General features: G+C 45.9%; 1 protein-coding gene across 1 annotated transcript; it reads left to right on the forward strand.

Moving 5' to 3' along the window:
* The first annotated feature begins 50,386 nt into the window (after positions 1–50,386).
* Positions 50,387–103,524, forward strand: LOC128872458 (homeobox protein abdominal-A homolog). The gene is made up of 3 exons (XM_054115152.1): positions 50,387–51,981; positions 58,135–58,167; positions 92,136–103,524. The coding sequence occupies exons 1-3, from the start codon at positions 51,231–51,233 to the stop codon at positions 92,537–92,539; spliced, it is 1,188 nt and encodes a 395-aa protein (XP_053971127.1). The 5' UTR covers positions 50,387–51,230; the 3' UTR covers positions 92,540–103,524.
* Positions 103,525–144,179: the final 40,655 nt, after the last annotated feature.

Here is a 144,179-nt window from a genome sequence, read left to right on the forward strand (position 1 = left end):
GCTAAACTCCGTCGATGGTCCCGCGGGGCTCGAATGGGCTGGAGAGGCAGTGGCCTGTCCCCGCGGGACCCGATGTAGTCATAAGCGACGTAGGTACGCTAAAATCGGTGGCAATAACTTGCCACGCATCGCTCGGTAAACCGTCGTAAAACTCGAGAAGGGAAAGAAAAGTTGGAGTACGGGCCGCGCCCCGGGAAAAAAGGGAGCGAAACGGCCCCAACGTTGGCTAAAGGCCTGCGTCCGAATAATGGCCGATGCCCTGTACGCAGATACGAGCCGAACGACTTTTGGTAATTATGATAATGACCGCTGCGCAGAGCAACGATCTCTCGAGAGCTGCGGTTAGCCCCGCAAAGCATACACGTTCCTTTATTATACTTGACTACATAGCGATGGGACCGACCGCCTCTAGGGCGTTATGTTACTCCCGAACGAGAAAGCGGTTTCTTTTCGAGAAGATTTATTCCTAACTGGGAATGAAGAAAGTCGAGAAGCAAACTTGACCGTGGGTCCACTTTGGGAGGAAGGTGTGAGACCAAACTCGAGGTAACTTGCTCAATGTTAATACCGGATTAGCGAGTAGTTCGTTCTTGAACGACTATGTTATGTTGGGATGAAAGTGCGTGTTGCCACATCAATATCTTTTGAATAATATCAATTTCTTCGTTACTTAATCGATTGAATCCATCTCGCTTTTAATATCCGAAAGAGTGGCTATAAATAATGTTTGATCGACACGTTGATTTGTTTATAAAGGAGCTCCAATATCGTGTTAAGTGGAAATCAGTTGGTGAACGGAACAAAGAACGCATTTATTATGAAAGTGGCACAGTCGGGACCATGAACACGAGTGTCCATAATCTCCATAATCTCGATAAAATATAAGAACACGATGGACTTGACGCAGTATGTATCACCTCTACATAAAGATTATTTCAGAAATCTCGACCGTGGTGGCAGTTATTACAACGAAAAAGTAAAAACATGCACATATATCTGAATTATTGTGACAATAAAAACGTGGGAGAAATGTTGAAATTAAATTGGAGTATTTATTAGACGATGTCACTCCAAGTATTTTATACAAGATATGTTACGACCATCGAGATTCATAATCCACTTCGGTGTTTAAGCTTCAATGTTTCGTTGTTCAACTTATAATAAAGAAATCGAACGTGATTTTTGAATTGCTTCCGAAAAATCTTTTTAAAATCGCGCTTAGCGGGAATGAGCGAAAGCCCTGACGGTTTTACGACCAATTGTCCCGTCGCCATAACTTTTTGTATTTTCCGTATCGATAAATTTATCGGGAATGTTCGGGGCGTATGCGAGCGCTTTCAGAAAATCTCTATGCAGCGAGTAAAACGAGGAAAACTGGTTTTACTATGAGTCATCGGCTGAATTACGGCGCATCCGGGTGACGGTGAATTTTTATGGTATTACGTTCCCCGCGCGAACTCTTTGTATAAATTAGTTTATAACGAGCCATTCCCGCGATAAACGTTCCAAAGTGCACCGCGAATAGACACGCTGCTGTAAAACAATAAGGGAAACACGTGTCCTTAACCGGTATCGTTTTTATTCAGAGATTTGTTTACACCCCCTTTGTCGTTCTGCGCGCGCACAGGCGCCAAATTTATAGTTCTCCGCCATATTTCTCTTTTTCACGTCGCGGGAACACCGTTTAGATTCAGGTCCGTTCCTGTTTCTTGAATGTGCAAGGTGTTAATGAAAATAAAATTTATTCCAGATCGATTTCACGCACCATTGCAATAAAAAAAGGAACTTGGTCACAAACTGACGAGTTAATAAAATACTTGTCTCGGAGCTGTGCTTTTACCGAGCCATATTTTCCTAAAGAATTAACAATCGTAATTTTTAATTATCGAATGTTGCAACCGAAGTTTCACCTTAGAAAAATGTCCCCGACCTTCGCCAACACCCTGCATGGACCGAAACCTTTGTCGCTCCGATTCGGTTTCCGTCGGAATCGATACTCTCCCGCGCAATACGTTCGCATTCGTTCCCAGAGAACTCGAAAACCCTCTCGATTCCCTCCAACGGTCTCGTCGATTAAAGTTTCCACTACTATTCAATTAGACGAAGCGGACACATAAATTTGAAACCGATGGCGAATTCGAGCTACGTGGATCGGTCCCATCGCTACTCACGACTCTACTCACGGCTGTCAGACGACCCTTTTCTCTAGCACCGAGTAGTCAGGGGCCTTATTACGCAATTACCGTCGTAATTTCGGTCGCGATTTGCGCTGCTATACATCTGTCCACTTTTATGCGTGCCGATTGGCCCCGCGAGTAAGTACCCACAGACCATTACCGATCGCCGGGCGTTCTCCACTTAACCCGTTGTTATGGGGCACTGTGCAGCACGCAGCCATTGTTTCGAACCGTCCTCAAACCTTCCAGAAAGCTTTCTCTGCGCTGACGATCCGAACACATGTTGAATTTTCATTCCTATAGATTTGTTTCATTACCGTATTTAATGCGTAATTTCCAAGTGCTACAAATCATACTAGAAGTCATATCGATTGCTTCTACCGTGTCTGAGAATTCAGAAATTGGTACTAAAACATACAAAGTAGTTTAGTCGACCAACAACTGGCGATGTGAGCCTATGTAAGCATCGACAGAAACTACAAACACCTCGATAAATGCTGCATAGTTGGGGAAACCCAAATATTTGCAAAAATCTACCATGTTAAGCTTTCACAACATTCCAGCACTCTGGGCAAGAATCTTGCAATCCACCCCACGGTAAGAAGGCTGAAGCTAAAATGGTCTACAGATATGCTACCAACACCTGAAGAACATCACGCCGCGGCACAGTCATCAAATTTACTTTTAACGAGAGAATAAGTTCAAGAAAAACAGTCGGGATATCCAGGTTTAGAAAACAATCGATAATAACCAGCCGAGGATTCTCGTGACGCAATACGACACTCCTTACAAGGGTATTATTGCAATCTGACACGAACCTCGAGAATCTCCTTTCAAACTTCAACAAGACAAAGCAGAGAAAATATCGAGGTTTGGCTCCATTATCGTCACGACCAACCGGAGAAAGAAGAAGCTCTATAGAAGCTTGCAGCCGGTACAAAATGGAGGATAATAGAATGACATAGCGAGGAGCAGCAAGAATGGAGTAATCCCAATTTCCAATAAATTCTTCGCCCAATCCAGGAGTTTGGAAAAGGAAGCAACCAGATCAACCACGTGTAGGAACGTCACAGACCAAAACATTGCACCTAACAATCTTTTAGCCTGATCGTTAGTTATCATCGATGGAAAACGCTCGAGTCTGAGGAAATTCTAAGCGGTGGAACCTCGAATAGAAGGAAACCAGACCAACTGGTGTAGCAACGCGAGAAACGTCGCGGCGGATAATCGCTGCGGTCGAGCAGGCCTACCCGAGAAAAAAAAGAGGATGTGGAAGGATACAGGGTTAACCTGGGCAGCCAGCAGCGACAGAGCGGCAGCCGGGTTTCTGTCTGCTCGAAGGGGGCGAGCCTGTCCGAGGCAGGCCAGGCAGTCAGGCAGACAGGTTTGCACAGATGCGCGGCGGCCATCATGAATGCCTGTAAAATATGTATTCTCGTGCGGCCCGGTTGGCAAGAGTGGATCCGGGAGGGTGGGGGGCGGGATGGGGGGGCTTCCCAGCAGCAGATGAGAAAGAGCTGGCTGGAAAAGGAGAGAGGGGTTCTGGACGAGCCGGAGGGGAGAAAAACCGTAGGAAAAGAGAACCAGGGTGGGAAGAGCGCATCCACCGACAGATCAGCGGTCGGGGATGGGGCGCAGGAGGGGAGCAACACCCGTCAGAAGGATAAGGACGAAGTCGGAGGGCGTCGGATCGGAGCGAGAGAGGAGTCGGAGCGGGCAGTGTGCATTGCAGTTTCATTTCACGGGGAATAGAGGCAAAAAAAAGGCGACAGGAGATACTCCCGGGTAAGCTACGCTGAATAGAAATGACCGGGCGCATTATAACGTCCCCCTGTGCAGCGATACACGAGGATTCGCCATGAGTATGGGTGGCTCGTTGCTGGGAACGTGGTCTCCTCGACAACGTCCTGTATCCGGACCCCGGTGGAAAAGCTACTTTTCCGCGTGTGGTTGCGCCTGTCTTTGAGGTAACATCGATTTCAGGACCTGTGGATCGCGTTCGTTAAGGAATCAACCCTTGCCGACCGGCGTCCACAATTGAGGACACAAAATTTAAAAATTACCGATATTATCGTTTGGACCGAATGTCCTTATTTGTGAAGAAAAACCAGTATTCCTCGGAAACTACACTATTAACTACACATCATAATAATTTGAGTCCGAGTCAAACCTAAGAATTAAATGACATTAGTACGAGAAAGAAAAATAATTCAGGCCTGAAAGTGTTGATTTTTCGAAACGCAGTTTCTAGGGATGAGACCAGAAATGATGAACCCGCGGATGAATTCTTGAAGCAAACACGCTATCATTTTATCGCAAGGATCGATCAATCCTATATTATTATTATCAATTCTGGCATCCTCTGCTTCTGAGGTCATGCGTAGACGATCACGAGACTTCGTCGCGTTGGCTTCCGGAGTAGACAGTCTCGCCAGAGGCAGACGATCGTTTCATTGGTTATAATGACTCGAAGAGCGTATTTCGTATAGGCGTAACAGCGAACTGACAGTCATCGCGACTATATAGCAGTATTGTCGCATTCAATGAACCGTAGGAGACTCCGTCGAGTTCAGACGAGACGAAGAGGGACGCCTGGCGAGTTGAACCGAGTCGGAGCTACAATTCTAACCTTGACAAGTCTCACGGAGGGGGATTATTGAGGTCATAAGAGTGGATCTTCGTCTGGTACAAATTGTTCCACTTCCAGGGGACGGGCGGCGAGACTTGATACGCTCGAGCGTTGTCATCCCGAATGAAGAAGCTCTCTTCCGCGCTCGAAACTGCGCTCGTTGCACGTTTCTACGATGAATTTGCATCAAAGTTGTACTCGAGACGGAGCATTCCGTCCGGACGATGTTTCCGGGTACAAGGTGCAAATTTTCGAATTTTAGAAACTACTTGTTAACCCTGCGTTGCACGAAACGTATACCTCACGAAGAAGACATTAATGCATGGGCATACATATTTTCAGCCGACGATACAAAGAACAACTCTTCGTCGAACGTCGAATTCTGGGTCTAGGAAGATAATCCAACGATCGGGCCGCCTGAGCGTGGAGCTCCGATTCCGCCGAAGAAAATATAGTTTCAATTATGGTCGTAAAATTTTATTATCGGCCATTACCATTTACGGCGTATTAAATCGTGTCCGCTTATGGTGTTGCGGGTCAGTAACAGAATGGAAAGGAATAACCGTGGTACAGCTAGCGATACATTTTTATTTCCGGAGGGAAGGTAGAGGGGGCGCGTAATCGCGCGTTTCCTGATTTACCTCGATCGTAATGGCCGACCGGTCGCCATTTATTCTATGATCGTTCGCTGGACTCCCGCGACCCTTTATTTACGTGCTCCGCGCGGTACGTTTCCTTGGAATTTACATTTACGATTCCTTTGGCGTCCATTGTGCTCAATTGTCTCCTTTATATACGGGGTGATCCGTGCAAAAGGGTCGAGGAAGGTAGCTTCTTTATAGGTGAGCCTGTCACAGGAAATTTCAGGCGTTTTCCAACGGCGGTTGCTCGTGCTTCATCATTTTGGAAAATGTATGATCGATGAGAGTTTTAAGGGACAAAACAATAAATACTATAAAGAAATATTAAAGGAAACAATATACGAAGCTGAGAAATGCCAACCCCGAGTACAGCCATTACAAAGAACGTACCCTAATTGAACGACAACCAGTAACGGAAATCACAGTTTCAGCCCTCTTTCTTTGGCGTGCAAATAATAACGAAAGAAAACAGAAAGGCGCGCCGTCCTCTCGGCGACTCGAAAGAGACAGAATTCCTTCTGCCACCACACCTTTGCGAATGGAGACCACCCACGGCACTCCGCAGTCTTATTCTCTTAATTAATGAGTTTTTACGGCGTCTCCGCTTAAAGTCTCTCGACGGTCTCCATTAGCCTGCACGGGGATATACATGAATTCGCTCTAACCACGAAAAATTATCGCGGGTCTTCGTTGTCGGACGAGAAGAATGCTTTATCAAGAGTAAAATAATGACAAAATGAATCAAAATATTACGGCATCGTTGAAACAGCTGCCAATAACGCCAGAGATCTCCGGATGGATATGGGTTAAGTTAAAAGAAACTCAGCGTCCCGATCGACCGTCCATTCCCATTTTGGCTGTACACCACTAATCGCAAGATGGACGCCGCGTTCGGGGAGCGGGAAATCTCTCGAACCGATCGCGGCAGTGTCTGTCCACCCACGAACGGAGGTCGAACGAGGCAGGGAACGAAAGAAGAAGGAAGATCTCGGAGATATTTAGCGCTGCAACGATAACGGTTATTTCGGTGCATCGATAACGTGGCATACGATATGTAGCAATGCCCAGGGCCGTGTCAGGCGAGCGTACAAGCAGTTCCCTTTAATTAGCCGTCGTACGAGCGCCGCGGATCGGAGCGGACGATATATTTATGCTCTGCCATAGACATCGAGTAACGAAATGGAAAAAAAGGGAAACAGTCGAGGGGAAGAGGAAGGCGTACTGCTTGGCGGCAGCCAGCGGAGAGGCCGAGCAATCGGCGAGTCGAGCAACACGACCGAGCCAAGCAATCGGCTGGCCGAGCCGAACGGAGCGGAGTCGGGCCTAGCGGAGCCGAGAGAGGCAGAAACTCCCCGTGTAACACGTTCCACGACTTTACAGCTTTTACAGGGTAATGCTGGCGTCACCGCAATAATATTTACGGCCAGCCGCGAGATTATAATATCTTATTTCGCATGACGCCTCGGACGTATCCGGTTCTCCCTAGTCGCGCATGCGTGGGTCACGGCTCGATGTGCGCGAGCGCGAAATTTACTCTACATTTTATATTTTACTTGTTCGTTTATTTAACGTCTCCATCGCTGGCCAATGAAACCGAGAAAAAATATACAAATTATATATAGACACCGGTTGTGCCGCAGCGGCAGCCGTTTTACAACCTAATCCTAAACTTATAACGACGATGGTTAGTCTCGAGAATTTCTCCAAATGCATAACGATTTCGTTTTCATCCATTTTTTTTTTTTTTTTAAATTTGTATCGAGGATGCTGTACGATGGTTGTTTCGTTTCATTAATTAAGTATTCTATTTTAAGCACAGCAGAAAGTCTTCGGCTATCCTAATGCGATCCATCGTCTATCGGGGATCGGGCGGAGGATACCGGAGGATCTCAGGCGGCGATTCAGCGGCGTCGTTTGCGAGCTGAACGCAAATGCACGCATACCAGACCCGCACGGAAAGACGCGTTTGTTATTTACGACAAGCGTGAATCACTGCTGCGTTTAGATAAGCTCTAATGCACCACTCTCTCTCCGTATTGTTTTGCCTATTTTTCGGAGCGCTTTACTCGTGGCTTGTCGCGTCCGACAGTTCCGGTTTTCTGCACCAGGTGTGCGAGTAGGTATGTTGCTGCGAATTTCAAGATCGAGTGGAAGGTAAACGTCCTAATAACGAACTCTGTTTCTTCGATCTTAATTTGGATACATGTGAAAACTTACGGAAAAATATCTAGGTAAGGTGAACCCAGAGGCAGCATGTACGTAAGAGTTATAGTCAGACGTTAACCGTTCGTTACGCGATGCCAGGACGATCAAGTCGCGTACAAAAATTGCTTAAAGAATATTTCACACCGCTCGTCGTAAAGTAACGCCACGGAACGTATTCGGATCGACTATTCCTTCGAGCCCTCGGGAGTCGTAACGTTCCGGTCGCTCCTCGAAACGGAATCGCGTTAGAACGGGGACGGATTTACGGCGCGAACGAGGGAATTATCTGAAATAACGCATGGCGTTCACATTGCATTGCCATCAGTTCCACGAACAGTCTGTCAAACAATCCAGCTCTATCAGGAAGTGTCCTCACCGGACAAGTGTCAATGGGGTTTCGTTATTTTTATGCGAACGGTCGAGGACATCCTTTAATTCCCGAGCCTATTTCGCCGTTTATCCTCGGTATTATTTCCCTCATCGTCGATCCTAAGCGCCGCGGCTGAAAGACCATGCGCGCTCCTTTTCGTACGCTCTTCACCGCTCGTGGTCGTCCTTGTCTCTTTGTCCGACGTCGACTCGCTCTTCCCTCCGGCCATCTCCAATAAAACTTCCCCGTGGTAGGGGATGTCTACTATACCCTGGACTGCACTCGGTTTCATAGGATGGCCACGGCGAATGGTCCATCCCCCGACACCTATACCCTCGTCTTTATTTCCATCGGCTCTCCATGACTTCCACCACCTTCGCCGTCGACCCTCTGCGACGACGGCGTACACCTAGACGGCAATGCATGTCCCAGAATCCGATCGGGATTATGACGGGGAGCATATCCCATGCTGGAGATTCGGAGAGTCAACTAATTAGAATCGATGACTTCGAGGGACGATTATAGCTTCTCCAACTCGTGCCATTGAGAATCGCCCTCCAGGTCGTGCCGGTGGAAAGATGTCTTGGTGGTGGGGAAGAATGGAGAGCTAGTATGAGCGCAGATTAAATATGGCGAGTGGACGTTGGGATATATGGAGACTGAGGCACTTGTGACAGGCCGCCTGAGTAATACATTTATTTTTGGCGATAGACAAGAATACCCCTGCTCCAATTCTTCTCCATACAGTCGAGACTATACATCTCGCGGTGTTCGAAAATATTTTGATTAGTTTAACGTAGGAACATCGATATTACTAGCGATATTTGTTCTTAGAGCAAACGCGATTCTTCTCTTACTTACGAGTTGTCAGGCGAATCATTCCTCGAAGATTGTAATTTTATTAATTTCAACGATAGTTTAGTCATCGATCCCCCGTAAATTCTATTTAACGAACGCCACGAGTCGTGAGATTTACGCTCGATTAACGGCGGAACAATTAAAAAAACGTGAAGTTACAGCTTCCTGAATTACGTTCAGTCACGGAGGTATTTTATAAGCGTGTGTGATTTGTTCGGAAATTAACTCGTTATCTGTTAATTGCCGGTTTATACGTCGACGCGATTTCGCAACGAGGCATCAGGTCGGGCAGCTGATCGATCCGTAACCAGGGCATGGAAAAGGAAGTTCGTTTCGAGGCAGTTTACGTTTTCCTTGTTATTTAATAGTTGAAACGAACAGAGATTCGTATGACGTTTGCTGACTATCGAGACTACTCGATCTGTAGAGGAAGATTAACATAGGAAACAGTTTCACAATTATCGATGATCAAAGATCATGTTCGTATTATTAATATATTACCCTTTAATATCGGTGTTCAAGTACGATGTTTATACGAACCTAAGTTCTTTCTTCTATTTCACTTTGTATACGACTCCCGACCATAAAAATACATAAAATTTCTGATCATCCTTGCGGCTGATACCGCGTAGGTGGAACATGCTGTTGCGCAGTCGTCCATGATAAGTTCCTGACGGTCCGCATCGTTTATCATAAGAAATAAACTCCGCGACGACAGGAAATACCTGGATAATTGCTGTTCAAACTCGGGAATGTTGTTAATAATCACCTTCGTTATCTACAAAGTAATAGTTGAAGGAAGAATGTGAAACTGTGAACGCTTAATTGCAAGATTATTTAAACGAAGATGGGGTCCCACGGATTTTCCTATGTGGACCAACAAAGTACGGTGCTCGTATGAAAAAAAATTCAGCAATGCAATTGACTACTACTGCATATTATTTCTGTGGTGATAAACCTCTAGATGTAATCGACAATATTCTTTTCGAAAAGAACCCACGTTAATCTTCGAGATATATACTCGATAGAGCTCTGGTGTATGAATTATGCAACAAGCCCACGCTCTCGACCCTGTGTTCATTAAAAATCCGAACTTCCCAATCTACGCTTAAACTTCGCACGAAATCTTCTCGGTGAAAATCCGCAGGCGGTATCGGAGGCGTGCGGGAGTACATAACCGAATCGCCAATTAAACCTCTCGCTCGGATTCGTGAGATTCCGGCGGTCCCAATTAATGGAGATCTTTTCGAGGATTCGGATCGTCAGCTGGCGATCCCGTGCACGAGGAACCACGAGCTGCCACGGATGGAACAGCGATATAATCGAGGGGAGGAAGCCAACTACCCGCGAATGAAAGCGGGGGTTGGTGTCGTAATGATAAAGTTGGTAAAATATTAGTAAGCCCGATCGCCGCTGGAACCGGTGTCAGACGGTCGATGTTAATATCGATTTTTATCCGTTACTTAATTACCGAACCAGCCTGGACACCGTGGAATCCGGAAAGGAACAGGTTACCCTCGACGTACAGCAAAAAAAAAAGTCAGTGAGTTCACCTTTCCCTGGATGTTCGTTCGCGACCACTAAATAGGCTTGAACCCTCCATCCTACTAATAATCTGAGACGTCTTGACTCGTGGCTGGACTTCTTAATCTGTCGTTTAACGTCTATGCCCTTTAATCGGCCATCGTATAGTACCGCCATTACCGCGATATTGGCGCCCTTTCCAGGACCGCGGATTATGAGGATAAAACTGTCCTGAGTCCCCAAGCTCGAGGGGTAGTCGAGGGGTACGTGGTGTATACTCGATTCTCGTTTCACGCGGTATATACACACGTTCGGAGGGTCACCGTGTGGAGAAAAGACATATTGCTTATGTCAGAGTAGCGGATTTGTGTCATAAGTTCTGAAAGGCATGTTTAAGAAAAATAAAAATCGTGCGTTCCAAAACGGCTCGACTCCACTTTTGATATCGCAGTCTCTGAATTAGGGCCATCGAATTAGGACCACACACAGGGATTTCGTAGAAGGTTTGATTGAATCAAATGTAACCAAAGGATACTCTCTTCGTCGCATGAAAATATAAAATCTCGATTCATTAAGCACGCAGTAAAGTCTGATAATTAATGGTATGGTACAAGTCCCTTGTTGAATTGAATTTGATGAAATTGCGTATTCATTAACGTGGCTATACGACATGACTCATCGCATCACTCGATGCAATTTCTACAACAAACCGAATGAATTCTCGTCTGGCGTAGGTCTGGTTTGATATTAAAATTCGCATGGAATAAATTCTTAAAAAAAACTATCCACTCGTCCGCACGGCTACTGCAAAACTTACAAAAGTTTTCGAAATTATGCATCCATTAGTATACCTTTACTGAAATGTGCCAGTAAGTGGATTTACCAGTCAGCTCATATATTTACTAATAATAGTAAAGTGCAGTGTACATTCTCACTAAAATCTCAAATAAATGTACACGTTTACTGCAGTTTACGCTTTTGCCGTAACATATACAAGAGAGGCAAGAAATAGGAAATGGACCCGTGTCGTTTCGTGCCAACTAACTGTCTTTATACATGTATCCCTTTGAAAACGTACAGCCAACATAGAGACACGTGTTTATTTGTTTTCAAACACGGTTAACTGGCGTGCAAGCTCTGCTTAAGCTACGTTCCCACACGTACCGCGCAGTAAGAGCACAGATTATCGACTCGTCTTCAACGCTTACAAAAATGATACTAGACCGATGTCAACTATCTAAATGTTGTTGGTAGAATCGTAAAAATAAATATGGCTTCCGATTTATCCTAAAGATTACAAAGTTCGATAGTCACTTTTGCTCAACTTTTTGGGACTTCCGTCGACCCTTGAATTCCTGGACAAAGCTGGTCTAACGATCACGGTTTCCATGATTCGATAGGGATCGAGAACGAAGCATAGGCGCGTTCGCGCGCTTATCGATCGACAGAAGCGTATCCGATGCTCCCCGTCACGGATTCGAAGAGCCGTGTTCTTGGTCGTCGCGCGGGTATAAGGTATCCTGTTTGCGAACACGGCGTTTACTAAATTCACAGAGTCTCGAGACTCTGGCTAGAAGCGTGACACCTCGATGGGGGAGTGGAACGCGAGAAGCAAGCCCGATCAAAAATAAAAGCAACGCGCGGCAGTCACTCGCGGATCCAGGACACGCAAATAAAGACAATTCGATCGCTCCAAACGCAGAGTTACTTCAGGTTTCGCTCTAAAACATTCCTATCGAGATGATTATTTTGGATATTGAACAAGTCCTAACCATTAACAATATCACTTGTTCTCAATTGTCTACAAATTCTCTTAAGATGAAATATAGTTTTCGTGTAGTCTCGGTCGTCAATTTCTGATTTTAATTAAAGTAGAAAGGAGAGAACGAGTGGAACTGGGACGTCGGATTCCCTTTCTGGTCGTACCAAGGAACGATTACATCCAGCCCAACCTCCTTTGGCCCCCAAACTCCTGGCCCCTGCACAGTGGCGTATCATCCCACAGGTAAACAAACATCTGCCAGGGATCCCATTCAAAGCGAGCCTACAATGTTGATGTTTCGAAACCTCGTTGCTATTATTCGTATACAAAATGATCGATACGAATGAATTTCGAATGCATCCGAATTTCTTAAGATGATGCTCCAAAAATTGCATTTTGTATCGGGCTCCGCTGAGGTATAACGCGCCACTGTTGCCGCCTTTTTGTTCTTTCCCTTCTCTCGTCCCTGAATTTCTCTTGCGCTACCTTTTTCTTGGTTTCTTTGTATCTCTGTCTGGTTTTCTGCGTCGCTCCTTTTCACGCTACGTGTTCGTCGTTCTCTCTTACCCTCTCTTAAGTTACCTACGCGGACAGAAATATTCGCGGAGAGCCCCGCCTTGTTCCGCCATCATGCCTCCGGCCAGTACGCGATTATTAGGTACCTGTAACGTGTATTTTCTGGAGTGTCATCGATTTTATTGTTTCTTTCTTTTTTTTGAAAGTTACACCACTGCGTTTCAGACTTTCGGCCGAATTTTGGAGCGATACAGTAACGACCTAAGAAAGAGCAATTAGTTCTTCGATATTTTTATTCAATCTTCGATATGATAATTAGTTGTCACGCAACGCGAATTTGTCAACGATAAAAACCTCTTGTCCAGGTGGGAATGTGCCTTAAAGGAAGCTTGCGCATCAGATTATCCGCGTTCGACAGCAAGTAAACGTATGTTCGTCGGATATTTGTTTGCGAAGGGGTAGCAATTGTAAAATTCTTAGTCGGCGGAAAACGACCAAAGTCCATTTCCTATTTCTTGTATTATTTGTACACATGTTACACTAAGAGCGCAAACCGCAGTAAATGTGTACATCCGCTTGGAATTTCAGAAACGTAGTACTAGCTATTGCCAAAGGAAATGTAAATACATACATTTTACTAAAAGCACATTCAAGCCTGTGTAGTTTCATAATACTTGCAAATTCACGACGGTTGGCTGCTCTTTCAAGGAAAACTATTTTCCTTTTAATCCATTCAAAGTGTACGTTTCCGTAAATTTATCGCTCCTTTAATACAGCGTAACGAAGTACTTATTTGTAAATTAGTAGTTTCTTCGACAGTAAGAAAGTCAGGTGCTCCAAAAGGCGAAATAATTGTTTCTGCCTCTGACGTTCGCTCTATCTTCGAAGTGACGTCAAGTGAAAGGATGCGTCATGTTAGCCATTCGCGTGGAGAACGTTGACGTTTGTATATCGCTAGTTATCCTCGGCATCGAACCAACAAACGTATCCATTGGAACCATAAAGGGCAAATCCACGAGGAGAACGGGTGCAATAAAGAAATTGGAGCATCCCTCTCGTCCAGAGCCGGGGTGGCGCATAGTATACGCAATGGGGTCGTCGAACGCTGCCGTTGATTCACGTCCGTGGACGGCCACAACTTCTCATTTTCCTCGACTTTTCTCGGTCGATATTGATCAGCACCGATAGAAACCCCGTTACGCACGTGTGCCATGCATTTACGCGAGACCGGATCCACGGTTCGCCTGTCTCCGTCTGGCCCAGGATACTGCTCTCTTTCTCTCGTTTTCGTTCTCCATTCCTCCGCGTCCTTTTTGCTCTTTCATTTTGGCCGCCCACAATCTCCCATGGGCGAGGATTATACCCCCCTACCGCCGCCCAGCCAACCGAATCGCCCATTCTCCTCGGTGGAATCCTTCCGAGCAACTCTCTCTCCGCTGTGCTCCGCGACAATTTGCATATTTGGGTAGGTTAAATCTAAAAACGGCGCAGAATGCACGAGCAGCGAGATTGGATAGAGGCTAAATTAGTTCATGGCAATCTGATGGCAAAGAGATCCGGCAGTTCTGCGCCCGGGCGTTCCCAGATTCTCCCCAACCGATAGGGTGTACTCTTCGTTTGGGGCGCACATCAAGCACCGAATTTCACCGGACGCTTTTTTTGGGATTTCCTCGCGAAGCATCGCAGACTCCAGTCTGGAGACTATCGAGACGCGGGAAAAACGCTCGTCCTTATCAAGGAAACTTATCATCTCGACGTGGAATAATCGCGTCACGTTTTTGAAATACTTACGGAAAAGACTCGTGTTTTCGGGACGAATAAAACAATCGTCGATGTATACGAATGAATATTTAATAAAATGGTGACCATGATCCAATGGTAACCGAAGATCGTATTTCTTGACGGTACTGTTTTCGGTGAAAGTGCTCGAAAGACACTTTAAGGAGCGATCTTACCGAGGCTGAGTCGCCTTTGATATTTCACAAACGTACACGAATTTACAATTTCTACTCGCAAGGTACACGATCTCACAATGTCGACTCGCAACGAGACGATACCGAAACCCATTCACGTATGGTTTCTCTCACGGGATCCTCCAGCTTTCCATCAGTCCCACGCGAACCTCCATGCAAATCGGGCTACGAACGGTCCGTGGAAGATGATACAAAGTGGCGGTAAAAATTCCTATCGCACCCGAGAGATAATGCAGGGATGCATCCCTGGCGAATCGACCTCCCTCTGGAAGATTGAATTCTTAAAACAATTCGTGATACATCTAAATTCAAAGGATAGCCAAACAAGGATGGATTAAAAAAGTATAACATATTTCAACGCTACTCAATCGACCGTATTTCGATCACTTTTAATTCGCCATACATCTAAATTCAAAGGATAGTCAAATTATAACATATCTAACGATACTCAATCGATCCTATTTCGACCAAATTTGCTTTTAATTCGCGATACACGATATTAGAACAGAGAGTAAGGGGATGAATTTCAATGACACGTTGCTGAAACACTCGATTGCCATGGAGTGTACGACGCGACATCGATCTTCGAGAAGACACGGGTCGATCAAACGTACTACCAATGGCCACGAAGGACCGATGCACGATACGAATTCCTAAACGAAGCTCTTGGGTCGCCTCTCGCCCAGTGATCCTATGGTCGCCGATTAATTAGCAAACCAAATCCTTCCGCAGGTCGAGAACCATCGCTCGTCCTCGCCAAAAATCCAACGCTTATGTACGCAGACGCATACTTTACAGACCAATATACAGAATTTGCGACACGAAGGCTAGCAAGGTACAGAACACAAAAAATTCGCCATTTGCAGTGTCAATAAATCAAGGCAAGCGTCGTCAACGACCCCTATTGACGATGTCGTTGGTCTCCCGTACGATGAACGAGTTCATTCAATTAGGCGGTCCCAAACGGCGCTCGTCGTCGGGTGCACTTGGATTGCGGCCAGAAAATTTTAATCGACGAACTATTGTCGGACCCTGCCGTGCAGTTATAAATTTTCAGAACAATTACGGCGCGTCAGGTTCGCGGTCCTAAATCACAGATCGCGTACGCGCAGTCGTATGTCAAATTAACGATCCCCAGCCCTCTCGCGATCCTTGACCCCTCCCTCCCTCCCTCCTTTTGGCTCTAGCAAGAATTTCCGCCCGCGAGGTGTCCGTCTATAAACGTCATAGACGAATTTACGAGCGGACTTCCTGACTTTTGACGATCGTGTGTTTCTCTGCTTTCGACGTCCCGCGTCGTGTATTCCATTTGCTTATCATTAACGCGATTATATTTTTACGATGACTTTAACTGACCGGAATTCGACGGGGCGCGCGCAACTCAGGGATACGCATTAATCCTCCGCGGCATGATTTACTGTCGGCTACCTACTTTCCGTTTACGAAATCCTCCCAACGAATGTGCTCTCTCGGATCGGTGAGATCTTTCTGCTGACGTACGCCAAGGGCGGGGAATTTCTCGTCTAGATACAAATTTCCAGGAGGATTGTCTCCTAGAAAAGCATCTCGAAAATCTAAGCGCGTAAAATTACGAATGAATAACAAGGTTTGATCCATATTTTGGTACGACTACGGCGGCTATAAACTCGTAACAGCCATGAAGTAAACTTTCCTGTCGTGGGTCGTGCTTTTATGCGAAATTAAAGTCGCTTCGATCACCGTGTCGAGAAACTCTGTCGCTGGTAGAAAATTCATTTCGAAAAAAGACGACGGACTCCGTCGAGGCACGGGTAAGAAGTTAAGAACATTCCGTCGCAGCTGCGAACAAAAGTTTCCCGGTACTGGCGCTGATGTTTCGCCGGCTGTGCAACCGCGCGACACGTGCTTTTCTTTTTTTTCCACGGTGCTCCCTTTGTGGAAGGGTGGAAGGGCCATACAAAGAATGTTCGAAGCGCCAGCATGCTCCCAAAAATAAGCTGTATGGTCGTTGACTACGGCGGCGACCATCCAAATTAACTCTCAGGCTGGGGACAATTTAATAACAATGATACTAGCGCGCCCCTTTATTAGACTTTGGTCAGAAATATGAACGACATATACTTTGAGAAACGTGATTCAAACAGTACTTAACTATTTTACAATGTGATACTTCATTATCGAAATACAAGCAGATCGGGTTCTTATACCAACGCGTAAGCAAGTACATTCGTGAGTGCGCATGTCTGTAGGTCAGCTGACCGAGACATAAATGGCGCGCGATGAAAGTCACACCAAGAAACTTTAATTGCTTTTATCTTGACAAAGAAGCTTCAGATTGCAAAACGATAAAGGGCTTTTCGATTTCTTTTCGTAGCAAGGATTGGTCCTTCAGCTCAATTCTGGAGGAGTAACAAATCTTTCTCAAGTACGTTTAATTAGAATTGGAGCGGCGCCATGAAAAGGTAACTTATTCGGAGCCCGCTGTCCGAGAGCATCGTTCACGTCCCATCGCGTTTAATCCTTTAATTCGCGAAATCCATGAAATCTCCATCGATGACCGAGCAGGAACGCATTCACGGTCGATCCCGTTTGGTGCTCGCGATCTCGTCGGTGGTAACGGCCCGGCGGGATGAAAAGCAGATAGAGAAAACAGTAAACGCGGGTGGAGAAAGAGTGCCGGGAGGCTCTCGAGAAACTTTCAAAGTAAATGAGTTCAACTCGGGTGTGTATATATATATATATGTGTATATACATATACCTATGTACCTATGTATGTATCCCGGCGTCAGGATTCTCCATTTTCCATTCTCGGCTAGGCGATAGCAAAAGTTGAAAATCGTCGGCCATTGCGAGCACCCTGTGCGCTTTTAACCAAGCCTCGACCTTCTCCCTTTCTCTTGCCGGCCCCTTCCTGCCGCTCGGCTCCCATCAGCCTGCCCACCTAGCACGGCTCTTCGTTTCTCGCCATTTCCACTTCACGTATATACGCGTGGGTATATGGTACGCGTTCCCGTAGCGTATATTCACATTTGCACGCCCGCTTGCACGTGGATCCTATGTAAACGAAATGTACAACGAGTAAAAAGGCGAGGCAAACTCTCCGTTCGAGAGGCACCGACACATGCTCCCTTACCTACCGAGCAACGTAACCCGCTTCATTTTGTGTCCACTTTATATGCAGACCATCCCGCGTCTTCCTCTATCCCTTTCTCGCTCTTTCGCGGGCTTCTTCTCTCGCGTTGCTCCTCGATACGTAAATTCTCTCCCGCTAGGATACTTAAGCGGCCGCGCGAGGTGAGGCCGCGGCTTTTCCCTTTCTTTAATCGAACACGGTCCCTGCCGCGATAAGCCCATGCGCGGGACCCGATAACGCCGCGAGCACGTTCTACGGTCTCGCTGATTTTCATTTCAGATCGGTTGCAGCGCGTTTCCTTTTTTCACCGCGATATCCGCGAGTATCAGAGATCTCGAGAAAGCTCCTACGATAAAGATAAAGGAACGACGTTGCGACAGGTACCGCGCCGCGAGTAAAAAGATCCTGGAAGTTATGCGGGACGCGACGCTAGCGCCGCCCGCGCAATGCCAACGAGTTAAGCGAGATCTGCGGACAGGCTTGACACCGATGTACTACGCATCGTTAACGTTTTTTGAGACGTTACCGTTTAATATCGTGGAAATAGGAATTCAGAGAAGCTATGATCGCGTTAACGCTCGCTGAAATTCTGTAATATAAAGATACGAAGGATATTCTCACCGAACGACCAAAGTAGAGAGTCTGGTATTTATAATTGCGATTGCAGCTGTATAAACAGAAGAACAAGAGTTACAAACTCATAATGTAGAATATTAATGCATTTAGATAGTAGAAAAGGAAAAGTTTCTCCGCGCTGCCTACCCGATTACACCAATCTTCTTCCGCAGTTAAAGGGTAGATAGACGACTCCTCATTGAAAATGCAAATTCGCTTCGCGCAGCAGGTTTCGAGTTGCTATTTACGAATCGCGATTCGAGTCGCGACGCGTCGCGTCGTCCGAGTGGCGCGTAATTGAAAATAGCCGTGGAGCAGGGCCATTTTACGGAGTACGAAATCCCTATAAAATATGATTAAAACTTCGAACGTAGGAAGCAGTACGGCTTATTTCTTATTCAAATGGTTCCCTTCTTCGTTATCGCGCTCTACTCTCCGTGCGTCGTCTAACTCGAATTTGACTGGCAGTTTCGAGAAGGAAAGGGACGTCGTTCTCGTTCCTACCAGTTTCTATTCCACCTTCGGCGCCCACTTTCTTACACAGTTTCTCCTCTACCCGTAGGAACCCTTCTTCCGTTTAATTTCGAGGTCCAGCCCTTCGCGGGTGCCTCGCCTTTCTTTCCTCTCTTCTTGAATACACCCTCCACTGCTAACCCCGAGATTCTAGACAGCTAGACGTTTAAAATATTCAACGCTACCCAATAATTTCACAAGGACCAACAGTATAAGAGATGAATTTACTTGTATGCAAGGCTTAAGTATCATAGCTTTAAAGAACGATGAGATTTTGTCGGCTTTAATCTTTTCATAGGTGCATCGATATGACACCAACCCAACATTCAAGCCATCGCTGTAGCCTTCGTTGTGAAGCCTAACGTCTTCAGCTACAATCTCGGCTCTCTTCAGAATATAAACTGGCTCATCCAGATCAACCCAGAACAGGTTTCCTCGGATCCTCATCGCAGACCTGCGGCATTATCCATGTACAACTAAGTCTCCCGTTCGGAAGAACTTTTCAGTTCGTTTTCCAATCGATCACCGGATGCTTCGAAAGCGTCAGGACGATTTGGAACATAAGTTCCTCCGAACGTCACGATCAATTCGTTCGTTGAGGAATCAGGAATCAATCGAACTGGAGGCGATTTGCCTCAACCTCGATCTTGGTCATGGAGAGCGGCGCTGCTCTTTCGAACGTCGTTTCCTGGCACCTCTCGCCATTACCGCAATTACTCGCAGCGAGGGAGCATTAGCGGAAAGAGGACTGAGGAAAAAGGTGGAAAGAGAGAAAGAGAAACGAGCGTGGAAGCAGCAGAGTTGTTCGGCGGCCAGCACGCCGCATACCAGCAGCCCCGAGTACCATCGCGTCGGCTACGCTCGAGTTTCTTAATGTAATTTTCCTTTTTTGCCTCTATTCGCTTTACGATCGAAACTTTTGCCCCCCTCCAAACCTTTTCTGCAACCCGTGTTCCTGTCTTCCCTTTCCCGACCATGCCAGTCCCGATCTTCTCGCCCCCGTGTCCTCTTCGTCTCCCGCCTTTTCGCGGTCCACCTTCGCTTCCTTTTCGTGAGCTCCAACAGCCGAATTCCAACACGACTTTGCGAACTTTCGTGATTCCGCTACGGTGCCCTGTCGACGCTCTCTGCCCACCTCCCTTTCCTAGGGAGTGTAATTATACGCCTCGACGCGGAGGTCCGATTAAAACGATATTTATAGAATCATCCGTAGGGGTTCCGTACCTTCTCTAACCTTCGATAAATATAGACTGCGGAAATCTGAAAACAGTAGGTCCGATAGATCGTGAGAACAGCAGAATCGGGAGATCGAGGGGCCAACGGATGTCGGATCGACGAAGGAAACGTTCGTATATTTATGAAATCGGTCCAAGGGGATTTTACGAGCCAGAAACTGTTATAAATACTACATTAATACGCGGATCATTAAATGACGTCACTTAACGACCACGGAGGTTATTTTTGGATTTCGGACGGATTCGATCTGCCGATTCTTGTGGCTTCAGTGCTGAATCCTGCACCAATGGTCGATCGAGTATGAAGTAGAAAATCACAGGTACTCCAAATTCTTTATCTGCCATTCGTTATGGAACATTTTTCGTACAGATAAGAACTGTCTTCATCCCTATAGTTTAGTTCGTTCAGACACCGCAAAGGATTAACGATGATGAGAACGAAACGCGGACTTGTAGAAGCCGATTTGAAACGAGCTTTCCTATTACGAGCATCATAAAAATTCTGTTTACGATTATTTTCTCCCGATCGAGCGCGTTATCTAAAAAGTTCTCCGAGTTCCGTGGGGCTCGCGGACAGGACTAGTGGTCTGAGGAAACGGGGTCCGTATTCGCTATCGAGTAACATACGAGTACATTACACGGACGATCAATTTTAAGTCAATAAATTCGCTCACGATAACTGCGGGATAATAATAATAACGGGGACCATAAATGGGGAACTATTCGACGGACAGTCTCGAGTAGGCACAGGATTCTTTCGCCATCGGAAACCAGTACTCCAGCTCGTGTTTATATTGGCGAGGATTCATGCAGGATCGTAGGATCGCAGTATCCTTTGATAAAGATTGGAAACCGGCGTGCGTATATTCCCGTTAATACTCGCCAAGGATCTTTCCCGTCGAATTTTATCCCCTTCGCCCCCTCATGCACACCTCCGCCTTCGATTCCCTTGCCTCATCCTTATGCGGCGAACGATGGCCGCGCACCGTGGCTATCTGCACGTTACTTCTGTCTTGTCTTTTCTTTCTTGGTTATTCTCTCGTTATGGATTATACCATCCAATTTTAAATGTTCAACGGTGAATTTCGGATTTCATCGCTGTCCTTCCGATTACACTGATTTAGAGCAGCCTTACTGCACGAGCTAAAATACTATAATTACTTTTCCAATTCTCTATGTCCATTAAAGAAGTTTGTCTAAATTAAATAATAGGTTCGATGTTTTCAAACAAATATTTCATTATAAATATGTAGAGGAGTGAGCTCCACGCATGTGTATATTTATGATGAAAAATTTATTTGGAAACATCAAACCTACCATTTAATTAAGACAAATTCCTTCAATAAACGCAGAGGGTACGAACATTTATGGGACTGACTGTATTTACATACAAGTTATTCTATTCATTTCTCCAGCCCCAAAGAGGTGTGATTTCCGAATCTGATTCTTCACCCCTAAGAAAGAATACCTGTCTTATATTTTAAACAGCCCAAGTTTCATCGAAATCGTCGCGTAACAGTTGGGTAACGTTGCTGGTAAGACGTCTAGAGAAGTTAGGCTGGTTTCTGTCGGGAGGCCGTTGCTAAAACCGGGCATAATCCTTCTTATTGCGGGAATCCTATATTCCGACCACGATCCAAGGGGCGCTACCGCTCCTTGGCACTCGGGCTAGACGCCCCTTTGTCGCGTGTGCTAATTGTTGGAGCGTTATTTACGACGCCAGGCGTCGTGACGCTCGGCCGACTCACACGTTTCTGGAATGGGAATGCGGTTCGCCGATAGACCGACTCCGAACCACGGTTTTACGACGTTTCCGTTCGAAACCAGCGCGTACAACCCCGCCTGCGTCACTTTTGACTCGCAGAATCAAGCGTGCACGCCCCGACGCCACCGTCGTTGGGGATATAACGATAAATCATCCGCTGAATTGCTATTCACGTTTACAATACCGCTCAATTTGCCGTGCTGGCTGTGGCGCAGAGACACGTGGAAATGCAATCGCTCGGCGCAACAACCGCTTTGCGATTAATGGACGACGAGAGAGTCGACTTCGCGTTTTATTTTCATGGCGCATCCGGTTCGCGTAGATCTTGTTAGGGCGCTGAGTAAAATAAAATGTGACGTTTCCTTGTTAAAAAATGAATAAAAGATGTCGAGTAAAATTCGAAGCATTTCTCTTAGAGATAATTCATTTTGAAAATCCTTGGAACATCCGCAGCTGCGTTAGTTGTGCTATGAATCGATAGAAAATGGCACGATATGAAGTTATGAAATTTTACAGATCTCATTTCGAAATTCCAATTAGTTCCTAAGGAATTAAGTGAAAAGTAAAAGACCATGCTGAAGAAATCATCGATCCTCGGTCACCTAGAACAGTCTCCGCGTACTTACATCAAGAATTCTCATCGCTCGTTTCGCCAACATTACATTCTGTGCACTCTCTAAGTTTCTTCTGCGTCGACCAATTAACTCTTTCTCTCTCCTTTCTTCCGTTTAATGGCCGGTGAAATTAATTTCCTCGGCTACCGAGCCAATTAGGCATCGTAAAAGTACGAAAATGCTGGAGCTCGGGCCGAACGGATTCCCCGGAAGCGTTTGAATCGCGAAAACTTGGTTTGAGGGTCGGTTGATTGCCGGATCAGACGATTTAGTACAGCTGTAGTGTCCGCGCCTCCCATACCCAACAATAAGGAGTCAAATAAGAACACGAAACGTAGGGTACGGGATTGGTCGCGTAGGTAAAGCGGTCGACTGTGGATCCGAGGATCGTGGGTTCGAATCCCCGTGCCTTATTTTTCGGTTAGACTCCTACACAGCTAAGCGCAGAATTTGACGAAAGAAGGATCATCGGCTTAGTGGTTTTTAAATATACGATACGAACTTTTACTCGATGTTTAATTGACGTTCGAACGCGAAACATTTTCCGTGGGAAACGTTCTGCTGAATTCCTATGGCGCTGGTGTTGCGAATGTACCGTCGTGACGTCATAACGGTGACTTTTCCGTGGCGCAATCTAGCGCGCGCCAACTTGAGAGCCACGATAAAATTTTTATGCGAGCTATTTTTCCCAGCACGCGGATATAGTCATCGGGTTTTATTAATCGAGGATCAACAGCGTGCAATCGATCGTTTTATCGTCTCGAATGCTGGAACGCGCGACACCTGCGATGGGAACGGTTGATTTATATTCTTTATCATACGCCAATTCAGAGAATCCCATTTGCATCTGTCGTCTTGGGATAGAGGCGATTCGATCAGGATACTCGTGTGAGAATGGGAATACGCATCTATTGTTTCCTCCATTGGAACTCCTAAGACTGGAAGAACTTGGAACGAAAAAATGATGAATGATTTATAATGTTTCTCGTTTGCTATAATTGGAGGACGATCAGCTGAGAGTAACGATGCATATCAGTTTCTATGAACGATGCTTAATTGTTAACGCATTAACAATTGAAACGAGGTGACTAATGGTCATTTGAATCGACAAATAGAATATTCAGGTCGAGTTTCGATCACAATGGAAACATTTTATTGAGGCCTCGACGCGCCTCGACAAATGAACTAAATGGTCACACCTTGGAAGGCCATCATTGACGTCGTAACGACTCTAATTAGCCCTTGCAATGGACTCTAGGCAGGTAGGTGAGGCCATTTTGCTTTCTGGAGCACCGTCCTACCTGCCAACAAACAACCAACGCTCCAACCAACATGGATCATTGAATCGAGGTACTCCAATTATGGATAGTCCTGTGACCAAAAATAATGCCCTAAAAAGAACGACAATTCTTTTTAATTAAGACGCTTACAATAACTGTTTATAGTTAGCTTCCGGTTCCTTGGACAAGTTCACGTGGCGTGCAAGCCTCGTTAAAGATGAACGCTCGGAATTAATTATTCGCGCCTGTTTTCGATCGCCTAATTTACAGAGACCGTAATCGCGTTGCTTATTAATTAATCGGACGGTGAACGAGCGATCGTGACGTTCTGAATTCGTATTTATGCGAACGGAGGTTCCCTTCTTTCAAGTCAGATTTACGGTCCCGCTCATTGAATAAACCGCGCCCAATCGCTGCCCACTTACATCAACGATGGCGGTGCTCGATGCTTTCGAGTCTATTTTCATCTCTTTGCGATCTCTAAACGACGATATTCTTCATGGTAATTGTTCCAATTTTTCGAAGATGATTGCCCACAGGATGCAGATTCAATTTAGGACAATGACGTTCGTCTGGCTCGAGCATGTGTTTATTTATCTTCGTTGAACTTTCGACTTCGCGTTTTGGTCTTTTTACACATTTTATTTGACGAAGACTGAAACGCGAGGTTAGGACGTTTAATAAAAATATTTAAAAACGCGTTTGTACCAGAGTTTGACATTGCTCTAATCAATTTTAATTGTCTGACACGCGAGTGAAGAATGCGTGAGAATAAAGAAAGAAGCGAATAAACGAATTATATAACTTTTTTTGTAAAGGACGATATGGAGTCGAGGTTTTAAATGCGAAAATCGAAATGCGTAAAATTGGACTAATAATTGCAACGAAATCTATATCCGGAACATAACACATCCTTATTATTTAAGGGTCGTTACTCGAGTAACGTGTAATTAATTCGACTCTCCGTAAGTTCCAATAAATTCTTGTAATTTAAATTCATAATTGCTCGAGGTGAGATTAAAGATAGAAAAACACCTTAATGTCTTGTCAGTACCAATCTCTTAGATTATATGTTTATCTTGCTAGTAGCACTGGACTGCTCACTCGGAAGTATTAATAGCAGTTGCGGGCGCGCTGAAGATCTCTTTCTACGATCCCGTTGACATCCGTCAGAAATAGGGCGAGAATAAACAGACGCGTGCATATCGTGTTGAAATAACGCGGTGGCGTCGATTACCTGGCACCGTATAATTATACCCTCTTCAAGTGTTACAACCTAATTCAATGTAAGCTCCAGTGCGAGTTTCAAAGCTTTGCGTGCACGACATTGGCTGCATCGAAGATGTTTCAAAGTGAAATTGAGAAATTTGTCAGACGCAGTGCTCAACCAAGTAGAAGGTGTAAAATTGTGGACTATTGCCATGAAATGGTCTTCGTTTATTTGAAAATCAATTATTCGAAGAAAATAGTCCTTTGAACTCGGATGTTCCCTATGAGGGGGCATCATGAGTCTAACAAATTTTGTTAGTGACATCGCTACAAACGTAAATCCTGCGTCGATAATTGGTGCTGTAATCCCAGTGCATTTCGGAAACTGTGTCGACCAGAGGAACAGCACTCCTTGGAGAACGGTGACACTTCCGCGTGTCTCGCGCTAAATCAACCAAGGATGGCTGCAAAACCGGAATAAAAGTCGGAGTGCCTCCCTCGTTCACGATTACTCCGTCGAAACCGCGGCATCAAAGGGGCTGCCGGTATTCAAAGTACCCGGCCACGATTTACAACGGTTTACACATCGAGTTATAACCGTTTAAGGGGCCGGCACCGCGGCACGATCGGCCATTAAATTACAGGCTATTCGAAAGATGGATACTTAAGGCACCGCCGTCGACGTTGCTCGCTACGTTTTACAACCGTGGAAAGTGTGATGACGATCGCCGATTCGTTCGCGCGTTCGGACGGTCCTCGATACCGAAATGTCACGGAAACTTCTCAGGACGAACGCGGTGGGGCGGAATCGGGCCTCGAAAATCGTGTCGTTGACGACTTCATTTCTCCAGCCTGCGACGATTTTACGACTGTCGTTGCACCTACCTTTCGAGGAAGTCAATCTGTATCTCAACGGAGAAAGAGAGAGTATAAATTTATTTACTAACCCGTTTTTATTCGACGCTTCTGCCGATATACGGAGCCATTCCGAGGTCCTGTCGCGAAACTTACAAGAGTATTATACACATTCGAAGCGAGGAGGAAGGTTTGGCAAACGTGGGCCTTAAATCCATTCGTGTTTCGGTGTGATGTTTTTTGATACACACCTGTTTTTAATGATTCATGTGGTTATCGTGTGTTTCAATTTTGCAATATTTTTGTGTAGCATGGCGATAAACTAATACATCCTTGGATAATACATGTATATATGTATATACCTCGTACATATGGCAGGACCTTTTAAGCTATAACGATAGGACACGTCGTATATTTGCACGAAGAAGAATATTTTAAATTAAAAGTCGGAGATGTATCGATAACCCTGAAGGAGTCATGTTCCCTCCATCGTGGCGGCACTCAAGGGGCCCGATAGAGTTGAAAAACGCCTCGTACTTGCGTTCCGAGAGGCTCGAACGTGTCTCAGGCGAAAGTCAAAGCTGTTTATATAAATTACGCCGAGATACGGCTCGTCGCGTGTGTTCAACGCTTTATTAGTTCATAACAGTTTGCCGGTTAAGCAAACGCTGAATTCCGTGTGCAGTTTACATTTAATAAACCGACCTCGAGCACGCCACCGGGCCGTTTCTCGCCTTCCACTCGCTACTTAACAAGACACCCCGGATCCATCGTGTGTCGGTGATTCATTTTGCCTCTACTCGCAGAAAAACGCTCTTGTTCCGCGTTTTCCGCTTGCTTAACACTCGAGGCGGGATCCTCCTCTGTCTTACGAAAATACTTATCCGAACGTGCCACGAGTTAGGCATATCCTAATGAAAAAAATAGGAGGAGCTACACGATGGACATTACGAGATCGCGTGTTGCCGTCTGATTAATAAATCGTGACATTTTCTTGGATTCTTTGTGGAATTGGGTCTCGTTAGCCGTGTTTGAACGAAGTTCTGGAGGAACACCACCCCCCACTCAGAAAAATCTGTTTTTCCATCGTCTAACATGGCTCCCCACGTTCTCTTTGTGCTCGGCCAATAAATGTTGTCGTCCATCAAGACGCCTATTCTTTCAAGGCACGCGATGGGAGGACTTTCTAGTCGCAAAAGCACGGAATGGCCGGCTTAATCCGTCCTGTCTCGTCGCTGGGTGATTCCTGCTAGCCGTTCAAAGGCTTTGGCAGACGTATCGAGTCAGCGTCGTGCGGAATAGACCTAACCCAGACCAGATAGGGACGATTCGAACGTCCGGTGTAGAGGGCAAACAGTCCAAGTTCTCCAGCCATCACGGTTAACGGTTTACCCGGGCGAAGGGGGCCGTCCAGTGGGGCGCTGCTTCAGAACGCTCCGAACATCCTGGAGGCAGATCCTTTTCGGTCAGCGCCAGCAATTTCAACGAAACAGTTTCGGGGAGACTTTTGCAGCGAGCAAGAGACCCTTCTGGGTACTCGACGAGCCGGAGAACGTAAAGCGAGGAACAAAGAGGACAGAGGACACAGGGGGTGGAACGGGGGCAGAGGGGACGAGATTTGACAATCGCAACGTCCGTAGCTCCAGCGAAATTGGGTGGGCGTGCTTCGCAGCGAGGATGGGAAAGGGATTCGCGGCAATTCCGGTACGTTCGTTATTTCGCGTTGATAAATACCTTTATGCAAATGCCGCTCTGTCGTGACCAAGTGGTCTTCATTAACCTCGAGCCGACTCTAAGCGGTACAGTAAATAAGCTAATTTATACGTGTTTGACCGCGCCACGAGTTTTCTATGTTGGCTGCGCGTTGGATGACGCAGAGGGTTGGTTGAGAACACAGAGCGGTATGTTATGATTGAGATTAATATTTTCTTAGTATACATCGTTGCAAGTCAAAGCATCATGTTACAGAGTTCTCTTCGTCATCCTACGCACATCGTAAAGCGATACAGAAGCTGTTACATTCATTTTCGAGTCGAACATGAAAAGCACGAACCAGACACGTCACGTTCCACAATAAATCATAGGGCAAGGGGTTAATGTGTCCATCTGAAATGGATCACGTTCCTGATGGCCGAAACGTCAACATCCTACGCAATTTAAAGAAAGATTCTTTTGGAATTATTGATAATTAATTTTTTTGTGCTCCATTTGCCATTTTGAAGTTTTTATCCGTGCGAAGATTTTGCCCACCTTTGCTCCAAATTACTCCAAACCATTCCAACCGTGACGAGTGCCAAAAATAAGAATTTTTGAGAACACGTACGGTCCAGGGATCTATTTTAACCGAACTGGGTCGTCCCCAGCTTCGATCCCCTTGGATTGGGTTCGAGGCAGGAATGGCCGCCGCTTGGGCTAACGACAAAAGCTACGGGACTGGATGGATACTGTGTGCCTGATGGAGCAGGACCGTGCGTACGAGACCACGGTAAAGATGGCTGCACTTCGTGTTTGTGTGAATGTGTGAGTTCCTGCATCCGTGAATGCAGCTCCGAGGCCGTGACTCGGCCTAGGGCCGCGCCGACTCCGCCATGGCGTCCAACAAGTGACTCCAAATGAAATCGTGCATAGTGCTCCGTTTTCTATACGACAATATGCGCGCAATGTTGAACGTTTTATTTCAAGAGAACAATCAAAAGAATTTCTAAAATAATATGTAACGAAAGAGAAAAAGCTTGTAACAAGTTAATCGAGAAGTTCTAACAAGACCAAGTTTTTTCCTCGTTTCAGATTCACTCTAGATTTAGACTTTCTGCTGTGTCCGTCGCTAAAATGGAGTACTCGGGAACCTTTTTCTGGATATCCTTTCGGCTTTATCCAATACCCATCCGATACAACCTGTCCGAGGAAAGTAATCGTTGCCCTTTTTTGGTTCGCACGGCGAAGAACCTCGAGGGACCGAGAAATCACCGTCGAGTACATATTTTACGGTTTAATACAATGTACGCGAGGTAGTTAAGTTAACGTTAATTTATGATCGGATAGCGACCCTCTCTCGGCTCGTTTCGCAAAGAGCGAAAAAGAAGGTGAAAAAAGTATTAGCACACCGATATTAAACGAAAGTGATGGAACGATCCCGCACGCATCACCGATAAACATTAACGCTAATTGCTCGGGGAATCGTTATTTTCCAAAGGGAAAGTTTGATGGCCCGGGGACGATCGTAAAATAAACTGAGCGCTTAGCGCACCTTGAGGCATTGCAAAATTAATTAAGAGCGTCGCGGTGCGGTTTCGCCAGAAAACACCATGCGAATCGACGCGATAATGACGGGTGTAACGAGCGATAACGTGATGCAAACTTTATCGTTTCTTTTCGTAACGCTGATACAGAGAGCCACGAATGCTGTTGCGTCAACACGTAGTCGATAAAACATATCGGGAACTCGCTATGCGTCTTTTCCTTCGAATAATCTGCGCAAACGCGAGCCAAGCTGCGAATACGAACGATACATATTTCTTTTTGAATGTAGAAGTATAGAAAAGTTTTCAGTAAAGTGGCGTTACTTTAGATTCGATGAAACAATACCCTTGATCATCTGGTGTTGGATACAAGTCCATTCACGTATTTTTATCGCGAGAGGAGGATGCGGTGTGTTCGATAGGAAACGGAATTTAGGACAATCGATGGCTTTGCTTCGAGAAAGCGCTGTTCAAAGGGAACAGAACCGTCGAAGGAAGACGTGGGAAAGGTTTTTCGAGGTCTCGCGGAGACTTTATCGTTTGGTGATGAAGGTCATCGCGGTGTCGAGTCAAAGCGGACGATAATGGCGCCGTCCGGCGACGTCGAAGGTTTTAAGAAGGAAGTACACTCAAGAGGAGAGTGCACTTAATCGAATTCAGTATCAATCGTCTAATTTATCCAATGGGTTCGCGAAGGAAAGCATGACCATCAAAGTAATAATACCATTAAATATATAACCTCCTTCTTTCATCCACTCCCAAACTTAAACGAAAAATTGAAAATTGTTGTACAAGCTATACGAAGTTTCGTGTTGAATAGGTTGCTTAGCAAAGATTGGCATACAAATGATGAAGGATAAATCCAGCGCAAGCTATGCGACGCTCGGCAGCTTACGCAAAAGGAAATAGCCGCTTGAGAGGAACGTTCAAAAATTGATTTTTGAAACAAATTCATGTTTATAAAGAAGGATGCATTTTATACGATACTCAGGATCAACCGACGCGAAGGTCTGAAAATGATGCATCCGACGAACCAGAAGACAACTTCAGAAAGTACCAAGCATGCGTGAAACAAGACACTCACCGGATCGTGCCGTGCCGTTATCCATGCTGATCGATCTCGATCGGTGCTTGCAACGGAGCCACAGAACAACGCACAACACTCGAAGGAGACGACGATTCGCCCAAAGTTTCACATACTTGGGAGCACGTCCTTCCCGCGCAGATCGGCAGAGGGATGATTCGTGCGCCTCGAGCGTCGGCGCGCCACGCTTGGGAGACAAACTTCACTGACGGAATGACAGAAGCAGCGGGACAAGCTGTACCGTGGTCGCTAGCTGTTGGAGGAGCCTTCTCACTTCGCACACACGCGCACACATGTCACCCGAAGAACGAATAAACCAAGATAGGTCGCCGTTCGTGTTGCGACTACGTGGTGCGTGACCCCTCGTCGGCGTGGCGTCACGCGTGTGTCGGACGTGGGAATAGAAATAATTGCGATTCACAGCTGGCTCTCGAGAGGCTTCTTCTTGCCGTTCCTTTAATTCCAGACGTCTACCGCGAGGGATTTAATTGGACCGGAGTTCCAAGACAACGAACAGGGGAGAGACACTTTGATACACTTGGTAATTCTGGTGCGTAGCGAGGCATAATTCGTCGAGAATTTAGGGATAACGCTGTCGACGATTGGAGAATTCTTCCACCAATCCGAATCCTACCGAGGAATTCGCGCTGCAAACACGAGCAAACGTCATAGGCGCGGTGAGACCGTCGATCACGTGGTCGCGAGAGGCGCCACGTTTGGAAGACTGACATAGCTGACGGAATGACAGAAGCAGCGAGACACCGGGGAATTTATGTACATCACTTAGGATTCTATATACGGACGCTCCACTCTCAAAACTCGGACGAACGCCATATCCTGGATCGAACGTTTCCCGAGACAAGTTTAGACCGCGTGGTTGAGGAAGAGACGCGCGTCGCGACTGGCCGTGTTTCGTAGACAAACTTCGTCGACGGAGTGACAGTAGCCCGTTGTGACGAGCCATATACCGGCCTAAACCCTGTCACAGAGTCGGCGACAGACAGACGCGCACGAAACGAGTGAACGGAGACGAGTTAGAGAGGCATCGCAGTCAAGGTCCGGCTCGAGGAGGGCTGATTACCCCTTTACGAGGAGCCAAGGACTCGGGACCGACGTTAGGTGGACAGGAGCCGGTAGTTACTCAGGGACGCGTCACCTTGCGTCCTCGTTTTAAAAACACGTAATAACGTCCTGCGCCCTTTTTTTCCTGGAGCCTCTATCCCTCGCGATTACCTACCTGGGGACAGAGAGAAAAAAGGAGCGTCGTATAATCCTGAATGCCGACGTTGGGCTCGGGCTGGCCGTTAACCCTTCGCGGGGACTCGAAGGACGCGCAGGAAAAACTTTCGTTGCGTGTACGGAAGCAAGGGTTGTTGTTCGTTATGGTGGTTGGTGGTACGGCCTTGGAGCGTCACGCCGACCGTAAAACGCACAAAACAACCCTTTTTATCCGTTAGATGGACACTTGGCGATTCATACGACCTTGGCCGCAGCAAGGGTTCCTCCTTTTTTACCCCGGCGACGCTCGAGGTCGCGTTGGAATTGTTAAAAATTTAGAGGTTCGGTCGGCCTCGACTGGGACGTAGATTCTTCGCGTGACGTTGCGGCGCGTTGATCGCGTGGGACGAAAGAACTTCCAGAAGGGTGTCCCGATCTTCGCGAAACTTCGATTAGATTTGTGGTGAAAAATCCGCGGATATCCGCCTGGAACGTGTAAACTTGGCGCGAAACTTTGGCTGGAATAAACGTCGACCCTCCAGTCTTAGAATGTTTCCAAACAAATTTATAGTTGGGGATGGCTTCGACGCTTCGAAGGGCCATTTTTGTCGAAGTTCGTTACCAAGCTGCTACATTGTTCAAAATATCATCCAATCCTTTGAAGATACGCGACAGACTCTCGCGAAAGTATTATAAAATTGGCGACAACTCAGCGAGCGAGATCAATTAACCCTTTGCACTCCAAGATCATTTTTCTTATATTTCTGAGTTATGGAACGGCCACGGAAAACTCTTAGCTGTGCACAAGATATTACCTTTCGCAAAACACTGCCGATCAGAAGTACATATCCATAAATTGCGGGCAGTGACACTGGCCGTAGGAGTAGAACGCTTTCAAGTGCCTGGACAGTACAGGTAGCCTTAGGAGTGCAAAGGGTTAAATGTCGATCATATGTCAGACATATTTGTACCGTCTGTATATCGATACTATCGCGCAGGCGACTTCTTCCTTCGATCGAGTTCTGTAAAAATTGTAAATTATCTCCGCGGTGGCAACGAACCAGAGACCCTGGACGCAGAGGTCGAGTCTCTCGGCGTCGCTCCGCCATGAGATGACTTTATCTCCGGCTCGTCTGAAAGCAAAATTCCTCGCTGCGCTTTTTTTTACAAGAACCTGCTCAAAAATTATTCGTTCCAATTTGCATGAGCAGGACGGATCGTAATTTACCTTTGTTAGCGCGTATCCTTGGTGGCTCCGCGGCGGGGATCGCGCAAAAGAGGTAGCTTCGTTGCGACAAGGTCGCCTCGGTATTCTTAGAGCCCCGTCGACGTTTACCCAAAACCACGGGTCCGTCTTTTTACCTGATGCACCGAGGAACGAGTTAAAGGAACGGAAAAAAAATCGCCCCCGGTCGAAAGGACGACTAAGAACGGTCCGCGAGGGAAATGCGTTGGAAAGACGTTGGCATGATCGTGTGGTGTAACTTGGCGTTACTTTGCCGTTACGCGCGATGCCTCGATAAGCGCAGACGCTGCTCATCTGCATAACGACTCGCGTTATTACTTCGCGTGAAAGTCGTTAACTGGGAACAACAGGAAGAATTAATTTTTGGAACACGAGTAAGAACGTCAGAGTTGACTCGTTGGATGGCGAACATTGTTCTCCGGCCAGTGTATCGTACGGGCTTTCTTTTATCTCTTGAATATTAGAAACGGAGTTGGTTCGAGTCGTGAGGTCTTGGTTCTGCTTGTAACTTGGTCAGATCGCTAACGATAAGATAATTTCGGTTCGTCTTGAACTTCAATGAAAGGAGCTGAATGATTTGTTCTATTAGAAGCTGGCAGAATTTGTACTTTTTGTGAAAATATGAAAGGAATTGTATTCTTTTCACATTGAAAAGTTTAGGAAAATCGTACGAGTTCAAGGAAAAGAGCGAGACTCGAGACACGAAGATCAGCTGCCGTCGGGAAACTTGCGCGTTTGGAACAGAAATGGGCAGAATTTTATCGGAATCGTAGCTAGTTTAAGTTTTGTTTGTTTACGCTGTTTAGTTAGTAGCTAATTCTGTTTATCTTTGAGTAGTCATTTGATATTGAAGCAAGAATCGCGGTAACTCTCGAACGTACTCCGTTTCGCGGCACGATTTGGAGTCGGTTGATAGTTTGTGTGTGCAGACGCTGGTTTTATGCGAGCGTTTCAAATGGGAGATAAACATAAAGAGGCCTTTTACGGCACCATCAAATAAACAACTTGACTCCTCCTTCCGGTGCGCGTCTTCTCTTTTACCCTTTAACCTCCTTCCAAGATTTTCAACATCTCGGTCCGAATGGTTCTTTTTTTAATCAAGATTGTACTTATTAAGGAATTCGGTCTTAAGTGAAAATAAATAATTAATCAGACAGAAGTTAATTTGTACGTATCTACTGCCATTTGTTTCCTTAACTTTTTGCTTGAAAATAAGTACGAAACATTTTGAACGTTTCGGTGAAGCTGTTGAACGTAATCGAAGGTACTTTAATGAAACCAGGTCGATGGAAGGACTTTACTATCAGACATGGTATTAAAACTAGCTTCGAAGCGAACGCAGGCCACTCTCATTCATATTCATAACATCATTTAATTCCCCCTCGAACTTCGTATCTCTTCTAAAACTGAACAAGGCCGGGAAGATTAAAAACCATGTACATTTGCACCCTGTGGAATTACTCTGATATAAACGAGAAGATTAAGGCAATGAAACTTTCTTTCGTCTGTTTTTTCTTTCTGTAGAACGCGAATTGGTGATTAAGTAGTCTTCTAGGAATGTGACACAATCCTAACAAGACATATTTCTTTTCTCTATAAATGGAAAGTTTGAAATCATGTATCCGAAATGGATAGTGTCTCGAATCATTTGAAATATGTATACACGTTTGAAATTCTCGAAGGACGTCAAAGGCTCGTGAAATATTGAATAGACTCGAAAGTTTTGACAGCCTTGAAACTCGAAGCTTTCCTGGAGGTCTCGACCGCGAGAGAAACGACGTTGTCAACATGCGAAATCTGCATCAAAGATTTGTTTTCCATGGGAGTTATAATTTCCGTTGGTCGTTCAGATATTAACGCAACGCCTAAACTTTTCAGAGTAACGTCCAACTTTACGTCCTGAGATCGGGAGCCGCGAATAGTCGCGTTTGTTTACGAGAAAGACACCACGAACGAGCGAATAATCTACGTCACGCGATGGGATCGTTCGTTCGCCGTAAATTAGAGGAACGAGCGATTGTACCGGTCTCTACTCTTAAGATTGTGTGACTCACCTAGGTGGATGATGGGTAGGTCGTCAGACGTGGATACGCGACGGTCGAAGGGCGCAGCTGAGCAGCCAGACGTAGGTATGTAAGTATACGTGGGTACTAAGGGTGGCCATGACAAGCGCGGAATTCCAGCGTCGCGACGCTAGTCGGGCACGCGGCCCCAAAGTATCGACCGACGTGCTGGCACAGCTCCGTTCCGCTCGTCGAGGAATCGAGAGAGAGCACGACCACGGCCGGGGTGGGAGGTGATAAGGGGGAGGGGACGGAAGCACGAAGAGCCACGAAGGAAGGGTAGGAAGCAGGAGGGTGCGTTAGCCACCACGCCCAACCCCCAGCTAGCGATTCGAACCCCTATCTTCCTTTTCCAACCACCCCTCACCCCCGTGGAAAGAGCCACCCTGCCACCCCCGGCCGCATTACCATATATTTCCTTTTATATCCTTTTCCGAACTGCTCTGCCCCTCGTGCCGCAGTCTCCGCCAACCTACTCGCTCCTTTCATCCCTCTGTGTTCCTTTGGCCTCGCCGTTCGCTACCCTCGTCGCTCTCGCGACGGCTCTTCTCGCTTCGTCACCCCCGCGATTTTTCGACCCTCCCTCCACACCGGCTGAATTCACCGCCGGAATCTACGAGCTCCGCACCCCCGCTCCGGGACGCTTTCTCCTTTTATCGGTTGCCCGGAGATTAGGTCGATCGGTTCCTCGAGTTCTCGCGCGATCCTCGCCTCCGCCTCGATCCCACTTTCTGCCAAGGATCGTTTCGACTCCCGCGCTCGACCGAGTCACGGGAGAATCCCTTTGGTCCTCCGAACGACCTGCCTCTGTCTTGGCCACAATGTCTGTCCGAATTTGATCCACCCCCGTTGGAACGCGAGGGATTCGTTTCTGTCGACTCGCCTTGCGTGGAGTAACCGCTGCCCTGGAATATGTTATGAATATTCCACGAGCTTCGTGGTCCTTCGACCTTGTTCCACTTTAGCCCAGATTTTTGTAAACATTTTAATCGCCCTTGCATCTCAGATTCATAGTACCTCCCTGGCCTAGAGGCGTCAAGATAAACTAAGAACCTCTTGTTTAGGTGATTAATCGTTTAATTGATCAGCGCAAGCGTGAACACATCCATCACCATTCTCGGTATTTTATTCCTCTTAAATCCTCGTGCTCGAGAGCAGATAAAACAGGACTGAGATAGCGATCTCTTGTCTAAGTGATTACTCGGTTAATCGATAAAATGGTCTATGAATTTTAACGAACTTGTTGCTTCTCCGAATGATCCTCCTAACGCAATGCGGTTGGTCGAGTATTTTTATCGCAGGGTTTAATGGATCACGGAGTCTATCGTCGCGGCGGTGGTCAACGAACGCCTGAAGTCACAGAGAAACTTGGTGACGAACGCCGAGGTGCGACTGTAAAGTAACGCCGTCGTTCCCATAAAGCTGACGTTACGTCACGTTTCACGTGGTATTATGCTAACCTGACGAACCAAGACCTCGCGTGACGTAACGCTCCTGCGACGTAAATTCTCCTTGACGTTTCAGACATCCGCGAAATGATTTCGGTTTATGGACCGATAAATTTATATACTCAGCACCAAATTGCATACCGAACTCTTTCTTTCCCGTTACCGCGAGCGAGCACGCATATATCCAGTCGACATTTATAATTTCTCTTAAATTCATTTTCATCTAAATCATGTTGTAAATCGTAACCTCGGCGACCTACATTATTCTTCTGGGCACAGTGCGTCCCGATTTATCGTTCCTTGCCGACTTTTTGCGTTCGGTTTCTTGTTTATGATTTTATGAAAAATTAGTCCGACGCGGAGGCAAACGTAGTCGCGAGTAATTAATTACGCGAACTGTCTCTTGGTTTCACGAATGGAGCTTAGGTTGGGCTCGCAACGACGTATAAATTAGTTCCCTTAATTTATTGTATCGTTTTTATAAGCCGAGCCTCCGTTAACGCGACGGGGCCTTAACAAGTCGACTGCGGATTTTATGTATTTACAACGCGCGCAAATATAACAAAATGTATGTAAAATTGACTTTCGCGTTATGACAGCGAGCAATTGGATTAGTTGTTCCAATCCCTCCCTATTACTATGTAAGAACAAGTAGTAAACTGCAGAAGATGTGTGAATAACGATTTCTTTGGTCGACGATATAAATCGTCTTTTCATTTGCCCTTACATATTAATAAAGTAAGAATAGATATTTCTCAATCATATAAATCATTATCTGTTTATTATCATTAGCACTTTAACATATGAAAATTGAATTCGCGGTATAATGTACAAATAGAAGAGTAAAAAAAGGAACGTTACTTAGATACGTATGTATTACTTTGTTTATTTATAGCTGCGAGCTACGTAGAAAGTCGGTTTTCGATGTTCGACGAATGATTCTCGTATAAAAATGATCCAATTTGAAAAGTAAGAGGTGCTTTGGCCTTTTCCATATATTGCGCTGCACGTTGCACGGACTTCGTGTAATTTTTCGCTGTAATCCCCTGGCTGTAACCGCGAGAGGCCGACTGGGAGCCGTGATTACTGATAAGCTTTCAATTTTGCTAACAACGCCCAGTCGGAGGGCCGAGGCTCTTTCCTTCGCTCCAAACCGACTACGCTCGCGTGATCGTAACCGGGACGCGTAAATATTCACAGGGTAATCGCGTCGTTAATGCACCGAGGTGTTTTTTACTGTGAACACCGAAGTCGAAGGTTCTCACTCGAGATTATTAATTGTCGTCGTACAGCGAACGTCGATAACTGGAAATTTGAAAGTCCCTGAAAACGAGAGTTTCGACCACGTACCGGTGTACGTTAATTGCTGAGATTATTCGTTAAACGCAATTGCCAGGTGGCAACATGTGCGATTGAAGAAAGCACAGAGCAATGTAAAAGTAATTAGGTACCCACATTCTTCGGAGCGCACACCACGAATCGAGAAATTATTCTTGATAGAGGCGTAAAACTTTAATGGGACGTTGTCGCGGTGCGTGGAAGAATCCACTTTAAGTCTGAAATGGAAAATCAATTGCTCTTGTATCGTAAATTAATACTTGGGAGTAAATTAATCGTTGTAAGTAATTATCGAATGTAGAACTGCGATACATCTTTTTTCTGTACGTTCAAAGTCGTAATTAATTAATTATACCGGCATATATCTTACTTGAGTGCAACTACAAGACTGTAACTTGCGTAATCAAACGACTTCCATTATCTGATCTCGTTATTTCTTTGTTCCAATGTTTCCCTGGGTGAACTGCGTTTAATACAATAATTTCACAAAATACTCGATGTTAACTTTAACGCAGTACCATCGTGGTTTCGGTACACTCTGTACCTGGAGAGGCCCTCCTTCTCGGTTTGTAACGTCTCGCATAATGAACCACCGGCCACAATTCTCTCAGATTTGAATATGCACGAGCCGAAACGAGATACCTTATCAAATTTAATTCTGCCGATTCTGTTTAATCCAGCCAACCTCCTCGACGATTCCACTTGCAGCATCGCTAGGAAAAGGGCTGTACGGCCTTGAAATCGAGGGAGAATTTTCCTTCGCATAAATTGGTGGGATATATCCAAGGAGTCGTTATCGAGCTCACAGGATCCACATGTCGTGTCGGTGGTGTGCCTACTCGTTCCATATGCGTGCACGCGCGTAAGTTGAGTCGCGCGATCGTCGGTTTACGACACAAGGCCGTGCAATCGCTGGCGATCATCCTCCGACCGACATCGTAAATCCGACCAGGGGGTTCTTAACCTTATCGATCGGTCGTAACTCTGCCGCGATAACGGCCACCGAATGCACGCTTCAGGGCCTGGTAACGTCCGTTCCATCGCATTCTTTCCTCGAGTTCCACCGTCTTATTCCTCCGTTTCCAACCGTTTTCCCTCGCGAACGTTCTTACAAACGACACTGCCGGGGAATCGGCTCCTCGGGAACCCTTTATAATTGCTATGCAATGGGAGAGAAAATTACGCTCCACGCGACTTTGCATTTTCTTGGAAATTTCTTATGATTTACTGCTTCCTTCGCTGGAAACGATGGGCAGTTTTAAAGTTTGGCAAGATTTATGTAAGGACTCTTTACGCGCATGCAAGAATCTTCTTTTTAAGGAATTAATTGTTTCGGCGAAAGGTTCGCTTCGATATGAAAATTCCTACCAGTATCGAACAGTATATTTTGTTGTCCATGTTTCTGGTAATCGTTGGTGAGATACAGTGCTCGTTACCAAGGATGAAGGGATCGTTTGAATTTTGTCCATGGCTTGAAAGGCGCGTTAAAAAGGTCCCGGAGGATTGTAAGCGAGAAAGCATGTGGTTAAAACGGTCGAATAAGGGGAAAACCTCCGCGCCATGTGCACAATGAGAATAATGCACCTAGTCCGGCGAGATTCGTGCATTCCTCGAAGGACCACGGTCCACGGTAGCCGCTACGTGCGGTCAAGAACACTGCAAACGACCCTCCAAGGCCAACCACGCAACCCTTGCACGGGTCGAGCCGTTTCCTTCGATTCGGCGTCACCCTGAAGCACCCTGCCGGAAAATTGCCTGCATCTTTCGGCATTCCTTTCAGTCTCGTATGTATGTTCCACGAGAAAGGTCCCTGGAACTAAAAATACATGGAAGAATGTCTTCGACTCGAGTTAGTTATTTTCATGTACACTCGAAATTCTTTCAATTTACGAATATAAATTTTAAGCGAGTAAAAGTAGTTTAGTAATTTCTTCAATGTATGGAAAAATCGTTCGAACCTACAAACTTAGGCAACCAACGCGGCACGAGAAACGAGCATCGAATATGGCGGGCGCGGATTTCGAATGGCGCCGCCTGGATGCGCCGTGAAAGATGGTTCTCGGCTCTCTACGGTGACCCCTCGCGCGAAACAGTGGCTCGTAACGTTTTTTATTAAGCAGTTAAAATTTTATGAACGCTTTGGTCCCGCGTCGAGGCTACCGTGCGCCCGCCTGCATTGTTGGGCGAGCTGGATAGCAGTTCCGTGATTCTCTGGGACAACGAGAGATGTCACGAGTTACGCTCTCCACTCCCCGATCGTCGACCTCTTCTAATCGCAGTACATAGTTTGTCTTCGCGTCCTTCACCTCGAGACTTTAAATGAGTTACACGTGAACCACGCACCTTCAACGAACGCGATTCGTGCGTGTGGCGAGTTCCCTCGATGGAGATTATGGCCTTACACCGGGAAATGTTAACTACTTGTTCGTTACAAAAATTATACGATTAACGTGTACAATTAGTTACAGAGACACAGAACGCTCGACCTATTATAAACCAGCGAGACAACGAAAAGAAGGAGTATATTTTTTTTTTAATTCTTCATATTCCTCCATTTGAGAAGCAGAAACCATCGATTCGATTGCAACACCGAGCCGCATGATTTGCGATTCCACGTCGCGTGCCTTTGCACGATTGGTCACCGTTGTATGGCAACTCTGGCGAGATTTTAGGGAACTATGTGTCTCCGACGGTATCCTGGAAAGTTGTGGGAAACCCACGGGGAATGGAGTAAGGGAGGGTTCGCCAATCGGTCCCTGTCTGGTCGGTCGGTTCTGCAGAGGGGTTTGCGATGCGCCCGAAACAAGGGAGAAGCAAGCGTTCGACCACCCCTCGGCAGATGCCGCCACTAGATCGCACAGGGTGTCGAGATTTCAGCGAATTCTACTGACTCGATTGACCATTTCGCGTTTGCTTTCCACCAATACGCTAATCGTTTTATTCTTTAGTTTTAAGGTTTCTGGTAAAATTGTGCGCGAGAGAGTACCAGCGCGGTCGGAGCTGCTGCACCTTCGAAGCCTGGAGATTACTCGAACTGTCTTATTTCGCGACAATAGTCATTTTCGATATAGTGCATTGACCTTGGAACCAGCGAGTCAACGTACCAAGATTGGGACACATTCGTTCACACGTTATGGATCACGTCTAACGTCGTTTTGTTATTCCGCATGGGTGTGTTCGAATGGCTCGGGCATCGACGCGAGACTTGGCCTTCGCAAGCGCTATAGAAACCAATCAACCGATTGGCTAATTTGCATCGTGAAAAGGAATTGCAAGGGCACACGCTAACGAAGAACGAAATAACGTACGAAATTTACGCGAGTACATCTCGTTTTAATCGATACAATCCAGTAGTTTCGGAATGGTATGCGAAACGTATTTCTTATGTTACAATTTCTTGATCCGGAGGGAGATGCAATTCGCCTTGTGTGGCGAAATCTCGCGAATCTCAAGACCGTCTTCGTTATATGTGTTGCGCGAAGTACGTGGAATGAAATTCCGTGACAGTTAGGGTGGAATTCGGAGCTAAAACTTCCGTAGTGCAATAAAATTGAAAATATATGGTTCGTTCGGAATGCATCAAAATTCGATGCTTTTCATAGTCAGAACTGGTAATAAAAGTTCCATGGGAACAGAGAAAAACAAACTGTGGAAGTCACTGTGAAGATATCGTCGCATGTCCTCGTCAAGTTTTTTTCAAAAATTTAATGGCATCGATATTCCATATTCCATGTAACGTACCGAATTTTATGTCTTTCTGATAACTCTTCAGATATGGAGCAAAGCAGGCCGATGCAAGTATCTTATACAAAAATCACCGAAATACGAAAACATCTTTTTACAATTTCGAACACAGTTGAAATCGTGCAAAAATCGAGAAAAGGATAGCAAGTTTGAACCGATAGCGACTCTATTATATTTAATACCACCCAGGAAAGTAAAAACGGGAACATAGGATGTCGTCTTCTATCGCGCGACATCAGTAACCCCTTCTAACGGCCACATCGTGCGTTATCGCGGCCGAAGTCGAGGAATCGAAGTTAAAAATCGCGTTCAGCGGGTCCTCGAAGTGGAAGAGTTTCGAGGCGGGTCACCGTCGGCCGATTAATGAAATTTGCGGCGCGCGACCGTTCAATTTACGAACGGCGCGTCCTTGTAAATTTCCCGATAGAGCGCGTTTTCGGCTCCGAATGATAGCGTCGTGACCACGCTATCGCGTCGAAACGCAAATCGCCCGACCCTGGAATGCGCCCGCCTTTCTCTTTTTCTCCGCCAGACAAAACGCCGTAATGGCGCGCGACATGCTCGACCAGCATCGGGGATCGCCATTTTCTGAGATAATATTTCCTCCGACCAGTTCCGAGGATTCCACCTCCGACTCGGAGGATTCCTGCGCCTCCGAGGCGTGAGCGCGGAACGACGCCAACCCAGACCCTCTGGGTGCAACAATTCTGGCTCTGGTGGGCTGGCCTCTGCGGGCGATGTACAGAGTGGCAGCGTCTTCCAGGATAATGTTATCATTCGGGTAGAATGACTCTGATGAGGGTTACACCAAACTCGAATGACTCTGTCCATATTGTACGGGGATAATGTGACGAAACATGGGGGTACCCGAGGTGCACACAACGTAGACTGGCCTCTGAGTTCTAATGATTATGTCCATATAGTAGAGAAGTAATGTGATGAGGGTACCTGAGGCGTATTCGGAACAGACTACGGGCTAGGTTCTAATGATTATTTCCATATTGTAGACAGATAATGGGACGAGAAATAAGGGTGCATGCAGTTCAGACGGTGGCATTGGTTCACATTCCGTTCATATAGTAGATGAGGCGATGGGACCAGATGTGAACACAATTTAGACTGGAGCCCCTCGTGGCTCGTCTTCTCATTTCGCGCGCAATGGCTACTACCAGTACCATTTTGAAAAGGGCGACGAGTTTGGTCAGCCGTTGCAACCAGACAAACACAAAAACTCCTGGGACGAATCAATCCCGCAGCAAACTCACCACACCCTAATTAAGAACATCCGCGAGGAAAAGGATGCACCAGGAGCCAGACAGAGAAAAAACGAAGCGCGATAGCCTGCGGAAAGAGGCCGCGAGGAGGTGGACCAGCATCGATAAACAAGCCTGGAACGACTAGACTTAACTTCTAACGAGGACTTAGAAAATCAAATTACGCCCAATACGGCGGCCTTAAGCCTCGCGATAAAATATCGCCGCGTGGAAGATAAAGCCAGAAGGGTACAGCGTTGAACGCGAACGGATAATAAGGGAAGATGAAACGAAGTCCCTGGCAAAGTCACCGGGGAACCTGGTGGGGGAGGCTCGGAAGGAAAAAGGAGATCGTGAGAGGCGAACCGGAACACTCCCCGGAGCAAGAAATCGGGAAACGTTGGCCGGTTTAACCGGCAGTCAGCGGTAAAAGTGAAGTGGGGGTGTACCCACGCGTGTGCACGCTTCCCAGCCGGGCACATTTTATGTTTTGATGGCGCAATAAACCGCCGTAAAGCAGCAGTAAAACGCATCGAGTCACAAGTCCGCCAGGTCTGTCTTTCCCTTCCCCTCTGGAACCCTTTTCGATCCCTCTGTCTTCCTCACCGCTAATGTCGTTAAGTGGCCCGCCCCGCGCGCGCGGTCCTGTCGCTGTCTCGCACATTTGTCGCGAGCTCGGACCTTCCGCCACGTCATTACGTCATTACGCGTCGCGTCGCGTCAGTTTGACTGTCACGTGCTTGGCACATCCTCCGTTTATCAGGTCGTTCGCTCCGAAGAGGGAACACCTTTTGCAAAAACGTCACGGTGGTTCGAAGAAGTAACCGTCCTGATAACCGGTCAGAAATGACTGGGAGCGATGGTCTCGCGTGGGATTAATGAGGTTGTATTATCCGATGAAGCTTTATTACTATTAGGAAATCACCTGATCCCCTGTGATGATAGCTCTATCTACACCCGTACACCGAGGGCTCGTGAGAGAGGGTCTCTGGTAGTCTGGTACTCTCGAATACCATTGCACCCACTTCTTATATTTCTTCCACGGGACTTCGTTAACAACAATTAATACCGATCAGTGAAAGTTCCTCCTCTTCTTCATTACTATTAGGCTTTATTATCATTAGGAAATCACCTGATCCCCTGTGATGATTGCTCTGTCTACACTTGTACACCGAGTGATCGTGAGAGAGGGTCTCTGGTAGTCTGGTACCCTCGAATACCATTGCACCCACTTCTTATATTTCTTCTACGGGACTTCGTTAACAACAATTAATACGGTCCAGTGAAAGTTCCACCTCTCCTCCATTCGAATATTATTGTTCACCCAGCCAGCGTTGTTGTTTTTATAGAAATCCACACAGAGCTGCGGCGGCGGCGGCGGTTGATATTCTTCGATAGAACGCGGGAATTATTATTACCGTCCCCGGTTGTGTTCGACGCGTTCCGAGAATTGACCGACCAATCGCCGGAGTGCACCGTAATCACCGTATTCGTGCATCACGGTTTCACCAGTACTTTCTCGGAAGCGCTAATAAAATTGTTGGTAATGACAGGCCGTGCGTCCCTGAATCGCGGACTCCGCTCAGCCTCGATGGACTTCGTGCGGCTTTTACAGCGCGAGGTTTGTTTAACAAATTACGATCCATTTTTCCACGGTGCCCGCAAGAACTCGAGCGCGTCGTGGAAAACGCTTTAGAAAAAAGCTGGCACGCGAGACGCATGATTGCGGTTCTGCCTAGCTTTCTCTGGTAGAGTAGAGTCATTATTTTTCGAGAATTCAAAAAACAAAGACGTATGATCACTGAGAAATTTGTGCAAACGATGGAATAAACGTAGGAATAACAATTAGTATCTACTCACTTAAAATTGCGCTCGTTACTCGTGGAGCCAGCGACTTCTTCCACTTGCGTCCTCGTCGAAAGTTGGAGGCGAACTTTGCACCTTCTCCAGAGCTGGACTCGAGGGAATCGGTAATCCGCAAGATACGAACAGAGGAGACGTCTCGGGATTGCCTCTTATCAGTGCTTCGTCGGCGTTTTAGGGCCAATCTTTCTCCACCGCCGCATCCTCGCGTTTTCTTCACCCTTCGATCGCCGAGCTTCGCTTTATCGCTCGAAACGAGAGATTCTCGGTGACAACCGAATTTTCTGAGCATTCACGATCGGTTAGGTCGTTCCCCTAAAGCGTGTCAACGTCGAAAGCGCCTAGACGTTAACTTTTTAATCGCAGAGTTATTACTAAGCAGGGGTAGCTGAACGTATGTCACCCTCGGTAAATTTTAAGAACTCGAATCGATTCTTCATAGAATTATTTGTATTCTTATGACAGAAAAACTATTGTTGAGTACAACTTGTATCGATTATCACGTTACCCTGCATTACTATTTTTTTTTTTTTTTTTTATATATATAACATTACAAATTCGTTGTATCGGAAAAACTGTTGTAGGTAAAGTACCCACGAAGCCCGCGAATACCTCGCTAGGTAAACAGGTTACGCTAGACAAAGCGAGTCGGTAAAACAGTTCCCTCGATCAAAGTGGACCGTGACCTTGATTAGCAATCTGTCGTTACGCGCATTGCTTTTTAATTACGCGTTTAATTGGCTGTGCGTACACAAGAGCTTAAACAACGTATGAGCTGTACATTACGATTAGATAAACCCGGCAAAAAGTGACACGTAACGACTAGTTGCATAATGGATGAGAAAAAAATCTACTCGCGGTTATTACCTTTTAACAGGGTTACATTAATATATCCAACAAGTTAACGCGCACAATATTTTATTCGCGCAAAAAGAGCCCCTCCGGTAAACTCTGTCGGCCCGTTTTTATTTATATCACAATTTTAATAGCCGGCGTCAATTTTATTCTTTTGGATTAGTTTACAACTGGCACACCAGCGTCGAACTAAAGTGTTTCGATTAATAGACGACGACAGCTGCTAATAAGAAACACGTGGCAGTAAGTAGTTGGTGCATAAGTAGTTGATGCAATGAGTTTCACACCTGTCGATGTATTTTCACCTCGCGCTTGTTGTAATTAGCCAAGCCGTTCATTAAAAATAGAATTTCCTCGGTTAACGTTAAGAAAACATCTTGTTTTCGCCAGCAAAAAAGCTTCAACCGCGACGTGGAAATATTTCTTTACTAATGCGTCGATGCAAGTTCAGTTCTTAAACAGAGAGAGGAAAATAGTGACAAAAGTGGTGTCAATTCGCATAGGTAATCCGATGCTCCTAAAAATAATAATATTTTTAAAGATCGATCGCAGACCCGTACGATTAGCAAAATATGGTAGATTGCGAATCGGAGCAGAGCGAGTAAAAACTGGATTGGTTAGGAGTATGTTGGTTGTAAAGGGCAATCAGATTCGCTTATTATTATCGCAAATGAATAACGACATTTCGGCCAATTAGGATAATAATAAATAACTCTGATTGCTGTTTACAACCAGCAGACGTCGGTTTAATTTACTCCCCACCTTCAAGAATTGTTCGAAGGGAGGAGCACTGTTATTCTCTATTCGAATAGTCGAAGGCACCGAAATGTTAAATCGCTCGAATGGTCCAAGCCCTGTAGTATCGGCTCGCAGGTCCTTCTCGGCTGCCAGAAAATGCCAGGATCGTTGATCGGGCGAAAAGGATGCCGGTACGAGCGGTGCATCGTTCGGGAATTCTCTCCATCCGCTCGAAGATGGCGCTCTAGGTGCCTCCGTTCCGATCGGCAGGGCGTCACCCCGGCTCACCCCCAGCCCAGGGTGATCCTGTTGGACCACCGCCCAATCTCTCTTTCCCTACGTCCTCGGCGTTCCCTTTCCCCGCGGGATCTCGCTCGGGATAGCCCTGGAACGAGAACCTTCGCTCGAGAATTCCACGGACACGTTCGAGGGTTCCAGCTGAACCAGACCACCTCTTTATCCTCCGCGGATCTTTCCAGTGGTTCACGCATACCAACCGCCGCTTGGCTCTCCGTCTTTGTCCGTCCAGCTGACGCAATTTACACCCCGTGGTGCTCAAGACAGGTATGCATATGCCTCGGAGCGCAGCCTCCGCTCGCGCGACCAGAACTGGCTCCAAGGCTCGTCCCAGGATGCGTCAGGATCGTTCCTGTAATTGGACAGGTCTCCCGACTAGGTGCTGGTCGAATTTCGGCACCGGGTTGACGACAACCTTTGTCTCGAGCCTGATCGTTCGATTGCGTAATTATGGAGCCGCTGGAAAGGTGGCTGTACATCACCGGGTCTTGGGTTTATTAGACGCTAGGCGTAGCTTCGAGGGGGGACGATTGGATCGCGCCACGGAGAGGCTGCGACGGAATTATGGGAAAAACGAGGGTGTTTCGGCGGTAGCTGGACCTCATTAACGATAACGTCAATTGGACCACGTAGTTTCGGGGACGATGAGTCCTGACACGAGGAGGTTCTGATAGATAAGACGGAAGGAGGTGACCGTTTCGATGGCAGCTTAACACGTTTGGTATTAACAGTCTTCGACGCGTCGAGCTACATTTGTGTCACACGCCTACACGCATAGGTGACAACGAGAATCAGCGTGTCGGTTATACATGACGCACGGTAGGTGTTAATCACCGCTACCGGGGAATCCAAACAGGCTTCCCTGGGTGTTGTAAATTATTCGGTGGCTCGATTGCCCCCGGCAAAAGCAATTGTCGACCGAATCGCGGAATATCTTCGTCACCGCGGGGCAATAAATGGGGGTCGCTCGTCAAAATATCCGCAGTCTCCAGTCCCTTATCTTCCTCCTCTGAATCAGTCCCCGCGGCAAATTAAACGAGTTCACGTGTCCCCCGCGTATAAAAAAGGATATAACCATCCGCTGTTGTTTAGGTCGTTTTCTGTATCGTTCCCATCTATTCCGAACCGCCTCGGCAACAAAGGTAGGCTCGAAGGCACTTCTTCTTTTGTACGTCGAGTTGCCATGTCGGGTACCATCGGAGCAGGCGGTGTCTTTAAGGATCGAGCGGTTTCGAACCATGCCAACGGGACGTAGGCAGAGGTGGGACATTCATCTCCATAGATTAGGTTCCGAGGTATCCGTACTCGGACGTTCCAGCCCATTTCGAAGATACCTGAGAGACCACGCCTGTTCCTCTCCTTGATGAGGAATTAAAGAATCGGGAATAATTTGTAATCGACGAGATAAATTAAAAAGAGTCTTCTAAATTGTGTTTTTTGGAAAAAGTGGAAGGTATGTTGCCGAGGGTAGCGGCAGGTAGAACGAGTAGAGGTTAATCTATCTAAGCAGCGAAAGAATTATGATTATATGCATATGTAATGTATAAAAAATGTTAATTTTATAAAACAAAAGCAACCCACATCATTTTTATTTCCCTGATTTTGAAGTCAAAGACATCTTGGATCCATTATCTTAAAAAGATAACGGAATACTTAATTGTATTAATAGCACGAATACATATCAATTTATAAGAACTATTCTTCCGAGACTCTAACGGGGATTTTGTTTGTGTTGTGTTTCAGGTTTCAGGATCGGAGATCGTCGTCCAAGGTGAGTACGTCACCCTGAAACCGATCGGACTACCGATGTATCCTCACTCGATCGTCGTTAACCGGTTAATCGACGAGGTGTATCGGCTGAAACAGTAGGAAATAAATCGTAAAATTAATCGAACCCTGAAATCTCGATTCCCTCGTCGTTAAAGTCCTCGTAAAACTCGCGAACCGAAGGAGCTGCCGAACCCCGCGTAACGCGAGCTGGCCGTTTACCTCGCCACATTGGCTCTCACCGATCGAAAGCAAACAACCAGCGTTATATTTAACCTTTTCGCTACTAACGATGACTTTAGTCGTCCTCCTTTAAACGATCCGCGAATAATATCGACGACTTTCGAGAAATACTGCGCACAACGCACCGGAATAGCAACCTATTCGTATGATGGAATAGCCATGCGATTGTACGATACGATTTTTTACAGGAAGAAGTAAATCGTAATGGTTGCAGATTGGTAGCTTGATATAGCGTTGACGTTAATAGTCCGATTAAGCACATTTCTAATATTTAAACGTCTTCAACTCGTTCATTTATGTCTTCTTCGCTAATTAAATGTCTATAAATAATACAATTATTGTGAGCCAGAAGAAAATGATAATGCACCATTGAATAATGCAGTAACCGGGGACCATTTTTATGCTCCTATTAGCCATCGCGTTTCTTAATTGGCTTAGATTACAATAATTTTGTTACCGATGAAGACCTGAACGAGTAACGTTGAAATGTTTAAGTATATCGGAGGTTCCCGTCTTCGTTAATGTGTCAGAAATAACGTTAATCGTATTACGTTTTATCTCGAGAGGCTAAAAGCATGTGTAATTATGCAAATATGAATGTTCAACCAAATAAACACTTGGAGGTTTCCTTTCGTAATCAGTCGTTCCAAATAAATTCCGTCTATCCTCGTCTTTTAGCAAAGACTGTCCTAGCGAAAGGGTTAAACGGAATCGTGGAGCGTAACGGAGCACTCGCTGGCCGCGACGAATCAATTCGATGGAAGCCTTCCGCGAGGAAGAAAGCGTCGAGCAGAGGCAGCTCGCGATCGAGGACCTTTCCCGCCCCTGCACCTTTCCACCCTCGCTCGCGATCCACCGCGAGCTCCCTCTCCGCCCCGACTACTATGCGCCCCTTCCCCCTACCCCGGCCCCTCGGACGAGTCGCTTCTTGCCCCATCGCGATGCCACCACTCTCAGAACGCAGGAATGCCGCCGCTATCCCGAGCGGGACGAGTTCAGTGGTTTCCAAGAGTCGAGCAGACGACGCTGGCGAAACGCGCCGGTTTCGCTGGCTATTTCTCGCGGGAACGGGGGAAATCTGAAAAGCTCGCGGTTCCGACGAAATCGGGATCAGAGACTGTTTCGGAGCGCCATCTGGATCGGAGTCGAGGTTCCATCTCGTCGATCGATCGGATCGGAACATTCGACTGGCGTGCTTTCGTTGGAGGGAACGCGATTACCGAGAACAACTCCGAAACAAGTTCCACGACGATGAACGCGGATCGAGGGTCCCAGTCAGATAAGAGAACAAAAGCAGCGAGACGATAAAGGGCGAAAGAGATACGAGGAAACGAGTCTCGGAGCGAGCGCGCCAGCCGTCGGACACGGATGCACTCCTGGACCAGGGAAATCGGAAGCTACTGGTCGCGATTAGCGAGATCGATACGAAATTGCGAGCCGAGAGAATTGGTGCGCGTTTACGAGCTGGCCAAAAGGTAGAGCGAGCTTAACGCAAAAACAAAGGAAAAACGGAGCAAGGGGGAAAACGGAGTAACGCGTGCGAGAGGCTAACGCTCGAAAAACCATCGCTGGCTGGCCGGAGAGCAGAGCACGAAAAAGACGGCGTCGAGAAAGAGAAGCGTAGAGATTAGAGGAAAACAGAGGAAACGAGTATCCGCGCGAGACGCTCGAAGGCGGTGTGTGCAGGGTATAAGGCAACGTGGCTGGCAGGACTGCACTGGCAAGAGAGAACACGGAGAACGGAGCCGAAGAGGAGAAGACCGTGGCACGGACGGAGCTCGAGAGCGTGGCGTATTGGAGCGAGAGCGGCCGAGAGGCGCCCGCCGCTGAAAAGAAACCAGAGAGAGCTGGAAGCATAGGCAGCAGCGAAGATCAGAGCGAGTAGAGTCGGCGTGGTGAGAGAGAGCCATTCATCTTGGCGCGCCTAGGCGCCACGCGATTGGTCCACCGTGGATAAGGTAGCAGCGCGATTGGTCGGCTCTGTTTACCAGCTGGTACCCCGGCGCGCTCGAGGATCGTAGAAGAGAGGGGGGAACAGAACGGAGAGACAAGCGGCGCCATTATTGTAAGGGGTTACATTTAGCTGGCCGTGGGTTGTAGTACGCGGCGTTCGGGATAGGGGGCTATAGTACCTTCATGCATGGCCCATAAAGGATTCGTCGACTATCCGAGAAGTACGCAAGAAACGGCTTCTAACACCTGACAGGGGCCACGCTCTTCTCTTCTCTTCTCTCTCCGCGTGCCGTCGCCTCGTTCGCCGTCGCAGCCCAATTTCCGTCGCTGGGACCGCTGCTTTGGATCAGCTGGGTGGGCCCGACAACGACGGAAGACCCGCTGCTTTATCGTCGTCCGTCGTCCCGATGTGGAAGGAATCGTAATTACCATAAAGGAATCGTACCGTCCGAACCGAAATTCAATCCGCCTGGGACGGTGGATCGTCGGCCCCGACGGTGCGCGATCGATGACACGATGATCTGAGAGATTCGCCGCCGAACGGAAGATCAAACGAAGCGCTGCCGGTGTGTTCGTCCGCCGTCGCGAGGCGTCCAGTGATCGTGACCATACGACGACGCTATCGTTCCTGTGATAATGTGTAAAGTTGCGTAAGTGGCAATCAAAGTGGGGGTTAAAGGTAACGGATAACGAAGGGAAAGCCGAAAGACGGCAGGCGAACGACGACGATCGAGACGAAGAACACGGTGAAAAAAAAACGGAGCTACCGAACACAAGGGGGAGAGGAACCCCCCAGATACGAGCGGTGTACCCGAGTGCGCGCCAAGGATAGCTTTGATCTCGGTTTCGTCGTAATCAAACGAGTACCCGGTGAAACGAAAACGGTGAGTGCGCGGAAGATGAAGCAGCAGCAGCTGGCAGACTCGCCAGCGGCACGGTGTCGGTGTTGAGGCACTCGACCCGGTCTCCGTGTCCGGGCGTGTCTTCGGCATCGAGGCACCGAGAGATCGGCACCGGTGACAGCCGATATGAGTTCGAAATTCATAATCGATAGTATGCTACCTAAGTACCATCAGCAGTTCCATCATCAACAGTTGTTCTCGAGCGCGAATCCAGGCACGATCCAGGCGTGCACGACTAGCCCGGCTACCGCCAGTTTAGAGTCCAGTTTATCCGCGGCTGCAGTCGCGGCCGCGGCAGTGAATTACGCGCAACAGCACAACTCGCCAAGCCCGACAGGTTCGAGTCCACAGCACTCAGGAAGTTCCGCGTCTACGTCACCGGCCGCACGAACAACATCTAGCATGTATCCTTACGTATCGGCGGCGGCTGCCCATCACCATCATCAGCAGCAGCAAGCCGTCGCGGCGGCGGCTTTTGGAGCCACGTCCAGCATGGTGCCAGGCTTCGGTTCCACCGCTGCTTCGAGCGCTGCGTTGGCCGCGGCCGCGGCCGTCGACGCCGCAACTGGCGACAAGTCTTGCCGTTACACCGCCAGCCTCACTGGAAATGTCGCGCCGACATCCGCCGACCCCATGGTCAACTATACCCTCAGTCATCATCATCAGAACGGAGCTACACCCGGCAGCCTGGTCTCATCGGCATCCGCATCGTCCGCCGTCTCAGCAGCCTCCGCGTCCATGGCCGCCGCCGCGCAGTTCTATCATCAGGCCGCCGCAGCGTCGGCCGTCGTCGATCCCTTGACGTCTTGCCAACAACCCACCACCGGACAGCCCGGCATCTCGGACATACCACGGTACCCGTGGATGTCGATCACCGGTGAGTCTACGTTACTCTTTTATCTCTCCGTGTTCTATGCATCTCGCTTGCCGTTGCTCGCTCAACGCTTCGGTGGTCGCATGAGTTGCATGGGTGTAGGCCACTTGTACGTTTCCCTTACGGGAATCTCGTGCGCGAGGCCGACGAACCGTGAAAGCGTTAGACCGAAGAGTCAAGGCAAGGCTGCTTATCTGCTCGAATCTCGCGTATGCCTACGAATGCCAAGTTCCGCGATCGTGTGTCGTCTGTTGCGTTCTTCGGATCAGACGAGACTCGATGCGCTTCTTGTTTTTCGAGTCAGCTTTGGAGTTAGCTTCTCTAGTACACTGATATTTGACGGTTCGAGTTAAATGCGCCTGAACTTTTATATATGTATCGGTTCTTTCCCGCCATTAGCATAAAACGAAGGTAAAATGGCCCCTATCTCAATGAACGCGTTAAAGCCAAACGTTTATGCTGCTTTTTTGTGTAAAATTTGGAAGTCTGCGCCCCTTTCCAGTCCCTTCTTATGATCCCTGCATGATATCCTAAAGGGTACGTCTTGGTTCGGATTAATGTCCGTACTCTATTCGACCTAGTCAATGAGTAGAGGAATGCAAATAGTAGCTAATACTTGGCGGTATGAGTTAAATACGCTCCATACATGATTATTCACCCTTTCTTCTTCACTCTCGCGTGTATCTTACTGAGCGTTGACTCTCTGACGCGCGACTCCATTTTGGAGTCGTCCGACGGGCCATCGTCTCAGGCAGCTATGAAATCTATTGAATGTTTTGAAATCTTTTGAAGGGCTATATAATTCATAATTTTGACGAATTATGCTTGGTATGTTGAACCTGAGAACCTGCATCTCAGAGATCTCGAACAGTACGTTCAATGTCCAAATATAAAATTATAGCATCGCACAGCAACTCTGATATCGTTCGACGGGAAAGTTGGACGTTTATCCTATGTCACTCTATCTGCTGGTATGCGATCGTTAAATGGTTCGCTAGCGTTTCCTCTTTCCGAGCTGGGAGAGATAGATCCGGCGATCGGAGCAGTCGTTGGCGTTTTAATATGGCGCTAAATTGGCTGTCGAGAAGGGTGAAATGAATAATAGAATTAATGTTATCGGGATCGACCGTTCTATACTCCATCGTGGTCGTTGTTACGCTATCGGTACACATTGGCTGCCGAGCGTCGGATGTTATTCTTAATAATGCAAGAAAGATAACGATAACATGCACGTAGCCCATATCGTTGAGCGAGAGTACGAGTTCAGGGATAATTAAAAAAATAATGGATTCATAGTTTTCAAGTCAAACACGAGCTTCGTTTCGAGTAATACACCGATGAGCTGGTAAATTACGATTTGATTCGAGTCTAGATTCAGTCTATTCCAAATAAATCTGAATTCTCCCTGGTTTTTGTTGTTGCATACTTTCGTTTTCTACAAGGGATAAGATAACGCACAGAAATATTCTGATCAGCTCTGTTACCCTTGGACGAGGGGTACTGACCTAGGGCACACATGTTCGTAGTTATTCTTTCAGCAGGGGTCACTATAGAGCGTTGGAGACCCGAAGACTGTAACGATAGAACCGGCTATCTTTGGAAACGAAGATCGTTCTGGGAGTAAACAAAATTTATTTTTCATTGGTATTTCTGCATCAGAAGCCTCGAGATTATTGTTTTTCTCTTATCCGTTCTAAGGTTAATCACTGCAATATTAATGCTAACCGACGGGAATTACTGCTAAGTAGCGCGTTTAACATTCGCGAGTAATTATTCTAGCGTTAGTTTGCTTTCGTGCGTCAATCCGTTGTAAATATTCGTCGATGTTCGTGAATGGAAAATAAACGCTCGTAGCTGGAACGTTCTTCGTGCACAGAGTAAATACTTGGTGGAATAACAAATTAAACACTTGCGTTGGTCGATTCAAGCGCGATTCTCGAGTGTGAATAATAATTGGAGCGGTAGCTTGTTCGTCGTTCAAACGTGGAGTCGTTGAAAGGGACTATTATGAAAAAATATCGTTTTGGAGCATGTATTGTCTACTTTTGAATTAATTTCCTGACGCTTGCATTCACTTGGCCTGGGAATCAGTTTGCTCGTTTCATCAAATAATTTCTAACACGGTAAACACCGGTCTCGATTGGAATTCTCGTCGATGGCGGGGTGTTCAATTTACGGGAATAATGGCAGCGTGCTCAAGGCGCGATAGGAGGCCTGAAACCTCGCGGCGTTTCTGCGACGAGCTGTTCTCCGTGTTTCGCATAATGCATTTTGTGCCATGCTTGTACCCAAGCGTCTTTGTCCATGGACATATTAGCGCGAACAAAGTGCCGGCGACGTTTAACACGTTTCCAACTACCATTCGGTCGGAGAACGGTCACCATAGTCTATATTTGCTGCTAAGCTCGCCGACAGTTTTCCGCCTTTTCCGAAGAATTTATCTTTTTCGAGCTGCTTCTAGAAATACTCGTGCTATAGGGTGTGACGTTGGTAGCGAACGTGTTAACGCGTGTGTTTGCGGCAAACAAGAGACATCGCTGTGACTCGCGCGTGAAAACCTCGTGTATTTTTAAAGACGGCAGAAACACCGATTCGCATTGTTTTTGGGAGCATTTGTTCCCACCACGACCATAAATTTCCCGCGTCTCCTCCCTCTCTCTGCTTCTGTCGAGAATTTGATGAACGTACCTCGTTCAAGGATTCTGGTCGAGCAAAAATAAACAGAACCAAAATAATTGACTTCGCGGTATGGTAGGGGGTGCGTAACAATTTTTAGGCCGAATGGTGTTAGGTGGTTTTATTGGGGTGGAATCACCTGGCAGATTTTTGTCCTGACGCGCGAAGAGCCAAAAATTCATGTATGTTTTGCTATTCGAGTCCGATCGATGAAGCGAGCCAAACAAAAAAGCTTTAGAGTACTTTCAAATATGGAGTGCGTTTTGTACCGTATACGAAGCAAAAAGAAAACGAACCTTTGGGCAGAAATAAGTCATTGGTGCGAAGTGAAATTTTGTTACACGCGGCTCCTTTCTCGAGAAATTTGAGTTTGAAAGTCAGTGAGGTACATATGCGTGCACTCGACCATGGCCTGCCTAACGTATGTCTTTTTAATTCATTCAAACTGCTTACGTCTACTTTTAAAAGCATCGCTGGTGGCATAATGTGCTTCTTACCGGGCTCACTATCTTAATTAATCCTTAGTTTCACACAAATTATTACGATACCACGGTGCAGCTAAATATCATACATAACAATTTCTTAATCGTTGGGTTTCAAATAAATGAGTCACATTATTCGATGGGGAAAACTGTATACCTAAGAGGTGGCAATTACACCTTTTTTCGAAGGAAGAAAAATCGTAATGCTATTACAAGATATGGAAACTATAAGCGAACTCGTTGGAATCAATCCGTAACTGTTTAATTATACAAGCACGTCTCCGTATGGATCAACCGAGACGATATTTTTAATAATTTGTTTCCTCAAGTAGATGGATATTAAAAAAGACATAAACTTGCTGTTCTCACGACATGTTTTTATTTTACTACCGTTATGCGACAGTTAAATTATGTTAATAACGACGTACAGTCGTATCCTGTCTTTGTACCGAATGTATAATTATTTTTACCTCTGTACGTTAATTTTCTTTCCGCTCTCAAAACTATATTCTATGGCGCGAAGGACTCGTCATTGTTATTCTAATCAATTTTTTCATAAACAAAAATTACGACTAAGGAATAAAAGATGAATAATTGTTTACTTATTACCGATTAAATAAACATTGGAGTTCGAAGTTTAGAGTCTAAAGAAATTTAAGTAAAATGAGTTCTCACAGAGGAAAGGGTTGGGGACCACTAAGCTAGGCGAGCGTCGCGGCGGACGTCTCGACGAACGGCCACCTTAAAATATCGCGTTGCACCCGACTCTAAGACCGGAATGTCCACGCAGTCCGCGAATTAACGTTCCACCTAGCCGATTTTAAATTACCAGGATGACGAAATTTTCGTCGCGGCAGGCCGCAACCGCGACGATATGGCCCGATCGAATATATTGCGATGAAGCCGTAATCGTCGAGTATGCAAATTATTTACCGAGGATCGTTCCGCTATCAACGCCACGCCGTAATGCTCCTATAAACGTATTAAACTGCTGAGCTTTCAAGCATTTTTACCATCAACTCACGAGGGAGATAGAGAGATCCGCCAATAACGCGCAGCTCTATGTCTCCAACGTCTACTTAGGAGAAAGGTTGCCTAATGCGTATCGTCTATATCGGATCTCTTCACTTTATCTATCATTACTCGATACGACCACGATCCCGTGCTCGATGTACGAAAGTTGCTACACGGTATTTTATAATTTCTCTCTTGAATCAGTCTTTTACCGGTTAAAGCAACTGTGCAAAGAAAAACTCTACAATCGTCTGCCATTCTTATTCCCAAATTATTGTACCACCGCTTCGGTACTTCGGAGCAATCGACGGTCCATGAATACACGCTTGTAATATGCCCGTTACGACGCATCTGGCTTATCACACAGGTTACGTGACACTCATCTAGCTTATCATAATGGTTTATGTAACACTTTAATTCTCGCTCGACTTCGCCGTTATAGATACGTAACGACGATGATTAATCATTTTGTCATTTCACAGAAACAATTAAAACGCAATTGAAGTCAACAGAGGGATAACACAAGAAAAATCCAAAGAAAAATCATAAAATGGAAACATATTTCATTTAAATAATTTTCATTACCTAGACGATGCCTTTGTTCACGGAAGATATATCGCAAACATTTTGCCTGAGGCTATTGACGCATACATTTGATTTTTATGTTGTAATGTTCCTCGGTAATTACTCGAAGTGTTAATTACACCTATCGATCAATCTATACGTCGCAACGTGGACACACAGCGATCGGTTTTTCCCTGGACATGTATCGCTCTCGTAATTCACGTTGTTCACTTTTATTAGACCACGTTGTCCTATGGTCAGCGATGTGACTTTTTTTGTTGTTGTTCGTGGGGTGGCCTTACCGTACAACGTTTGCGAGAAATGTCTATTCGCGATTCACTAAAGCGCATATCTAGTTTACGGTTGCGTAAGAATAACTTTTACGAGCTGAGAACGCAGGGAACGCTACTCTCGTCGCGAAACGTCGCATGCCTTGTAATTTATCGGAATGAATGATCGTCTATGCCATTGGCAGTTAAAAAGATACCTCTGTTGAACGAGACTGCTGGAACACTCTGCGCATGTTATCGCACATGCTCCAAAAAGCAAACAGTAATCCGAGCCTCTCGAATTTCAACATAGATCTTCGTTCGAGATTGATTCTTCATGCCATTACGTATCGATAAGTCTGTTTCCATTTTGTAATCAGGGTTCTTATTGTCGAGATACACGCAATTAAAATTGTTACGCATCCAAACGCACGAACACGTGTTTCATGCGTGACTGCGCAGGCGCGTGCGATCAGCTGAGTGGGATTTAAATGGCGCGCACCGCGAGTCACGTCGGCAAACTTTAATTGCTCGTATCTAGGTAACCAAGCGTCAGATTATTTAACCGTACGGGAGTTTTCGTTTTTCTTTTGCACGAGGAATTAATCTCGAAGAAAAGTTTCACATTTTTGTTACAAAACGTTAGTCTGGCGTCAGCCTTAACTTCGAAAGGATGCGCATCCCTTTGATTGGCGTCACGTCGCAATCGTACCGAGTCGCGCGTCAGTCTAATCCGTCGATGTTTCTATCTAATCGAGAGAGAGACCAAGAGTAGGACGAGGGATTAAGCCCGTTACGGTCAAACGTTTCACGATCCGTTCGTCTAATCCTCGATCCTAGGCGAGAGAGAAGTTACAGCGAGAGCTTTGCGTGTCGGGCTGCCGCGAATTTCCTACTTTCTAATTGCGTATCTGTTGCAATAAGTTTGGACTCTCCGTTCTCCGTCCCTCTTGTTCGATTTTTCTTTCTCTCCTCTGTACCTTGCTCCCTATCCAGCGTTTCTTGTTGCTGGCATTGTTTGCGTGTGGGTAGTTTGTCCGTAGTGCATGCGTTTCACGGAACCGGGGTTAAAGAGCTCGATAATATCCGTATCGGATCGATTCGCCACGAACACTCTCACTAATTACGATTCTTTCTATTTTTACTTGCAGATTGGATGAGCCCCTTCGACAGAGTCGTGTGCGGTGAGTATTATCTTGTTGTCGCTAGCGACGTTGCTGTTAGCTGAAACCTATCGCCTGGAAATTTCTTTCGTTTCGAGCATCGATTATTGGAGACGAGGTTTGTTTCGCCATTGTACCGCTGTTCAGAATTGGGCAAAATTTTATTCGGATAATATATGACGACGACTGATTCCTCGCTTCTTCTTTTGTTTATTCATCGTGCTGATTTATTTTTTATCTTGTATTCGTCATTCGACACTTTTATCCGACTAAGAATTTTGACCATCTCTGAATTTCGCCCATTTTAATCGTCGCCGTGTTGGTTAGCACGTAATCAACCTTTAATTCGAGTGAAGCTTTTGCAACGCGCACTTAATCCCATTAATGCCTCGATATCGCGGTACAGGCACGTTTTTTTAGTCTATACAGTAACTCGCAACACGGTTGGGACAAGCAAGTGTCGTTGAACGCGTTAAAAATGGAGCTTATCTGCGACGCCATAGGTCGCGCGTATAAATCTCAGCGAAGAAACGTCTTTTTGAAGTGGTCAGGGTGGTAGAATGGGTCCCCCTATGCAGGAACGAGCGAGCTGCTAAGCGTATGACGCTGCCGCCACATATGGCAGCCATATTTTCGAATATAACAGCCAGTTTCGTTCACGAACCGCAATCGTACAAGACTGTTACTACTTTTTCGTGATTCCTATTTCAACCTCTGGGTGAATTTCCGGCATAACTAAAACGATAACCCTGAATTTTTTATCTCTTGCAAATATTACAATTTAAGAAAATGTCCAAAGCAGTTCAGTTCGCGTGATCTTACCTTGCGGGTTCTTAAATTATTCAAGTCTGGATCAAAGGTCGAGAAGACGTTCGATATTACGAGGAAACGAGTCCTCGGACAAAGTCCCTCGACGGGAAGATTCGCCTCTGAAAGCTCCAAGTTCACTTAGGAGTTTGACGATAAAAGCGCAAGCGTCGTTAAACTTTACTTACAATTTCGCTCGGCGATATACCGCGCGAAATAAGTTGCTTTAAGGCTAATTCGCGCACCTATTCCTCATTCGAGGACGTTGTCGATGACTCCGGCGTTCTTGGCTTCATCGCACGGAGGCGTTCTTCCGGGGGTTCATTGCTGCGTTAAAAGAAAAAAGTGTCCTTGGACGGATGCGTCCCAGACCCATGCGGGAGGAAGTGTGTCAGAGAAAAGTCAAGGGCACGCGGTTCGGTCGTTTGCTCGAATCCTGGTGCCGGTAGCACGTGCTACAATGCCCCCCTCCGTACCCCTATTCGTTTATGTTGGTTGCGCATGCAAGAAGGACATGTATACGGCCAACTACACCTGTCGTCGCCCGTGATAATGTTGCCCGCAAATTACCCCCGTGACTATCTTTTATACGGCCTATTACAAGCCGACAATGACGCAGTAAATAGCGATTAGGTGAAATTAAAACCTCGCCCGTCGGACTTATCGCGATGGTTTGTTTATATTCAACGGATCATAATTTCAAATAGGAGTACCGACGACTACCGCCGGAGGAAGTCAGCCCGTACGATGAGAACAGTTAGCCCGCCGGGTGTATTTACATCCACCGGCAGTTCCAAACAAAACACAATTGGTCGTTGAGATTATCCTGCGGGCTGTTCGCCTGCCAGGGGGAGCAGGTTGAGCTTGACAGCTACGATTCGTTCGGTAGGTCAGTGTTTAGGTGGGACTCGAACACGAAACTCTGCTTCGTGGGAAGAAGACGTTTTTAGCGACAGGGTAGTCGACAAACTTGACTCAATCCTGGCTTCTTCTCAAAATTCGTATAACGTTATAAGCATCCCGGATACCTCGTTTCAATTGAACCACTCGATGTTTTTCTCTGAAATTCTCCTTTCCGTAAACCTCGACGATCCAAAATAACGCGACTCTCTGTGTCGCCAATTTCCAGCAACGAGACAGCAGCTTCCAGTTAACGGGTAGCTTTTAATCTTCTAGCCTCGGTTGCCGCAAAGGGCGGTTCAAATTCGGGGCTAGTCGCACCGGATCGATATCACGAACGAATCTGCCGGTGTTTTGGAAACACTGCTCACTGGCGTGAGCACGCTCGCCTCCTCGTTCTTGGATGCGTCGCTTCTCCTGGCACCATCGAGAAACGTTAATGCATTGCGGAGGTTGGGCTGCGCCAGTCGAAATACTTGTGGGAACGTTTTCCACGAAGATCTCCAGGATGTTTGACTAATTGTAATCGAATTTATGTGTGCGAATCAACGTTAGTCTCGGAGACGAGCGTTGAATTATGCATGGGAGCTCGTCCACAAAGTACTCCCTTTCCCTCCCCGGTCTCTGTTGCATCGTTGATCACAGCGCAAAACACTTTCAACACCGATGATTATCTAGACAACGGTCTTTGTTTAATTACCGTGGACACTTGTAAAGAATTGCGCGCGATGATTTATCGACAATGACGAAGATACGACGACACGTCGAGTAAAGAAACAGTACCATATCCGAGAATTCTCATAACCTAGTCGCAACTTGAAAAAAGAAACACTCACGGTATAATGCAAGATTTCCATCGACTCGCTGTGATACGAAAGAAAATGAGAAGACGCAGGATGTCAAGAACACGGGTGACTACGACTATATGTCGTCGAATCTCAAGATTTTAATAATTCGGGAAAAGGGGGGGTTGGAATTCCTCGGCGGTCCGTCGCGCTCGCTATAAACTAATGCAAGATTAGCACTTTGAATTCAACTCAAGCGCGTCATTCTTTTTCTGCCACTCGTTGCAATATCCGTCGCCGTGTCTACGGGCGTAATCTATCGGTGCTACGTGAACGTACTACGCCGTCGAGTTTCAGATTGGGATCGGCGACTGGGTGGCTTCGGAGTCCACGGGCGATAGAATGGCCGGCTCACGGTTTCGCCGTACGATTCCAATTGGAGCGAAAATTATATACATTTTCGCTCGGGAGCGACGCTGTACAGTATGGTGGCGAAATTAGTTCATCGATTCCGAAAAGATTCTCCCCAAACCCCCTTTCAGAGGGGAGAGACTCGACGAAATGCACAGAGAATACGTGTACGCAGAAATATATTTAATCGAGACAGTGAATTTTGCTTAAAGAAATTTTTTGTTTAGCCTTTGGAAAAGTCTTTTTTCATTTTGCAATCGGAGACTAAAGTTATTGCGCGTGTGAACGCGTGGGCACGTGTTTCTCGTGTGTGGGGAGGCTTCAGTGCGCAGCCGCGCGAACAGCTGACTAGGATTTGAAATAGCGCGAACCGGGAGTCGTATCGGTAAGCTTTAATTGCTCGGTGCCTAGGTAACGAAGCTTCAAATTAGAAAACGGTGAAGTACTTTTTGACTTCTTTTTAAACGAAGTTTATCGAATGTAATAAAACGTAGTACATCTATTTTATTACTTTTGGAACGACCGTATATTCGATCGGGTCGTGTAAGAAAAAAAATATATTTACATGAACGCAGTCGCACGCTCGCGTTCTTTGTCGTAAAACTCGGAGAAAAACGCGCCCGTTTTACAATAAAAAAAAAAAAAAAAAATTAACTGGGAGATACGCGTATCTAATCTTTCACTCTCGGTATGCAAACGTATTGCAGTTTGAGGTCAGAGATCTGCCGATGGCTTCATGGATACTATACCACCAGTGCGTTTCTCAGCGAGTCTGTCGCGTTGGAGCTCCCCTTTTCAACCAGGTCACGCAGTTAATAATAAAAAAACTTGACTCGATATTTCGGTACTCTCCATTCGGTAAGGTAACGATGAAAACGGGATGTGTTGTCTGCCGCGAACCGGAGGAAAATACGAAAACGTTTGGAATCCATGCGACGGTTGCGTAATTCGGTCCGTGACGTTTCACTTCCCATTCCTCGTCGGGCAGGAAACGTTTGGCGCTTTCGCGACAGAGTTCACTGGCCAGTAAACGTCTAGCCGGGGTTTGTGTACGCTCGGCTATCACGAGATAATGTATAATTTATAAACAGTTCGATCTGCTGGCAGCACTGCGCCAGCGAGCATTCTTGTTGGCTTACTCAGGACAGTTCCAGGAGCGTTTCGTGCTCCTCCACCCTTTGATTAACCCCCGCTGGTGTACGGTCTCGTTCCTGGAAACGTTTACCTCTGTAACCGAGCAACAAGGAACGGGTAATGGTCGAATCTTCGAAATTACAGACTGAATTCGTTCTTTTTACCTTATCGTGAAACATTGTCGGACAAAATGGAAACGGCGCTGTCTCGCAGTAGTCGCTCAGCCATTAACACGATTCACCGTCGAACGAACGACTATTCGAGGAAACCTTCAACGCTTACACTTTCGAGTCGGACTAATATATCAGTTTCATCGGTGTAATCGGTTTTGTAATTTGTATCTTATTCTCGTAACCAAAAATTGTACACCTACCTACTGTTATAAATATGGATGTTTGTAGAGACTGTCCGCGTGTTTAATTTGGTTTCCCGAGTCACGAGCACCGAACTAATTTTATTTTGGGACTAATGTATAAGCCTATCTTGCCTGGACGCCGTAGGGTGAATACTAAATATTCCTCTTACGATCTCGCGACGGGGGACGCTCGACGAATTCTCTATCGATTATTCACCGTAAAAGCAACCGGCAATAAAAACGGTGTCGGACGCTCATGAATCGGATTGGCGATAATTTATTTAAAACGCAGTGATCTGTAGGGTCTTTCGCAACGACTGAGGCAATCGAGGAGGAAATGATCGAAACATTGCATCACGTACATATTAACGAAATCCTTTCACACGGCTCTGCTTTTTTTTTCACTTCAATGATCAAAACACCGAAATACCTAAGCGACACTTGGGAATTTAGGAGAAACCAAAGTTACTCGACATAGTTATTCTTCGCGGTATTTTTGGAAAGGATCCAAACAAAACTGCAGTCGCATAGGGCAAGTAGGGCAGTAAGTTCTGGACTCGATGACATTTTTCTCAGCATCCTTTATTCACTTCCACCAGCGAAGTTTTCGACCATGGTCTAAATATAGTCGGTACAATCAAGAGTCATCCTGTGCTCGCATAATTTAGATAGAGAGAGAGAGAGGAGGTGGTTATGAATGACCTAAAGTAAGATGTCAGACTGATCTCTACTTTGCCACCAGAGCCTCTCGGAGACCAGGCCACTTATTTTTTGGAGGTTTACACGCTCTCTTAGAGACGTTTAGTATATTCATAAAATTCTTAGTAGATAAACATGTAAGTATATGAGGCCAAATGACACAATTGACCCCCTCCCTTGTAGTAGGATTAATTTGCAACTGACATTTCCAGAAAGTACGTAATTGCTTAATCGCTGAATAGAGGTAAAGCGTACAGGAGGGTGTACAATAAAAAAAGGAACCGATCGACGATTAACCCAAACGATACGCTTAACGTTGGCTTAGAGGGTAGAGTGTAACGCAATTTTTGATATATAGAGCCAGGCTGGGGCGATAATGCCGCAGCCGTACAGGCCAGTTTAATCTATCTCTGGTTCGCGAACGTTCTGCATTTTGATGTTAGGGCTCAGCGGGTTGCGGACGCGTAGTTGGATTTCGGTGTGTACACGGGGGCTAGCACGAGATAATGTATAATTTATAATCAGACCGTTTCTCTGGCAACAGTACGCCACTGCACGGACTGAATCTTCCGCCCCCAAAAGCCCGCCAACCCCTCATTAGCATTCGATGATGGCTGCCGCGTCCTGCAGCGTCCGTATTATCCCATTTCATCGTTCCAGCCCTCCCCTACCTGAGCTTCTGCTCGTTTCCACCCGTCTCCGCCCACCCTCCGCGTCTCTGACCCTGGTCCTCGTCTCTATTTCACACCTATCCCGTCTCTCTCGGTCGCCATTGGGTCCGCCAGGTATCCGACATTTTCCGCAAAAAGAGCAACAACGAAGCGCGACGTCTCGACCTTAGGATGTCAAGCGTCCGTTTCGAGGATACTTTGTCGTATAGACTTTGCCGTTAACCGAAAAATAACGTTAGCATCTTAGAAAAATAGCTGAAGCTGTTCGAGAGACACGAAGGGTTCCCCATTCTTGCGTTTCGTATATTCACCCTTTCGCCAACCTTGAAGACAGCTTGTCGAGAGGAAAGGCAGTTTTAAGGGTAATCTTAGCTAACGTCTGCGTCGAAGGTCGTCGCCGGGAAGCCCCGCTTCCGGGGGCCTGCAGAAGTCGTGAGCCCAGGTCAGAATCGTGTTGTCACCGAGATTATTGAAACTGCAGTTTTATGGGCCTTAAAAGCAGTTTAATTGCTGTTATATAAGTGTTTATGCGCTGGCGGGTTCGGCCTCCGCCTGCGCCACCCCGAAACGTTTATTTTATGGTCATACGGCGGCGCGTACCCCGTTTCGTCGCGTGCCGAAGCCATCATACCGGTCAAATCCCCGGGATGACTGGGCCGATTCTAAATGTCACCGTAGATTCACGCGTCGGCCTCCTTGGAAAAAAAAAAATATGAAAAGAAACACGCACCGTCCGTCTCTTTTCTTGGTGAGTAACCTCGAGGAAATTTCGTTGGGTTATTTTCGGGTTAGCCAAGGGGAATCGCCGAGACAACCGCCGCGACGAGATGGGCAGAGCTCTTATATAAATGATAACTGCGAGTACTGAATAAAAGATAAGCAATTAATAACGTGGAATGAATAATGACTACTGCGTTCTGCTAAGGAATTTTTGCGAGCGAAACTGAATTTCTTCGTGTATTTGGTTTACGGTTATAAATTAAAATCGTATAAAGCAACACCCATATGTTTTCTCTGCCGCGCCCCTCGCGAACGTTTTCTTTCTAATTGACCTCGTTAAGTGGTCGATAATACTTTTTTCCGCTTGTAATTTCCAACGATAAGCAGCAACCGGTATCGTCGACGCGCTATCAACCGTTCGCTTACGGAGCGCTATAGCAGAAAGTGCAGTCGAAAGAGTCGTTTGCAAATACGACGTGCCTTAACAGCGCACGAACAGACCGTTCCGCCGTTTTCATTCACTCCGGTTCCCGGGGACATGTTTATTTTGAGCGATTTCCTTCGACGGAATCCTCCAGATCGGCCGTGGCACGTAGAGCCCCGACACGCTTTTATTCGCCCCCTTCTGATGATAATATGCAAACGATTGCGTCGCGTGCTCCGTTACACGCCGTTACGGATTTAAGAAACATCCATAGTCACAGTGTTACGCGACCGAATAGAATAGTAGGATCGATTTGGAGAACGATCGCGCTGGTATTTGCACAGATAAAGAGGTAATGAGACTGAAAGGTACATACTGTATTTTATTTTGAAGTCGTGTTACCTTGGAATTTAACTTATTTCCGCCCCAAGTGAGAGTTCTAGATAACGTGTGTGGAATTCGAATTTCTTTTTCTAATTAGAGGTACCTTATCCGTGTTTGTATGTCCTGTTTGGCGATAGCGAAAACAACACAATAGAAATGATTCTACATGGTGTTATCTATGGGTGGGCATTGTCTTAGTGGTCGATTCAACTACCCGAGATAAGACGAAAATTAAGCGTGCTGAAAATACGCGAAAATTTTAAGATTTCGTTTACAAAATGTACTCTTTTTAATTACCGTACGAGAGACTTGCGGAAAATTGCATGCGAGGACGAAACGTTACACCTGTGTTGTAGTGATTTTTAATTTGATAACACGAATATCCAAAAAAATGTGCTGCACCCTTTCGTGCTCATCTTTCTTATCTAGTTTTTCTATGAAATTAATTTTGTTTACCGGCTTATTAAAGACTGCACGCATAATAAAAGGAGGAAGACGTAAATACGCACGCAACAAGAGTACTAAGTATACGATAGCACAATCAGAAATGCGTGACGAATATGAAAAATAAAACCACTCGCTTGGTTTTAAACGGAAACATTATTTTCGCAAAGTGTAAAAATCTTCTGTTTAATATTATTATTCTACCACCTCCTTACTTGGGTGATATTATTATCAGAGGCAAATTGTAAACTGGTGTAAGATGCACTGTACAATTACAATAATTATTAGCATAACGCGATAGAGCTACTACCTTGTTATTATTTTCACACTTCTGACCTTTTTTTTGTAATCTATTCTTTAAAGCTCTCGTATTTAACTAAAATTACGTAAAAATTGTACATTGCCTTTGAAAAATTTCTCTACTCTAAAAGGAATCGAAATTCTTTTTTTGTGAACGGTCACGCAAAAGTACTTTGCGTTGGACTTATTACGATCATCCGAAATTTCACCAGGACGGTCGGAATTTCACAAGGTCGACTTTCCTCTTCAGCCCTTTTTATGGTTTCACCTCTATCCGGAGGATCGGTTTTTTCCTAACCCGTCGAAAACTTTCACCGCACCCTTTGTAAATAGTCGCGCGCCTGTTGCCTCGTCCCTTTAAAAAGGCAATAAAGCTTTACCCTATCCGAGGAAAGAGAAGCCAAAAAGTCGATGCCTGTCGCCGCCGTTCGTAAATCATGACGTTTCTCCGTCGAGTGAAAGTAAAGGCTTTTGACAGTCCATGGGAATCCATCACGTTGCTGCAAAACAACCAAAGAATTTCCTGGCAATGTTTCCATTCTCGATTCGAAACTGGCGTCGAAATTCGATTAGATAGACCACATTAAAAGAGATTTATAGGAAGAATTTTATGGTTCTGGGAATCTCAGGAATCGCCATCGTTCGGTATTCTCATTTCGAATGTAAAGTGTCAGTCATTATTCGTGCAAATCACCTGAAGCTTAAATTGGATGACTAGACGACTGTTAGGCAGGTGTTTGATCTGTGGAGGTAATTTCTCCTCGATTATCGAAGGAATTTTCACCCCGGTGTTCTGCAACGAGCCGAGGTGTAGCCGTAGTATCTTCAACGCAGAGGGTCGGAGAGACGCATAGGTGGACAAACGTGATGCGAAACCACGATTCGTGTTCAGAGCTTTGTCTGGTGGACAGTATAAGCGACGCTCGAGTACCCGCGCACGAGCGTTCTAATTTATAAACTCGTCCAACGAACAGATTACCAGGGGGAGTAGATGGCGGCGCGCGTCGTGGCTGATCGTATATTCAGCGGTGCCATTTGCGCAAGCCGAGGGAGGGTCTGAAAAATCGAACTGTAGGTGAGCGCCACGACCGAGAGAAACACGGACTCGCCGTGTCCTGGCGTTCCACCGGTACCGATAATTATCGGCAAGGGGGACGGCACGCGAGAGGGGATACGATTTATCGTAATTACACCGACGGCACTATCTGTTTCTCGCAGTGGCGGATGTAGACTTATCGGGACCTGGCGCTAATTACTTTCAGGGGGTCCTTACGAATGTTATTATTTCAAGGAGGCAACTAACGCGGAGAAAGGCGATCAAGGCGTATTACGACCACCCAAACTAAAATCAACTTTAAGAAACTTTTAACCCAAAAACTGTGCAACGTAAATTTAAATTCGAGGACTGGAGTATTATTTCAAGGGGGCAGCTAACGCGGAGAAGGACGATCAAGGCGTATTACGACCACCCAAAGTAAGATCAACTTTCGGAAATTTCACATTCACATTCGAGGACTGGAATGTATATGATTCGAAGCATAAGTGAAAGAAAAGCTGCTTTTTCTCAGTGCCTTTAATTATTTCTTCGTCACCTCGATGCAATCATTGCCACCACGGTTTGCGGATTTAGACTAGCTTTAATCCGTTAAGAAAGAGTAACACTTCTCACCGCGACCTTTCGCGATTTCAGCCAGGTAGAAACGTTCCCCAGGTTGAATTATTTCCTCAAGATCCAGGGGGATAGAGGCAAATATACCCTAGAGTCGGAGGCGTTCGCAGCTCGCGAGATTGCAAAAGACTTGAGCCATTGTACAATGGGAGCGTGGTTAGGGTAAAATAGTGCGCTCGGCGCGGCCGTTCGGCCGGTTCCTCCGCTGCTAACAGGATTTCGTTGAAATACGATTATGCCCGGGGTAGAACGAGGATTGAGATAGCGGAACGACCGTTCTAATGAAAACTTAGGTTTAGAGGTTGGATCCTCACGGTGACTTGCATACCAATGCCTCGGCTGGGAAATTCACGAAGTCGCCCACGCTCGAATTACCAGAAAAATAATCGGGCACCGGCCAATTCGGAGCGAAGCGAGCCGGTTAATTGCGCTTGTTTTGCGTCGCGAGAAAGACGCAATTAGAAGCCGAACAAACAGTCGGCCCGATAAACGCCCGAGCTTCGTATTTTTTAAACGGTTATTATAACTCATCGAAGGACAAAATTTAGTCTGATACCGAATATGAAATATTTAATTGGGCGATACAAAAAAATACACTTTTACGTTTGCATTCCAGCATACATTTAACAATTAATTACCAGAAATCATTTCATGATTCGATAATGGCATCGTATTTCTATTCATGTTTAATGCATGTCACCGTTTATAGTTCACCAACGTTCGAAGCGATCTTTTCCAACGCTGATCTTATCACAGGCATGTGCATTGTATGTAATAACAGAGTCGATAGGATACAATGTACTTTCTCTCGAGTTCGTTAAACTTGCCCATATGTTTTGTCACCGTTGGTTATCTTGAAATATATATTTCATTACGTTGTTGTTAGCAAAAATAATAAAAATAAGAAGTAGTACTTTTTGACAGATTGATAGGCATCGGTGGATCCTACTACCAACGACGAATACTACAATATTTCTGAACCTAATTTTCGTAGTCAAAAGGTTAAGCTTTCCTGGAGGACTACTCTATAACTATACGAAAGTTGAATAGTTTCCTTCGCAGAGTTTTCTCTCAACGAGGATGTTGTTCGATGGGCGCTGGGCTAACAGTCGGCAGCGCAATTCCTCGAGTTCCAGTTACTAATTCGCGAAAACTTGTCTCCATCGACGCGAATACGTGTACAAAAGGAAATTCTCGCCTCTTCGAGTGAACGCCGGGTCCTATTTCCTCCAGGACCACCCCTCTCGCGATTAGCTAAAAGTTCCTCTCTAACAAACATCCCGTTCCGAGTTTTCGTGTCTGGATACCCTATTCTTCCGAGTCGCTGCTAGTCGAAACTTGTCTTCATCTCTGTGCCTGGAAAGTTTAAACTTTAGGACGGTGTTTAAGAGAAAAATTGCTTCTCCCGACCCGAAACTTGGAACGTCCTGCTCTTTTCTCGTTCGCGCTCGAATGCGCGACGGTAGAAGCGGAGCCGAACTTTCTTGATTCAAAATGGAGATGGGGAGGACGTTTACATTTTATTCCAGCCGTTGCTGAACGGAGAAGGAGCGGTAGAAGGAGGAGGAACGAGAACTTGACTGTTTTTCTCTTGAACCTAAAATCGACTAGGAAATTCTCCATTTGAAAATGTAACGTCGTCGTGAAAATGCGATTCACCAGCGGAGGCGGACAAAATTGTATTCGAAAGGAGTAAAGATAAACACTTGTTATCCGGATAAAAATTTACCGCATCCCTGGTGCTTAGACGATCAAATTTATAACCAAGTTTTACGTAACTCGTTTGATCCCCTTCTCCAGCTCCCTCTTTTTTCACTCCGTGGGCTCGATAGGCGAAGTTCGAAAAATCAAACCGAGAAAGAAGGGTTCCGGTTGACAGATATGGAGGCGCGTGACGGTCGTTAAAACTTCGAGAATGTCACTTGGCAGATATAACACGGATAGAGTGTTATTTTCACGGTCGATAAAATTTTACGACAAGGATAGAACGATCCGGTGAAATATGTGACGAATAAGGATGTGCGAAGATCGTTAAATATCCCTGGAATTCCTCCGTTTGTTTCGACGACACGACGAATCCTCGGACACAATCTACTCGATTGACGATTACGAAAATTAAGAAGCGGTTAATTGACCCAGTTATGGTTAATAACCCCCCAGAAGAACTTGGAATTTTTCTTTCACCAAGTTCTCGGATACATCGAATGGCGACAATGTTCAGTCGGTTCATTTCCCACGGTTGCCTAGAAACACGATCCTCTAACTGTTTCGAGCAATTAAAATTCACGGGCGTCGTGGCGTTCACCCGCGACAGGCTCAACAATGCAATAAAAGGATAGAGGTTAGCCACTTGCACGGACAATTCACTGGAATGCCTGTGCTGTACAGTCTATCACAATGAGTGATAGTAAAGAAGCAGATTCGTTTCCTTTCTCTGTACAATTTAGATACGCGTGAGATGCTGTCCCATCGTTCACGTAAAATCGTATTTATCTCGATTCTAGCGTAACATGTTGTAGTCTCGCGCACCCAATGCCTAAGAATCTCTGTGCCTTATTTTTCTCCTACAATATGGTGGATTCAAATGGATCCATCCTCGTGGACAGACTGTAAGCGAAGACGAAATCGCGACGTGGACGTCAGGTTCGAGCCAGCGAGATGGTAACATTCAGCAGAAGGAACATCATCATTGTAGTTAGGAAAACGTACCGCTGACACGCGGAACGACGTTGTCCAGGCGAGAGAACGTGCTCACCGGGCAGGGAACGCGATCCCAGTCCTGGGGTGGATCCACGGCTCTCGATGGCTGTGTTACTCCGGACCGGTGTGCGCCACGCCGAGCCACGCCGTGCCACGCCAGTGGAGAACGACCCCCCGGCGGGTACTATCGTAACAAATGTGCCCGTTTGCATAACACGACGACGAGCAATTCGGGTATGTTTGACGGTGCGCGATATAGACCTTTAGCCAGCACGAGCTAGACAGAGAACGAAGATCGGGGGACGGAGGTACGCTCGGTCGAGCTCTGAGAGGGAAAGAGAGAAACGCGAGGGTTGGATGCTGCGGAGGAGCTCTCGTTTCTATCCCCAGGGACTCGCCCGGTATAATCTATGCCTTCGGATGGCCAATACCGAATGGAAGGACTATTTCGGATCGCTCCTCCCCGATCCCAGGTAGATTTACTACCGATCGGAATTACGATGTTTACGTTCGTGTAACGATCCGCGTTTGATTTACACCGCAGGTCGGACAGCCTCTAATTGTCGACGGTTAGTTAACGATTGTCGACTTCCGATCTCCCTGGGATCCTTCGATAGGGAGCGGCGTTTTCTTATTCTACCGTTGGAACCTCGTGCAAGAAGCTGCGCGTCGTTCGCGTAGGAAAGCAAAGGAGGTACACGAAGCACGGGTATCCCCGAGGACGTTGGATATAATCTTGCGCTGCGAGACGATTGCCTCCGAATGGGAAATTGTCGTGTTGTTGCGCGACAGTTCTGCCCCCCAGTGTAAAATAACTTTGCGTCAGGGTTTGACCCTTTGCGATAGGGTGCCGCGAGGAAGGCAACCGGAGAGGAGTAATTTTTAATGATGGGGCGATCGAGGAGCTAATTAACATAGCCGATAATGCCAACAATGACGACCTCTGCAGGATGCGAAGACTGAATTGTACTTCACCGAACACCATAGAATTGTAACGCACTGTGCATCGTATTATCCGTATAAAATTCTACCCAACTAGACCAATAACCTGCCGAAATTTCGAAATCCACGACGTGTCTCGCGCGAATGGAGAAACGTGCACCCACACACATACTCGTATAAGGTACCGATCCGGTCTAGATATCCCGCGACTTCGTCGCCGTGCTCTTTCACGGTACACCCCTGATACAGCTTATCACGACTTTTATCCCTCGATAAAAACTAAAGGCTCCATTTCCAGCTTTTGTACCGTCCCGCGGCTCCGCCAGAGGATATTACGCCTCTTCTCTTTATACTTACGTACGCGAACAACCCGACCGGTAGTCGTGTGGACGTACTAGCACAGCGCTTCTCAAACTTCAACAAGTACATTTTTGGGGAACTACTTATAATAAAATAAAGAATCATTTTTCCAGCGGATTTTAACACGTCGAACGCCACGTCATATATGGGTGACAAAGCTTTTCACTAAGGAACTTCATCAATTAATTTTAAGAGTTAAGTATTAATGAAAATAAGTTTAGAATTTGTAAATTTTGATGATAATAATACAATAATAAGTAATACGGCGAATGTTGGATTCTCTTGTTTACAACTGTCTCAAGACAAAATGTTAACCCTGTAGACATTTCCATGTGAATCGGTCTGATAGTCAACGTGTTAAATCTGTTTCGTATGCGTCTACGTTTCGAGAGTTTTTATTTAATTCAACTGATTTTCTATTATCTCATTTAAGTTTCTTATTAGTTGTTCAATCATTTCTTTGGTACCTGAAGTATCACACTGTGATAATCAAAGTAGAAAATGTTTGGAGCATTTAAAGTCTTATTTTATTCTTGTATAAACAATTCGTACAATAAAGGTTAGCAAGAAGAAAGTACTATGAGAAGCGTTACTCCATCGACACGTGGCCTCCAGTTTGAGAGACACTGAGGAACACTACGCGAGGTGTTCCCCTTATTCGTGTGCGCCGGAGAGCTCGATGCGTGGTGTGCATGTGCACGTATCACGTTGTGCGCTTCGCAGGCATATTCGGTGCCCTACGTTGGTCGTGAAAACTGCTTTTGGGTTCTTGGCGTCGATAGTGATGGGTTCGAGGTAGAAAAAGGAAACGAGCCGCGCATCAAAGCGGCGGAATCCTGCGCGCCGGTTAATTGGGACATAATTAAAGAGCCCTGTATCGCTAAAGGGCCTTTAAAAGCGACAATCCTTTGCTTTCGCGCTTGAATGCGATTTCGTCCCCGGAGTCGGTCGATATTTACCCACGATTCTCGTTGAAATTCCAATTCCGATGTCTCGAAACCCCGGTCGTAAAATTAATTCCTTCCGTAAGTCCATTTAACGAGCCCTTGGTCGAAAAAAATTATAACTTTGACGCGATTCCGTTTTGTTTAATTCAATTTAAGTTCCAGTTCCGCGGTATTCACCGGTGACCAAAGAGTAAGATCTAACGAACGATATAAAAATATCAGCATAGCGTTTATTTAATTGCTGCCGAGCACGCCATTAAGAACTGACCAACAACGATACCAATTTTACATTCGACTCCGTTTCGCCAGTTTTCTAGGGTGTTCACTCGTATGGGAGGTTCTGAAATAAAGTGGGTTCTCACCCACTTTAGGCACCCATAAGGAATTCATGAAAAGGAGAGACCCAAATACAATTCTGTAGAGCAATCTAGTCGTACCATGAACTACTATAAACTATAGAGTATCACGTGTCAAGATTATCGCTGTCAACAGTATCACGAGCTCGGAAAGGTTAAGAACCACTGTCGCACGGACACAGAGAGAGATCGTTCCCGTAGCTCCCGTCAGGCTGATGGTGGTTGAATAGGGGGCGAGGGGTATCCCGGCGGGGGAGACGAGTTATATCAGGCGAGGGTGGAATCGTTACTAGGACCGGGCGAGGTGTGCGCATGTGCCGGGGATTCCCCATTGTGCGCGACGTGCCCGAGAGAACGCGAAGGAAGCACGACGAGGAGCGAGAGAAGCAGGCTCCGGGGCGAGGGATGCAGGGGGTGGCTACAGCTCCCGGAGGAATTCGCCTATCTTCCGACTTTTATTACGCGTATGTTTGCCTAGCGAAGTCTTCTCCTTAGCCGGGCGCAGTCAGCCAGTCGTGAGAGGATCGTGTGCAGATTTCGTTCGGGCGATCCGGTCGATCGTCGAATTAGGAAACGATTCCGATGATTCCTTACCCAGTGGCGCGTTATCTCATAAGTAAACGGATCGTCCAAACGATCGAATTTAGGCGTATCCTCTATTCGTTTGCATTTCAGACGAGTACAACGCGCCACTGTCCTTCGACAGCCATTTTTCGAATGCTCAGCGGCATGCTTCGATCCTTAGCGGGGAGTTGGGTTAATTAAAGCGCGGAGTTAATAGAAGATGGGCAGAGTTCTTGAGCCACATCCGGGGAAGCCGTTAGTTTATGGGAGAATCAACTTTTATTAAATCGTCGGCGATAGGCGACCCTTACGTAAGACCATAAACGCGGATACGTAATTATGATGGCGCCAAATCGAATAAAATGTGTTCTAATATCGTATACCTAATTACCTATCTTGAGAGACGAGCTAATATCTAGAGGTAATCGTTACCGATCTGTTTCAAAATCGAAGAGTCTTGCTCGGTATTCCTGAATACTAAACTGTGACAAATTAAGTTCTCTTCGTTGACGTCACGTGTCTCGTTGGATGAAATTTTCGGTCTCCGTAACCGACCGGTCCGAAAACACGTGGGTGGACTATAAAGTAGCAAAGTTCGACGTCTACGAGAAATGGCGTTCGACGGAGCAAAAAGAAAGGGAATCCCGATTCGATCCTTATTCTCCTTGGTGATGCAGACACGAGGAGACAGATAAATGGTCCCGATAAAACCGCACCCTCGGTATTATTTGTATTAGATTTACGGGCGGACTTTTTCATCGGTCGTTCTCTAGATCGCTACAAAAGTCTGCTTTCCATTGCTGGACGCACACCTAAGGGACGGATTATCTATTTAGTAGTCTGGATGACGACGTTCGCCTTGAACCCAATAACGCCGTTATTACACGCAATGAACTCGGTCGACCTTCAATTAGGAGTGAAATATATGTAGATGGAGCCGGGAGGTCTTGATACTTAAGCTATTTGGCTTAGTAGTCCAACGTTAACGACTCCTCGCCTGAGTAGGCTGATTAGCAAATCGTCGAGGATGTTTGTGCAATCCGGCAGAAACCATTAGGATGGTATTGCAGAAAATTGAATAGAAAGATGTCGAGTTTAATAATGTATTTGAAAAGTTAACGTTTATTTGCTCGTGGACATGGCGAAGAAGGGGGTTAAAGGGTGACATGATAGACTCATAGATTAAACGAGTATATATGCTCTGACCGCAGTAACCGAATGAAATGTTGCAGGTTGTTGGATCCAACCTTTTCTTGGGAGAAAGAACACGTCTACTTTACACGACCGTGTGCACTTATCTCGCACGAATATATTTAAGCTCGGCCATAATCTTTTCCGATCACCGCGTCCGACCCACGATCCGGTCCGATTCGATAGAGCGATTAAGGTCTCGACCAATATGCACATCGTCATGGGGGCACAGATTCGGAGGGTAAGGGGCTGGCAAACACATTTCGAACGTTTCCCGTCGAAGGTTAAACACCTCCCGGCTGTAAATTCTGAAATATCCGGAAGATTCCGGAGGTCGACGTTCTGGTGAGCACTCGGGCGCGAAGAAAGTGCTGGGAGGGATAGACCTCGACGAAGGGCGATGAAGGGTGAGGAAAGGGACTAATGTCGTAAAGCCGCAACGTGCTCTGATTAAACATTATGTGGGCCCTAACGTTTCTCACCGCTGACGATAGCCACTTGCGCGTTCTCCGCTACCGCCAACCTTTTACCACCGAGATCTTATCCTTTCAATCGCTTCTTTCAATAAGGGAAACGATTCCTGTCGCTGTATATTTCACCTCGTCCTAATTAATATGGATTAGGCGCCATTCGATGGGTGTTCGCGGTGGCGCCACACGCCGTCGAGAGCAGAGGATCGCCATGGCCTTCGTGCCATCGGCAGGTTACGTACGTTCGAAGAATGCAGAGTGTCGGACGCTCGGCGTGATTAAAACTTCAATTGACGAGACTCTACGATTGCTAACAAGGAATCATCGCCAAGTCCCGAGCGCTGATTCTAATTAGATTTTAAAGAATGCCTCGCGCCAACGTTGTACTGTTCCTGAAGACTTGTAAAGAAATCGAGATTTAATCGATGGAGGACGAATCAACTTCTAGGAAGCAACATTGGGAATATGCGATTAATTTTTGGAAGAGAAAAGCCATGGAGAAAAGGCAGTATTTTGTGCGACGACGAGCATACTCGTCATGCATAAAATTTAATTACCATTGGTTATTGAGAACTACAAGTGGCACTATTGCTCTGTGTTTGACGACTATACCTATCGTAGCTTGATTCTCACGACTCTGAAAAGAGGACGCTACAGCCGACTGGTTAATGAAACCCAATTGTTTTTAGCTGACGAAGCCCCTCGAGGATGCAGGATCCGTGGATTTGGTTGACAGAAACTACGGCGTGTTTCGACATTTTAAATAACAATCAAAACGGTGGCGCGGGCAGCGGCGGACATAAAATTCAAGCCGTGTTCCGGGGCTCCGTTGACGAGCAATAATTTCCTCGACGCGTCGGTACCTCCTCGGAACTTATTTCGTGTCTCGTCGAGTATCTTTCGGAAGCTATAGCGAGCTCTACGTCGGATGTTCTAAATTGCGCGGGCCACGACTTTTATTAGCGGAAAGAGACAACCGTGGCATTTGCATGTAATGGTGCAGGAGGCGGAGGACCAGGTCTGGGACGAAGAATGTCGGAAAATATGAGGGGGGTTGGAAAAGGGGGCGCGGAAAGACGGTCGGTAGGGAATGTAAGGCCGTAATTAGAGTTTTAGGGGTTCCATGGGGTGGTTGTTCGCGCTGCTGGCCCGTTACAGCTGGGGGTGGATGGGCGTTAGTCGGAGCGTACAAGAGGGTAGCACGCCTCCCTTGCGACTCTTACGAGGGGCGGAATGTTTGCCAACGGCGTTCTAATACGTCATTCTTTATTGTAAAATTAAAATTTAATCCCATCGACCCCCCGTCTACCGTGCGAGATTACGTGTATTTTCGTATTGGCGTGTTGCCGACCGGTTTATTTTCGCGAGACTCGGTCGCCAACTCCTCCGCGATACTCCTACACGGCGAGAGTTATGCGATCGCCGTGACACGCAATTAGCGCGTGTACTCTTTCCGTGGTAAAAAATGGCCGGCTCGGAGGAAAATATTCCTACAGTATTTTCGGTATTATTCGAGACCACGGTGCCTACGACTGACGCGGGCAACATTTTATTCGAATCATTTATTTATTTGAAATAGAATCGAAGTACCTTTCTGCTCCATGTAGCTCGCATAATGTGTATAACAAACAAAAAGATCGTTTTTCTCCTATCTGTTACTCCAAATTGTTATATAGGTAGGAATTTCTGCTTCCTTTCGAGTCGTCATTCCTCATCGCAGCATTGAGCAACGCAATAACGTTCGTTCGTAACTCTCATACGTGTCGTTTCACTCGGGAAATGTTCGAAGCGAATAGTTCTAATAAAAATAAATCCGTCGTTTCCCCGTGCTCGCGCACGCTAATTATACGCTTTCGAGCCCCGACGAATCCCGGCTCGGATACATACCGTCAATAATGTTTCGTATTCGGCGAAGATTTATTGGAATGGGCTGCGGGACATCGACGATTTGTGCCGGCTTTATGCCGTTTCCAGTAACGTTTGCAACTCGCTCGCGGCGGTGATGAAATTTACGCTCGCTCCCATTGCATTCGCATTATCGCGCGCTGTTTCATCGTATCCGGCACGGTGGTCTGAGATGCAAAGACACGAATTAAATGGAATTTTTTCTCACGTGTGATTTCGCCTATTATCGCTGCTGGAGAGACCGTGGTCGAGGCTAGAATAGATTGTATTATGTGAAACTGGAGAAAAGAGACACCTGCAGCTATGCTTCACCGAATGGTGCCGAATACTCCAGGAAAGAAACGACAATTGTATCGCGATATCTTTTTTGATACCATTTCATGTTTTTATTTCTCTTTTTATGATGAGAAATCGGAGTCGAAAAGAGTCTAGGTTACACTCTGTTCGAATATCCGCCACGCAATCGATACAGCCACCGGTGCCATAGGGAGCGCGTAATGACAGTGCGGGCAAACCTAACCGAAAGTAAGGAAAAGAACGAAAAGTTTTCGAGTGTGCCACGGCACTTTTTCACAAGATTTACGCCTCTCTGTGTAGAGGCAAATGCGAATAGAGAAGTGCATATCTTTGTTGCTCGAAGTGCAGTATTACTGTTTGAATACTTTAAGATCGAGTAGCCAGAAGGGGAAACGCTCTTTACATAAAGCAAAAGTAGCACATATTCCAGCTCCTCGAGATTCGAGAACACCCGCCGGGCAAATCCTCGCACACAAGTTCCCGGTAATATGGAGGATTATTTGAACAACAGGATACCATTGTGTGCACAGAGATAAACACAAAATTCCGGAAAATTGGTCCGTCGTATCTCTACACTTCCGACAACCATCGAGGAATTACGTATAGAGTGCACACGAGGAATGTGAATTCACTTTCCTAATTAACCAAACATTAGATTCATACCCATTCAATTCCCTTCGCATGTCACAATTAGAAATTCGAATACCGAACAGTATCGCAGGTGCAACATCGATATGGTTTCGAACCTTGTATCTATTTAATCCTGCGATACATACTACGATAATAAAAGTAAAGAAAGGTGAAGTGCTTCGATGAAGTGCTTCGATGAAGCCAGCTGCATCAAACAGCGAATATAATATTTCCCTGTTAGAAGAAAACAGAATGCGTAAATAACAAAGTGCCTCGTTATAGTGTTCCAGTGTTACACTTATTCGCAATTATTTCATACGTAAGCCTACATTGAAATCTATCACATGGGTTTACATAATTACTGTTTCCCGACGAGGGCCTTTTATACAGCCATAAACGTCGACGTTCCAACAAACCATCGCTATTCTGCTCGGCCAACCGACGAGCCTACATCCTCCAAATCATTTTTAATAATCTATCTTGAGCAAAACAAAGCGGGCTCGTCAAAGGCGAAATACTGGAGCCGCGTAAAAGAGGAATGCCCATTAACCCACTCCATCGTTTGCATATCGCTTCCCGTTTTTCCAATGAAATACGAGCCAATCTCCTCGTAAAGACGAGAGGGAAGAAAAAAAGACACGAAACTGGCCGGATCATCTTTCTTCCGAGCGTCGTCGTAAACAGCAATAATTTCTCAAGCGATACGGGACGAGAAGAGACAAAGAAACCTACGAGGGACGCGCACACGAGACTTCTTTTCGAGAATCCGTGTAACGGGGTGGCGCTCGTGCCGCGGCAGGGTCGGGGGCCTCTTATAAATTTCATTCCCAAGGTGACTTTACAATTTCGTGGGAGATTAGAGCTCCTATTGCCGGCGATGCGAGGGAGTAGGAGGAATAGCTGCACAAGTCGGTCCGCCATGTAGATACGATTCCACACACCGTGAAAGGCACCGCCATGTCGCGCATCTGGGTAGACCCGATCTCTTCGGATTCGCTGGTGTGCGGTGTGCGTGTGTACCCTGTCCTAACTGGTTAGGTGGACGGCTGTGTGCGCCAGGCAGATACACGCCGGATAATGGGAGGCACCCTTATGGATGACGTTTGGGTTCCACGGGGAACAATGGAGCGAACTTCCCCCTCTCACCATCCATCCTTGTCGGAATCCTTTATTACCAGCCGGTATATATACGAACGGTGTACCCTCATATACAATCCACCCTCCTCCATCCGCACCCTTGCGTCGTGTGCGTGTGCACGCGTACAAGCTAAGCACTCACACTAGCCGAGAACGAGCTGTCCAACCAATCGGGATTTAAGCCTATTGGTTGCTCGTGATGGAAGCTGTGCCCTGCCTACGCACACTCGTCCATGACGTAGGAGCGCGCGTGCACCTGTACGCCCGTTTCGCCATTCGGGCCTTGTTTTTCTTCGCGTCCTGCCATGAAGGATTTGAAACACCCACGTCGCCGTGGTCTACCTTCCAGCGTGTCACTCCCGTGCCTTCTTCTAAAAGTGACTATAGACAAGACATGTTAACCGTTTGCACTCGAGGACTTTTTTCTGGTATCTACCAGCAACACGAATGCTAAGCTTAGGTTGACTTCGAAAATGAGATCTCTAATTTAAGATTTAAGTTTCAAGGAAATTAAACCTAAACAAACATCGTTGCTAGTTGATTTGTTGCGTCGAACTTAGTGGTGACCGAGAGTCATCTATCGAGTGCAAAGGGTTAATACCGATTTTCGTGTGGTAGCACGAACATGGCCAATTCTAGCTTCCATCTTTTGTCGCGTTCTCTCCCATAAATAGTTGGACGCCAGAGAACGCCTCGCTCGTGACAGCTCTCGCTTCGGAGCACAAATCTCGCCACGTCGATGACGCAAACCTGCATGCGATAGCAAGTACGAAAGAAGTCTCCTTTATCGCCACCCACGCGCTGCTGAGTGCCTTTAGGCTGCATTACGCGTATCGTCGAACGCAGGACGCCATTCTTCCGAGCCTAGGATCTAGGACATCTCGCTGCGTCTCGGACGTTGTTTGCGAAATTAGCGCTATAATTGTAAACAGTGAGTATCCGCGATTTTAATATTGGATTATCTTTATCGTCGATCGTCTTTCCTATTCGGCAGCATTGTCGGGCTTATTGCCCTCGGCGTCGTCGCCGAGCGAATCAAAGCCAATCGTTGTTGGATACGGCAAAGAACGTGGCTCTTCTTTCCGAGTGGGTCTTAGTTATCGTTAAACTTTCGGCGAATGGAACGTCGAGTCTTGATAAACTTTATCTCGGTGCTCCGGGCGCTCGAAACTTCGACGACACGGAATCGCTGCTCCGAAAAAGGAGTACCGCGTTGTTATAGAAAGACGATTCGTTCAAATTGTCGCACAGTTCGCGAGAGTTGTAAATAGAATCTCGTTCCTCGATGGATAGCTCCCAATGTACTCTAATCCAACGATAGTTTCAAATAGACGGTTCTCGATAATAAAACTAAGGCTGAAACGGAGCAATAGCTGTCATAGACGATAACTAGCGGTTACGCTGGCTTGTAATCTTCAAATTATTGGATTCTAAACCAGTGTTTAATGATACCAGTGCGCTTAGTCTAATGAGCACGTATTCTTACAAGTATTTTAACCGACCAGAGCTATTGCACGATGCCCTCGATATGCCTCTCGATTGTGTAACCCGGTAGTGTCTGTCTACCATGCGACCAGCTTCTCGAGGAAGCAATAAAGCATCAGCCACTGTGGATGCAGATAGACTTCATTGACAGCAAGAAGACCGACAAAGGTTTTACTGCAGTCCTATAAGTCCAAACACGTTCGCCTTTGTCAGTGAAGCCGAGGCCCGCTACGATAGAGTAAGAGCGGAGGTAAAATGGAAACGTCTGACCAGCGAAAATAATGGGAAACGGCTGTAGAAGAAACGAAGAAGAAGAAAGTGTACTGCACCGAGTACCGTGTTTCCAAGATGCGGAGGCTGTTCAACGCTGGAACGGCCAGCTCGACGGCCGAAGAGTGAAGGTCCCGAGCGCAGACTTTAACTTTTAATCACGTCGCCGTCCGTCCGCCTTCTAAAAAAAGCCACCGTATGACGGACGGTTAATGTATTCGGATACGTGACATCATACGGCAGATATGCCTGCTATCCGGGCGTCGTTGGTGGAATTCCATAGACAATACCGGCCGAAGGTGGAGGAACACGCGAGGTCGAGGGTGGAGGTGGACGATCGAGCATGAACGAAAAAGCAGCAGCGCCTAGTTCGACAACGGTCGCAAATCGTGTGCATGCCTCGCGTATTCGAACACGAGGACGCTGCTGGCGTCCCTCTTTGTTCGAGTCGGCGGGTCCAGCGGTGCCCGCGCGCCGGATCCATTCATAAATATCTCAAAACGGCTTAATTTCGCGGCACTGCGGGCGAATAAAATCTCGAGCCGGTGAAAAATGTAGACAGCTCCTCCGCGAGGAGGGAAAGGGAAACGGGAGAAGATACGGCCCAGCCACGACCCACGAATCGCTTGATCGCCGTCTCGGGTCACTGCAGCCTCCGCTAGAACGACCGAGCGGAACCAGAGGGGAACGAGCGCGAGGGAGACGGAGATAGAGACACAGAGAGCGGGAAAAATGTTCGCGATAACTCTGCCGCCATTCGTTCTCTCTCCTTCTTTCCCTCTCTGTTCCCTGTCGCAATTCCAGATTCCGTCAACCGAGCGCGATTTATCCGGCTAATCCCTCGCAGTTTTCGTGCCCGACTTGCCTTTCGTCCCCCGCAGATATCTAGGGGGACTAGGCGTTAACTCGCGTCCATTGGCCGATCACCCGGCTCCCTTGGAACCGATTAACCCGGGAAAGACTAAGCCACGAGCTGTTGGGTTGAACACCAATGCGAATGGGACTCATTGAGCCCACCTACGTTTTTCGTATTTGGGATTGGAGGACCATTTTTAAATGCTCAGATTTAGAGATTGGGATAAGTTCTTAAATATACACCAATACGCTAAATTAACGACTCTAATAGCCACATATGGCAAAGGTGTGCATTTAAAACTGAAAGTTTCTCCGACACATGGTGATCTCTCACACTCTCATTAACAATCGACACACTCTGATTAACGATATGATGCCTTGTTGACATGTGATATAACCTCGAAGACAAAGTGAGAAACTGGTTCTTGTCTCGAGTAGGTTCCAGATAGTGTTATTGCTTGTAATATCGCAATACACGTGTTATGTGTAGATCCTTGCGACCCTATTGTAAAAAAAATAAAGGAACTAATAGTTAGGCGCAATCCACTTTTAAAGTAGTCATTCGTAAGGGAAGCCATTGGGTCAAACTCTGCGGTGAGAAAGATCCTCTTCTGGAAGACAGTTTCCAACCGAGAGGCGTGTCTCGAGCTGAACTCTTTAGAGAAGCTTTACTAATGAGACCTCCAGCGGATCTAGGATGGAACGCCGTAATTTTGTTTCTGCGATAAGCAACAAATACGCTTCTGATAAGTTTATCTACCATTTGTTTGGCAATAAAGTAATCTTTTTAGCGTCCTATCACCCCAATAAGAAGATTGCGCGCTCTCCGTTGAGAGCTAACCATTCGATTGCCGACCGGTCGATCGGAATCCAGCAATTTCCCCGGTATTTCAAGCACGTGGAAATTGAGAAGGAATCCCAGGGTAATTTTCAATCGCGGAAAACGCAAAACGGGCTGTCGACGTTCTCGTTGGAAAAGCGTCGGAGCAAGAATGCGAGGAACGGTCGTGTCGGGCATGAGATACCAGCGAGCGAGATTCATTTATGGTAATTTTATGCGCGACGTTGATCCTTGTCGATTATTATAATCGGTACACGAAAGGGCTCGCGATTAGATCTACTCGTTAATTTAAGCGCGAGTTCGTGTGTAACGACGGTGGAATGAACGCTCGAGCGGACATGTTCCACGAGCTCCGCATCCAGCTCGCGATACGTTTCAATTGCTTCGCCAGGTTCGCGATGACGTACGGCCGTCTGTCCTTCCGGCTGAAGTAGAACTTGACGATTTATCCACGCTCAGGCAACAGGAATCGTGTTTCGATATCGATAGAGGAAGAACTAACCGATGAGGACTCGATCCCTATATGGACTCGACATTCTCATAAAGCGAAGGAAACAATAACTCATTTGCTAAACAGGTTTCGTTCAACTCGTCGTTCTTCTTCTTGTCGATGAGTTGATTATTGTCTACATGATACATTTTGCCACTGTACAGTCAGTCCCATAAGTACCCTCTATGACTATTAAAGAAATTCGTGAAAATTAAATGGTAGGTTGATGTTTCCAAGTGTATGTTTGTATAAATACGTTGATGTATATGTAAATATGTACACGCATAAGTTTTTTCATATACATATTTATAATGAAAAATTCATTCGGTAATATCAAGACTATAATTCAATTTAGTCAAACTTCAACAAACATAGAGTCAGTTTAGAATTCAGCTGGCAATTGTTCCTAACTTTTGTAAAATATTTAAGAAAAGACGCCAAATCATGGCCCCTCGAGCTAATTAACTCCAGGGCCCGGCAAGTCTAAGTCCGGCATTGGGTATCGGTTGAACTGGTCGCGTTCAACGAACGCGGAACTGCCTCTCGCGGTCGAAACGCGTTCGCGGCCGTTTCGCAGCTATCCAATTACTCGGGTACGTTCTTGCCCCTTCCGAGCGCAACCCACGGAATTCCTAAGAAACTTTAATGGATCCCGATCTCATTAGTAGTCGGTCCGATCAGCCGGTGCGCGCTACGAATTACGCGCAACTTTCGTGACTCATCCGTTCTTATTCCGCGAACACGCGGTTGCTTTTAGCGAGAGAAGGTCGCAGCAGGGCGAAAAACCGACCATGGGAACCTGGAATATACGGGAGCGGCGAGGTGTCGCGGCCAATAAGCTGCGCTATCGCCCGCGAACACGGATCATTGGTGTCTCCGATGATACTATAGTCGAGAAGCGCCCAACTATTGGACAAAAGGCTCGATGACGTTAAAATGGATGCGTATGAAGCATTAGCCGAGCATTAAGCGTTTTCGTATGTTATGTCGCTGTTTGCGCGATTAAGTCTACCGTAGAGTACGAACTTTACGTCCCCTTGTGCAAATGAAGGAGTCTTCCTCAGACTTCAATCTATTCGTTCCGCAATTTTCGCCGCATTCTATTTAAATGCAGCCGAACGCTCCAATTTATGAAATCTTAGTCCCAATAGCGACCACTCCGAGGATCCATTTTTCACGAAACTCGTATTCTCCTTTTCATGAAATCCCGAAATCAAGTATGCTTCGCGGCTGGTTTTAGCGAGAGGAGGTCGCGAGAAACCGCGAAAAAGTGACCATGGGAACCAGGGATATATGGGAGCGGCTCGGCGATGTAGCCAATGAGACTGTTACCATCCGCGTGCATCGGTCGTTGGTGTTTTCGGTGGAATGATAACTCAGGGACGCGTAAATAATACCGAATAAAACCGACAAGGTAAGTGGAAACGTACGACGAATAAAACTCGGGTGGCGAATTTACCGCGCGATCGAAGCCGTTTCGGCTGTCAGTGGCCGTACCCCGTTTCCATTTCAAACTGTTCGCCCCTAAGGTTGCTCGCGCTCCTTTCATCGCGCGTCCCAGACCGTGCGTTCTATTTCCAGCCGAGCGGATTGAAGTGGACGGTAAAGTGTGTACGATGTACTCTGCCTTATATATTAATCGATTTACGTCACGCTTGTGTGGTCCCCGTGTAAACGCGTCAAAATTTAGAACGTTTTCCAAGAATTCGAAAATTGCCGACTGAAAGAGAGAAGCTTGGCTATCTCGAAAGTGAGCTTCTCGAAAACCCCCTGCTTTTCTACGTTACGGATTAGCTTCAAATTTTGTCCGTTCGTATGTTTGTGTCTTCGTTTGGTCCCAGTGTTAACTCTCCTCTTGGGTTCCCTCCCATTCAGGAAGCTCCAAGTCGTGACCTCCCCTTGCGAAACGACTCTCTCATCTGCTTTCGTTAATGGCTGCCGAGGAGGAACGGAGGAGAGACAGAGATGGTCCATGGTAACGAAACAAAGACCCCGTGATATCCAGCGGACGGTGAAAAAGCGTTGACCGATAACCGCGAAACGCCGTGGCCCGATAACGCGTCCGAGCGAATGGAGCGACTTAAAATGGCCGTTAAAAGTCGCGTTATTGTTTGCGAGCGCGTTTCGTAGCTCGTTCAGAAGAACCGAAATCGCATGGAGGCGCGTGGTTGACGTTTAATCGCCTGTCTAGATTTACGACAACCTCGGCCCTATTGCTGGCGCTATTGCGGTACAGCCGAGAGCCACTCTCCCTTGCCGTTTCGTTCCATCCTGGACTGCGCAGTCCACTCCAAACGGATGCCGATTCCCTCCGTTCCCTTGACCCACGATCCTCACCCGTCATTTTCCGATTGTAAATCGTAATCGCGTTTACCCTCGACGTCGACGCCGGTGTTTTGACAGCTCCCATTGCTCCTGTGCACCGGCTGACCGTTTCTAATAATATTCCTTTTACGACCCTTGGCGACCACTGTATCGACCCACAGAGGCTAGGCACGGTACGAAAGAGACTCTTAATTAAAAGGCAAGCGGTGTATTCGAAACTAGTCTTCGGAATAATACCACGTGATTCGGAGTCCTCGGAATGATCGCTATGGGTGAAGATCTCAGCCATCGATCAAAGTCACCAAAGAGACCCGTCCGTGGTAAACGCTATCGGTGTTCGAGTAGCGCACAAGTCGAGGCACGTAGATGGGATTAATTCTTATTTTTCCAACATCGCCTTTCTCTCAACGATCGCGAATTCTCGGTACATGCGTAATTCGTGGCGATTTCTACGCGTTTTTCGCGAGGCTGCGCAATCTCTTCTTGCGTCAAGCGTTTACGAAAAAATCCACGTATTTCTTTTCCACGAGAGTGCAGCAGAGTTTCGTTATTACGCTCCGATGTTTTTCTTTTTCTTTTTTTCGCGACTTGAGCGAGAGAATAAAGATATAAGGCTCGACAAGTATCGCTGGGATCGTTTTCCTCGATTTTGATATCGGAGCACCGCGATGTAGGTTTGATGGTCGTGATGGTCAACCTGATGCTGACATTAACAGCCGCGGAAGCGATTTATCGCTTCTCCGGTTATCGCATGGGGGACGAAAAGTATGGAAAGGAACCTAGGAATCCTTGGATACGACGCTGGAGCGATGACGTTAACGTGGGGTGTGCCCGGAAATGGAGAAAAAACACACCGGGAACTCCCTCGACGAAAATTCTGTTGGTATTTGTGGATTAAAACAGAGTTTCTCAAACTTTTTTTACTTCTAACACACTTTTCATCCTATATAATATAGCTTTGGTACATTTACATTCGTTCGTGACTATTCGATTAACACAACATTTGTTTGCATAATATGGGAAACGCTGAAATGAATGTCCAATGTGCACTATCATTAGTTCAAATTCGTTACCTTCAATTTTGTCTAATTATTTGAAGTACATAAAAAAAGCTTGCAAATGTAGTTTCTTAATAGCAGAAAAAGTATACATACTAACAATAAAACGTACTTATTACATCAAACGAAACAGAATACGTAGGTATAACGATAAGTGGAAAAAAAATATGTTGAGCAAACGCAACGTACAATTAAGTGCTATTATACACCTAACATTTAAGAGCATTAATTACCGTACCTTCGTATCTACCAATTACAAATAATTGACATTTATGCACGAGTAATGATTATTTTATGCCGTGCCCATTAAATTCTTCGTCTATGTCTTTTACGCGGACTGAAACTAGGCAATAAAATCCCGCGTGCATTCATCCGTTGAACAATTTCCAGAAATTTCCCACTATTGAAACCAGGCTGACGCAAACGTAGAACAACGTACTGTCAGAAAATATAATTGAGAAATTAAGACTGGGAGGATTAAATTACTGCCTACCGATACTCAATGGGCATCGATATATTCCTCGTGCTTTCTCGTTAGATTTTCCACTTTTCTTGCATAGCTCACATTTTCCCTCAGTTCGTCGTCCGTGGAAGGAGATAAGTTCCTTCTAATCCGAGATAATCGAAGCCTCGAAAGTTCGATTCCGCAGATTTCGAATAAATTCGCGAACTTAGAAGACAGCGAGACGCGATCGGAGCGCATTGATAGAGAATGTTGGCGGTTGGAACGGGGGTGGCGCCTCGAGGGGGAGTTGGGCAAACTTCCGCAATATTCCCGTCTACACGAGGAACGGCAAAGCCGCGTGCGGCGACCAAAAGCGGATATTAAACTTAATATATAGCCGCAATTAGGCGCAGGCCTTCGCCCTTCTCGTTTACAGGCTGCCGTGTTGCGCCACCGTGTCACTCTCCCGCCCTCGGGCAAACGGACCACCGGGTGTCAACCATAAGCTCCCTTTGTCCCTAAATCACTCCCAACCTACCGCTAATTAGCGAGAATTCTTAACCAGAAATTGCACGAATCCGAGCAATCACTGTCGCTGTTCCTGTTTGATCTTCCTCGGGTTGCGCGGCTCCCTTAATTGGAGCGACAGTTTTGACAGGCGACAGACGCGTTTGTTAATGGAAAGTATAATAGGCGACAGATCCAATCCGCCATTTTAGAAAAGTAACGCGATCTACGAGAAACCTCGTGTATCGAATGCTGGCCGATAGCAGCACTACCCCTCCTTTTACACGCACTCGAAAATATACACGAAAAACTTGTCGAGCAGATATTACGTAAAAACAATTTTAGTTTTAACGATTCGTTAATTTAATTTTATTAATTATAAATCGTAAACAAGAATCAATTTATCCTGTTTTTCGCGCACTGGCGGTCTGCGATAAATCGACCCACCGAGCGATAAGAAACGACGGTGTAGCCGGTAGCTAAAGGTTATCAATCGTGAGACTCGTAGACGCATATTACACGTTTCTGTCGTCGATTTTTTTAATCGCCCCGACTCCGGGGTTATCGGCGATTTTCGATCGAGGGTTATCACCTTCGCGGTCTTCGAAAATAACTGACCAACGGCTGACAGGAGATTTTCTTTCACGGTATGAAACGTTTCCACGTCTTCCATGGAACTTTACAGAAAAAACGAGACAAAGAAATAGAGAAACATTCGAAGGAGAGGAGAAGATGCATAAATTAAGTGTTTCCAAGAGCGAAGGGAGCCGGATGTCGAGGGGGTAGTCAAGCCTCGGAATTTTAAATATCAGAATTTCTTTAATCTTGCATTCCGAAGAAATAAAAGGCTAGTCCTCCGAAATTTCGATGAAGAATGAATACTTCAACCTGTATATGCTCGAACGAAATTTGTAAAAATCTCGAAGCCATTTCACGAAAGATTCCGAGGCGTTTCTATGCCACGAAGCGCATCGACCAAAATTCTGGCTCGGACAGTCCTTCGTCTAGAGGGGCGTGGAGGAAAGAAACGTCGGTTATCAATAAATTCCGCATGAGCATTAGCCTGATCCGACGAAATTATTGATAATGCTCGCGGCAGCGTTCGGTCAATAGGCCACGAATATTTATGGCGGCCAAAGTGCTGGGACAATCGGGTTCACCGGTGCTCGAGGAGCTCTCTGCTAGGAACAGAGAGGCTTGGAGATGGAGTAGGGAGGATGCAACGAAGGGTTTTCTGGCTGCTTGACTCGCCCCTGGCATGATGTGCCGCCAGCAGGATGGAATGGTTTTCCCTCTGGTTGCCAAGGTAACCTATGGCCCACCCTTCGAGGTTCAGCAACCACCCTGTGGCGCTGTGGCTGCACCAGCCCAGAATGTACGTGAGCTCCACGCACACCGATGCCTCGAAAAACCACGTTGGCCCCCGGCTCTCTCGCACACCGATCCCACGGCTGTTCCTTTGTACGCACCACCACACCTAACACCCTAGCCCAGAGATTCGTGTGCACCCAACGGCGACGGCGCGCACACACGTACACGCTGGAAGTCGATGAATCGTGGACCTCTCGCCGCTGCGAACGGCCATGCTGAATTCAATATCAGCATTCCCCGCGTTCCCTCCGAACATTTTTTTTTTGCTCTGTTTTGAATGATGAGGACCGGATGGCGGCTCGTCCCGCGTCGTTGGCTGCGTCCAGACGCTCGCGACAAGGCAGTTCGCGGGAAACCATAGGGAAATGGGGAAGAAAGACAACTCGAGAATTTCTCGCGACGACTTTTCAGGGATTTGCTGGATACTCGCGTGAATTTCCCCGGTAGTCGTTTCTCTTTATTCCAATTGCGCCTCGAGGATGAAAAGTTCCCTTCAACCAGCACCAGGAATAAGGCGAGAAGGATTCGCTTAAATATTTTAGAGGGCTTCCCGCGGTGTCTCGGTAGAAACTATTCTGTTGTAAAAAAAATAAGATCAATGAAAAGCTTTAGGAATATCGCTGAATGATTCAAAAGCCTGACTTCGCCGGTTGATATTATTTAAAGTAGGGAAGAAGTCAAGGTGATGTTCCGGTGTGCACCTCGACGAGACCGCGTGGAACACAAAATCTCGCTATCTTTTATTGGTCGGTAGCACGTATTTGCTTCATCACGAGGCAATAATATGGCCACTCAGCGTCTCGGTGAGAATGATGGTATTATGGCTGTCCGCTCATTGCACCGGAGGAACCGGTTTCTTAGCGACGAACCGAAAATACGAGTCCCCGCCTCCGATCCGTGCCGGCAGCCAAAAGGAAAATTATGCCCAAGCCAATTGCGAAAATTGCCGGCAAGAAATTTATCAAGCGTCTTTGTTACAATTTGTAACCGTTCCCTTTCGTTGCGCGAACTGAACGACGAACGGTCTATGCGCCATTTCAAATCATTCGCGTCGCAACAGACGTCTCTTATTGTACTGTTAACACGCTCGTCGCCATGTTGGCCATCGGTGACCGACACTTGGTGACTCCTACTGAAATATTAATAACGTTACAACGATTTATATTCGAGTGATTGCTACTACAATCGATGATAGCTTCGGAGGGAATGATACCATAATAAGAGATGTAATTACTGTTGGTAAATCGAGCAACCTAAATCATTTCTACTACTTAACCAACGTCTTTAGATTATGGATACTCTCAGCTGATTCTTTAATCTAGGAAGAGCATCGAAATTGATCCTTTCAAGTGAAATCAAAAAGTTTCCCTTTATCGAAGAGCTAAATGTGAAGGTGAACTTTGAAAGACACTGTCTTATTCTGTCATTTCAAACTTTTGTTCACAGTAGAACAGTAAAGTACGATCATCCAGAAACCTAAGATTCAAAAATCGTACTTTGAAATTACGGTTTAAATTTACGGTTGTTAGTTTAAGTATTAAATGCAATCGTTTCGCAATCACCAGAACGTGTTGTGAATTTTGAGGAAGCGAGCTTGGCAATAGGTAGAAGACAGCGCTTTCAGGTACAAGCCAGACGACAAGCACGAGTTTTTACCTGGTTAGTGCGCCAACGCGGTTCGATAGCTACCTAAACACCATAAAAAATTCAGCGAACCCTGCGCACACCCCGCTTTACGACTTTTTGACTCTGTTGGAAAAAGTTGGCCGAGCTAAAGGCATTCGAAGAAAGGGTTCGATTCGTGGACAATGGGGCACGAGACTTTTCACGGGGGAACTTTCTTTTTTTTTCGCTCTTCCGTTTTTACCTCCTTCAACCCCTGCAATAAACTGGCCCATCCGAAGGCGCTGCTTTTTTCGTTCCTGGAAAGAGAAAGCGAGGGAGAGAGTTAAGATTTGTGACTCTGCAAGAGACACGCAGGTCACTCAGCAGGAACACGGAAAAACTGAACATTACGTAACGAAAAAAAAACTGCCATAATCGAGTACTCCCGTTTTGTTGACCGGAAGGACCTCCAGCGAAATCGCTGGATTTCTATTGTCGAAGAAACGTGAAATACAGGGTAGTTTTATCGCGCAGCTAAATTAACAAAGTAAACGCTCTAGTTATTTACTAATGATCAACTAATAACTGCTGCTAGTTAGCAGGCAACAAACTCTTGGCCTTGAAAGCAAACCTCCATATTATCGCCTTCGTGCCTGCCCTTGTATGATAAAACAATCGTGAAATCAATCTGAATTATATTTTTTACCATTATGTACTTTGGAATTTTACTACATTCGCGTGAAAACAAATTGTCATGCATCAAAACAAGGGACAATGTGGATCCAAGTGCAGGCACGAAGGGGTTGAGCATCTTTCCCACCGTATGAGCGAATGAAACTCGTCTTCAAGAATCGAAGTATGCGTCAGCAAACAAAGCTTTTATTTTCGAACATATCCATGGCTACCATTTATCGTTTACGCAGCCGACCCTTTGCACTCCTTGCGCGCTTACATGGTAAGTCAACAGTCAACTTCTTCCGATAGGTTTTCAGTCAACGCGTTACCATTTTCTTTTTATACAAAAGTGTTATTATACAGGACGTCCTGTTAGAAAAGAATTCATGCCAGTGTATTCGCTGTTTTACGTGATAGAAAGAAACATTGTTTACAGAAGTTGAATAGTTTCTCAGTGAGTATTAGTTTGGAGGATCAACTTCAAGATTCAAATGGATCGTCCAGTTTCGTATTACTACAAAGACTGAGCGTTCTATTAAAAAATCGAAATTGACCTCCAGATCAGTGGATCCCAGCTACAAAGAAACTGTCACAAACTTTTGTAAGCGACGCTTCTCGCTATTATCGTGAACATCGAGGATATTAGAAATTGTTTCCAGCGGGACGCTCTGTGTTTCAAATGCTTGATTGTAACGGATATCCTTTTATTTCTTACGTAGTTGTCCAGGACCCGTACGAAACGCACGGTAAGTGATCGACGCGGCGAATTGACTGTGGGTAGTGCAAAGGGTTGAAAAGGCAGGATCGTGTCCTACATGAAAAAACTAACCTAGGCAAATCTGCGTTTCTGACGTTTCCAGGGCCGAACGGCTGTCCGAGGCGTAGGGGTCGGCAGACCTACACGCGGTTCCAGACCCTGGAGCTGGAGAAGGAATTCCACTTCAACCACTACCTGACGCGACGGCGGCGAATAGAGATCGCGCACGCCCTGTGCCTGACGGAACGGCAGATCAAGATCTGGTTCCAGAATCGGCGGATGAAGCTGAAGAAGGAGCTGAGGGCGGTGAAGGAGATCAACGAGCAGGCCAGGCGGGAACGGGAGGAGCAGGACATGATGAAGAAGCAGCAGGCGGAGAAGCAGGCGAAGATGCAGCAGGATCAGCAGAGCGCCGCCCTCCAGCATCAGCAGCAGCAGCATCACGTCAGCGGCCTGGACAAGACGCAGAGCGATCTTCTGAAGGCGGTCAGTAAGGTGCCCACATAGGAGACTTTGCTTGGCCGGTTGTCTTTCTTTTAAAGAAGAAACGAGAGACTGGACGCCGTACCGTAGATGGGCAGACATCGACGACGAGTAGCCGGTAAGGTCGCTTATGTAGAAGACCTTGACGAAAAGAAGCCGTACCTCTTCTTCCTCTTCCGAAGCCGACCAGGATTCCACGGGGGCTTCCCGAGTGATCTCTGTTCTCTTTTCCGTTTTGTACTCGAGGTGAAAAGAAAACGGGAAGAAACTTTTCGCGGGGGTTTGGGAGAAGGACTACTGAGACAGTGTGAATCGATAAGGGTAACAAAGAGGAGGAAGACGGAGGTAAACGTAGGCGCGCGACGATGTTTGGGAAGGCTTCGTCTGTCTCTTTTGGTTTCTTTTCTAACGGAAGAAAGGAACGAAGGGAGAAGCAGAATGCACGCAGAAAAAAACCGCAAATAATCGTATAGATCGTTAGACAACCCGTAGTAGAAACGCGAAGCGTAGAAGAAGTAAAGCACACCCTCAAACTACGTACTTATTTGGCTGGGCCAAAGGAGGACCTAGCCTGCGACTGATTCCTAGAACGTATAATGTATAATTGTTAATCGGGCGCTGCGCGACGAGTCACGAGCGACACCAACAGCAACAACAGGACGAGCAGTCGACGCGAGAAATGATAACTGCCAAGTACACACGAGGAGCCAACGATCGCGTCGGGAGATCATCGACGACCTAGAATTAGTTTAAACGAGCGGAAGCCGAAGGATTACAACGCCAGGCTGTCGGGAGATGTTGTTTACGGCAGTCGCCGACGAGACGATCAATTAATAGAGACGGAGAAGATCCGTCTGCGGTAGGGAGCAATTAAGCGAGGCTGTCGAAGAATTCGTCTAATTGCGCCGAACGATCAAGGGGAGCAAAGGGGTCGGCTCGTCGTCTCCGCCACGCGCGGGGAGCAAGAATGAAACGTTCACCGAAACGCCTGAGTTAGGAAAGATTCCCAAAACATCCAGGTCCAAACGTCATTCAATCAAGGGTTATTCCTCGAGATAGAGCCAAGACGAACATGACAGTATATACATCCTAAAGCAGATGGTTTTTGAGTTATTTGGATACGTTGAAACCAGAGAGCAAGGACAACCGAAGGCGCATGTGCTCCAACGTTCGCCAACGTTCGTCAAGGTTAGAACACATGTGCCACCGATAGCCTTGACTCTTCGTTCACACGTATCTTAGTATCTGAAGACCTCTGAATCTCGATACTCCCTTCGTGACATCCAGATACAAATTTTCAGTCCGTCTGGAACTGTCCACGGGAATATGCGATTCTTGTACACGGGAGTCACCGTTCCTCGAGTTCGAGGCGTCCTTTTCCTCGAGGTAGAGCCAAGGCAGCTCGCTCAGCTGTTCGCGATGCAACTCGTTGGAACGACGAATGTATCTTTCGAGGAATCGCATACTCCAGGTATCTCTCGGGTACGCATACCTTGTTCGGATACCGAGGCACGATCGCCTGGCAGACAGCTGCTGAACGGGCACACACGGTGATCCGCGGTGCTGGCCAACTTCTTTTGCCCCGAGAGGAATTTAGTGGTACAAATCGATGATGCCATTCGCCGAGCTCTCCTTTTACAGAGTTAATTAGCCGTGGTTTACGCTCGCGATTACCTCTCTCCGTGACTTCGCGTTGCAATTAGGCGAATTAACCGTCGCTACCGAGAATATCTCTTGGCGTTTCGACGTCAGCGCGAACCGCGCGGGAGTTTGCCGCGCTGACGCAAAAATCCTTTTGCCCTGGACCCGTTGCGGATCGGTGTTTCTTTTCCTTCTTGTTTTTTTTTTAAATTTCTTTTTTATTATTTTGTAACGTTCCCATGACCCCGATCGCGCATGCTCGCGAAACGTTTGAAAATCAACGGGAACACTGTACAGAGGGCGTCCAGGAAATCGTGGTACGATCGGCGAGGAGCAGATTCGTCGTGAAAAGGCAAGTACACCTTGGTCAAAGATGACTGCATACCTTAGCATATAAAAATATTACTATTCGTTGATAATCGTGACAAATAATCGTATACTTAACTTTGATAGCAATTGTTGGCATTGAATCTTGTTCTACTCGGTTGTATTACGATTTATCGAACACTCTCTAGAATTGCTCCGATTGGAAGAGTCAAGTCAATCGCTTGGCTTGTCGATACAGAGATCAATTGAACATTGAACCGTGAAAATTTATTTTTTTTACCAATCATAATGAAAGTTTGTCGACCACGATGAGCAGTACAGTGTTCGTCGATTTTACCTACGTTTCGCACAGTCGAAGTATTCCGTAAACTTCTCACACCCTCGGAAAGGAACGCCGAAAGGAGCTAGGAGCAATTTGATGGACAATTAGTTTCGACGAACGGGACAATATCGATTTTATAGAATCGAGAATTGGAATCTGAACGTTTTGGATAGAGTCGATTCGGGACAAGGCTGACTCGTCGACGAGCATCTGCATTCGTTTATATCGCTTCAGTTAGATCTCAGAGGATATCGCGCAAGGTATCGCTAAGGCTTTTATTAATACAAGATAACTTGTATAGAAAGCAGTACGTTTTCCATATTATCTAAGATAATTTATCGAAACGCCATCCGAGGATGTTTATCCTTAGTTGCATCGCGTTAACGATCCACGATATCGTCCACGGGGGAACTCGGAACGCGACGTTTCGTTGATAGAAATTTATTTTCCGATCCACGTTTTGTTTTCCCTTTCTATTAGTTTTGTTCTCTCTGAATAATGTTATTCGCTCACTTCGCGGGTGGTATGTTAATTATTTCTTCTGTTAATTTTACGTAGTGTTAACATAGTTTATATCGACGACCACATCGAATCGAACGGGATCGCTGGAAAGTACCGAACGACGATTTCGTCGAGTCTTTGCTTTTGAAAAAAAAGAAAAAAGATCTTCAATGTCTCGTTTCGTTTTCAATCTCTTATTACATCGTTTTATCGTTTCGCCCATCGTCCACGGGACAGCAACGTTAGACACACAGGTTTTCCAGGAAAAATGAAAGGGAGAAGGACTGAGAAATGACTACGAGAAAGCAGAGGTGGGCAAAATTCTTTCTTAGATCAAAATTTACTTCGCTATTCGTTGAGTAAAAATTAGTTTCAATTTCAGAACGAATTTACGTCACTTGAGTAAAGTGTTTAGTGGAACGAAGTTGTTATTGTTATCGGTTATTCGAATAAAAGTTTGCCCATCTCTGAAGGCGTGTTTAGACCAAAGTGCGAATGCTACTGCCGAGCACATGCGGTCTAAATGCTCCTCGAGCAGCAAACGCATGCGAGAGAAAGAACGACAGTAATGCAGACTCTCGTACAAAACAAAGACACATCACCGGACGAGTATCTCACTCTTAGTACATTAAATACGTAATTTGGTGTCAGGGTAGACCTTTTTCCATAGATATAGAAACCGTTGTTGCTATTACTTACGGTAGAATTCGCGAACAAAAAAGAAAGAAGAGGACAAGAGATAGAGAAACAGACGAAAAGATACGCAAACCTTCAGATTCTATAAATCATTACCTAATTATTTTTTGTCTCCTCCCCGTCAACGCGATTCGTACAAAGCATTCCGACCCCCATGTATCTCGATTCGCGTGTTGACCAGTGTTGTTTTTTTCTCTTTTTTTAATCGTTTTTAAGATAGTATATTTTTACGGTTAAGTTTGACGATACTTTGCGCTTCTGGATCTTCGATGAGTTGGCGTTTCCACGGAAAATGATCGAATGCTGAAAACTTATGTTACGTCGAAGATCGGTTGGCACTTTAATATTCCTGTTGAGCGTTTTTACCGTTGCTCGTAGTTCTTACTTCTCTTTTAGTATCTTCTTTTTTCTTCTTAAGCGTGAATCGTTAAGTTTCATCGGAACTCGTTCGCCGAGAATTATTTTAATTGACGTTCAAAGAATAGGACGCGTTGAAATATCGCGGAAAACATATACGTAACTCGAACCAAGAGATGGAGCAAGACGAAAACAATGAATTAATTTTTTTGCTCACGAAGGCGGGGAATCCGTTGTACGAATCGTCCAGTGACTATCTATTTACATGTAAAATCATAGTGTACACAATACCACATTATATACATATATATATATATACAAATATATATAAATATATATATGAACAAACGGGGAAAAAAATCTGTTGCACCGTGCTTTAAGGACAAAGAAACAAATGATTTTGATAGTAGCGTCGTAAGAATTTAGGATACGTATGACTCGTACGTAATTAAAACGAATAAACAATGATAGCGGAAGGCGATCAGGCTGCATAAGTGGATGGAGAGAAGTTGCTACGAAACGGTGAAAAAAATTAAATAATAAATAAGACTTTGTTTACGGTTCACACGGGGAAAGTATGGGAGAATTTTTAGGCCAGCGAGCACCTAAACTAAAATAGTGAAAAAAAAATGAATAAGTAATAGACACACGTCCGTAATCATGGCGAGATTAGCGTCGTTTTAGGGGAAATCTATAAGGGGAAAAAAAGATAAGTAAAAAGTGGATAGAAATTCATATTAAATACTGTACCGCTAATTAACTAAACTAAAGTACTATTATAAATAAATACTCCCGTACGTAAAGTTTAACGATTAAGCTCCGAGCATGCGAGTCCACGGACAAGATGTACTCGCGTTAATACTTCCTCCTACCTTCCAACACCCTCCCCCGCCCAATTCCTCGCCCCACATAGCGATGTACCAGTACATACCGTAATCGTAACGATGTTTTAACGTATAGTGGGCAAGATAAATCGATGCAAAGAAAGAAAATAAAAATACGCGAACGACGTAGAATATAATATAAACAAGTTTGTAAGGTACAAGTGTAGGTTGGCAGAAGGATAATCGACGTTTCGAGGGGAACGGGGGTATAGTTGCCGCTGGGCTCCCAATTACACTGACGCTGTTCGACGAACAAAGTAATTTGTTGGAGAAAATTTATTTCGTGGAAGAGACTTATCGAATCGTTATTTCTTTTTTAAAGTGTTCTCTATATCGCGACGTTGTAAATGTTACTTTTTGGTTTGCAGATATTTTATACATTCCCTTCGCCGTGATCGATTTGACTTGCACCGCGAAATCTCCGGAGCAATTGTCTCGACACGTCAAAGGGAGAATCGAAACGTATCGTACTTCTTTTTCGAAGGTTCGTCCAGAATATGGTTTGAAAAAAGAAAATATTTTCGCTTCTCATCGTACAATCGTGTGCACGGTTTCTTTCTTCGTCTCGTTCAACGTAAGTTCACAACATGGTATCACGTTTTCTAGAATTCGCAACTATATTTTCTTCGGACGAAAACAAAGATGCAACAACAGATACAGTGAACCCTCGATGAAACGACTCTGGTCGAGTTCGTTTCTGATCTTATATCAAGAAGAGGTAGCGGTTTTAGTTTAGAATTCCAATTAAATATCTTCGAGAGACCTATACAAATATCCCAGTGATTCAATGTCCTTCCCACTCTTGGAATTTATTCGCGTCGTTTTATCGAGGGAGGAATGCTATACACCCAGTCGTGACAGGACCGAAGGAAACCCATGAGAAAACGTCGATGCACAGAAGTCGTATTGTCGGTTCCGCTCCACGCAATCTCAGTTATCGAATTTTAAGGGGTGATAAAAAAAAAACGCGACGCGGTTCGTGGTCTCAGTTCGAGGGGATAATTTCTATTGTTCCGTCGAGCGATAGACGTGTGATCGCGCCTGAAACTTCTTCGGCTCAATGTATACGTAAAAAAAAAGAAGCGAAACAAAACAGAAGAAAAGTGAAATGAAATTAGGAAAGATGAAGAAAGAGTGGGAGTGAAAGGTTTTTAAGGGATGAAACGCACGTAAATGAGTTCCGAGAATCGGTGTAACTATTTGTAGAAAAGCTTTACGCGTGACTCTATTATACGAATTATTATTATTATCATTAAATAGTATCGTCGACATTATTTTTATTATGTTTAATTATATAACATAGTTACGGTCTTTTGATGTTAAAACTTCTCGCGTAACGCGGTCCGTTTCTCGATTAACTAAGAACGAAAATGGGGGAAAAAAAAGACGAACAGATTCACGGCAGCCAGGAAACGGGCCGGCGGAAGTGGCGGCGCCGATACGTCCGACAAATTAGGGATATACGTAAAAACTGCTAATTAATTATCAACGATTAGTAATCGGTCGAGGAGTTTGTACAGTACTCGCAGGAGGTGTGAGATTCGTAGCGGTCGTGTTATATACGTACGTATGCATTAAGTCTTAATCGTTAGTGACTGCAGATCGAATGGAAACAAAGGAAAAATGAAAAAAAAAAGACAGAACGAGAAGTGGGCCGAATTTAAGGCGCTTTTCTTTGGAGAAAGTCGTCGGGTGTTGTCTCGACCGAGCGAACGATTTAAGAACGATGGCGTTTCCGTTCCCTCCTTTCCTTTTCTCTTCGAGCTCGCCATTTCGTTTCCTGCCTTACGGTTCTCCTTCAGAGATGGGCGATATTCTTACAATAAAAACTATTTTCAGGATTACATTTTACGAATTTAAAACTCGTCGCAAAAGAATTCCATCCGCTTGATGATTTCACATACCTTCATTTGCGTGTAGACAAAAATACCAAGTACGACATGTACCCGAATCTCAACGAATCCAAAAAAAAACGTAATGTTGTCCATCTCTGGTCACGACGATCGTTGCTCCCAGTTGTAGTTTTGCCGATGTTTTGTTGATACGGAGCGTTGACACCGAGAGTTGCGCGTTTATTGCGTGTCAACCGACTGTTTGCGTTGTGTCTGCGTTTCCCCATTCGAAGAACGATCGACGTCGACGGAGACTTTTATCCCTTTTCTTTGTTAAGAAAACACGATTGTTTCTCTTTGTTGATTTTATGGGATCGAAGGGGATGGAGACGCGGATTGTAACACGCCACGGTTCCTGAAATCGTTCGAGCGAGTCGAGGCGGATCGGCGCGCGAGGCGAACAATTTCTAGATTAAAAGAAAACGCAAAAAAAAGTAATGTGCGGGCGCCGTCCACATACGAAGCTTTCTCGTCGGATAACCATTAAGCTACCTATGGCATCTACATTGTTATAGAATATTATTCCAAATAATTGACGCGTAATCATATCATATTAACGTTCATAACGCTTCCTCGTGCTCTCCCCCAACCCCCTCATCCCTTCGTCCCTCACCTCAAACGCCTCGCGAAACTTCCCCTCGTCGCTTTCCTTTACCCTTTCCCATTTCCCCGACGTCCAAACGATTTACTCGCTCTATTCTTACCATTTATTATAGATGTATCATATTGAACTTAAATAATATCGATTAGGTCTATACGTATACATATATACATATAGGGTTATTGAGAAAAGGAAACGCGAGGAAAGGAAACAACAAAGCGACACGAATAAACGTCAACGTAACATTGCGTTAGTAGTACAACTTTGCCCGACTTGCCAAAACTCGCGTAACCACGAATACAATTTACTCCTCTCGCGATGACGATGATGATGACGACGAAGATGATAACGAATAGAACACGGAAAACTTGCGTATGGCGTGGTAGATGCGCCCTCGAGGGTACACGAGCGCGAGCGCGCACGCCAAGACTTCTCTTATCCGAATTAAGGAAATAATGTAAAACGAACACTATAGAGTGTGGATTAACTAGAGCTTACGATCCTGTACTTGTATTAAAATTCACGTGTGCACGTGTCACGCGTAGTTTCGAAAAGACACGGGTCTTGTTCGAAGCTTGTTCTTCTTGTTCTCTTATATCATGTCCGTTTAAGGGCCTATGCAGACCGGAAAGCCAAGGGAACCGAAAGCACGCGTGCTCGAATCAAACGTTCGCCAACGTTCGCCAAGATACGAACGCATGTGCCTTCGGTTGCCTTGACTCTTCCATCCGTGTGCGTGTCACGTGAAATAACATTACGTGTCGCTATGCCTGTCACTTTAATTTCACCCTAATTACACGTGTATCCGTGCACACATGAAATATAGAAGGCTCTAGGCTCAAGCGTTACACGAAACGATGTCACAACGTTTTCGATGTGTAAGAATGATCGCTAGAGTGTTCACGACTAATGAACAGACAGAAAGTGAGAAGTGAGAGAGATTGATCGAAATCGTGCGAGTGGGAGCAAGAAGAAAGAGTGAAAGATTATGCGTGTGTGTGTGAAAGGGAATATCAGCAAGAATCGCGCCGTACTACATACATATATTCGTAAGATGGAAAACTCGACGAAAATTAAAGTTAGATTTATTCTTGACTAGATTGCGTACCGATCAATAATGGGAAAATTTACAAAAATGAACGAATGGTGTTATTTAATAACGAAGTGAGGAAAAAAAAAAGGAAGAATTTGTTATATTTTCTTTTTTACGTGTAAATCTGATTGTTTATTTATGAGCTGTTTATTTTACATATTTTTTCGTATATTTGTTTTTTGTTAATTGCGGAAAGAGAGAGAGAGAGAATGATAGAGGTACCGACGAGTGTCTGTCTTCATTTTTACGATAAAAGCAGCGCGATTATTTAAACGTGCGTTGATTATATTTAAACGAAATCGAAAGACGACGATTACGTTGCGTACCGCAGTGCGACCATCAGACCTCTTCGAGTCCTTCGTGCCATAAGGAAACTAAACGTGTATGATAGCGGTACGTGGAGAAACAATTCGATCGCCTTTCGAAATTTATAGAAAAAGCAGTGCGTTTGGTTATAAAATAATTATTTCTATTATATGTTTGTTTCTATTCTTCGTGTTAGGGAATCTTATGAAATCTGTTCGCGTGCGTTACACTTAGGAACGGAATTAGACGTAAGCGACGAGAAAAGGAATATTCAATGGCCATGGAAGCTTGTTCCTCTTGTTCGAAGAAAGTGTTCAGCGAGCTCGTTCCTCGGTGATGATGTTCGCTTACAACTGATTCCGGTTGTCGGTAGCCTGGTCAAGTGCTGGTGGTCTACTCTCTAAGTGTTGTTTCTTTCATTGGCAGCTGTCCCATTTTTCCACGCGTGCGTTGAATACTATTATTTTTACGACTCTTCTCTACGGTAGTTCCCTGCTCGCGAGCAACACCGTCGGTGTCATGGCGGCAGAGGTGGGCACGAGTTTATTAGAATTAGAGGCGACGAACAAAATTATTCGATTGGAGAGTTCAGTTTTAGCTTGTTCGTTGCGAGATACTTTATTTTACAATTCAATTGCTAGCTTTTTATGGATGGATGAAAAGTTACGTACTATTTTGTTCCATTTATGCAACACGATAAAGAGTCGTCCTTACTTTATTCGTTGCTTGAAATAATTTTATCCGGATGAGAATGTTGCCCATCTCTGGCCGCCGGTTAGTTTCTTAGCGGGTCGATGACGCCTCGAGAATTCCACGAGCGGAGAAGGGGTGAATTCCACCCCTGATTCGCCACCCCGGTGTATTCTGCGCGAAAAACGGAACATCCTGCTCTCCCAGTGGAACGATCGTGCGATTCTCAAAGCTCTGTTTGTTACGTTCCCGTCCCCTATTATTGTTCTGCGCCGTTTCGCGGGTTACTTAAGAATATTGTTTATCGTTTCGACGCGATCGAGCGAGAGCGGTGGTTTTGTTATTAGAAAAGTAAGTCGAACAGAATGATAATTAAAGGAAAAGAAAAAAAAAAGAAAAATAACTGAAAAGCTATGTAGAGCAGAGTTGAGCAGTGATTACGTTCGATTACCGATCGCTCAGTAATTACAATCGTGGATCACGATTTGCTCGACACTGACGTAGAGCCGGGTTAGTGCACATGTGTTTCTTTCGTTTCCCCACGAGTCCGACAGGACCATGGGATTTACGTTCGGATAAATTCTCTTTCGAGTGCTCGGACGCTTCGACGCGACGTACTGTGATCGTTATATCGTTTTCCCGCGCAAAAACGGAAGCCATTGTTCCTCATTTTTATCCCGTCTTTTGTACCAGTGCGATCGAGTTTCTTCCAGAGATGGGCAAAATTTCACTCTAATGGTAGAAAACGCGTATAACCAAACTTATACAGATTAATTCGCGACGTTTATTATTATTAAGTTTTTGTTCGTTCAGTGTGAGATACAATGTAATCTAAATTCAAACTATTATTCAACTTATAACAAACAGAACATTGTTTATTCGTTTCATATTCAGATAAGAATTTTGCTCGTCTCTGTGTCCGCCAACTCGCGAACCATTTGTCGGAAGAGTCGTGCGCGCACGTGCGCGTGCACTCACGCACACGCATACACATCCATTGTACGCGTCTACGCACCCTCATTGCGCAAAACACATACGTAAACGTACACGCAAACACTTACACGCATACACACCGTAAGAGGAAGAGAAAGAAAGGAAAAGAACGAAATATCGAATCCGAGAATTTAGGTCTTAATTATTGTCTCTTTGCTGTACCTACAATTAAACGAATGGAAAGCCGTGTATTACTTCAAGAGTTTCTTCGATGTAAATAATTAACACTACGTAAAAAAAAAGGTTAAACGTTTGCTCAGTGAGCGAGGAGCCGCGGTGATCGAAATAACAGATCAATCGATTACACTAATTCGATCGATCGCCCGTGAATCGGTAGCAGCCGCGGCTCATCGCGTGCCGCTGGATGATACCTAATTAATGTAATAACTATAACGATAAGAGAGCGTAGCTGTCCTTCAATACCTACCTACCACGTTAAGTAATAAAAGTAACGGAATAATGGAGTCTCTCATGTCTACCGACTACTTCAAGATTAGTATTATATACCCGTACGATGAAAGGTGACGACGACGAGGGTGGCGATTGACGACGACAACGACGACGACGACGACGACGATGACGACAGGCGAAAAGGTAATCCATTGACAATGAATGTAAATGTATCCATTTTCGAAACTTGATGTAGAATTATACTCATAAGCTATATCTATGATATACAAACGAAATAAAAGCGTATAGTAAATTACGGACGCTGTCGGTTTCATTGTTTTCCGAGCGCCCTTTGGATCCCAAGCTGCATCCCCCCGAGGACGAATGGATTTTAACGAAACCATTCCACCTTTCCTGGAATATATACCCTTCCATCCGTCCACGGAAGTTGGTTGTCTACGTATCTGCAAATTTTCTGGAATACAGAGCCTCTACTCCTAGGAAATGTTTTACTCCGCTCTTTTCGATAGACAGTGCGGAACGAAAGTAAGTAAACATTTTGTTTTTAATTAACGATTTCTTCCCAGCTAACTCGATTGACAAAATTTTATACGACGCAGGCACAATTTTAGTCCAGAATAAAAATAGAATGGCAGAAGAACGTGAAATTGTACGGAAGAAAATACGGATATTTATATACAATGTGCAAACGAAGAGCGCGTTAGAGCGATATTTAGAATCGTTTGCGACCGGGGTCGACACTCCAGGGCTAATTCGAGCAGCATCGAAGTTTACGTCTCGATAGCTCGTTTTCAGCCACTGGGATATATATGCCAGGGGGGCTATGGTCGCAGCCCTCGCAAAACTCACCCCATCTCGGCGCGTTTTCGCCACTTTTACGCTCGGAGGGGCGGAACATTGAAATGGAGGCATCGAGTGGTCGCGTATGGCTGCAGATATTCCGAAATAACCGTATCGGTTTATGCGCCATGGTTCCCCAGGTCCTCTTTCGATGCGCAAGTCACCCATTTGCCTTGCAATCTCGATGTCCATTCGCCGATCTTAACCTGTATTGTTCGCTGCTCGGTCTACACGCCCGCTGGCGAATCCTTCGGGGAATTTTCTACAGTTCCCTCTCGAAGATTCATCCCTGATAGCGATAGGGTTCCTAGCTCCGCGATTTTCACCCTCTGCCTCTTTGTTTTAGAGTCATCTTCAATTTTAGGATAGGTTCTCGTCATTATTTATTAAAAATATCTCTACTGTTTAACGAATTCAATCTTGGCATTCTAAAACTGACGGTCGTTGAATATTTGTCTAACCCAGAAAGTTCCAAAAGAAGGAAATTCGTTGCAATTTGAAGCAGACACGATGAAATCCCATTCCCATTTTCCACTGAAAAGGATTCGGAAACGAGAATACTTTCGAGTACCAATCGAGGTCTTCCTTTTCCCGTTCGGAACAGTGCGCTCAAAATCGTCGGAGAGCTGGAGATCTTCTCGAGGGTTTTTCACCAGCTCGTAAGACGTTCAGAAAAAAAAAGTCTGGACGCAAACGGCACGGAAACAACCGCAAAATTACCGTGTAGAACGTGCAGTGTGTAACGTGGACGGGTGGTTTGCTCAAATTTACGGCTTTCGAGTATCGTCAGTGGAGGACTCGTAAACGCTACATAATCGTGTGTAAATGTTTTTGTTTTCGCGCTATAGTTCAACGGCGATGAAGAGCAAAGATGGGCAGCATTCTTGTCTAAAGAAAAATTCTCTCAAAAGTAAAATCTTCATTTTTCTAACACGCAGCAAAGGATTCAGCACTCGTCGAATCAACAACGATTAACCTAATGCCATTGAAATTGAACTCCATCGACGTTCCCATGGCTATAAATACGCGGTAATTTTATTTTTTCGTTACCGACGTTTATAAAATAGTGGCTGTTTCGGTAAATCTCTTCTGTGAATCATAGAGAGAAGGAAAATCATTTCTAATTGTGTCGAATTATAATTTTCCGCGAACAGGTTCCGCGGAATGCGCTCGTTATCCATGCCAGGAGCGAACGTTTGCTTATCGGTGGATATAATTTCCCATTTCCAATTATCTGTATCTCGTCAACTGTATCTTACGTTCTCTGCCTACGTGCGCCCGAGCTGCGGTTGAAACGTACGGCAGCGAGCGTTGACACCCACCCTTATCGCGCGGATATATCGAGAATCCTACATTACAAGGATTTACGAACGTACATACAGTCCACGACAAAAAGATAGCGCACGCCGTACTTTCAAATTAATTTTCATTTTTACCAAATTTATTAAAACAATTTGTACGAGATCCCCGCCGTGGTTTCGACTTTCTCCTCATCCGGCAACGAAAATGTTTCTCAATTGTACTAATTCGCGTTGGTAATTTCATTAAGATGTAATCATTGCTCTGGAAATATCGAGCACCATTCGTTCGTCCCTTTATAAGTTCTATATTGGGTTTTTTATTACAGTCAATTACGGTTCACACCGTGATGCCTCCATCGCTCATTTATTAACGGCTCGATACTTTCTCCTATTTTTGTTCATCATAGTATTAATAATTCCACCATGCGGTATCTTTTTGCGACGGACTGTAGACGTCGCGTGTAAATTCTTGTCTAGCCGAACCAACGGAAAAGAAGCGGTTTAACTGGTGTGGCGATTAAGGGTGTCGCGACGACTAGGGAGGCTGAATTAATAAAGAGCGAAATTTACGAGAAGCGTTCGGAAAGTTTAGTTACCCGTCTTCGTCGAGACCAAGGAAAACTCTGTAACGACGAGTGTAATGGAGAACGCAACGATCCATTGCGATACGGGGTGTCCACGAAGGTAAAAATAAAAATTTACACAAAGCTGTATCCGGAAGCGCCTCCTCTCCTAGGTACAGTTCAGATTGGCGTATGTTAATTACTATCGAGTTGGAATTACTTTTAATTACCTTGTAGGCGGTTCCTTGGTCACGATACTTACAAATACCGGTTGTAGGTATCTTTCGAAAGCGGTACATGTACCAATCTTCAAACTTAAAACTGTACTTGAGATTTTTCGATGATGATAACCTCAATCTCCAGACCGATACACCCTAGAAAAATGAGCTGGATAACCATCCTTCGTCCAACTGTAGCAACCGACGACACCCTAACGACCCCTCCCCTCTACTTCAACAGCGTAATAAAATTCTGGGGAATGTCTCGGTCGCGGTAACTCATCGGATCAGTCGCGAAATTGCGTTTCAGCGCGGCGGAATCTTGTTTTCCACGGTGGAGAGGAGGCCAGACCGGGCGCTGGGCCGACATTGTTCAGGGCTGACGAATGAAACGGAATCCTGCGGCCCGCGTCCACCTTTTGTCCTTATCCCCGGTGTTTCCGGAGGGTCCAGGACGTTCCCGCGAAGCGAACAGCATTGGCAATCTGCGAGACATGGTGTACGTCGCGCGGATGGAATATTAATTCGTGGGGTTAGGGTTACCCGACATCTTTCCCGTCGGCCCGTCCTTTTCGCGCACACATACTCTCCGCGCGCGTCTGGCTAGCTGGCCCATACATCCACGTCACCGCGAAAATATATATGCTGCCTGCTTGCCAGCCTTCTATCCTGTTTTTCCTTCCCTTGCTCATTGGTTTCGTCGGCTGGAGAGGAGGAAAAGCGTTGGTCCAAGATCCCCCGGTCACGGATCGTCCAGGGGACGAGGAGGAAGCGGCTGGACGGCGAAAGGTGCGAGCTCCCTCGGGGACTGTAACCGAAACGTATAAACGGATGAGAGCTAGGAGGCGACGCTGGATATTACACGCCTCGCCTCGGCCAACGCTGGATATTACACGCCTCGCCTCGGCCAACGCGGTGATAACGCGTGCTCCTGATGGATCCTCCGCAACACTTTTCGGCCTGACTCCGTCTCTACGTGGACTCGACTTTTTCAGGGCGGGTTGGGCTGGCGACATTGACTCTCTTTAACACGATGGCGGAAGGATCTATACGGTAGTGTATATCTGGTCGACCATGGGACTGTGATTTCTGATATATTTGCTGGTTAGATGCTGTGCAATGGAAAGTCACGGAATCTTTCAGGGAATATTAACTCAAGGATATTAACACATTATTGATCGGTAATTTTACACAGAAGCGTCTTCATGCCTATTATTTGGTAATTGAATGTGAAATTAAAACAATCTAAATAAACTACAATAAATTTTGTTTATATTTTACCAACATAACGAATCTAAATGAAATATTTTAACAAAGCTTTTGCAATATTTTATATCACCCTGTGAACAACGTTTGGGTATGAAAACACGAATTAACTCGCGACCGGTCAACAATGTGTTAATAATAATACTACACGGTTTGAATAATTCTTCGCCACGGTCCTCCTGATGGGTCCTCCATCTTTCCGCCTTTCTCGGTTCCTCTGACAAACTCTCCTTTTTCGGAGCAGGTTATTCGTGACGCTGCAGCTCGCGGGGCGTGGCTCAATTACCGTAAACGGCGCTGTTGCGCGGATTATTAAAGAAATCGTGGACCCAGCGTCGTTACCCGCCTTATTACGCAAAGTAACGAACGTCGGTGCCGGTTTAAGGGATAAAATAAATGGCACCAGCGGCCAGCTAGCACTCGTATATCGTTCTGGCTGCTGACACAGTAGGTGCTAGACTCAAAACGGCAGATAGCGGATCGCGGAACATAGCCACCCCCGTGTTACTCGCCGCGTCTATTCGATGTATATTGCGTTGTTAAGTAGAGATTGGTCGATCGCGTAATCGCAACGCCACATACGTACAGGAGGGGTTGTATCGGTCGTGGGGAAATTATCAGATCGACGAACAGCAAATGTGGCTTTACTTCTCGAACTTGGGGGCCAGCGGATCTTTTCCAAGAGTTTCTTTGCGTTGGATTGAAGTGAAATATCGACTATTATTCCTATACAAATGGTAACAACTCTTGGGTATCGTTAACGCGAAATTTGCGAAGGATTTATCAGATCGTGGACACGGTCAAATGCAGCTTGTCTTAATACAAGCACGTTATAGCAATACAGAAATAGTCAGACGAATGAATAGGTAGATATTGAGATCTTCAGAGACATCAAAGTAATAGGATAAAATATAATCATTATTCGACGTAATCATAATTGAATTCTCAACGTCTATTTACTTTATACACTTCGTGAAATTACGGATATACGTCCACGATGAACAAAGTAACTTCTCTGAAGCTTGCCAGTAGTAATAATCCAAATAGTACATGAACATTAATTTCCGAGGTGCTATTCCGTGTGCCCCGATCTAATACAATAGCCCAGCGACGGTAGATCCCGATCTCGTCGCCGTTAATTCCAGGATCGTGGAAGGGGAAGAACCGTAGCTTACGCGGCGACAGATTTACCACCGCGGTTAGTTCTTCTGTCGACCCCTTATCTCTCGTGCTCGCAACACCGCTGTCCTCGTTATCGCCTGCACGGTCCTCGTCGTTGCGAATGCTGTCTGCGTTGACCCTGTGGCCCGTCCGGGGGATCGAGTGGCTCTCTTCCGTGCTACGTGGCTCGAGCTCGCGTTTCTGCGAATCTGCGTGGCTCTATCGCAGCGATTGCAGCGTGCATGACCTCTTGCACGCCCGGTGAATTTGAGGATCCCCTGGCCGTTCGCCACGGTGAATTCCAAGCTGACGGATGGCCACGGCGCAACCTTCTTACAACAGATTTTAGGAAGGTCTTCGCGAGCATCATCCGCCTAGTGGACGAGCTAGAAGCTAGGAACGTGCACTTTCGCGGTAAGTCAAGTTTAAGGGACGATACTACCGAGGATGCTTTCATGAAAATGGTGTATCGTGTTACTTTTAGTGTTGACTCTGCAGTGCGCATTGATGCACATATGCATCAACCGCATTTTTCTTTGACGTTTTATAAAAAGGTTACAGCACCGTTGAAGATAATTATTTTTGCGCCAAATCTGACAGTTGGCATCAAAATTTTTGCGGTAGGGTGTTATTGGTATTTGCTCCGATTTGAAATATCGCGCACTGTAGGGTTGAATTAGTAGTGACTACGCTTGTTTATGGTGGTAATCGTTGTCTTCAGACCTGAAGATGAATTATTTAATCATCTAGAGTAAAATATAAGTATGCTCACTCCAAAGTTGTAAACTCTATCTAAATCACGAGTCTCTCCGAAAGCCGCAGTCTCGTTGATTTCGCGAAGAAGAAAGGCTGGGCAAGGTTCTCTCAGGAAGCAGTTTCGGAGAATTACTCAAAAGTTCGGAGGCTGGTCATAATTCAAGAGCTGCATACCGTAAGTGGTACGCGCGCGGTCGAGTTCTTATCGTGGCCATTTCGTGCAAGTCCCCCCTCCCGGGCGTTTCGGTTGGGAACTAATTGAGATCATATCTTTTTACTCTTTATGGTGTTTTGGCGGTCGTGCGCAATGCAAATCGGCGGGCGTTTAGGTTGTTCCGCGGCATGGGAAACAGCCCGAGCAGGCTTGGCGTTTGCTCCATTTGTTCGATCGGCGGAGACCAAGAGTCTTGGACGCGCGCCGCTTAAACGATTTCCCATTCGTACGTAAACACCTGCGTTAACGCGACGGCTTAATGGCTATAATAGTCACCTAAATACGGATTTCAATTTACCGATAATACCCGCGAACGATCATCGATACATATTACTCGCGTAAACGGAATTTACGCCCCCCGTTCGTTATTTACTTAACTCCGTTTGGTCGCCACTGGCTTTCCACCAGGCAGTCGGATCGTTTTGCAACCTGGCGTCGCTTGGCGTCATGGGAAAATTTTGTTCGCCCGTGTTATTCCACGCAGGGATTTCTCTTTTTTGAAAAATCGACGAATCGCAACTGTTTTGCAAATATTGTTGGAGTATTTTATATTGGTAACCTCCGAATGAAGTATTTCACGAAAAGACATGGTTCTCTTTACTTCGTTTGCTAGTGCTCGTGATTTTGTGGAATAATTTGTAGTATCTCGGAGCGTAGGAAGGAAAAGGTTGTTTCGGTGGAAGACCGGCGCGTAAGGAAGCGTGCGAACTACCCTTTGAAACAATTTGAATCGTTCCCCTCGGCGGACGGCCTCGAGAAAGTTACCGGTGACGGGACTCCGTCGACCGCGGTGTGAAAGTGCGGTCATAAAAATTTCACGTTTTTTAAAAAGACAGGGTTGAAGGAAGGCCCTTTGATCTCCGGGACAGACTTTCCTTTTTTCTCCCCGGTGGTGTGGTCTTGCCTTTTTACAACGGGAATATTTTTCGGACCAATGGCGAAAGCCTTTCTCTTCTTTCGGGGGTCTATCTGATCGTAGAAAAGTTTCTCTTGTCAGTCTCGGTTTAATCGTTTGACGAGTTCGTACTTTTCGAAACGAGTTTCGCGTGGTGGTTCGACTCCTTAATTCGATTAATCTTCCAAAATTTAACACTATCGACGAGCTAAATTTTCACATTCCCGTTATGGAATACTTTGTTCGATAATATTTAAATTCTAACTCGTATTGGATGCGAGACGGGTACACGGTTGTTTATCCTCGATTCGAAATCTTTATTTGTACAAGAATTTTACCCATCTCCGATTATTCTCCGAATAGAGGCGACCGAAAAGTCGCAGTGTTCGTGCGTGAGACGTGAAAGTGCTGTGACACACGCGATGCGATTAAGATACCAATAGTTAAAAGAAGAACCGTGTTAATCGTGGACTGCTTGAAATGTAACCGGAGGATCGTCTATTCGAATGACTTTATCGCTCGATAAAGCTTCCAGAGCTTTAAAAACGTCGCAATGGTGTATAATGGTATTTTATGGAATACTTGACTGTCGATCGCGTAGTTACCAAGGACTTTTGTGTTCTTTTACGAGCTCTGCCGAACAGTTAAGTTTCCACATGTAATTCTAAAATCTGTGAAATGTGTATCGTGCTCCGAAATTCTTTGTAGACGTGGCTTCTCAATTGTTTTCAGTGAATCGTTACAAGTAAATGATTTTACGATAAACTATCTGGTTTAGAACGATTGAAACGAATTGTTGCAACTGAGAATATTATTTATTTGATAATTTACGATTACAAAGCCACTCCGCGAGAGGAACGCGTAGTGCTTCATATTTTAAATAGCGGGACATCGAGGTATTGATTTCACCCCCGTTATGGCGGCCGTCGCTGGCTAACAGCGGAGGATGCGTCCCTCCTCTAATTTGACTTCCCCTTCGCGCGATCGTAATTCAAATCGTAAACTATACAGTTCTATGTAAAAATATTCAAGCATTAAACCGTAAAATATAGCTTAAAATTCGATTTACAATGTATGATGTAGCAACAAATTTTCCTGAGGCGACTCCTGCAGGACCCTTACATTTGTTTAATAAAATGACATATTAAGCAGTATTTTTCTAACGATCTCTCGAGACACTCTTTCTATTCTACGCAGTTGAACAGTTTTTTAAAAAATGAATCATGGCTGGTTACGCAACGCTATAAAGCGATGTTCTCTTTGCTTTGTTCTCCATTCCGAGAGCGCAAAGAAGTTGCAACGGAGCTTTTTCAGAAACCAACCCATCGTGTCCCTCGTAATTCATTGGCGAGATCCATCCATGGCCGGCATTGTCTGCGTAACGTGCTCTCGAAACACCAGCGTGCCGTAAATCACGATTCGGCGGAGTGCAGCGATGCTGGAGAGGGCCGTTTGCATCCACCGCAACGAGGCCACTCCAAAACCGTTCGCCAGACCCACTCGGAAGAGAAAATTCGAGACGCGACACAACGTTTCCTCTTCGACTATTGACATTTCGCAGACCTCCGTCGTGCTACAGGGGAGATCGAAAAAAAAGGGATGCCAAGAGAGTATCGAGCGACGACAGGCCTACCCTCCGCCCTCGTCTCGTAGCTAACAATTTACGCGGACGCGTAGCTGCTCGTTTACTTCTTTTGTCCCCCATTCTTTTTTTTTTCCCTTACACCGCCTCCCGCGCAGTAATTTCCTTGGCCTTTGCGCCGGCCAGATAGAAAGGCTAGATTGTCTTTAACGAGGCTGTTTCGCGAGCACGCGCGACTACAAAGTCGCCAACGCGAGCTGCGTATCCTCTCCTCTTCTGCAACGAGTCGCAAATTCTTCGCTGCGAGGCGCATAATTGGCTTGGCCGGTCGAGTAAATTGCACGCGGCCAGATTACGGCCGACGAGTTTCGAACGTGGACCAACGGCCGTCCAAGTCGCTTTGTGGAAATATTTACCGGGATCGGTGACACGTAACGGCTACGTTTCTTGCATTTTTGTGTTTCGCATCGAGCGCAATTGTCTTGGAGATTAATCTTCCCCGAATCTACTTATTACATTTCTGATATAAAATAGTGAAAATTGACCCAGCTCTAGTTCACTTCTTATAACGCCAGTTTTTTAGTCATAATCATCGGCATTCGACGTTTTTCAAGCGCCGTCTGTATGCCTCTAGCCTCGCTAAAAGTAGAAAGTGGAATACTCGTTAGTTACCAAAAGATTTGCCTGCGTATTAATTACGCGTGACCACTGCAATCGTCTAATTAACGAAACCGCTTGTCGAGTTGCGAAATCTAATATGAAACCTCGTGTCCGAAATGTTCCAATCGATATTTTCTTCCTGTCTTTTCGCTAAAGGTGAACGCATCGACGTCATAACGCCGTTATCGTTGAGCACCCAGTCCACGACCAATGACATACTAATAATAATAATAATAATAATAATAATAATAGTAGTAATCACTCGGTGTACCATGAAACGACGATTCGCGATAGTAGGTACAAGTGTACAGTTCATAATCTACCAACATCCTTTCACGGAACATAAATATTTACTAGCGGCGGTAAACGACCGTTTTGAAAATCATAAACAACCGCGAATCAAACGCCCCGACTCGTAGCCGCATCGATGCGATTAATTCGTCGACAGCACCGTAACGTTGTTGCGGTATGTATTAAATTTTACTCGAAAGATGACAGAATACAGCTACTCTCTTGGTGATTACCGCTGCATGTTTATTCGAATAACGATAACGGACAGTTGGTGATTGGTATCCAGCGAAGCCAGCAATATTGTCCCTCGACTGTTTGACAAGTATGATAAACTCTTGCACATCTTTTTAAATTCTTGACGCAATTATTTACACAATCAATTGTTAGCTCGTTCGATAATCTCTTGGTAGAAATACGGAAATAATAGCGAGTAACCCATCTTTGGTTTTCATCTGTGTTAGAAACTTAGGAAGGTTAAGAACCACTGCTACAGACGAAACGAGAATGGCAAGCGTACAGCCAAGTTCCTCGTGAACAGATCAAATTCTACTTCATCGTTTTCCTTTTGACGATGTTACTAATTTCGCGCGCGAGGAGGAGCTGAATTTAATCGCGTGACGTTGAAATATCGCTTGGAGTGACTTCTTCATCAATCGGCGCCATTGCGGAAGGACGGCGAGCAGCGGTAAGAGTTATGCTTGATGTGTTAATAGAAACGAAGATTCGTCGAAGAGCGGCGACGCGTTACGAAGAGATCATGTTAGCTTTCTATTTGCGAATCTTCGTTCATGAAATACACAGCGTGTCGAATTGATCGTCCAAGTCTTGAGTGCTTCCCAGAAGGACTATTCCATTATTACGAAAATAATTGAAACAGTTGCTACTTTGTGATCGACATACACGCCAGAGTAACCATCAACGTCAGACCCGAAGTGTAAAAATAGAAGTTACCTGAACCTCGCCCATTGTACTCGCGGCTACTAATATTTCTTTTCGCTTACCTACGGCTCCTGCAGTTCAGCATACAATGCGCCATAAATGCGGCGTCATTAGTATCATAAACATCGTTCCCTGGGTCAAGGAAAAAAAAAGTGAGAAAGACAGGCATAGTTGGCCGTTAAAGCGTGCAGATGAATGAATCGAGTAAAAATAGAGAAGCTGAACCCGCGATACGCTTTGTTTCCTATTTCATTCAGTAGAGATAAAAATCGATCAATGAAATAGCATTTTTTTCACGTGTTTCGCTCCCGCGATTATGTACGCACGCGTAATCCGAGGCGTAATCGCGTTGCATCGCGAAGGTTTCAGCCGAGAACGCGCAATCAGCGTTCCGTAGAATTCGTTGCTATCCCAGCGATTGCATCATTTTTTGTTACTGTTTGATTGTAAAACAAACGAAGGCGATAATCGAGCGAAGACACGCGCGGTATCTTAATATGCCCGCAAATAATACGTAATACGCTTTATACCCATAATCAACGTTCCATAATGGCACTTAAGCATCCACTTGTTGATACCATTTACGGCCATTGTGCGCCGTTACATGTGTAAAACGGTCACATCGACGCCGTACCAGCACGCACCACGGCAACTATGTTAACGTTAATACCAGACACGCACGCACACCGATTTACTAACTGAAAACACGCTCGACCGTCCAAAAAAAAAAAAACGATCCAGCCTAGATTTTTTGGCGGGAATCGTGTTTCGTTGGTGAACTTTGCTCTTGGGGGTGATTTTTTTAACTGTATTTTATGTCGCCGAGACTGGGGACACTCTCTTCACTGTTTATTCTAATTACGAAGGTAACAAGGTACATACTGATTTTTTGGAGCACGAGGAAGAACACGTTCGTTTCGTAAACGTCATTTAGAATAGCCAAAGTAACTCTTTCGTTTCTGAATTTTTGTTCTCAAGTGTCAGTGAACGAAACACCTGCACAGATCTTCAATCGACCGATTCGAATTGCCTTCCTTGATTAATCTTAAACATTGATTTGCATATCTACCGTTAAGCGAGAGCCACGCGATTTGCAATAAATATCTATTCGGAGCGGTAATTACGAAAACCTTGATAGATAACGCGCTGTCTTGTTGACTTACTGTAATTATCCAACCACTTTGTCACGTGCTAAACGAGGAGCATATACTTTGTTTCCCAACTGACAGATTGTAATTACCCTCTGCGCATAATCTTGATACTTGGCGTTATTGGAGTGTAAAAACTACACGATTTCCGATGAAATACAATCTCAACCCTCGAATATGAAATTTTCTAGCAATTTTCTAACAGCTACTTCAATGTTAAATTGACTGGTTTGTTGCACTATTGGCCAGGGTCGTCTTCAAACTCTGATTTTATAATCTACTCCCGCGTCTCCAAAATTCCTGAATATAAAATTCGCCAATAATTGAGCTGGTAACGCACCCAGGGAATAGTCGGAGGACGCATTAGGATTGCGATAAACCGAGGGTAAGGGCCCCGATGTTAGGTGGAAAGATAATTTACATAGATTCCACTGGCGGCCAGATCCCTATCTGCTCGGAACGTAATAGCACGCCGGGTAAGTTCTGTCATACCGCGAACGATAAGGGCGAGAGTTAAGAAAAGAGCATTACTTTCGTAGTAAACACACAAATATTTCTGGAGCAATGGAAAACTACCGTCGCGATCCTGATCGTTTGGGACTCTTTGGCGAACCGAACCGCGTAAGGATGGAAATGTTTTGCAGCTTTCGAACTTATCTCTCTGTGTTTTCCCCTCGGCCACCCTCTGGCGCACCACCCCTGACGTTTTGCAGACGACGTCTCGGTCCGAGCGTTATGTCACGATTGCCAATTTCTCATGGAACTTGCTTATCGACGTCCTCGAAAGAGGAATCGCCATATTTGTTGTAACGTATCCTCAAGGATGGAGCAGCGATTAAGGCCGTTGTCCATTGTCCCACTGGCTCATATTTAGAAAAGAAAAAGTGACATCTCATTCCTCAGCACGCGTTTAGATCGATTGGATTACGACGCGAAAGTCGAGGGATAAAAATGTATCGAACAATGCCAGAGGTAGCGTCGTTAACGTAAATTTATTGTTCAGCGTGTAAGGATACGTCGCAGTCGTAAAAGGTAAGAAGGTCTCTAGATAACGTTGCTCCAAGCTTCCACGTCTCTTTCATAGGCAAGCTAGAACCACGTTGCTCACGACTGGAAGCTAAGGTTGGTCGAAACAGTAAGAGGACGATATTTCACGGAAGCCGCGATGACGCTAACTGATTTATTCTTCCGCGACCCAGGAAGTATCTCGACTACGGGAGTCAACAGGGTCTGTAAGTTACGTTAGTCTAAACTGCAATATCCTAGATATAATTGGGCCATTATGCCCAGTGTTGTGTATGTCTGGGAGATAAAGTCTGTCGGAAGAGGAGGGTCTACGGGTAATGGTAGTCTTAACTGCAGCGTCTCGATAGGTACACTTGGACCATAATTCTGCGCGTGGCTCGTGTCTGGAAGAACACTTTGACCCCAGCAGTTAACACTTTGCTGGCTGTATGTGGCGGAAGGTTCGTTAAGATCATTATATACTAATACGTCAGCTCTGAAAGCTCAATATTTAAAAGGAAAAGTAGAAAACTGGTTGCTGAGTGACCTCTGTTAGAGCTCCTGCCTTTTAAAGTAAGATGTTAGATAAGATTCTATGGTAGACGACAAAATTAACGGTATCTAGAGATTACTTCATCTCGGAGCATAAATTTATTTCGTTTTAATGAACCGTTACATTCGTATCGAGGTAATTCATTTTTGTTGGCTCGTGGCGAAGAGTTCATCGACAGCTAGGTAAAATACTTTTTAAACAGGTATTAGAAAATTAAATCACCACTTGTGGCCAGGAGTTGGTAGGTAGGTAAAATAATTTCGAAGCAGGTAATAAAAAATTGATGCATTTCAAGTAAACCTGCTCCTGTATTTTAAGAAGGATCCCAATCGAGTATCGCGATCGAAACAAGTGGAAGAATACTCGAGTAGGCCATATTTGTTTGGCGAGATGCATGGCTCCGCGGTACTCGCGGCGTCTAAATAGATTCCGATGAACAGGCGAGCCTGCGATAGCGTATTGATCTTTTTAGTGGCGTGCCGTCTCCACAGGCGCAATCCAACTGTGCGGACTAAAAGTTCTACATTTCCCCCGAGAGACGAACATCAGCTTCGCTGTTTCTATAACACGCAATTTGACTAGGGTATATTGCGTCCGCGATCCCATCCCCCACGTCCCCGATATGCACAGCGCCGAGAAGTGTACACCGATAAAACACGCGCCACACATTTGTCCTCATGTCATCAGACGCGATAGCAGGCACCATTCAACGCGTTGACTGCCACGGTATCGCCAAATTTTCGCTTGGGAATTGCTCTGATTCTTTCATAATTTATACTCTCGTCCCACGAGTTACCTTTGTCGTGTTCAACTCGAATCAAAATTTTCCTATACGCTTCAGAACATCATTGGATGTCTAAATAGCGTTTTTCGTATTTGTATTCAATTTTCTCCACCTGAGAGACGCCTAGGATTAGTCTATCCAGAACAGGCGTCATAGAGTTACCCCGATAGTCCAGTATAAATCTATGACGCCCGCCCTGAATGGGTTACCAGAGATCTACAAACGGTATCGTTTACAGGTCAGTGTACCGTCTTGTTTAGCATCAGACACGCGACCAAGGCATACACAGACGTCACCAGAGTCAATGACAATTAATAGTAACTGCTCGGGATACTGTACACCCGAGCTCCACGCTGTACATAGATGCGAGAAAGACAAACATTGTCAAACTATTGACTTTCTCGTCAGAGTTTGGAGAACAACCGCGAAAGTCTAAGCCTAGGACTTTCGACCACTGGTACAAGGTCTTTGGTAATCGACCAACCTAGGCTTCAACCGTCGCATCCTCCGGTTGATCTGGAAATGTCAAGGTATGCCAAAAGCAACTCGTCATGCAGCTCGCACAGGCTCGAGAGGGGAACGAATAAACAGTCGAAAAAGAGTGGAGCTCCGAGTTGCAAGGACGGTTTTCAAGGGAGGCGGAAAGAAGGCGGCCGTCGGACGTCGTCGCCGCTCCCGGCTAGCGCCACTCCGTCTAGCTCGACGTCTACGCTCTGTCAACTGTTTTATATTTAATCCGGGCCGCTTTAGCGAGCGGTAAACAAACACTGTATCGCATAAGCGCCGCTCGAATTAGCCTCAATACCGTTTCAAATGGCCGACTCGCATTTATGAAGATGACCGGGGATACGCTAGCCCACCAGAGACAGAGTTCCTTGGCTACGTAGAAAGCGATGGAACGCGCGCGAGAGGGGAAGGAGAAGCGTCGAAAGCGCCACCGTCGATCGGGAGGTGGCAGCCAGAGCTTTTGGTGGGAGAGGTGGTGGAGATAGCGTAGGAGTAAATAGTAGAGGGGCGAGCCACCAGAGGGACACGACGGGAATGAGACTGACGTCACGAAACGCTCTGGTACCGCCTACCAGCGCGCTATGGGCGGGGATTTCCTGAAAATTTATGACCTTCGAGGTAAGCGGCATCTAGTGGCGCCGTCACGAACCTGGCAAGCTAGAACGGTGGCCATTACGCTGTCACGATTGGCTGGTTACGCGGCACAACGCGAATCAGACGACGGTTTAAATATGGATTTTTTTCGGCCACGAAATCGCGACCAGCGTGACGCATAAATCAGGATTGATTTTCGAAGGGAATCGTTGGCCGTCGGGTTGCGACAGTCCTCTACGGCACCCTTTTAGCCGCGCATTTGTTTCCGGCGGTAAATCTATATTTGGCTAATCGAACCAACGCGAGAACCTGCACACCGCGCTGTTTCCGTTGCCTCTCCGGATGTCCTGGGGATGGATCTCTCGCCTTTACGTTGTATTCTTTTTCCGTATCTCGTTTTTATCGTAATATGAAAATACTATGCGAGAATTACTTTAGCGATACTATAGGGCTGTTAGATTCCGCTCTCGAGGACTCGCTTTGCTTCTCTTATTGTGCCTTCATACTCCTGCTGGGAATGGAATTCCTTCCAACAAAATTAATTTAATTTTCAGAAATCGTCAACTTGTATATAATTAGATACGCTGGCAATTTAATTATTCAAGTACTAACCATGAAAATCACATTTTTATGTTCGATAACATTTACTTGAAGTCTTCTTAAAAGAAATTAGCGTGGTAATTTGTAATTAATTAAGTGAATACAATAATTAGAAGGTAATGTTCCAAGAAGACTTGTAAGTTCCTTTGAACGATACGCATGCGCATCGACTATTATTTAGCAGAGTGCTACCCTAAAGAGATGCAATCGTTACGGAATCGGTAACTAAGCCGCTCTTACGGTCGATGCTTAAACTATACGGACGCGAGCCACTTAAACGGTAAAATACTTCCTGTAATGTCCGCGGAGTCCAACGATCGCATGATAATATCGAATATTGGTAGCATAAAATACTATATTGGCGTCATAAAATCTCAATGATATCATGAAACTCGTTACTCGATTTTAAATAATGGTAACTTGCCAATATCGACGCCACTAGTGTGATTTCCTGTGGACGTACGACGTTGGCAGGCGATAACATTGCTGACAACTACCTTCGAAATATCCCCAGAATGTTCATCAGGCATCCGGGTTAACGCCCAGTCATTAAAATGCCATTTCTCGCCAAGAGATTGATTTAAATTGCTGCGAACAGCACTTGGCGATAATTTCTCTTCGTTAGAAGCATCGAATATACGCATAGTTTCAGACGACGATTTTATAGACCTATCCTTAAGATTACTAGCGAAGAAAAAAAAATAAACGATCAATCGTAAATGATTAAATTGCTCGCGTCGCGTATATTAAAAGTGTAAAGTTAATAATAATTGAGCGTGCTCGAGACGTAACCCGAGGATAGACAATAGCGGCAAAAAGGACATTTAAAGAGGAAAATTTCTGACAGGGACATAAGATGGCGAGACGTCGGTCGCGGGACAGGGCACACCGCGGGCGGTTACGTCGGTTTACGGCTGTTTTAACGAGCGCTGTTGCACGCGACTCAGCACTAAACCAGCCTTACAAAACGCAGCCACACTAGTTTAACGTTTTACGGTCGAATTTATTATCTGTTACCTCCTTATATGACGGTACAATAACAATAATTGTCAGTTTTAATTCGATCGTAAATCACTAGGGAAAGAATTCGCACCGTTTCGCGCGGACCACACGACGACGAGGAATATTGGGCCATCTGTCGTCACGTTACTGAAATACTTTCTCTCTGCGACACGGTCCGTGCTGCTTGACCGTGCCAGCCTTTGTTACGTGTTAACACCGACCGATCGTAGATGGTGCTAGCGGCGCTCGAGCGCTGTTTACGGGGATTACCCGCGTTTTACGATTGCTCTTACGCCACTGTTACTACATTTTATGTTATTTCTTACACCTGCCTTTGTACACTTGCCTGCAACTGCTCGATAGAAGCACCGTTTCGAGAACAAACAGCCTCTCTACTCGTATTATATTTATACAGAACTTATTAACTTACGTCCGCGGTATGCGTTCTTACCTTTATCACCAGGCGTGTTCGCAAACGTCGTATTTAGTTATCTAGGAAAATGGAAATTGATTTTCATAATTTTATTGTTTATTCTATTAATAAATTTAAATTAAATTATCAATTTCTATGATTCACGAATGAAATGTGCTCGGAGGACCTTCTTACCATCTCGGCAAGTTACTAGCTGTCGATTGCTCTCTTAATGCACCGCGAGCTGCTTGGGTTTTCTTTTGTGAGGTGGCGCCACTAGATGCTGCGGTACATAGTGATTTTTAATTTGCGCTGTTTGGGATTCTGGTAACACTTGACCGTAATCGATACGCGATCGGAATTTATGTCGGGAGCATTCCCCGAATAGCAACTTCCGGATCAAGCGAATTAGGAACAGAACGTTCTACATCACATAAGATACAATATCGCTATCTTATACATATAATAAAAATCAACGGTAATCGATACAAGCTCGTTGTTGTGTGGAAACAGTAGAACTGTGGAAATAAATATCAACAACATCGTAAAGCGGGAATAAAAGGAAGACGAAGAGGAAGCATGACGAACGTCGAGAGGCGCGAAAAGTTAATCCAGTTCAATGGTCCTTTTGATTTTTACGAGCGGTAACCGTAAGTGGGGTCTCGTGCCGTTCTCATCAACACGGAATCCATGGTGTTTCTATGGGTGGCGGCACGGTAAAGACGAGACGAGTCAAACGTATCTGGCAATGTCATCAGTTACATTTATGAGGCCGTCAAGGATAAAGTGAGCACCTTGAGGTTGCATCATCGTCACTTTAAATCCCGTTTACCCGCTCGTAAAAGACTTTGACGACTTTGCCGGAGAGCTGCTGGTACAGCACCGGGCAAGTTGCCTGCCATAAAGTCAAGAAAGGAGCTCCCCCTGCCCTCGTCGTTCCGCCCTGTTCCTAGGCTTTGACCGAAACCGAGACGGAAAAGGGCTTGACATTTACTTATCCACTTTCCAATAATCGTCGCTCGTTATTTCGAATGAAGTCACAACACGAAGGGAACGTTTACTCGTCGAGCGTTTATGCTTCTGGTGACGCTTGGGGTCTTTATGCGTTTGCAGTCGTGGTACCCCTATCTTACGCGCTGCTGGTACTATTTTCCTTCCGTGTCGACGGAGGCAATCATTTTTATTGGCCGTGACGGGTAACTTTATTTAATTTCAAGCGCTTCGAACGGGAGTTCCATTTTTATTTATCGGGTAGGTGCAGTTTTACATAGGTTAGGTTGTATACAAGAATAATTTATACGAATACGTTTAATAATGTCCACACGTGCATGTAAATTATTTAAGCATTTATTTACGGTTTCGTGCTCACGTTTTCTTATCCGCGAGAATATTTTTATCAATAAGTACGCGATCCAGTATTTCCTAATCACAAATAACGTCGTTTGACTATCTACGGCAATGCTGTATTCGTTACTGGTTCAGCGAGGTCGTTCATGAATTGGAAATGCGGCACAGTGGCAGCGAAAGAAGTCATAAAACGAATAAAACCGCTGTGTATCGGAATATCATGGTATCGGCACTCCAGTGGCGCGTATGCCAGCCAGCACACTGTATAAGTCACTAGAAACATTTTCTGCATTCACGTCTGAACGCTAGCACGGGCATTGAACTCTTTATTCTTACATTGTTTATGGCTATTTTAAGTAATTGCTATTTATGCAGTGGTACTTAACTAGATATTAAACCTTTTCTTTTTCTAAGTGTCTTTAAAAAAAGAAAACGGTCGAAAAATTCTATAAAATGAAACTATTTTTTTTTAATTCTCGATATTTTCACTTCATAGAAGCGAGCACGATAATGGAACTACTCTGGATCAATTTTCCAAAGTGTGTCGGAATACTAAAACCGTCCGAGGGAATATTCTGTAGGTGGTCCACAGAACGTGAACGGCACATAAGTTAAAATATCCCATGAAATTCAGACTAGGGACACTTAACGTGTCGCTGGCGCGTAAAAGGTGCCCGTGCGTCAGGTTAATACATTTTCTTCCGGTGATCAACGTGTGGGGTACACGATTCCTTTTTACGATCCCTCTTAAAAGGCTGAGGGGGATCCGTGATTGTCGTCGATGGTTGTCTTCGTCGGCTGAACCCGCTCTGCCGTACTCGAGCCACGAGTAACCTCCAAAATAGACCTCTGCGTACACACAATGAAGTAATATCCCGAGGATTGTGACCGTAGCGTCAAACGAGACCGCCACGCGTGATAAATGACCGATCCTAGGGACATTTTTGCACACCTTATTCATCGTACAAGTTGTTTATTAGACGCGGTAGCAAAAGGATACTCGAAGCATCGATTGTTCGAACTTTCCCACAGCGGACAACAGAGGGAAAGTTCCGAGCTGCCGGCCCCTCGCCGCTTTCGCCGACTCCGTATAGTATATCAGTGACTCTCTCTCGTGTCACCGCGTAAATCATGCATCTGACGTCTCCGAGATGGCACACTCTACGATTTTCTTTCCACCCGGTTGGAGTGAGCGAACGGGCTGCCCCGTGGAACGTTGCGTGGCGCGTTATTAAGGTCAGCCACCTGCCGCTCGATGGAGCTCACTTCAGGGATGAACACTATTATATCCCTCCGTGCTATATCTATACATAACGGGGAGGGTGAAAAAAAAAGAAGATAGAAACGGAGCCAGCGACGGCAGGGAAGAAGAAGAAGAAGAAGAAGAAGAAGAAGAAGAACGGGAAGAGGGTTGCAGCGGGGGTTAGGTCTGGCTGAACAAAGAAAATAAGAGATGCGAAACGACGACGCGGCCGGAGATGGTGCTCGCAGAGTTTCATCGGGACGGAGAGAGAGGAGAGAGTCCCGGGACTCCTGGAGCCAGAGAACAGAATAAAGGAAAAGCGAGAAAAATGTGTCTAACGTGGCAGAGGCAATTCTTCAGCCGGAGTTGCCGCCTTAATGCTCGTAGGAGAAAGGCGATTGGTTCTCGAGAAGAGCCCGTGGGAAAGATGGCCGCCATTTCCCTCCAACCACCCGGTGGAAGTGTCCCCCCCTTCTCCAACGACTCGTCCCCGTCTCTCTTCCACTTTCCGCGGCCTGTGCGACGACCTACGAAAGAAACCCCGTTCGAGGAATAAAGGGGGAGAACACGCTCGGAGACTCTTATTCTTATTAACTGTTTAATCTTTCCGCGTGACGTACGAGACGCATTAAGCTGCGCGCGGATCTTGTTTATATTTTGTTGGAGCGCCACACGAGGACGCCGCATCTTCGTTACGCTGAATTCAAGGGGGTACCGTGGTCTACCCTTTCCTTTTTATCCCCGTCTCTGTCTTGGCCGGATAGTTACGGTACAATAAAAATCTTTTGTAGCTTCTAGCCACGGGGTGCTCACGGATAAAAAAAAAAACGGAGTAAATGTAATTCGGGGAGAACGGAACACTCGTTGCGATCATTTTCATGATGAATTAGAGGTAGCGGATAGAGTTCCAAAATAATACGTCTACTTTTCTCGTTTGAAAATGTCTGTTAAATTATTAGCACAGAACTGCCCTATACTCAACGGACACCTGAGTCACAACCGTCCTGACCCACGGGTAAGGCCATCCGGTGATGACCCACGTGGTAATCTTGAGTTCAAAGATGCGTTTAGGTCGTCCCACGAGTAATGTAGCTTAAACGCCATCTACATCCAGCCTCATTAATTAGTTTCCCTCTGCAAGGGAATGTCACCAGTGTTGGTTTCCCCCTGGAGGTCCACTCCTTCGTGGAACGTTTAAAGTTGTTGAATGCTGGAAATTTTCTCTTAAATTAACTCTTAACATTTCTCCTGACATAACGACGCCAGGTGTACGATTATCCATTTGACGCGAATACAGGTGTATTCTTGTTATACGATCTCGTTGAAATAAAAAAAAAAGCTCGTTCGGGAGAAATCTCGTGTAGGTAAAGAGTTATCAAGGGGGCGGTCGCTAAAGAGAGAGAACCGATCTATTTCGGTGGAGCTTTCGCGGCGGGAAGAGTGACAAGAGTAGGGGGCCATGGTGCGAGGGTGCAGCGTAGATAGCGGTGAGTTACATCTCTCAATTATTTGATAATGCCGCCGACACCGAGCCGGGAAGGGAGCTCGTTAGAACTTAAAATGAGCTCCGCCGTAATCTTCTCAATGTTTATACTTGCTCCGTAAATCTCCGCGAATCTCGGAGTGGGCATCGTCGTGGCAACGTCGAGAGGAACAATAGACGACACAAACTTCCCGAAGAGTGGCTCTCCTGGACCTCGTTTAAACATTTTTTTCATGCCCGTGTCGCGATGGCTCTCCCGCGTTTCCGTAGAAACTATCCGGTAGCCAGAGTCGCGTCTAACCGCATCTTAATTATCGTTACGTTTCGTGCTTTCTTTCCGTGTCGGGATAAACGAAAGCAACTCGCCCCGTCGACGTACGGCCGCCATTACGAGCCACCGGGTATTCGTATTTATCGCTCTATTAGAGCATCCCGGCGGGGATCGCGATAAATCCAGTTTGACGCAGATTGCCTCGTAACAGGCGCGCGTAACTTACGCTTTTATACTTTCCTCGCGTGTCTCCGCTATCGGCTCGTAAAATCGAATCGTACTCGGCGAATCCGCATCGCGGCGGACTCTACTCTCGCGAGGAGGATCGAACAAACAAACGTAAATCCCCGCCGAAGGTGGCTAGGTGGATAACTCATTTATCGCGTGCTCTAAAACGAAATCCCTTGAGAGCATGGAGAAGTTCCGGCGCTTCGAGGGGTGTAGGGGTACGTCTTTGGCAAATTTCTTTAGAGGAAGCACGAGTACTATTGCGGATTACAGAGCGTGGTTTTGGAAGCAAATCAGGGGCCAAGTTCGGATGTTACACAGCCAGGTTTTGCGACCGATGAGGACGCGCGGGGATAGATCGAAGGAATGACTCTATTAACGATAGTCGTCGAGATTACTTTCTAGGGGATCTTGTTCATCGCGTCGGTCATAAATAGAGCGGTGGCATTCCTGGGTAAAAGGAGAGAAGGAAAGGATTCGACTGCGAACGGACGAAATAACGACCGTGTCGTACAAACCTGTCGGTCCTGGTGTCTCGTACACCGCGAGGAGAGGTGGAGAGAGGGACGTGGAAGGACGAGGGGTCGCAAGAGACAGGGATGGTTCGGGTAGGAAGATAGGATTAGTTGTTAGCCGGGAGAAGACGAGGAGGTCAGAGGCTGGGTACATCTAGATTAAGATGCGTCAGAGAAAGAGCCCGGGGTAGGACAAAGGGGGAAAAGATGGACAAAGGGGAGAGCGGAGAAAGGGAGCTTCAGGATCTCCCCTTGCGAGGGGCAGTGACGAACGACATCGCGGGACCTTGAATGTCTTTGGTTGTCCAATGGGTCCCTCTCGATGATCTCGCCGGTTTCTAGGGCGAGGAGAACGAGGGGGTAGAACCAGGACCAGAAGAAGAGGACCGTGCCGCGTAACATACGAGCGCACGGGACCACCCCTGGCGATCAAAACCCGCGTCTTCCAGACGGTTTCACACAAAAATCATATTTATCGCGTCGCCTACCTGCCGCAGGGCCAACGGCGTGTCACCCTGTTCCACCTTTATGGCGGCCGCTGCGGAGAGGAGACACTCTCCTCTTCTCTTTTAATCTTAGACTATCGCCCGGTTACGGCCGGCTGGAGTAATTGCCTCGCAAGGCCGAATTTATTGCAAAGTAGAAACTCGCTCTCGGCTTAACCTCCCGAAGGGGGTATGAATGTATAATGATCCGAACTGATACGAATTGCCGGGAGCGGCCGCAGACGCAACGTGGGAATCACCTCTCTCTCCCTCTGCTACGTTCAACTTCGAATCGACCATTTTATTGTCAGGTTATCTTTGCGACAATTCGGGAGCACCGTTGCCATCGTCTCGAATCGACTGCCACGAGGAGAGATGAAAGTACACGCTACCGTTTTCAAGCGTAATCGCGTCTTTGGAGAACGAAACAGCGTAGAATTCCGAATAGATTAACGTGCCAAAAGAAACACCATTGATAAAAGGGTTTCGTGAAGCATGTCTCGCGCGTTGGTGGAAAAAGATTGCTTATCGTTTCCACAGCAATGGGAAGAGAGGTAATTCTCGGGGTGCAGGGGCGAGCGCCGTTTATCGTACGGAACAGAGAGAGAGAAGAAAATAAAGACTATCGAGCCTATTACGAGGAACTCCTGAAACAATAATCGATTGTTATTGACGCCCTACTCCTTGCACGGATCGATAGGATAGGGCGGCTGGTACCCCGCCGACCGCGAAACGACGGTTACGTCATCGTTACTCCTTTTTATTTACAAGTTTTCCGCCCTTCTTCAGCCCTGGTAATGGCGATGGATGTGTTGGGCGGAGGAGGGTCGAAATAGACACGGGGGTTCTGCTAGACCAGAGCGATTCCGGCGCAAGGGACGCTCGCCGTTCCATAACTCAAATCCGACTCAATTTTCCGTGGAAGAAAGTTCGTTGCGAAGCTCCAACGGTGCCGCCACCAGTCGTCGATCGGTTTATTAACCCACATCTTTATGACCGATTATTGCGATACCCTAACGATCCGTTCCGTCTATGACCGGCGATAAAAATTTCTCGACTTTCCGATCGGCGTATATCGTTACAACGTATTGCTCCCCAGCAGCTCTGTTCGGGTAACATTTTCATCCGGATGAAAAATTTATTTTCAATAGAGGAACAATTACTGTAACAGAAACAGTTTTTTGGTTGATTTTTCATTCGAGCCCAGAAATGGGTGACAGGACTCTTCGTTAAGGAATTACAAAAATTAATTCCAAAGGTAAGAAAATAATGAAAATAAATCTGAATCGGTAAATTTTGCACGTTAAAAAATTCTATACTATGCCAAATGTTAAATTATCTAATCTTCAATAGTCTCGAGACATAATTTTAACTTTGAAACAATTATCACGAGTTTTAACTTGCAGCCAACGTGCTAGAAGACAGTTCTAATTCCAGCAAGTGGAAGTGGTCGCAACTGGCTAAACAGCGAAGGGGTTAAGGATAAGGTAAAGACGCTCGGTGCGAAATTCAGCCAGGCAGCGTCACGAGGATTCCGTTTGCTCGTCCAGGTTCCAGAAAAATCAAATCTCAAGGAATTCCAGAATCGCGACATCGAAGGAGGCGGTATCGCGTTGCCATTAGTGGCCGAGGGGAAATGAGAAATGCCAGCAATGCCGGAGGCGCATTAAGAGGGCTATACGGAACGGCGTCGTAATGAATTAAGGGAAATCAGAAATTGCTTTAAATAGCACCGTAAAAATAAAGTTTATTTAAAGAAGGGTAAAACGGGGAAGACGTAGGGGTGGCCGGGTTGGAGAGAAACGAGAAGGGGAGTGCAGAAGGGGTGCTAAGTCGACGGCGGAACGTGTAGCACGGAAATTGCCGAGAAACGCGTATTAAAATTGCTGGATTTAGTAGGGAGATAAGCCGCGGCGGGGGCTACGAGCCAAAGGAAAAGAAAAACTCTCTTTTACTTGCGCACAGGCATTACCGTCGCCTCTCCGTTGTCGTTATCCAAAGCTTAAAGCTTAGACCGCGCCATCATCCTCCACCGGCTCGACGCCTCAGCCGCCGACGACGCCGTCGCCTACTCTTACAACTCTTTGCTTTCACCCTCGAACATACGCGACATTTAATTTACCGTTTCTCTTTCTCTTTCCCTCGGTTCGCTACTTTTCTCGATTGGTCGTCGTTAACGCGCTTTTCCCCTTGTTCACGTTTGCTTTTGTACTTGAGAGGGTGAAGGGCACTTCACGCGACGTTCCTGGTACTTCCTTGCGCCTCATTTTAGCTCGTATCTCCGATGCGGGTCCTCGATGAACTCTGAAACACGAGAAATAAATTTCGTGTTGTAGTATAGACACACGCTCGGATATCTTAACAAATAGTAGTAGATAAAAATAGCTCTCATGGATAAATAGACCTACAGAGCCCATGGGGTAGTCTTATCGGGTTTCACATATTCTGTCTTTGCGTGGACCTCCGATAATAGTAGATACTCGTAGAAAAGAGGTGGTAGTGCTGCTATTCTGGTATTGTCCTTGGTTCGTTATATAGCAATAGTAGTGAACCTCGTTCATCTGATAAAATTTTAGTCGAATGCCCGTTTCCTACTGAACTCTTGTTACTAAATTTACTTCAGTTTATAGAAGCTGTTTGATTAGTGTTAAAGTTAGTCGCTATTCGGCTGCCCCTGGTACATATGTAGCATCACATGCCGTCGTGTGAGCAAACCGAACGTTAGTCCTGAGACTCCCGATATAAAAACGATCTTTTGATATTCCTTAACCAGTTTTAATTCCAGACTTCTCAATATGGCGCATTACGCAATAGTGAGTTAATTAACCATCGAAGTAACACATCAAAGGAAATCGAAAAGTCGTGTTTACGTTGACAGTTAATTTATTCAATCGCGCCCGAAGGAGAACTTCTTAATTCCAAACACGACGTTTTAATAACTTGAAAAATCTAAAAAAGAAATATTTGAATGCCGCATTCATTCTCGAATGGGCCGTTTAATTGAAATACACGGAATAAAATAAGAAACGAGATACTAAAGCGATTAAAACGCTGTTCAATATTCCGCGATTCGATACGCCGCATCGACAACACAGGAACCCCTCGTCGATCGTCGAAAACAAAGAAAAACAGGTCTTTACACGGTGCCAAAAGTCGGAACAGGTTTTCCGATTCATCCTTTTCCCCTGGTATACCTACGTATCCTCACGGTCATTATATCGTTTTCCCGTCTTCGAATCAACAAGAAGATCGTCGTTGCCGTCGTGTGTAGCTATATACACGTCGTATAGCCTCATCGGAGGCAATAATCCACCGGGGGAATCCCCCTTACACCGTCGTGCCCACTCAAACGATCGTAGACCGCGCTTTTATGCCGTCGTAAAAGCGCAGTAACAATTAATAAGTATCTCGTAAAAGCGATTGTCGTTGACACCTTTTTGAATGACAGGGGCGGGATGGAAGAAAGAAGGAGCGACGACGACAGAGGTAGAGAACGCAAAGACGGGGAGAGACAACGAGAGAGCAAAATGTCGGCGAGGATCTTCTTCGTTTCTTCGTGGCAGCGGTCGATGACGTAAAGTAGGTGGCACCCGTGATTGGCCATAAATTTCGTTTACGCTTAAGCCGTTACTTTCAATCAGGCAGTTACGCGCAATGTCCAACAGCTACCTATCGGACTTCTGACGTTTTAACGTCCTCTGTCTCGTAACCGGGGTTCACCGACGCCTGGCGTCCGCGAAAATCGTGGCCCAGGTCGAATAAACGCGTTTTACGATTTAGGTGATTCTATTGGCAAACAAGGCGTGCTTGCCAATATTTCAAGACACAAATGGCGCCTGTACACCGCAACTTTTAAATACTGAATTTCCTTTATTCATGGAGTCCTTTGAAATGGACTTAATCTAAAAATGTTTTCATTTGTTTTTTTTTTTTTTGTTTTTAGATGGTGTCTCCGAATTCCATTTTGCGTTTGGTTCCACGAAGGTATAAGGCACTGCCGCTTTTCGTTCATCGTTCAGTCGATGGTGGCCACGATAGCGACTCTTGTACGACTCTGTCCCGTCACGCTGATACGAAGGAGTGCCGGTTCCTTCTCGATCGGATTTTTAGATGAACACGTCTCCGCTTATTCGCCAAGCTCATTATCGCGACTTAATCGCGCGTCCCTGTCGGTGATTTATCGTGATTTACGGTTCGTCCAGTCGACGGAAATGGCGTATAATTAACTCCTCCCTGCGAAATGTAGCTGCTACTTGGAATACGACACGGTCTGCACGCTATAAATTCATGGAAAAAAATCACTCGCCATTTTTATTTTCAGCATTCTTGTACAGACGAAATAGAGAGCTATGTTTATTCCGAATTGATGCTTGGCCGCTGGCATTTTTATCGGGTTAAAAAATTCTCGAAGATTTTATATATTGCGGTCGCTCCAAAGCAGAACACTTCTTTAATTTCATTCGGTAGGATTCAGGCCTGGTATCTATGAATATTCGGCCATTTTCCCGACTCGCTGGAAGCAGATTTAACGGAAGACAGAGCCCGGTTAAACGTACGCGCTTGCGTTACGCGACAAACACAATTCCTCCCCGTCGGGCGTTGCGGCGTTTCGCGAAAGGGCGCGAGAGAGCAGGCTAGATAATAATGCGCGAACCGGATATAGGGAAACGGTAGCCGCAAAGCCACGGTCAGGTCCGCGTCGTTGCCTTAATTAAGTTACACGCCGCTCGCATTGTTCCCGAGCGTATAAATGTCACTGCGAAAGAGGGGAGAATGATATTAATTAGTTTCAATAGCGGGTTCTCTCGCGTTCGCGAAACCACGACTACGGGGTTTCCCCTCGTATTTTTCCTCGCGAAATACGCCGCACTGCACGCATATCCATTTCTTACCCTCCCTCTCCAGACAAGGCGTTGAGGGAAACTGCATTTCCGAAGCAGTAGGTTTTTGGGAAGAGTTTAACCATGCGTGGAATCTCTGGAAAGGAAAGCACGAGTATTAAAGTGTAAAATAATAATTTGGATAGTTTGAATTTAAATGTAAAATCTTCTCTTTGAATTGAATTAACTGAATATTGCACAACAGAAGAGATGTTTATTGGTGAACAATCCACCCCCTCTCAGCAGCTCCTGGTCAGAGCGGGTGGATGCAGCCGAATCGATATTTCGAATATTTTTAACGATGCTCGCAAAACAAGCTCGCGGCTAAGCCACGGCCGTAAACGTAATTTTTAATTATTGTTAACGCCTTTAAATACGCCAACGCCGGAATCGCATTAAATATTAGCCGCGAAACGGGTCAGCGGAAATTTCAAAATATTTACGGAGATAAGAACCGCGAACTACCCCGGGGAATTCATGGATGTGCCACTAACTATACGTTAGCGGAGAAAATTATATTCGGCGATTTTCGTTTTTGTGTCAGAACAATCGAATGACGCGGTTATCGTTTTAGATTCACGATAAATATCGCGAAAAATAAATAAATGTGAATATAACGGTAATCTTTCGTTTTCATCCATCGGTTTTTGGATGAGAATTCCACCTATTCCTAAATCGAACGGTGGTCTCGCTTCGCCGAACACGGCAACCCCAAACCGAATCGGTAAACCTGTTCCAAAGTCAATTAATTACTCGGGACCGAGTGCGATTCCAGATCGACTTGAGCGGTGTTCAATGTCGACATTTCCAGGGGGTATAAATGAGGTGCGTATAGAGACAGGAGGGACGGGGCATCCTCGGGTGGCGCTAAGCCAGCTTTCTCGTGGCCCGACGGCCGCGGAGGGGTTGGAAATACGTGGAACGAGAAGGACGGAGGGCAGAGCAATAGCCTTTACGACTCACCCATAGTATCGAACGATCTATCCGACCATTAAGATAGTCTCGAAACGATTCGGTAACCTTTGGGTCCGTGGAAAGCGATACGCTATCGAGTTGGTAGCCCGGTGGCGCGACGTTTCGTGAGCGTATAGGAAAGACGCCCTTTTACCTCTTGTCGTCTGTCCTTTCACCCACCGCCATTTTGTCTTCTTCCTTGCATGCAGTGACGCCGATAGGATTACTTACTGACGCTCCACTCGATAGAGTCACCCTTATCTGCTTCACCTTGCGATCGTATCGTCGCCCACCCTACGCCCGTCCTGAATTCTCTCCAATTCGTCAACGACGTTCTCCCGGTAGTTATCGACACCTTTTCCTGATTTCCAGACCTCGTCGTCTAATCCCACGAGGATCTCTGTAACAGATCCGAAATTAACAATCATGGTGAAACTCTTAGACGACTTTGAATTTTCGCCTGTGAGTCTAAATAGTATAGGGATGGAGATTTTATTTTTAGAGAAAAGAATGTTCCCTAGAAAGTAAACGATTTCACTTTAAAATAACCAAGAGTATAATTGAAAGCATTATACGAATTGATAGGACGGTTCCACTAGAGAAACGAGGTAACCAGAACAGAACGTTTTCTAATTAAACGCCTTTCATTTCGCCACGCCATTCGCGAAGATTTCGTTTCCTTGGCAAATGTTGATCAGGAGAATCATTGGGAGCGCTATCAGATTGAGACTATTACGACAGTAGATAATGGCACCTTCGTGTACCTAGCTGCTGTTACGACAACCCTATGGCAGACGCTTCTCGAGTCGAGGAAATGTTCCTGTTGTCGAAATAGGAACGCATTTGTCTGGGTTTTCCCTCCTCGGATTCCCCTACAGAATAAACCCTCTATTACACGATTACTTTTTAATAGAGTCGACATCGCCAACCACGATAACCTATGAACGTCGATACTTGCAACCGAATCCTTCGTTTCCACCCTTCACCAAATTCAATGGAACCATCAAGGAGAGGGAGGTCCGACATCATTCTCGGAGATCGTGTTCATTAAAAGGGGGAAAGGGTCGGTTCTCGAAGAAAGGTAGAGATCGTTTATCTTCTCATGAATATTATCTGTCCGCGAACTGCCATGCTGTGCTTTTTTCCCTAAATAAAGTGGTTCACAACGGAATCTGAGAAAGAGACATAAATTTCAAAGGATAGACAAACGCGATTGAATTTTTTGTCATGATAGAGATGTTTGGACGTGCCAACGCGGGATCCCCGAAGGGGTTGGTCAGGACCATTTACGGGAACGCTCTGGAAAAGGTGCGATTCGAAACTAGAGACATCCAGAGAAAATATAAAAGGCAATATAAGAGCGTTCGGTTAAGAGGACGACGGTAAAAAGACGCCGGTTCCGAAGGGTGTGGGTGTCATGCATATACATCGAATGGAATTGAGAGTGTCATGCGCCGAGGAAGTGGGGAAAGAGCTTGCGCGGCAAGCATTGCCGGAAGCCCCGTGTTTGACGGGGGGTTTCCCCTGCATGGGAAAAGGGGGGATGGTTCTGTGAGTTTCTAGGATGGTTTCAGCGTGGAGAAGGGGTGGAATGGAATGGAATGGAATGGAGTCGAGCGTAGTGGCCCGTAGGGCGGCGCGGGGGTTGTCGAGGGGCCGAGGGGTCCGGAGATTGATAACGCAATTCCAAGACTGCCATTACCCCCGTCCACGAAACTCGCTCCAGCGCTTCTATCTTTTTTGCTTTTCTGCCTCCCTCTCGCTTCAACCCCCTCGCCCACCTCCTCGTTTCGCCGACGAGCGGGAACCGGCGAGTTTTAGAAATGTTAACTCCATAAATGCCACGCCGTTCCTTTCTTCTTCGTTTATTTTGTTTTTTTTACCTTTCCTTGGGGCGAGGAGGTGGCGGGAGGGCGGGGGTGAAGAAGGCGGCCCGACACGCAGTTTCTACGGGGAATACCAGGGATTAGGTTACAGGGAGAGCGAAGGATCGCGAGGTAACGCGAAACGGGTAACCTCTGATTGTCTACTGCGTCTGATCTTGATCGTTTCCTGGCGATCAGGGTGCACACAGCCGCAATGGATAGTATTACATGAAGCAAGGAACGCGAGGTGCTCGTTCTAACAACTATACTTTGGGAACTGCGGCCCGCTATCTTCTAGTTTGCTAAGAGCAACGAAAACACGATTGTTTTCTGTCTCGCGAAGTTATTCTCACTTATCGGTCAACCGAACAGTTGGCGGCTGTTAACGAACGCGTGGAAAATGGTTTCGTATTTCCAGGAGTAATTTTTTCGTTCGCGCGGAAGGTGGAACGGAAACGTTGAGGAACGGAGGTCGTTGGAAAAAGCCGGGCTGATCTTAATTCTAAAGACGAAAGGGGAATACCTGCGCGGGAGGTCGAGGAGTCGCGGAGATTGATAATCCAATTTCGAGACTCCCATTATCTCCGCCCACTAGCTCGCTCCAGACCTTCCAGATCCTTCGGAGGTTCTTTCAGGATTTTCCTTGCTTTTGACTTTTTCCTTCTATAAGAGTTGATGAATTTTATGAATGGTCTTCTCCATTCCACGGCACGTAGAATGGCCGAGGAAATGGAACGTTTGATCGAAGATTTCGCGACAAAAATTCGCTTAAATCATCGGTAACGTTAAACGCTTTGCATGCACGATTTCTCAAGCTCAACCTCGACAGGGTGAGCACGTTCTGTGATTCGTGGTGCAGCCGAAAATAGGTCGATTTCTTGTTTGAGAATAGGCACCCTGATAACAATTTTTATTCTTCATCTTTAAAGTGAACCCAGACGAAAAATCACCCCTTTTCGATTAAACTATGAATTACAAAGCAGCCTGGACAACCTACCCATTATTTTAGAAATAGATCAAACTCGAAGCGTTCTGGACTCGGGTTCGATTCGCTCTTAAATTCGAAAGGGGTTGACCGTGCGATTCCCAGGCGAAGATATCCCCGCCCCCCGAATGACCGACGAGCCCCATTAACAGCGGCTGGGGTGATATAAAAATACTCTGGAGAATGATGCGGCGCGTGAAAGCATGAGATTCGCGTTTAAAAATTGCAAACAATTCTGCGACCGAGTATCTTTCACCCAGAATGGTATTTCCTCGAGGCTGCTGGCTGGCTGCCGTCGGCGTTATCCCCGGCGAACCCCCACCAGGCCAGTATTTCCTCGGCAGGAAAGCTCGCGTTTTCGCCTCGCTTCCCAAATCCCGCTAGGGAAGTTTTCAGATGCAGACTGCGCGTTCCCGTGGACGAGCAGGGCTCGTAGGCGGGGTTGAAGCTCCATGGAAGGAGGATGGAGCGAGCTTTTCCGAAAAATACCATTATAACGATAATGGTATGCGTGGAATGCTGCACGTAGATCACGTTTATTCGCTTGCCATGCACCCCCGGGCTGGAGGGTGGTATTTGTTTAACCTTTTAACTTCCGAGCTTCGGTATACTCCAACATGGGTGGAAAGACTATTCTAGATGCTTGTGGTAACCCTAGGGCGAAGACAAAGCTTCTAGAATAGAGACGTGTTACTTGAATTGGTCGCATATTACTTCACAAATTTATACATTAAGATCTAAACAGTTGTTACAGTCGCGTGCGATGGGTGTCTGGTCAGTGCTGTCTTATTCTACTTATTATTCTGTTCTACTTACCGGTACAAGCTCTTAGTACAGGAATAATAACTATTGTTATATTATTATTTGTGATGCTATAATGGGTAAAAATGCGCACTTATCATAGTAATGATAGTCGTATTAATATATTATTATTATTTAATGGATCGGTCCACCAACTAGAAAATTAAATTTTGTTACATACTACGTGACGAATAACGATTGTTTGTGGGGGTTGCGAAGGGTTGGAAAGGGCGTACCAACGCAACTGAACAACAAAAATCCGGGGGAAATGAATGTGTAGAGAGACGGAGAAGTTTACCATGGAATGGTCGCGCATTGAGTAGAAGATAGGAAAGTGTTAATCCTACCGAGCAACTTTGCCCCTGTAGGGAACTTGCACGCTTATGCCGAGAGGATTTCCATCCAATAAATTTGGAGCTTTGTATAAGCTTTCCACGCTTGAGTTTAAATCCCGGCGTCGGTGCGGGCTTACGTGCCGCTGTGTAGAGATAGCTATATATCTGTAAAGAGGAAAACCCTCTTTCCCTCTGCTCTGCGCCAGACGATTTCGAAAAGACGTGCGAAAATTATTGAATACTTTCCGAAAGCTCGCGCCATTACAGTTCCGCGGGACGTTAGTGCCGGTAAGCCGCTGAAAATATTAAATCGATAAGCAGTTTTCCACGATTTTTGTCGCCCATTTCACATTTAAGTAGATATTATATTAAACACCGGGATTATCGTTACGAAATTATCGCCGAATCGTTGCTATACCTTCACGTATCATATAAATTTACCCAAGAAGATCATTTTTGCTTTAAACTAATTAATTTCGAATGAAATTTCAATGAGAGGGAAGTAGAAACGGCTGTAACGTAATGCAGAGCCACGATTTCCTAAGGTACAATACCAGGAACGCAAAGATTTCGGTGCTTTTCGAAATATCGTTTACATATTCTCAAAACGGCTTCCACGGCTCGCCAGGGGTGCAATAAGGGTTAATATGTATCCGAGGGGACGTTACCGGAGTTCGTTTCTCCGTGTCCGCCTTGTCCTTCTTCCTCGGAACTTTCCTCGCCGGGAGGCTCAAGATTAGAAACTTTTTATATGAACTCACGTGCCTTCTACCCCTCATGGTCACCTTCAACCCCTCGTACGCTTTAACCATATTGCCCAGACGTGACAGATGTAAAACGTTTTATTGTAGCCGAGTACCCTTTCCTTATTTCACTCCGCTCTCTCGAATCCCCAATCCGTTCGAGCTTTTGCATACGAAATGAAACTGTCGCTCTTGTTAAAAGATTATGTCACTGTCTCGCATCGTTTATTACGCAATCGTATCTCACGAGCTTACATCGCGACACTGTGTGCAAACGAAACGAAGCGAAACTTACATGAAAGATTTCAATGATTGAGACATGGTGTGTAGGTTTGCTTATCAATTTAAACTTGTAAGTGGCCGACACTTAAATCTTTTACGCAAAGGGGTAAATAAACGTTAAATAAATTATAATTAAATTGTAATCATTGATCACTACACAGTGCTCACTAATAACTTCGTAGTTGATGTGACCTTAAAAAAAGAAGTAAAAGAAAAGAAAATTCTTCGCCATCCCTCGAACCGTTGAAATTCACCTAACATCGAGGCAATTCGTAGCCAATGGACTGTCGTCTACCTTGTCGTCCGGCCTACGAGAATTTTGACCTCTCTCGAACACCCCAGACAATGAGACGTTAGAAAAGGTTCCGATGGCTGGATACGGGTTCGGCGAACGTATGTAAACAAGGGATCGAATATAGAGAAGAAAACAGTGCGCGAGAGCAACTGGGAGCGAATTCCCATGCGGGAGTAAGATATTGGTTTTCACCCGGCTCGTTTCAGTGCTCGTAACGTTTGATAAAAATGCGTGTTACGCGTTCCGGGCCAGACCCAGCTCGGACCGAAAGGGCGCCCAGGGAATCGTACGCGAAGAGATCACGAGAATTCTCCCTCTGGCTGCTCCCTGTTCAGGTATTTGCCCATAAGAGGGTGACGGCCAGGTCTGCCCCTATAAATACCTATACTCGATGATATCGCCACCTCTGGCAGATTTTTCGGATACCGCGGGAAAAAAATACCGTCCACCCCCTGTCCTCCCTTTGGAACCAGTCACTTTGCATGGTTATCGTAGTTTGCGGAAAGCCTTGCTCTGCGACAGAAATTCAATTCGTAGATTTATCGCTTCGGATTCCTTTATACTTTCACGAGGATGCGTATGGAAGACGTTCGATCAATAATTAAGCTGTTCACTGCACAAATCGATTACCTTCACTTTTTGAAAAATCTTAAATTTACCTGTCAAAGCACTTGGTATAGTCGTAATTTTGTATATTTATAATAACTTTCCCGGAGGGGAAAGAACTTTTTTCAATATTTATTTGAATTTATATCGTAAAGGGAATTTTAAAAAATAATGTACATTATTTCGTCGCATTCCTCAACTTCTTATTTTATGGAGGTAATCGATTTATGCCATGAACAGCTCGATTGTGTCTTCGACGAAGAGATTCTATCAGTAGGCAATCGTTATTAAACGTTAGAGTGGAACAAGTTCTGTCGCTCATGATCCGTTTTCTGCATTTTCTCCGGCTGGAATCGCTTCCGTCGCGAGATTCAGGGCGTAGTAATCTAGACGGCAGACGGAAGCCATTTTGGTGCGCATACTGATGTGCCACGGACGATCATTACCCCGTTCCTTATTGTAAAAAGTGGTCAATGAACGTTGAGGTTATCGTGTCATGCATCCTGATCCCGTTTTTCGCCACGGCTCTTGATTTTTACAATACGTCTCGAGAACGGTTATGTCTCATTTACTTGAAACGTCGGCTCGTGCTCGGCACAGCCAAACGGAGCGATTTCGCGCATCGCCATTGCTCCGCGACATGTAAACCTGCCTTAGAATCACGCTAACGATCGTGTCTATTTTAGAAAACCGCACGTTATCGCGTTAAAGTTAATCCTTTAGCGCAGAGCCTCTTACTCTATACAATCCTATGAAACAGTTTGATTGCAGCACAGTATGTATTTGAAACAGTAGTGAAATATAATGGCAGCGATAAAATACGTCATATTTCCGAGGCCGGACCACTAAGTATTTGTTAATATTCGGTGCTTAACAGTTTGAGATGTTCCCCGGTCAGTGTACCTAATCCGACAGGTTTCTAATTGCCACGACGATTTACCGGTGCCATTTTTGCCCTCGGAAGGTGCCTTAATCCGCCTCGTACGAGAAATACTGCCCCACGCTTTATCAAATTAAGGTTAAGGTTCTTCGCTACGCGTTCCAGAAGTTCCGCCGGGGATTTTAATGAGCCCCGTCGATCGGAACTCGAGGCGTTCCCTAATGAGTTGATTTTATAGTCAGCATTCTAGTCGGAGAAAAACAGGGCCAATTAATTGCTCGGTCCGTCCGTTCCCCCGGCCGGTTGGCGACTTTTATCCGGATTTATCGATCCTCCCTGAACCTTAACGTACAAACTAGCGTCGTAGTATCGGTGGCTGTAAACCGAATTTATACGAATTCGCGATTTATCGCGGAGAACCGAGGCGGCTGTATCGCTTCGTGGTCTTTAATCGATTCTCCACCGTTCTTGGAATAGGTAACTCTCGCGCGACCACCAAACGCAGGAACCGTATTACGCTTCATTGAAACCATTTATATCGAATATCCATTCGTAGCGCCATTTTTAAGTTCGCGAGTTCCGCCGTAGAAGTTTTTAATCGGGGATTCAATGGACTATTGTATTTGTTCGTTCAAGAATTTAAAATCCTCCGAGTAACCCGCCTCTACCAGAGTCTAGTAGACTCCTACTGGAATATTCAAAAATGCACTGTACACTATTTACGCTATTTTCAGTTCTCTACCCACGGACTAACGATCCACCTGAATTCGATTAGCGACGGATTTATCAACGTTTAATTGATATTCGTAAGGTTGTGGTAGAACTGGCGTCTCTGATGGGAAATCGTGGAATTCGGTGGAATATGAAATTTCCCGCCGGGGAACGTAACCGGGTTGCAACAAGCGGCAGTGATAGCAGGAGCAGTACGGGGGATCACGAGCAGCCTCTTGGTCTAAGCGGCTGGATCGAGCACGGAAGGTGGATGGGGATACGGCCCGATAAACACCGCATTACTCCACTGGAAGAGCATTTCTCGCGCCAACATACGGCCTACGAACGTAAGCTCGGTCACCTATCGGCTGGGTCGATCTAGATTAGGACACTTAACCGTAACAAATTTGAATCTGATTACTTCGAACGAGATTGGGCGGACTTTGCTGGGAATTACGCCGCTAAACAACCGCCACCGTTTCGTGTATCCATTCCCGGAATATTTTCCACGGTCGTTCAACTGTACGGAGTGTTTTGCAACGATCGTTAAACGAAACCGATGCTTCGGATCGTTATAATACCACGCGACACAATTTTTCAGGAACCAAACGACCAAGCAGTCTTGCGATTCGGTTTATCGTCCCTGTCGCAATTGTAACGATAATTAGCAAGATAGAAGCGGCTACCGTGGCAGAGGATTATCAAAATGTACGAACAGCGGGAGAACGATGAATCTTCGAACGGAACACGGGACACTGATCAGTTTAACGGATCGAAGTGGTCGCATGCCACAAATCCGCAGTCCCCCATATGCATATTTTCACAATATCGCACGATCCCGTGTTGCCTCAGGATAGGTACACGTAGATCCCTCATAAGGGAGATATCGTTTCCAAATCAAATGACCCATTCCGTTTTAGTGGTACCATTTAGCCGACATCTATGCGCCTCTGGCCGTCCGACACGAGGTAACGTTACACGACAAACATAGAAAGTCTCGCCAACGGGCTTTCCGCCATCCCTCGATAATACCGCACGTCCACCATCGCGTCGGGGCGTTATGTCTCTCGGCTGGAGCAATTAACAGTTCTCTCGTTGATCATTCGGGGACCAGTTTCAGATTTTATCTATCGGCGATCGTGTTTATCAGCTGATTCCAACGGTTGTCACGCGACTTGCTTTAACCCTTTTAGCGACAACGAAAAGAATTGTACCCAAGCGAAAAATACCGAACCAAGTTGATGTAATTTACAAAGAAAATATATGATATTTATTAAATTCCAAGAGGAACATATTATAAAATAATGAGAGGTTAAATTTTCGCAAAATTTATTGCAATATTTGTACTAATTGAAAATCGTACTAGTAATGTATATTCGATATTGCTAGGGAAGATGAAAAAATGAGTTATTTTATATACAGTATTAAAAAAAAAAACGTCGTTTGGTCATAGTTTGTTCCAGAACACGTAGCATAAAGCTTAACGAGATTATCAATAAATGATTTCTAACAAAATTACTAGTATCGTTACTGGAAAAACACGGGTTAAACTGTAACGTTACCTTGTCGGTTGTGTCGGTGCCAGAGATACTCGGAATACTCGGTACTCTCTATTAGTTGGTTATTATTTTTTAACTCTTCGTGTAGGTCTACGTTTCGAGGAACAGTATCTGTAGACAATTCCTTCGAGCTCCCCTGCGCTCTTTGCACTAACTTAGCAGTCCCTGCTTAGAAAATAAGAGGAGGTCGACCGACGGCTGTGTAACAGCATCTGGGACCACATCCAACGCCTTCGGATGAGACGGTTAGGGGCAAATCGGTGTGGGTGAAACACGTGTTCGATGTTCCGGGTGGACTGTGGATTCTGGGGTGGATGGGTGGCGATGGGTGGCAGAAAAATAACGCGGGGCACCGGATGGAGTACGTAAGACGTCGTTACGCGCATCCGGCGCCCCAGCTGAATTCGAATCCGAACTCGCCAACTTGTACGGCGACAGGCGAACCTTCCTCCCGACTCTGTTTGCACGAATGGCCACGAGGACACCTTATAAAAAAGGCTAAATCATTCCCCGCGATGATATTAATGCGCTTTACGCCTGTAGATTCACATTTATTTCCGTAGCGAGCAAGCGCCCTGCCGCCTTTCCAATCTGGCAACCTACCAAATTGGAAAGCGCGCAGTTGTGAAGTTTTCCCCCCGGCGGTAGACTTGGCTCGACTTCGAAGCCAGCCAGGAATATGTATTACAGCAAAGTAATCCAATCCCGGTGAACGTTACCGTGGCTTCCATTGATTCATCGAACAATCTGCGAGAGAGCGCTTAGAGTACTTCCCTTGCCGAGTATAACCGGAGGAATTAGATGATTTTCGGTTATACCGATTCACGAGCTTGCAGAAACTGACCATGCGAGTGGTTCTGATTAGGATACACCGAGAAACACCGCGAAACGTGACCATTTCGTCTCGCGATACCGTTTAGTTGCCCAAGTTTTCCAAGTCCGCAAGAGAAGGTGAACTTCTACGATGCGAGGACTGGTCGGGAAATAAAGAGACGAGAATCGACCAATTGACTCTTGACCTTCCAGGGTAGAAACGTTTCCAACTCCCACGCGTGCGAGACATCGTCGGTCGAAGGGTTGATAGAAGCGTTTGTACGTCTAAGTAAAGACGCAGTTTGAGATGTATTCAATCGAAGAGACGTCTCTGCGTCTCCGGAGGAGTCATCTTGGAAATTAACCAAGGCAAAGCTACCCTTAGCAGTCCGAATCTTAACGACGTTGGCGCCACGTAGCCAACGTAAAGCTTCCCCACGATTTCGCTAGATCATTTCCTTCTCCACGTTTTCTTCTCTACGACAGCCATTCCATGATCTTGGCTCTACGACAGCCAAGATCATCCATCAGGTACGCGACGTGGAATCTCGTCCAGTATCCAAGAAAGGGTTTGCCGATCCTCCGCGCGTAGCTCTCAGGCTGGCGGTGATCCAAATTGAAAAATACATTCACGACGTTTTCTTTGCCCTCCTCGGTGCAGGCGCGAGCCAGGATCTCCGGAGGGTACCGAGGGCGAAGGGAACCGAGTGATATAATGGATCGTGGAAAATGCGGGTTGAAAGTTAGGGCTTCGAGGGGCTCTCCGGTATAGCGGTAGCACAGCGGAAGGTGGGGGTGGATTTATAATGAAAGCCGTGGAGTTGGACTTGGATTTGCGAGGGTACTAGAGCCCTCCCAGCCTAGCCAGCCAGCCAAAGAGGCAGCCACCCATCCAAAGAGCCAGTGATCCACGGTGAACCAGCCAGCCGGCAAGCCAAAGGGAAATGGGCACGGATACCCGCGCTCAACAAGGAATCCAATCGCCACGTGATCTGTATAATAGCCGTGCTAAACCTTCCTACCCTCCACTGCTCGACCTTCTCTCCCGCCCCGTTTGCAATCCCACGGGTGGAATTGCAAATAACAAACGTTTGCCTATCACCATCTCTTTCCACCCCCAACGTCGAGCCTTGCTAACCAGCGACGGACAAAAGGCTTGACGAATCGCGCTCTTCGCGAGTGCCCGCCACGAGACCCGCTCGTGAAACGGCGAAACGGAGCTCGTAAATCCGCACAAGTTGGCCGCTGCACCTGCAACCACGAGATGGCTACGGCTTAATTAACCTACGACGCGGAGCACTAGACCGGAAAGGGTTTAACGAGCTTTCACGGAATCGGTAGGCACGCACGTGAAATTTTGTAATGGGAAATTAGCTGAGAAACTGTTTCGCACGACTCGTGATCGCCGAGAGAGATTCGACGTTGAAATTGAGGCTTGGCTCATATACTTCGTTAACTCGAACTCCCTCGATTCTCGGCGGTTTCCTTGTTTGATTGTTGCGATGTGGTTTATAGACCCTGTCGCTGCGGGTAGCAACCGAATAAACGAACCTTCGAACACTTATGAATTACATTTTAAAATGAGGATGCTAACACATTGTTGACCGGCAATTTTACACAGAAGCGACTTCACGTCACCGGCTATTATTTCGTAATCGAATGTGATATAAAGTATCGAGTGATATAAACCTAAATACTGAGAAAAGTATATTTTATTGTTAAAAAAGAATTAAAAACCGACAAACACGAGTTTACTTGTGACCAGTCAACAATGTGTTCAAATTCAATTTATTTAGCGTTTATTCACTGCTTTTCATTATTCACAACGGGTTCTCGTGGAGCGTCTACCAGCATCCGCAGACGTCCCTTTGACGGATAAAGCCGACGTGGAAGAAAGAAAGTCGGCGTCCATGAGGACACGGGGGAGGATCAGTCGCGACGCGATATAACGTAAGCGTTGATGAGAGGAAGGTACATTCGTGACCGAGACTAGGATGTGCTCCAGCAGTCCCTCAGTGGCTCGTTAAGGCATTTGCATTTCATTTCGTCCCTCTCCTACTCGCCTTCATCCCTCGGAGCCTCCGCGGCGGCGGCCCCTCTTTTCCCGTATAAATATTAATGCAACATCCGCCTCTCTCGGGGGGTTTTTGTTCCTCTTCTGTCCTGAAGTGCGGCGCCCTCCTTCTGCCGAGTACTTTGAATGCTGATGCGCTGTGAAACCTTCGCGTCCTTTCTTCTCTTCTCTTCCCGTACCGGCGCGCACGCCACGACCCACGTTCTTTAATGAAATACGATTTACGAATATTTCCCGCAGCGATGGCTCCACCGACTACCGAAAAAACGAAACGACTGGAACGAGCTCCCCGTGGTTTGTTCGC

The sequence above is a fragment of the Hylaeus volcanicus genome, chromosome 2, assembly GCF_026283585.1.
Source record: "Hylaeus volcanicus isolate JK05 chromosome 2, UHH_iyHylVolc1.0_haploid, whole genome shotgun sequence".
NCBI lineage: Eukaryota > Metazoa > Arthropoda > Insecta > Hymenoptera > Colletidae > Hylaeus > Hylaeus volcanicus.

Coding starts and splice junctions, on each gene's coding strand:
- LOC128872458 (XM_054115152.1), top strand. CDS start 51,231: ATGAGTTCGAAATTCATAATCGATAGTATGCTACCTAAGTACCATCAG. Junction 51,982..58,134: donor CCCGTGGATGTCGATCACCG/GTGAGTCTACGT, acceptor TTTTACTTGCAG/ATTGGATGAGCCCCTTCGAC. Junction 58,168..92,135: donor CTTCGACAGAGTCGTGTGCG/GTGAGTATTATC, acceptor TGACGTTTCCAG/GGCCGAACGGCTGTCCGAGG.